The sequence below is a fragment of the Ambystoma mexicanum genome, chromosome 2p (genome assembly GCF_040938575.1).
Source record: "Ambystoma mexicanum isolate Mex_15411 chromosome 2p, UKY_AmexF1_1, whole genome shotgun sequence".
In the NCBI taxonomy this organism is placed as follows: domain Eukaryota; kingdom Metazoa; phylum Chordata; class Amphibia; order Caudata; family Ambystomatidae; genus Ambystoma; species Ambystoma mexicanum.
Window position 1 is genome coordinate 414,500,902 of NC_090923.1, and position 144,179 is coordinate 414,645,080.

A 144,179-nucleotide genomic window follows, 5' to 3' on the forward strand; every position below is an offset into this window, starting at 1 on the left:
TGCTTCAGACACTTTTCCAAATTTTGCCTCCATCTAATACCTACTGTAGTGAATAGGGGTGAGCATCAGTAAATTAGGGTGTCTACGGAGTAAATTTCTTTGCATCCAGACCTAGGCTACAATGTTGCCCCAGACAAATGGGGAATTCATGCAACGGTGTGCATTTGTATAGCTGGACAAACATACACAAACACACACACACATACAAAAAATGGTTTGCATATAAGATATTTGCATGCAAACATAGACTACGATCTTGCCCCAGACAAAAGAGGAATCCATGCAAAATCTGGTAGACGTGGGTTCAGCGGTGTGGATTTGTATAGCCAGACAAACATACACACATACATACATTCAGCGTTATATATAAAGATAGCCAGTGTTTAGAATAGGATGCCCTGCCTAATGGGTAGTCGGTGGCCGATGAGATGTGTTCACACCCTGGAATGTTTAGTGCAGCTCTCAGGGCGTATTTTGAATTATCTGGAGTTTGTGAGATTTCGAACTGAGGTGCCTGCGAATAGTGCATTACAGTAGTCCAGCCTTGACCGTATGAGTGCCCTTGCGATCATGAGACAGCTGTCTGGGGGGCAGAAACGGCCTGCAGGCATAAATACATTTTGTCGTGTACGCCCCTGAAGAGGCAATGGTGCTGACCTGTCTTTTTCTAGCTATACGCCTAGGGTTTTCACAACGATGAATACTGTTATTGTGATTCCGTCGATGGTGAATGTTTTGTAGTTGATGTCAAGTTTGTTTAGGGTGGTCTGGTAGCTTGTCAGGAGGGCAAATAACTAATAAAACAGAAATGTGTAAATTGTGTATATGATACCTCTAAATTAAGGATACACATAACACTGTGTTAGGGTTGTATGTAAACATAGGACTCATATTTTCCAACAAAGCAGACTCATACGATTATGGTCCATGTCTAGATTCCCGAGTCAAATGGAGGGATTTACATATAAGGAGGCCAACTTGCAATTTCAAGGACATTTTCACACAATGGCTGACATTTGCATGGTTTGCAAAGCTTTAAGATGGCTGAATTTGTGTAATCAATGTTCCTTCATAAACTGAACAAAAGGGCACAGCTGTTTAGGGATCTCATGAGAATGTGGATTGCATTGGTAGCTTTACAAGTTACCCACCAAAAAAATCTGATTAGTCTAGGCTTAGACATAAGGATTCCCCTTACAATATCACTCCTCAAATACTAACAAGAAGGCAGGGGTAGTAATATATGTTTAGTGATAACAGGGACCAAGCAGCACAAAGATGGGAGCGGTTTAATGGTATGATCATTGGTATGCTAAAAGGTAGCAACCCATCAATTGCCTCATTGTATGCCCAGAACACAGTGCAGGTTCATTTTATGTTAAACCTTCTTAAGTTTTTATGCAACTGTTCTGAGGGGGAGACAATGCTCTTGAGGGATATGAACTTAGTTATTGCTAATTCATTAGATAGATCGTCACAGTATTGTTGCTCATCAATAGGTGAAGCTTCCTGTTAGTTGAAATAAAATCTGCAAGGTATTTAGTAGATGCCTGGCATCTCATGCATGCTCAAGAGAGGGGCTACACCCATTTCTCACTTGTGCACACATTCTATTCCAGGATTGATTATATTGTAATTTCTGCCAGATATTATAGATTACTCCTGAAAGCTAAATAGATATGATATAGAAATGATGACATTGTCTGATCGCTTTATGGTGACTGTTTCCCTATTAGATACAAGGATGGGGATAAGACAAGGTAACCGGCATAAGGACACAAAGATTCTTTAGACATAGGATGCTGAAGGAAATGTAAGAGTACAGTGAGATTTTACTTGAGCCATAATAAAGTTGGGACAAAATACTGGGGATATGTTGGGATGCCATGAAAGCTGTAGCACAGGATAATAAATTGGTACCTCCAGCATCAATTAAATGTATTCAACAACTTACAAAAATTACCCCAGTAGAATATGTTCAAGCAGTTGTCAGGGGTCAGGGTAAACAAGGCAGAATGCTTCATCTTTGTATCTATGTAGGGTTGTACAAACGTGGTTATATGCCTGGTAAGATGCTAGCCAACCTTTTAAAAGCAACAGCTAGCAAAGCCCTCATTCACACCATAATTGATGAAAGGAGGAGCACAAAGATGCTTGCCATTTCTTTTACAGTAAATAGCATTCAGTGGATGAAGTTGAGAGACTGAAAGGATCTCTTTGTAATCAGGTTAAATGTATGCGTACTCTTAGATCCCTCTATAGAACCAAAGCAGATCATAGAGGTGATTACTTTGATGAAATCTAATAATTCACTGGGGCCTTGTGTTTTGCCAGCTACATGTTATAAAACCCTGGATCAAATTCTTGCAGGTCCGTTGTCTCCCCCTTTTAATTCATCTGAGAAAGAGGGATCTACCGGACTCCATAACATAGGTCCGTATTATAGTAATCCTGAAATCAGGTAAAAATCCTAAATTATGTGCATCCTCTATGCCAATACCCTTATTTAATATGGATGTGAAAAAGTACACCCAGATTTTGTTCAACTGACTGGGGGAATCCATTGATTTCCTTATGATCCTGTAATAATAATTATATATCACTACTAGGATATAAGGAAATCACAGAAATGCATCAGCTAAAATGTGTTAACAAATCTCTTACAGACAAACTCCTCCTTCACATATGTTACGGTTGCCCATTATATCCATTCCACTGTATTTTATATTAGAACCCTGAGGAAGTAGGATGAGGGCCACCCCTGACATTAAAGGTATTACTCTGTGGAACATCTCAGCAGATTAATTTATTTGCGGAAGCTATCATTTTATCATTCTCCCATCCTCTTTTATCATTAAGGCATGAGGAACATGACTTAAAGAAATTTAGGGGAGTTTCAGGATTTAAAATTGATAATGGGAAAAGGAAAATGTGTGGCTAAAAGGGAGAACTCTATATTATGGGACTAATTTGACTTCTGAGCCAATTATTTTGTTGACAATTATGCAACACTTGTTTTGGACATAAAAAAAAGATTTAGTTGCATTGAATAGTCCGTGCTTCTCATGGCTTGGAAGAATATGTGTATTTAAAAGGAATAGTTTACCTACATATGCGTACCTTTTCCAGTCCATACCAATTTCAAGGCCTAAAACAACTCTTAAAGAATAGTTTTGTAAGGTAAGGTAAAATGGTCTTATATAGCGCCCTTCTGTGAATAATTATGGCATTTCTGCACATGGCCCTTTACGGGAAAGGGGGTGGGGTTGTTGAATAGGCCAATGTGGAGAACCCTTTGGTATTGATGAGTGCATCCTTTTCTTGATGGGAAACCAATTAAGTGTGCCCAGTACTGCAGAAATGTGTTGGAATCTATTCATACTGAAGATTAGATTGGCCGCTCAGGGTTAGAAATTAACGGGAGCTGGTGACTATTTAGTTGATCCATATAGCCTAGGAGAGCATGTTTAGCTTAACACCAGCAGCTACCAGGAGATGGTTTTTACTCTCAAGACCAACCGGTGCCACATTATCATCACTATGTGATGTTAACTATGGGGAAATGGGAAAAGATGCACTTTGATTCTCTATGGTTGGGGGGGGGTGGGAGTCTTTGAATGAACAGGCATACTCTTTATGCTTCCAATTTGAAAGGTGGGTTTGAAATTCCAAAACTTGATTTCTATTATCTGGCGTCCCATACTTGGCTTATTCATGAATAGGTACCAACACACTCTGAGGACAAATGGGTTTTTATGGAAAAGTGAATTACTGGACAGTACATCTGCACTCCACGATGGTTGCAAAAACATCTTATAGATTCCAATTTATGTTTCAATTTCATCAGCAGAGTCACCATGGCAGAGTGGTATTTGGATGCAAAGGGTATGGGCTTATTGTCCTTTCTATCACCTTTTACAACTATAACTGCTAATAGTGATGTTTCTGTGGGTTTGAGGGACTCGGGATATGCTAGCTGGGTATAGAGAGAATGCTCTAATATGTCTGCTGTTATGTGCAATACGGTAATAACATCCTTTTAAAAGTTACCAAATGGATGTTGGCTTTGTGGAGACAAATAGGTAGATGAATCCTGTTTGTAGACATACACCTCTAGGAATCCAGTCGTTTGGGAAACATTTTTCCAATCACCCTCCACTCCGGAAAGGCTTAATTCAAAATTGTACTCTACATTTAGGGAAGCACAAAGACATATGTTGAAAATACATAACAAAATGTTTGGGAAAAGGATCTGGGTTAAATCAGTGGGAAGAGGTACAACAGAGCTTGAGTACATTGTTCTGCTTACAGTCACAGGAATCCAGGTAAAAATCTTAACGAGATGGTATCACACTCCAGCCAAATTTCATGCATTTAATTCTAATGTACCAGATATTTGCTGGGGAAACTGTGCCAAAAGAGCTCACTACTCCACATCGTGTGGGTGTGTCTGGCCTTGCAAACGTTCTGGCTAGAAATGAGGTCTTAATTAAGTTCACTCTGAATCTCAACATACCTTTGGATTCACTTTATTTTGTTTTGGGTGTTGGAACAATTGCATGGCATTAAGGTATGGTCCATTGGTTGTGTGTAAAGTTCCTTGCAGTAAGACTGGTCATTCTCTCCCAATGGATACAGCATGCTATATTCTCAAATGATATATGGTTAAGCAAAGTGTGGCTCATTTTTTCGCCATAAGGTCAGAGAAATGGAAATGGAGAAAACCTTAAATTTGCTTGGAGCTTCTTCATAAATTATGAGAGGAAGGAATAGCGGAGTGTTCCATGTCCAATTCGATTATGAGCCTTTCATATAATAGCACTTCCTTGAGCACTGTTTGCACTTGATATGTCAGATTTACCATAGGAGTTTTTCTGAAGTTATACATGTGCAGTTCCTTTGAAAAAAAACAATAACAAGTATTTTTCTTGAACAAAATAGTTTCTTCATATGTTGTAGGCAAGATATTGGTAGGCAAAAATGCAACCGTTGACTTACTGAGAGGAAGGCACTCATGTGACTCTTAACTTACTCAAGGACTCCCGGTATGGCTATACGTGTGTTATTTATCTATTTCAGTGGCCTGTAACCTGTGGCTCTCCAGATGTTTTGCTATCTTCCCTATCCACCATATTCAATGGTGAGGGGTCATACCAGTGCAGGAAAACTGGCAGGCTGCAAAACATCTGGAGAGGCACAGGCTCCACTTACTGGATTATATGGAGATGTCATACAGAGCACTGTTGCGGCATTTGAGGCTGCACGTAGTACATGATAGCATCAGCTGCTCGAGTGGGATTAGACTATGTCATGTATATGATGGCATTATTGGGGTATTTGTGGCTCAACATGTCACATGACAGCAAAAACCTTTTGGCTTTCCAAATACTTGTTTAACTAGTCACGTTCTTTGGGTTTTTACTCAGCCAACAGCCTTTGCACATAGAGGGTTGGCCTGCAACAAGTATGACAACTGTCATGATATCTTTCTTGATAAAAAGCTTTAGAGATTTAGATTAACTGGGTCAGTTAAACATGCACAAAAAGGTCTGGGAGCCCCTCTACCAAGAACGAACATGGACAAGTAACATGTTCTATGGGAATGTGCCCACTCGGGAGGGTCTACAACCGCGTTTTAGCTCACTGTACCTTGCACAGTGGAGAAATATCCACTTGCATCAGTCTGACCCCACACACATAGGCCGTCCAGCACCGAAATGCTAGGCAATTCTCCTCTGAACAAGAATACCAACAGCAGCCCCAGACACGTGTTTCGGTCTATTCAGGCCTCATCAGTGAGGTGAAGCTGTGCTTCTCTAAGCACAGTGAGCAAGGGTTCCACGTCTGAATTACCCTGAGTAATAATAATAATTTAGCATTTATATAGCGCTACAAACCCTCAGGCATCTGATCGCTGCTTATTATTACCCACAGTGTGTGGTGCTCATTTATTGATCTCAGAAGGATGAAAGGCTGAGTTTGGCCCTGCCGGGATTCAAACCTGCGTCAGTAGGCTATGCACAGGTGTCAAAGCGAGCGTTCTACTCGCTGTGCTATCGGACCGGCTATAGGTTTGTTTGTTTGTTTTATTTATTTGTATAGCCCTCCGGACCCGTGGGAAGAAGCGCGCTTAAGGTAACTGAGGGTGAAACCCAAAGTTCCTAAAAATGCACAAAAAGGTCTGGGAGCCCTTCTACTGAAGACAAACACGGCCAAATAACCTATTCCATGCAAAGGTGCACCCTCAGGAAGGTCTACGACCGTGCTTGAACTCACTGTTCCTTTCACAGAGGAGAAATATCCATCTGCATACCAGTCTGGTCCCACCCACATAGGCCGTCTAGCAGCGAAATGCTAGGCAATTCTCCTCTGAACAGTAGTACCAACAGCAACCCCAGACATGTGCTTCATCCTAGTCAGACCTCATCAGTGAGGTTAATCTGTGCCTCTCTAAGCACAGTGAGCTAGGGGTTCACGTCTGAGTTCCTAAGAATGCACAAAAAGGTCTGGAAGCCCCTCTACCAAGAACAAACACAGCCAAATACCCTGATCTATTGGAAGGTGTCCACTCGGGAGGGTCTACAATCACGTTTTAGCTCACTGTACCTTTCACAGAGGAAAATATACATTTGCATATCAGTCTGGTCCCACCCACATGGGCATTCCAGCACTGAAATGCTAGGCAGTTCTCCCCCGAACAAGAGTACGAACATTAATCCCAGACACGTGTTTCAGCCTGATCGGGCCTCATTGTTAAGGTGAATCTGTGCCTCTCTAAGCACAGTGAGCAAGGGGTCCACATCTGGATTACCTTGCTTTGCTCTGGCCCTTAACTTGGGCATTGGGACATTACCTACAGGATTGTCTCACCACCTCAGGATATATCCCCTCAGTCTAGCAATACAGCAACACTTGTAACACTTATTATCGTTCCTATACCCTTGATGCCAAGTAAAAAATGCCATGCCTTAGTAAAAAAGTGTATCCGTTTTGTCTGTACCAACATAGGTAATTCTGCCCATATAATGGCACATATGTTTGATTTACCCTTCACGCCCAGTAAAAATGGCATGCTACAATATGAAACTGTACCAGCATATGAGGCCTGGGCTATGGCTGTAGGTAGGCACAATGACAGGTATGGGCCCTGGGGCCCTGGGTAATGGGAGGTAAATAAACCAGGTAGTGGGGCCTGGGCTCTGGTGGTGGGGAGACAGGATACCAGGTATGGGGCTTGGGCTCTGGTAGTGGGGATGCATAATGCCAGGGATGGGGCTTGGGCTCTGGTAGTGGGGATGCAGGATACCAGGTATGGTCCTGAGCTCTGGTGGTGGGGAGGCAAGATACCAGGTATTGGGCCTGGGCTCTGGTAGTGGGGATGCATAATGCAAGGGATGGGGCTTGGGCTCTGGTAGTGGGGATGCAGGATACCAGGTATGGTCCTGAGCTCTGGTGGTGGGGAGGCAAGATACCAGGTATTGGGCCTGGGCTCTGGTAGTGGGGATGCATAATGCCAGGGATGGGGCTTGGGCTCTGGTAGTGGGGATGCAGGATACCAGGTATGGTCCTGAGCTCTGGTGGTGGGGAGGCAAGATACCAGGTATTGGGCCTGGGCTCTGGTAGTGGGGATGCATAATGCAAGGGATGGGGCTTGGGCTCTGGTAGTGGGCAGGCAGGATGCCAAGGGCCTGGGCTCTGCATGGTGGGGGAAGGAGGATGCCGGGTAAGGGGTCTGGGCTCTGGAGGTAACGAGGCAGGATACCAGGTATGGTGCTTGGGTTCTGATGGTGGGGAGGCAGGATGCTAGGTATGGGGTAGGCCTCTGGTGGAGGGGAGGCGGGATGTCAGGTATAGGGCCTGGGTTCTGAGTGGTGGGGGAAGGATGCCAGGTGTGGGGCCCACATCAGGTTGGTAACAGATACTAATAGCCCTTTTATAGGCGCCCCCCCTAGTTTTGCCTGTGGCCCCTTCTGTGCCCCCCGAAAATGCGATTCCTGGAGACACCACTGCACAGCTGAAACCAGGAAGAGGGGGGACATTTAACCACTCGTTCTCTAGTAACTTCTCCAAGAGGATGATTGCTCTGACAACACAGGGCATACAGGCTGCATAAGACACAGAACGACTACAGTGTAGGGTAAGACTTCCACACAAAAAATGCATTTTCTCTTCCTCCACATAATATAAATAATCACTATTTGCAGGCACACTTAAAATACATTTTATGAAAAACCTTTACCTACTTGCACATTTAAATATTGAAAACAAAATATAAATGTAAATGACCCTATAATGAAAAATCCTTTCATTAGAAGTCTTTAATTACAGACCACTTATTATTTTGTGTAAGCTTGCATAACATGCAGAGAGACACGCCACAAACACAACTGTTAACCTATCTCCAAATGGTAGCCCCCCGAGGACTGTCAGAAAAGGCAATAACGCGAATGATCGACTAAGGAGCAATAAAAGAGCATGCCTATGACTTGTTAGAGATGTAAGATGACTCCGCAAATTAAACTGGACCCACTCCCATTAGCATGAAACGAATCGATGCAATGTGGGAAGGGAGTGTGATAATGGAAGTCAAGCCCTAGTCACAGCTTGCTTCACTAACTTGCATTTGCGAAATCTGAATCAGAGGGCTCGTAGTTGCTGAACAGACACCAATGAAACAAAAAAAAGCGTATAGAAAGTAAACATGGTCCAGGATTGATGCACAGTGAATATAAAAGGGGTATTCAAGCGTGACTGATGACCAACAACTAATTTTTATTAACTTGCTAGGACTGTATTGGTCCATTCGTGTGCCCCAGTTCTCTCCCTTTTCCACAGTTTGCAGGATATTTTTATGATGCAACCAATGCAAGTCTAGTGTATTTGTTTTATTTGTAGCGCGCGCCAGGCCCAGAGGCATCCGGGCGCGAAGAACTTGGTAGGCATATTTACATAGAATACACAGCATATACAAAATAAAGCACAGAACATAAAATTACAGTATAATACAGAGGTGATCACCGTGAGCAATAAACATAAGAGCATAATTTAAGCTAAGCAAAGTTTAGAGGAAAAACTCAAGGTTATTACTACAGGCAGAAGGCTACATTAGATTTGAGCAACAAGCCAAGATTTGGTTTTCATTTTGAGTGAATTGAATGAAGGCTCAGTCCTGATAGTGGAAGGGAGAGTGTTCCAAAGCTTAGTGGCCAGAACAGGGAAGCTCACGCCCCTGGCTTTTTGGAGTTTAAATCTAGGTAAGGATAAACTGTGTGTCTGGGCAGTTCTTTGGGGTCGAGAGGAAGTGTGGAGAGAGAGGCAGTTGGAAACGTAGAGGGGGGACTTGTTCGTCAAGCATTTGTGGGTAAGGGCCAATGTTTTCAGCACAATTCTCTGTTTGACAGGGAGCCAATGCAGGTTAATCCTAATGTCAGAAATGTGTTGGTTTCATGGAATATTTAAAGCCGCTCTAATGCCGTTGTTCTGGGTAATTTGCAATTTGTTGAGGTTGGCCTGGCTGGTCCCCAGATAAAGGGCACTGCAGTAATCAATCTTAGACATGATGAGCGTTCTAGCTAAAGTGATGCTATTCGGGGTGGTCAGAAAAGGTCTGCAGGCCGCAATGAGTTTGCAGGTATATGCCGACGCTGATCTGACAGCATTAGTTTGTCTTGTCAGGGACAGGGTGGAGTCAAGATAGATGCCAAAGGTTTTAATATCCTTGGACACTTTAATGACATTACCATCAATGATGAAGGACTGATACTGATAGTTGTGCTGCTTTTAGCCATTGGACAGGAAGGCTATGTGGGTTAGGGTAGAGAGTCAACCCAACTCCCAACCCAGTGCGTGTGGAAGTCTCCCATCTCCTGCCGTGGGTCTCTTCGCTGGGCTATACGGATTTTGGACTGCCGCAACACTGGTTTACATCGTGGAAGTGGTGAACAGGGGCCTGTGCTGCTGAGAGTAGAGGGGGTGGGGAGGTGCCACAAGCCTCAGTGACTACCACCGTTGCACTTCTCCTTTAGGGTGGTCCCTTGACATGGGACCCAGGGAAACTGTGCAAAATTACCGACTTCTCTGAACAAATTACTTCCTGATGTATAATTGTTGAAAAATGGACACCATTATTTTTATATTGATATATGTTTCTTTTTACTTTCGCAGGAAGAACTCTTGCATTTTTACCTTTTCAAAACATTGTTGCAACGTATGAACTTTCCCGGAAAACATCAGGTACTTTTTCAAATCATCTTTAATTTGTCAGATAAACTCCAGAGTTTATACCCATACTTGAGTCATTGTTATGTTGAAAACATATAACTTACTCTAAATATTGTATTTCTGCTGTAAACTGGAGAAATCTGTACATTAAGCCAGACTACGCTGGAGCTGATATTTATTTAGGCAGTGCGTATTATGCTCCTACAAGAGCATATTGTGCCTAATGTGAAGTAGTGAAGATATGGTCTCCTTCTTAAAAAATAGCCTTTTTTTATTTGTATACAGTACATGCAGCACAGACTTAGTTCAAGGCCCCTAGTCGGCGCCAGCTTTACATATGCTCCATCTTCATTCGGCATTAGGTCAAAAAACCTTTTTCTAAAGAACGAAAAAAAAGATTGATTTAGAAAGACATATCTGTGACCACACATAGCGGTCTTTCTAAATCGAACTGTCATGCCCCTGCCGCATACGAGTGCACGCAGAGGCTGACAGGCACGGGAGTGTCGGGTGAGTGAATGTGGGGCTGTGTGTGTGTGTAGTAAGTGTATGCTGTGCTGGGAAGGGGTGGTGGGTGGGAAAAAGGACGGTTCTGATGGTTAACCCCTCCCCCTCCGATTAACAAAACAACCAACGATAGAGGGTGGAGGTGGGGGTGGGGAAGGGATCACCTTGAGGGGATGGGGGATTATGTCATATTTCAGCATTTTAAAGCTGACAAAAAAACAATCTTTTTTGTGTGCAGTTTTTAAAATGCGGAAATATGACATAGAACCCTTCATTTCTGTTCCCTACTTTTTAGTCATTGGGCCTCATTACGACCCTGTCAGACCGGTAGCACCGGTGCCGGTAAGGCTACAGGCACCGTTGTTATAATCCCCCGTTGATACCGGCAAGCCAGGCGCTGAAAAAATCACAACTCCGGTGGCAGCCTGCCAGTTTTACTGACACGTCTACCGCTGGAGTTGTAATGAGGCCCATTGTTTCTTCCCTTCTTGCTTTCTTTCGATTGAATGTAGTCTCCATCAACCCTCCACTCCTCTCTTTTCTATTGTTTTTTTCCTTCTCTTCTCCTTTCTTTCCCCAAGAAGGAAAGGTGTAAGAAAAAAAATGAAAGAAAGGGTGAAGGGTACCATTGGCTGTGGGTTAGAAGCTATAGAAGGTCTGCAGTATAAACTTCTATACCAGCTTTGACATATTGGTGGGGTTGACATATTGGTGGGGTGATTGCATGTGTGTGTTTGTGTCTAAGATGATATGATATGATATGATATGGCATTTGTAACGCGCCTATACACAAGTGTTTCAAGGCGCGACGAGGCAGGGGGGGGGAACAAGGGGAGACAGACAACGATGTTACTAGGCCAGGTGTCATTCAGATCGCGCAAGTGCAAGGGTAGAGGGGAAGGGAAAAGTGCATGGGGGAAAGGGAGAGGGGAAAGTGCAGTACAGGGTTATAAGCATACAGCATACAGGATAAATAACAAGGGCCAGCTGGTGGCAAGTGCGAGGTAAGTGCAAACAAGTGCTGGGAAGGAGGGCTGTATGGATACAGACACAGTCCCGTTGTGCAGGGGTTGCCGTGGAGGCAGTGCAGGGGAGAGTGGCTGGGCCGAGAACGGTGAATGGCCCAGTTGCAGATTCAGTGCAGTTTCAGTAGTATTAGCCGGGGAGAGGGGGAGAGAAAGCGGAGGCAAAGAGGAAGGTTTTGAGGTGCTTCCGGAACCGGAGGTGGTTCTCCTCAAGTTTCAGGGAGGTAGGAAGGCTGTTCCAGAGGGAGGCCCCTGCAGTGGAAAGAGATCTGCCCCCAACTCGTTGTTTGGAGAAGCGGCTGACCCTGAGGGAGTTGGAGGCGGATGAGCGAAGAGCTCGAGAAGGAAGATATTTAGGAAGAGAGAGTTGAAGGTATTTTGGCCCAAGGCCCCAGACGGCCTTGTGGACAATGCAGAGGGTTTTGAACTTGATCCTCGCAGTCACTGGGAGCCAGTGTAGTGATTTCAGTCCTGGAGAGATACGGTCCCTGGGCTTGAGGCCAAGGACAAGTCTTGCAGTCCTGTTCTGGATGAGTTGCAAAGGGCGGAGAGTAGAGGCGGGCAGATTAAGATAGAGGCTGTTACAGTAGTCCAGCTTAGAGAGAACCAGGGCTCTAGAGACAGTGAGCTTCTGGGGGAAGGAGAGGAAAGGAAGGATACCTCTGAGGAGGTGTAGCTGGTAGTGTGACTTCTTAGATACGTCGGATATGTGAGGAGAGAAGGAGAGTGTGGAGTCGAAGATGACCCCAAGGTTTTTTGCCTTGCAGGTAGGAGTAGGAAGAGGGCCCAGAGAGGCTGGCCAGAGAGCAGCAGGGAAGGAGGGAGTGGGAGTGCCGATGAGTAGAATCTCAGTCTTACTGGCATTAAGGCAGAGGTCGTTGGCGGCACACCATTCCTGGATAGCAGAAAGACAGTCAGAGATGAGGGAAGGAGAAGAGGAGGCCGAGGGTAGCCTGAAAATGAGTTGGGTATCATCCGCATAGCACTGAAAGTAGGGGCAGAGAACGGCGATGTGGTGGGCGAGAAGTGCCAGATACTGGTTGAACAGCCAGGGAGAGAGGTTAGATCCCTGGGGGACACCACAGGTAGAGAAGAAGATGTCAGAGAGGAAAGACCCCAGTTGGACCTGGGAGGGTCGATTTGAGAGGAAAGAGGTCAACCACGCCAGAGCCTGACCAGTGATACCGAGGTTATCACGGAGACGGTTGAGCAGGATGGTATGGTTGACAGTATCAAAGGCAGAAGAGAGATCAAGCAAAATGAGAACACATGGAATGTTAGAGTCAAGGTTCGAGAGCAGGTCCTCACGGATGTTCAGGAGAGCAGTTTCCGTGCTTCTGGCAGCTCTGAAGCCAGACTGATGGTCATGAAGACTACCAACACATTCAGCATGGAGATTAAGCTGGAAGATGGCCAGTTTCTCCAGGAGCTTGCCCAGGAAGGGAGTGATAGAGATTGGGCGATAGTTAGCTTGGCAGGAAGGGTCGGAAGAGGGTTTCTTAAGAATGGGGTGCACAAGGGAGTGCTTGAGAGGGGTTGGGAAGACTCCAGAGGCGAAGGAGTGATTGCAGAAGTCAGCAAGGGCAGGAGCCAAGGAGTCAATGTGGTCCTTGATAGTTTTGGAGGAACAGGGGTGGACCTGTTTTGATGAGACTTTCATAGATCGGACTTGTCTTGAAACCTCGTCAGCAGAAAAAAGGGGAAAGGAAGAGAAGGAGAGAGGAGGGGTGGCTGCAGAAGAGCCAGAGGAAGGGCAGGGAATAGAGGGGGGGAGGTTATAGGAGGAGAGTGAGGACAGGATGTCCTGAGTTTTTGAAATGAAGTGAGAGGCCAGTGCTGTGCAGAGGGCCTGGGAGGGGACAGGAGAGGTAGAGACTGCAGCAGGGTTGGCCAGCTCCTTGCAGATTTTAAAGAGTTCGGCCGAATTGTTGGATGCTGCAGAGATGCAGGCTTGGATAAGGGCTCTCTTCTTGGTGAGAACGGAGAGCCAGTATTGCCTTTGGAGCAGGCGACAGGCCAGTTTGTCAGAGGATGAACATGAAGCACGCCATTTCCTCTCTGCCACCCTGCACTTGCGCTTAAGGGTGACGAGATCCGAGTCATACCAGGAGTTACATTTGGCTTTGGGCTTCAGGCGGATTCTCATGACAGGGGCAAGGATATCAAGAGTATCAGATATAGCGGAGTGGAGAGTGGAGAGGGCTGTGTCAGGGTGGGAGTCAGCCGAAGGGGGAGGAGGGGGCAAGAAGGTGGCAGCGAAAGCCTCAACTGACACGCGCTTCATGATTAAATAAACTCCACAAAACTAAATCTGTGCAAAATTGGACCAGTGAATTGTGACAAAACGACTTCTTCCCTACAGTAACCACCGATTCAGCACTAAAATGTCTACAAATAAACAGAGATCCTGGTCATATACCTATTTTGCCTTTTGCAGTAACGTGACTGACGGAAGGCTATACTCGGAAGAGCGGTGTGAATGTGAGTCAGTAGCAACTCAAACAGCAAAGTATAATGGTGCAAAAAAAAGGGAATGTCCAATCAAGTTCGTCATTCGATGCACGTCACCTTTGATCCTGAAAATTATACCCTTCACTGAGTCGACGGTGAAGGAGATGGGGATAGCTGTTTTATGGCAGTTGGGCCAGAGGAATACGTAGAACAAGAAGGTAGCTAGAGGGGGGGGTGCGTAAGGCATGGATACCTAAATATGGGTATGACGGGATGAAGGAGAATGGAGGGGTGGTCAATAAATTGACCAAAGGGAGGGACTTCAACAATGGAGATAAGGGTTGCTCCAGGTCTGGCCACGGCCCCACCCATTCCCAAGTATGAACGAACGTGCAAGCTGAGAAATGTTCAGTAAAAGACTAGTGGTCACGCAGCCGCCATGAAGAGTAGAATAGGTTGTGCACTCAAGTAGGGCGTGAAGTAGTTTGCATTCACAGAAGTAGGGGGGTTGCAGAATGCCCAGACAGGGTTACACAAATATTATACAGATGAGTAGGTAGGGAAAGGGAAAGGTTGCAGCATACATGGGCAGGGAATAATGAATGGCAGCATGCATGCAAGACACGAAAAACACTAACATGGCAGAGAATGAAAAGAAGTACCACCATTGCTCAGATCAAACCCTGCAAGGCATCAATTTTTTAAATACTGACATAAAATTGCTTAACACAAGACTCCAGGCCTCATGATGCCCCAACAGTAGCCCGAGCACCAAGGTCAGTGTGACCAGGTGAGTTCTGCTTAGACGCTGAAACTGCAGCAGATATCGTTTCCCAGGACATAGAGCAAACAATTATTAAAGTTAGTAGTAGTGAGAAATAGATATATCCTTGAAGGCAGCAAGTAACTACTGTTCCAATTGATACCATAACGAATGACGATACAGCGCCCCAAGTGGCTGCTGAAGGAAAGCACACACAAGGTAGGATAGTAGTAAGTCCAATAAATAGATTAAATTGAGCTCTAAACAGCAGTCCTCTACAACGTGATCCAAACAATGGTCACGTATTCCAGGCCCCATTGAATAGTGCACTTGCTATTTTTTTAGTACATCCAGACATAGAAACAAGATGCCAATGCCACAAACGGAATGACAGATAAGGCCTCAAGCCTGGGAACGAGAAGAGAATTACTTCTTTAAACTGGATCATAGCGTTTCGCCCATCTCTTCTTCCCTCACCACATACCTTGGCATTGCATCACATAAAAGTGGCTTAGGACGGATGAGCAAATAGCTGGCCAATCAAACCCTGTTCTTCTTATTGACTAGTGTAGTAGAATGCCAACCAATAGCATGTTAGATTGAAATGTATCATTCATTGAAGGTTAAACCTAGGAGGAGTTATTAGCTGTAGAAGAACCGATTGTTATGGTTGTGATGAGAAAGGTATAAGAAACAGATGACGGACCTTATTAGTTGCAGTAGAGGCAGGAAGACAGTAAGGAATTGCCCTGAAACTCTTATCCACCTGTATATTACTAAACAGGGAGATAAATGTCCCAGGGAAACCCTCTAGGGAACAAAACCCTATTGGTTGTACAACTCATCCTGAAGTGTGTGGCTGCTGGGATGCTGTTCTGGAGCAGGGTCAGGGCAATGTTCTCACTCCGTGTTCACGCTCTGAGCAAAGCAGTGATCTGCTTCGGGGTGTAGCGTGCTGCAGAAGGATCAGAGAAGTGGGTTAATGAGGCTATTGTTCGCAGCGCTGAAGATGAGAGCAGACTGAGGATCGCCCAATAGTCGAGCCGTCATACCTGTGGATACGAAATGCTCCTCAAGTAAATGAGCGCAGGAGGTGGTTAATCTCAGGAGTTCTTGAGAGCAATCATAAATTACCTAGAATTACATAGAAGAGAGGATAGAAGACAAGGAAGTCAAGATAAATAGCAACAGGAAATGCAATAGGTAAATTATAGCAAAGGAAGATAGTAATAGAACTAGGAATGAACTCACGAAGCGTTTTGCTGGAGAGTTATCGGCGCACTGTTGCTCAGGATTCCAAGGCCTTTGAAGTCTTCCAGGAACTGCATCCAATGCCGCAGGAGGAAAGACGATGGCACAGCACGTCGTATTTGTAAACACTAGAACATTTCATGGTGCATCAGATGCCATGTTGGAGGGGGGCAGCAGAATCAAATGGATTCTCCTCCATCTGCTCCACAAAGGCAGTTGCCGGAAATCAGATGTAACACCAATAGTAAAAGGTTCACCTATAGATAACTATATGTTCTATACTCTACCAACCAATCGATTGAGAGAGCAGATGTTTGTTTTTACAATGATTACCAACTATGACATCAGCTAGGATGTTTTCTTTGCTTAAAAACGTTTTGTTCCTAACACCATTTTAATATTGGTGCTCATTAGGAGTCCGGCAGTAAGCGTGCCGGTATTACTGGTTGGTTGCCACCGGACCCGTACATTTTACGGGCACCTGACTTGCCGGTAACACCAGGGGATTACAACCCCCGTGGTCTGGAAAGTCAGGCACCAGTAAATTGTAATTCCCCATTCCCCCACGAGAATGGGGACCATGGAAGCACCAACACCGTTATTAACGGTGCTGGTGCTTCTGTGACGGTCTTCCTACCGTGGCCGCTGTGTCCGGCAGAGTCTGACCTGTCAGGCACAGCGGCTCCGGCAGGAAGACTCGTAGTTTGTCGGTCTGGAAACAACGGTGCCAGTAAGTTTACCGGCCACATTGTTTCTGGGCCGGCAAACTTGTAATGAGCCCCATTGTCTTTTGTACACTTTCCCAGTGGTCGTTTGTATCTGAATAAAGCTGGGTTTTCTCGTGCCCTTGGAATTAATTTGTTATTGACTTTTTGTCTTTATTGGTGTATTTGTGCCTATCTGAACAGGATCATATTTATGTATATACATGTTGTTGATAGGAGCACTTTCTGTGCTACTAATGAACATACCTGCAATAAAAAGAACTAGTTATGTAAACTCAGTAGCGGCTGCTTATTTAGGGTGTGGGGGTGCCACCCACCCAGAGATTGAGAAAAGGAAACAGTGTGCATTTATATAAAGTAATTTTACTGTAGTACAACCCGTGGCGTTGTTGCTACCTGCTACAAAGTTTATTAAAATAAATAAATATCACGTTTACGTGGCTGGGCCTGAATGGGACATGCATAAATAGGCAGAGGGGCACGTCCCATTTAATGCAGTTTTTGCATTCTATACTTCATGTAGCTCGTAGGGCTGCGCGCAGTTAGCGTAAGGAATATAGACCTTTTATGTTGGAGCCTGGCAGGGCGCTAGAGCTGTGACCCTGCTGCCAGTATTAATGTATGCGCAAACAGCTCAGTGTAAGCAGACCCAGCATCTGTATAGTAACAAAACAGACTAAATGGGGGTAACATTTGTTCAATTGGCTGTTTGTCAGCCAATTAGATTTTGTTAGCCTAAGTGTGGGTGGGGTCAGGTCACGTGGGCGTACAGCAAGAGAGCCATAGCTGGTGCCTTCTTACTTGTTGGGGTCTGTGAGTGAGTCTTTGGGCCCCCTGCCAGCTGAGACCCTGTTTAAGCCTAGGGTGTGGTTGCTCGGACTAGCTAGCTGAGCCTGAAGCAGTAGATAGTGGAGGCAGCAGAGGCATAGACATGGTAGGGCCTGAGTGGGGAAGGCCCATCCAAAATCTATAAATGTACAGATGTCAATGTCACTGCAGTGGGCCCAACTACATTAGCTTCAGGCCCCGCTTGTCACACAATCCTGGCTACGCCTCTGGGAGGCAGTGGCAGAGGGCCACGTGCATGCGGGGCCTTAACTTGTGGTAAGTCGTAGTATGGATGTGGGGGGACATACAGTGGCAGACAGAGACTACTGGGTCGGGTCCATTCCCTGTCTGCAGACACGTGTGCGTGGCTTGCATAGCAGACGTGGTGTAATCCTCTTAGCTCGGTCCGGTTGGTTCACGGTTCACCGATAATGGATGGCATTGCTGTCTATAGACGAGAGACGCCGCCCGACTATTTTCAGGTGTTTCGATGTGTGTTTCTACTGTTGTGTGACGAGAGAAACGTTCAGCATTGGATGTGCTGAAATCTCTTGTATCCCTTGATATATACATATGTTGGGTGGTGGCTTACGTGTTTTTAGAAAGTAAAAATGTGACATCTAATCCAACGTTGTCCTAAATTACACTTTCTGGCCTGGTTCTGAAAGTCCACGCCATTTCCTTTCTGAAGGCGACTGTAGTGAAAGGAGACTGCTGGAGGCGCCCGGCCCACTTTCCACGCAAGACTCCTAATTGCAGCAATGAATGTTCCTGAGTGCTTTCCCTTTTAATTATTATTGAGCACATAAGATCATCTTCCTGGGAAGATGTCATCGCCAGGGCTTTTTTCGCTGCGTTTTTTTGCCGAAAACAGTTGGCCAAAAAACCCATCAAAGAATATAGGGGGTGTCGTGGGTAAGGGCATATAAGGGGTAGGGGCGTGGGGTATAGGAACTACAAAAGAGGAAGGGTGGTTTGGTGGGGGAACCTCCAAAATATATATTTTTTAAATGTGTTGAGTTTTTTTCGGCTGAAAATCTTCTGCAAAAAACTCCTCGAAAATAAGCCATCTTCTCTACTCCAACTATTCTAAATCCAAAAGAATCAACATTTTCATACAGTGGACATTAGTCTGGCATCCTGATTCCATATAGGGCCTGCGCAATGCTTGCCTGTGAGACAGTGATGTGCATGGTATACGAATCATGGGTTGGGATCCTGGCCATTGACTATTCGCTCTCTGTGTGGAGGAGAAAGTAATCATTACCGAGGGAGCTTTCAAGGCCAGTTTCAGACGTACGAGTCGGCACAGCACACTGCCCTACACAGCTTGACATTCTTTGGACAAAGGGCATGGCATGCTGGGGACATTCCGGTGACATTTTAGGTGCAATATCAGACCTGTGTGGCTAACCCCGCGCCTTGAAGGATTCTTTTTGGCGCTGTCAGGCAGTCTAATCTTCACAATCATTCTTCTAGCACATGTTTGATGTTTAGAACAAAACCTATCTTTTGACTGGAATACAAAACAGCCTGAAATAAGGTTTCCAAGCCTTAATTCCTGCTGATTAGCACTGCGGAGTTTGCAATACAAATTGGCAACTATGTATTTTATTTCCAGGTTCCTCTGCACAACGCTGAAACATGTAAACCCGCATGATGAAAACGTGGCATGGATTAATTAAATCTGAAAGTTATTGCAAAATGAAATTCGGAGAATTTGAGATTGATATCATCTACTGTTACTGAGACGCTCATTGCAGGATCTCAAATGCAGCAAACCCGTCTGTCCTTGGTATGAACGCTGCAGGTGGCAGGTCACACACCTTATTGTCTTTCTATGAACTTCTGTGCTGCATTTCTGTTTTAGAATGTGGGATATGTGCACGTTTCTTACGAGCTGCCTCTCAGGGTTCTGGGTAGACTCCCTGTATTCAGTCGGTGGTGTAAGGAACTCACGCTTTGAAACACTTGTGTATAGGCGCGTTATAAATGCCACATCATATCATATCATATCATATCATATCATATCATATCATGGTGGCGAGTAAAGACAGACACAAGGGATCACAGTTCAAGGGTTTTCATTGAACTGTATAAATGGGTGAGAAAAATGCCTAATCTAAACCTATATCTAAGATAGGAGCTGGCTACGACCATCAAAGAGTAATAAGGCAGTCCTAGTGGCGTCTTGTCAAATAAAAGGGCCCATACTAAAATTGCCAATCCTTACTGCTAAGTTTACAAAAATAGTGTTCACAAGAAAAGAAAAGTGGTCACAAAAATGATAACTCAGGATGCTATGGCCTGGGTCTCCCTTCCCTGCGTTTTTAGCACAGAACACGGCGGGACTCAAAATGATAAAACAAAAGTTCCTTTCTGTATACTTTTCTGTAGGGTGAAAATTCTTCACCCCTGGATTCCCCTCAACCGGGCTCCGATCCTCTGGAATGTTAGCCTCCCTCCGTCGGGTTCACTACGGGTTTTCACGCAGAATAATTTACCCTGTCTTATCCATGAGTCTCAATATGTTTTTAAACAACCTTCCACTGTGGACATGATTCTTGTCAACACAATGTTTACGGGGTTATCGTGCTTCACCCCGCTTTGCAGGCATCCCTCCACCAGGTTCACATTTGCCAGCTACGAAGTTCACTTGGGTTTTATTATACTGTGGGATTCACTTCACTTCCCCTAGCCTTCTTCTCTCACCCAAATCCGGGTCTTAGCCCCCAGTCATAATCTCCCTTAAGCCCCCAGTCAGGATTTCTCTGATGCCCTCAGTCATGCTTCACACAATTCTATTATCACATAAGTTTCCCCTCCGTAGGGCTCCAACTTTCTTCTGTAGTTCATGCACTTTGGCTCCCCTCTGTCAAGTTTGAGCCGCTTGGCCTTAAACTGTTTGCTGGGTCAGAGACTTTCAAGTTTTATGGGAACCCCAGCGTGACCACTATGACCATTGTTCCGCTCTCCTCATTCCTTTTGTACGCTTCCCTCAGCCGGGCTCGAGCTGTACAGGTTTTCACCTCCACCCCAATGCCTCTTGGGACTTGCAGTTGTTTTATATTTATTGTGGGTTTCCCTTTTGTCTCTTGCTTCTTTGCGATCGACTCCCTCGATCAGGCTCAGACCATCAACTCACAGCAGACATCCCTCAGTCGGGTTCATGCTTCTCCTCACAAAGTTCACAGATCTTATTTACTCTTGTGGTTACGGGTCAAAGACTTTTGATTGTACAAGGGATTTTACTCGACCCTTGTATGACCACTTTGACCTGTTCCGTCAGCCTCTCCCAGTGCCTCCTGGTATCTGTAGTTCAACGAACGGGGACCAACCAGAGTCTTTCGCATAAGTGCCCCTGTGGCGCCGGACTACTCTGCAGCTGGTCCCCTTGGTTTCTCAAAATTTCATTAACATACACAAGATCTTTGTTCGCAAGCTCTTTCAATTCATATCATGTTTACATTTGCAACCTTCGCTCAACGCAGCCAGTTTGCTCTCCCTCCGACTCACCGGCTGAGCTGAACTCCCTGGCATTTCTTGTCTCTGAAGTAAGCACCTCTCTCTGTCTTGGTTATAAGGGTGAAAGGCCTCTGTGCACCATTACCACCTGTTGCACCACACGCTACCAGTAGTTCCCGGTCTTATGATTCTTTTCACTGAGGATTTGCGGGTCTGGGTCAAAAGGGGCAAGGGCACTTCCCTCCTTGTCGTCCCTTCAGGTTTCACCGCTTTTCTTCGACTTTTGAATTGCCATCCTGGAACTGCCACCTGCTTGTACGATTTGCCTTGCTCCCAATGTGCTCTCATACTCTACCTTTTATCCCGGTAGGGAAGGAAAAGGACCACCAGTTGTGTGTAGTTATTGTCAATTGCCTGACTCTGTCTGACCCTTGTGGTGGTACATGTCAGGCAAACGGCCCTGGTTTTAGTCCATTCTCTTCCCTGGTGTAAGAAAGTGTTTGTGTTGGAAAGGGGTGGAGGGTAGAGTTTCTGAATATCCTACGGGGTAGGATAGGGAAAAGGTGTTATAAGGAAGGGGGTTCCGCATCTCACCCGTCAGTGTCCCACTTCCACTCCCTGAGGACCCTTCATCCAGGTGATTCTCCCGCAATGGTCCACCCCCAGGAACTGGATCCAACAGCGATGGCCATGTCCTGAACACCTGGATGACAGATCCCCAAGGGACTAGTCATTGAGACACCTTCAGGTTTCTCAGATACCCTTCCGCTATGCGAGGTGGATAGAGCTGTTCTTTGTCCAGGTAGTTCTTTGTTAAAACCTTGGAGAGAACAAGGATGAGAGATTTCCAAGAACTCTTGCATATTTCACTGATTTGTTGTGATCCGTAGAGGTGTAATGATCTCATTAGTTTCCCTGCCGTAGCCTATAAATTGTTTTTAAGAGTTGTTTCAGGTCTCGTAGGATCAGAATTCGCCCAATGCCATATGGGAGCATCTTGGGAGTAGTAGTCTGTTAGCCAACAGCTCTGAGGTCGGAAATCTCCAAATGGGGGTGGAGTTTCTTGTAGGAGAGTAGAAAAGGTAGGTAAATCTCGCCCCAGAATAACTTCCTCATGGATTCTCGGGATTATCGCAGTAGATATTTTACAGGATTCGCCCCGGATGCTAATGTGTACAAGTATCTTGGGATATACGTCATTATCTCAATGTACACAGGTAAAGCAAATAGGGACGCTTTTTCTAAATACTTTGTTGAACCCAAGTCGGCTCTCATGGCAGTTTGCTTACTACCGGAATCAATTAAGGCCCTTACTTGTCTCCCGTATTTAAAATCAGTGGAGACTTGACATAAACAGATGCTAAAGGTCTCCAGCTCCTCTTCTGGTTCATCCCATTCTTCCGCTTTTAAACAACCTACTTCCATAGGTTCATCCCTGAGATTCTTGTGACAGTTCCAGGCTACATGTCCAGTTTCTCTACAAGAAAAACAGTTAGGAGGGGGTCTACTTCCCTTTATTTCTTCCCTTTTATTTTCATCCTTGGTTTTGCAATCTGTTTTTTTTGTTTTCTAATTTATCTTGTGTCATCCCTTCTTTAGTTCTATATGACCCCCTACGTTTATCTATTCCTTGTGGTTGAGGTCAGTGAATAGATTTATGCCACTTCCGTTCCTCCCACCGATGGGCCGGGTGGAATTGTTTAGCTGCATCGTAGTGATTTTGGGCGGTCTCAATGGCCATAGTTAAGGTGGGTCAATTTAGCTGTAGAACAGCTTTCTGCAAAAAGGGGATAAGGAATTAGTGAATTGCTCCAGAGAGAGCATTTCTGTCAATTCTTCTGAGGATTTGTTATTAATCCACAGTGCCATTGTGCTTTTGACACATTCACCCATTTCCAAGGCGGTTTCTCCTAGGTTTAAGCTAATGGCCTCAATTTCTGCCCATATAAATTGTAACAGCCCCTCCTTCATGGATACAAATGTGGCCCCCTGTACAAGATTAAGTAGTTGATAGGAGGTTTGTAGTTTTCCTTTTAATAAAGGGCCAAAGTAGCATATTTTGAGGCTCTCTTCCCGTCCCAGTTGTTCTGCTAGACGCACAAAGTAGAAAAGAAAATCCCTAAATCTTCGAACTTCCATATATGGCTGAAGTACCCCTTGTGGCAATAAAGGCCTTGCCTGCAGTTCAATTCGTTTTTTAAAATTTCTTGCAGTCTAGCTTCGACCTGCATCTGATGGGCTGCTTATTGGGCGATGACATTAGCTAATTCGGCCATTTTTTCTGGAGATGTAAGGGTTCCCTCTGTGGATGGTTCAGAGTCGGAATAGAAATAACTCTCGACTGCGTCGCATAAAATCTCGAAGTCTTCTGAAACTTCGGGTTCTGAGTCTGCCAAAGGAAGGGATTTTGGTTGGTTATCCTCTAACCCTGATGGCCCCGCGACTGATGACAATTGGGTGCCAAAAGAAAAAGTTTTGAAGGGGTTCAGAGCACTAGGTCTAATAAAAGTAAAGACAGGTCGAACTTTTAGTACTATGCAATCCCACTGTTGTATATTATATTATAATGCGAAAGAGGAAGAGTATCCACCTGAGTTTTAAAGAACAGGTCTTGTTGGGATTCAAATTCGGGAAAACAACACCTTTTTCAGTGTGGACACATGGTCAGCGTTAAGGAGCTCAACAATTTGGTTTTCCCCTTCGGGTGGTAGCACAATTATTAGCATGAGTTTAAAATGTTATCAGTTGAAGCATATCCCACTCTGACACCATATTAATGGAACTCATGGTGGCAACAGTAAAGAGAGACAGACACAAGTGATTCCAGTTCAATGGTGTTTATTACTGTATAAATGGTTGAGAAAAAACACCTAATCTAAACCTAAATCTAAGATGGGAGCAGGTGATGACCATCAAATAATAATAAGGCAGTCCTTGTGGTGTCTTGTCAAATAAAAAGGCTTATACTAAAAAAAAAAACAATTACCGCTAAGTTTAAAAAATATTGTGGGATAGTGTTCACAAGAATGATAAGTCAGGATGCTATGGATGGGGTCTCCCTTCCACATGTTTTTAGCATGAGACAAGGTGGGACTCTTGAGCACAGCATACTCCTGGGCTTCTTCAGTACGAGGCTACAGTTCCTTTCAGCCATATCAGGACCTTCAGTGGCCATGTCTCTTTCCGAAAAAAGTCTGTTCTGGTTTCATATTTGCCAGCTACACAGTTCACTTGGGTTTGATCATAGTGTGGGATTCATTTCCCTTAGCTTTCTTCTCTCACCCAAGTCCGGGTCACATCTCCCAGTCAGGCTCTCCCGTAAGCCCCCAGTCAGGTTTTCTCTTAAGCCCCAATGTCAGGCTTTACACAATTCTATTATCACATACGGTTCCCCACCATCGGGCTCAAACCTTATATCATGGTTCTTGTGCCATGGCTTTCTTCTGTCGGGTTAGAGCCACTTGGCCTTCCACTGTTTGCCGGGTCAGAGACTTTCGAGTGGGTGAGGACCTTTATAGGAACCCCAGCGCGACCATTCTGACCATTGTTCCGCTCTATTTATTCCTTTTGTACACTTCACTCAGCCGGGCTCGAGCTGTACAGGTTTTCACCTTCACCCCAATGCCTCTTGGGACTTGTAGTTTCTTTATATTTATTGTGTATTTCACTTTCTCTCTTGCTTCTTTGTGATAGCCTCCATCGATCAGGCTCAGACCATCAACCCACAGCAGACATCCCTCAGTCGGGTTCATGCTTGTCCTCACAAAGTTCAGGGTCTTATGTACTCTTGTGGTTACGGGTCAAAAGACTTTCGATTGTGCAAGGGATTTTACGCAACCCTTGTATGACCACTTTGACCTCTTTAGTCGGCCTCTCACAGGGCTTCCTGGCATCTGTAGTTCAACGAAAAGGGGACCAACCGGAGTCGTTCACATAAATGCCCCTGTGGTGCCAGACTACTTTGCAGCTGGTCTTTCCCTTGGTTTCTCAAAAGTTCATTAACACACACAAGGTCTTTATTCGCAAGCTTTTACAATTCATATCATTTTGCCATTTGCAACCTTCGCTCAACGCAGCCTGTTCTTCTAACGGCTGTCCTTCCGACTCACCAGCTGAGCTGAATTCCCTGCTGTTTCTTGTCTCTGGAGTCAAGGACAGTACCACGGAAGTAAGCGTCTCTCTATCTCTTGGTTATCAGGGTGGGAGGCCGCCTTGCACCATTGACACCTGGTGCACCACACGCTAGCTGTTGCTCCCGGTCTTATGATTCTTTTCACAGAGGTTTTGCGGGTCTGGGTCAAAAGGGGAAAGGGCACTTCCCTCCTTGTCATCCCTTCAGGTATCACCGTTTTTCTTCTACTTTTGAATCGCCACCCAGGAACAGGCGCACCTCGTGTGTTTTGCCTTCCTCCCAGTGTGCTCTCGTGCTCCACTTTTTATCCCAGTGGGAAAGGGGAATGGCAACCAGGTGTGTGTAGTTATTGCCGATTGCTTGACTCTGCTTGACCCTTGTGCTGGTACATGTCAGGTAAACAGCCCTGGTTTTAGTCCATTGTTTTCCCTGGTGTAAGAAAGTGTTTGTGTCAGAAAATGGGGATGGGTGTTACGGGTAGAGTTTCTGAATATCTTACCGGGTAGGATGGGGAACAGGCGTTATAAGGAAGGGGGTACCGCATCAGTGTCTCACTTCATTCCTTGATAACCCCTCATCCAGGTGGTCCTCCCGCATTGATCCACCACCAGGAACTGGATCCAATAGCGATGGCTGTGTCCTGGCCACCTAGATGACAGAGCCCCACTGTTTCTCTGGAATTACAAACGCCAGCAACAAAGGAGATGGCTGTGCACCTTTGACACACTGTTTACAATTATCTGTTTTCCTGTTAGTGTTCACTTTCTGCTGAGATGCTTCATCAGTCTCAGAATGTTTCATAGTATTAATTGCCTAATTAGTCCTTAACAACTTTGCTTCGATATGAGGAAGCAATTTTTGGTGTAGTAATGTATGCAATAAATCAGGCTTGTGATTTTTTTTAACAAAGTGTTAACAAGGTGGCCATATGCTTCTTTTTCAGTTTGGCTATTACAGAGAAACACTATTGGCATAGGAGTACACATAGGTGGGAGATGGGAGGTGATGACAAGAAGCCTGTTTGTATGCCCTGCCATTAACCATTGCTTTACTAGTCTCATCCACCCCTCCTTCCCAAAACGCACACTCATGGGATCTCTATCATTGCTATCACTCAGCCACATCAAAGTAAGGGCTTTGATGGGGCTGCCGTTACTATTTGTAATCGTCTTCAGAAAGTTAACAGGTTAATAGCAGCTGTAAATCAGCTATGGGTGTAATAAAATGGGTTCAACCAATTGTTACAATCTCATGGCAAAGTTTTAATTATGGCCTGGCAAATGCCCATCAAATGCCTACATGAAAACAAAAACTGTTGCCTTGGCCAATGCTTGTTTCTGTTGAGTGGTTAGTTTTAAAGCAAACCAGACGAAGTAAGTCACAAAGCAAACGCTAGAAGAATGATCAATCAACATACAGTAAATGTAGAAAACCATTTTACCCTGTCTGCAGGACCCGTCTTTACATAAACTGTCACACAGCCCCTCAAAGAGGCCTTGCTAAACCAGCCACCTCTGCTGGTTGGAGTCCCTGATACACCATCATACTGGTACACATAAGACTAATGTACCATCAATAGTACCTAAAACATAATGCTTTTTAGGTCATGTTTGTGTGGGTTTGGGTATTAAATTGCACATTTTGGAAGCCATGTTTCTAAAAATGTTCACAGAGGGAATCCCCCATGCACCCTCCTTGATGTGGGTTGGGCTCACTCACTGTGCTCCCTCGATTGAAAATTTGCCTTGCTAAATTTGCTCCTCACCACCTTTCAAAGCCACCAGCTGCCACTGTCATGTCCTCTATCTGCTCTTCCTCTCCCTCTTCCACTCTCAGTCCCCCCTTTGACAATCTCTCCCTCTCCTCCTCCTTTCTCCTCTTTGTCTCGGACAACACCTGACGAGGTTTCTGGACAAGTCCGATCTATGAAAGTGTCATCCAAGCAGGTGCTCCCCTGTTCCTCCTGAACCATCTAGGACCATAATGACACCCTCGCTTCAGCCTTGGCCGATTTCTGTAATCACTTTTTCGCCAACCCCTTAAGCACTCCCTTGTGCACCCCTTTCCTTAAGAAGCTGTCTGAAGATACTACCTGCCTGGCAAACCATCACCCAATCTTCATCAGCCCTTTCCTGGGTAAACTCCTGGAAAAGCTGGCCATCCCTGAGCTTACTCTCCATACTGAATCTGCTGGCTGTCACCATGACCATCAGTCTGGCTTCAGAGCTGCCAGAGGCACGGAAACTACTCTCCTGAATACCCATAAAGATCTGCTCTCTAACCTTGATTCCAGCATTCCTTCTGTCCTCATCCTCCTTGATCGTTCCTGTGCTTTTGACATGGTCAACTAAGCCATCCTGATCAAAGGACTCAGTGAGAACCTGGGAATCACGGATCATGCCCTGAAGTAGCTGACCTCCTTCCTCCTGGACCTCCTCTCCCAGGTCCAACTTGGTCCCTTTCTGTCTGCCACCTCTCTCTCTAACTGTGGCGTTCCCCAGGGCTCTATCCTCTCATGGATAGGGAGTGTGGTCCTGTATGTCCTGTATGTGGAGCAAGACAGCTTATCAGAAAGAGACGGTGGCCAGCTACACTGCCTAGTGTTCCTCTTCCAAAGTTCTAAACCCCTAAATTCAGCAGGTTACTCCATCTGCCATGCTTTATTCCTTTCTTCCATGCTCTTGCTTTATTATATTCTTCTTTTTGTCATCAAGCTCAGCTTCCACCTCTCACCATCTTCAAGGTGTCAACCACCTTAATACATCTTTCTGCAAACTATTGGTCTCGCTGTTCCAGTTCTCCCTCATTTGGTACCATCTTTCATCTATTTGATTTTTTTTCTAGTCCCCACTCACTTCGCCATCTTCTTCAATATGTTTGTCTCGCAATTTACAATGTCAATGTCTCCACACAAACTCCCACCTTCTTCATCCCTCCGCGTACTAGTCTTAAAACTCTCTAGATCTCATTTCTTCCTCTTAACACTCCTTTGGGCACTAAGCTCACTTTCTTTGAAATCTATCATCTTTCTCCCACTTTCTTCATCATTTGAGTACTACTCTCTGTGCTCTCCAAGTCTCCCTTCTCTATACCCCCTTTGTTACGCCTTTCAGATCTTTCTTTGCTCTTCTGAGCACCCCTCTTGTTTCTTTCAATTCTCAGCCTCAATACCCTCTTCATCTTCTTCACTGCTTTGGGCTTCATTTATCTCCTGGCTACTTCCAATCTCCCCTTAATCACCCTGTTTATGACTCTTGCCCTCTACTTTCACATTCAAGCAGTTCTATGTCTATCCCAGCTTCTTCACTTTCTGGGCACCATTATCAATAGTCTCTAGATCCCTCCCACTTCCTCCACTCCTCTGGGCATCACCTTCTTTCTCAATAATGTCCCCCTTTTCAGCCACAATCCTCCTGAAAATTCATTCTTGTTTCAGTGCTATTGAATCCTTGGTCTGTTCTCCTGGGTCTCTTTTCCAGATCCCAGGTTTCAGTATTGGCCGGCCTCCTGTCATCACACTCCTACCATCTCCCAGCTTTTGCTTAATTTCTTGAGCTCTCTTCCAGCCTCTCTCAAACCCCTGTCTCCATTCTCTGGTCTCCAGCTGATCTTTGCCTGTGTTCTGGAATTGGTGAGGGGATGTCCTAGGTTACCCTTAACTGGCTCACCTTAGCATATTTTGCAGTTTAGAGGTGGGACAAAGCCTTTGCCTAGCCTACCTGCCATTATGAACTGCACCCCCCCCCCCCCACTGCTTCTCCTGGTGGACACAGGTTGAGGCGTGTACAGCTTCTGTGATTTCACTTTATGTGTGATGGAGTTTGGCAAATCATTAAACAACGTGTCTGATGCTTCTGTGCGTGAAATGAATGCTTATGTTTGGTCAAATTGCAACTATGTATAACTGGCAAGTGAACACACTGCTTGTAGACAATGGATTGGGAAGATTTTAGAATACATGACATTGTATCACTCGTGGAAATGCACGTCTTGGAGAGAAATGATCTGGGCCTTTGAAGTGGCATTTCCCTTACTGTAGGAATCTCAGTAGAAGCAATGGTGTGCGCTTCCTTTGATCCAAAGCAGAATGTTACCTGAGCTACATGAATGTCTTTAGCCTTGGGAGGTTGGATTATGCTTTATTAAAGGGACAGAGTTCCCATTTTCTAGAGATGCCAAAGCACTGTGCTTTAGGGTCAGCGAGAGCTTGCTTTTCACTATCCAATTTGGTCTCTGATTTCTAGGTGTAGGGGCTCTGCCTCTTATAGGGATGATGCCCCTAGTTTGTGCCAAGTGGTTGTCTTCTGCCCTTAGATGGAGACTGGGGCTGAACAGGGGAAAACCGCAGGCCCATCATCCGCTAGCTTGGACAGGTACCCAGCCTCCTTTGCTATCCAACTGTGCCATACAATATAGGGCATCAGAGATCATATTTCTGATCTGTAGAGCAGGTAATATGGTAGATGGCGTCAAAATGTACAACCACAACGGATGTAGGTGGAGTTCGGAGGCAGCTTTTGGGAGCACTTGAATTGACAATAAAAGAATATACTGTGTTGAATACAATTCATAATTGATCCCTGACACAGTTAACTACCTTTATCTAAATGAATATCTTTCAAATAAATCAGAACTGGAAAGCTACATTGTAAAGCCATGGAGCAGGAGACATCCTGTATTATTCAAGGTGCAGCCCTGCATAATTTTTAACACTCTCTCTCTTTTAAATTGCATGGCTGCTTCCCACCTAGATCACTCATTCTATACTGAAAACAAAGTAGAGTACCTGAAAAATCCCACAGTGATTCCACAGATAAGCCTAAATAGTTATGTTGATAATCGTCTGGTAGCCAAGCCAGTACAATCAAGGTGCATAAATCAAATGGTCTTCAGTCATGTAGCTCTTGCTCCAAATTACCCAATTAAAGACCCATCTCTAACCACCCTGCACCTGTTTTCCCCCACTGGGTCACTCCCAGAGTCACCCTAAAAAAAGACTTCTTTGGCCCGCCGGGCAATCATCCACACCCAGGAACCAATTTCTTGCCTCCATCAGTGACAGTGAGAATCACCTCACCTTGTGGCAGATCATTAAGAGCTGGCTGCCTACAACCTAAACCTGACCCTCTATTACCTCTTGTACCCCACCAGTGATGAATGCTGCACCAAACCGACCTTTCAAAAATACCTGGCATTTCCGGCCCACCTAATCTCCACCTACTCCCCTCATTTCCAGTGTTTACGCGGACGACAAACAGCTCTCATTCCTGTTGTCTTACTCTACCTCCTCCTCTTCCTCCCTCATACCTGAATGCCTGACTGCTATTCTGGCATGGTGCTCGGTCAATTATCTCTGCCTCAATGCCAGTAAGCCAGAGATCCTTCTCATTGGGACGCCTGCTCCTAGTGTCCCCCTCACTCTTTGGCTAGACTGCTTAGGTCTCTTCCCCTCCCCCACTTGCATGGCAAAAAACCTTGGGATCATCTTTGACTCCTCTCTCTCCTTCTCTCCGCACATCATGGACCATGCCAAGAAGTCCAATTTTCAGCTTCATCTCCTGGGGGTAATTCTACCTTTCCTCACCTTCCCCCAGAAGCTCAATGTCTCCAGAGCCCTGGTTCTCTCTAGGATTGACTACTGCAATAGCCTCTTCCTCAACCTTCCCCTTTCCTTCCTTCGCCCCCTCCAACTAATCCAGAATAGTACTGTGAGATTTATCCTTGGCCTCAATCTCAGGGACTGCATCTCTCCAGCCCTAAACTCTCTCCGTTGGCTCCCTGTTACTGCAAGGATCAAATTCAAGTACCCCTGCATCATCCACAAGGCTATCTGGGGCCTGGGACCTCTCTACATCCAGCACTATCTCCCAAAATACCTCCCAGGCAGAGTCTTTTGGTCTTCTGGTAGTGCCAACTCTCTGTTAATGTTAATGTTAAAGGACATTTGTACCGCGCACTATCACCACTGTAGTGGTCTCTTGGCGCTCTGGCGGTTCTGAAAGAGGAGGGGAGGTTGAGTTAGTGGGAGGAAGCAGGAAAAGTGCAAGAGAGCAGTGATGTGCTGTTGGTGGCCTCAGCCCGGTGGGTCCGTTGGCTAGGCCTGGGGTGTTTGCGGCCGGTAGTCGTCGTGTACTGTTGTGCAAGGCTATGTGTGTTTTTGTTTTGTTGTTGCAATGTAGTGAAGTTTGTGCGGTTTGTTGTGCTGTAGGTTTTGGTTGTGTTTGGTTTGGAGTTTGAGAGGTGTATGCAGAAAGGGAAATTGTTAGTAGGGTTGGTTAGTTTGCGCCTCTATCCTGAATTGAAGCGTAGTCTCCCCTGTTGCGGCTCTGTCCTGATCTGGGTCTGACTGGTATACAGGTTCCATACTCCTCTAGTCCCCGCCTCTAACATGCTCTCTGATAGCTCCCCTTATCCTCCATTTAGACTCTAGTGGCCAGTGCATCTGCCAATGACATGCTAACATTCACAATTCCATCTAGATGCGACGCAGGCTAGTGTTCACAATTCTATCTAAGTGTGGACATGCGAGTATTGACTGTTCTATCTAAGTGCAGACATGCTAACTTCACAAATCTATCCAGACGCGACGTAGGCTAATGTTCGCAGTTCTATCTAAGTGTGGACATGATAGTATTCACAGTTCTATCTAAGTGTGGACATGCTAACATTCACAATTCCATCTAGATGCGACGCAGGCTAATGTTCCCAGTTCTATATAAGTGTGGACATGCTAACATTCACAATTCCATCTAGATGCGACGCAGGCTAATGTTCCCAGTTCTATCTAAGTGTGGACATGCTAACATTCACAATTCCATCTAGATGCGACGCAGGCTAATGTTCACAGTTCTATCTAAGTGTGGACATGCTAATATTATGGCACTCCATGTTATTGGGAAGTAAGATAGAGTGGCAGGGGTTTTCTGGAGTAGAGTGATTGCTCTACTCCCCACCCATGTCACACTCACGGTTTTTGTTGGTGTCTGTAGGCTGCTGGCTTCCTTGGCGTCCCCTGCGGACACCTGCAGACACATCTTGGGGCCGTCCTTTGCCTTTGGGTCCTTCGCCGCAGGGCTGCCGGGCAGAGGGCTGCCCTAGGGTGTCCTTGATGTGGGGTATGTGGGCCAATCCGGATGGGGTGGGCGTGTTGGGAGGCCGGCAGAGGAATACCAGGAAGCGGGTGAGCAGGGGTTGGGCTGGGAGGCGGGCTGAGGGAGGGAAGGGGAACCCAGGAAACGGGGCTGCAGGCCGGGGCAGGGGACCCAACCACGCGCCAAAATGGTGCCTTTAGAAGCCCAGGAGGGTCTTCTCGAGCCCCAACTCACCTGCAGCGCCGGATGGAATGGCGGCTTCAGGGAGCGGGGCTCCAAACAGGGCTGGCGAGGCTCGGCAGTTGTCTGCCCAATCAGAGGCCAGGGGCTTGCCTGGGAGGCGGGCTGAGGGAGGGAAGGGGAACCCAGGAAACGGGGCTGCAGGCCGGGGCAGGGGGCCCCAACCACGCGCCAAAATGGTGCCTTTAGAAGCCCAGGAGGGTCTTCTCGAGCCCCAACTCACCTGCAACGCCGGATGGAATGGCGGCTGCAGGGAGCGGGATCCAAACAGGCCTGGCGAGGCTAGGCAGTTGTCTGCCCAATCAGAGGCCAGGGGCTGGCCTGGGAGGCGGGCTGAGGGAGGGAAGGGATACCCAAGAAACGGGGCTGCAGGCCGGGGCAGGAGGCCCCAACCACGAACCAAAATGGTACCTTTAGAAGCCCAGGAGGGTCTTCTCGAGCCCCAACTCACCTGCAGCGCCGGATGGAAGCTGCCGTTTCTCCAAGCAGAGAGTGGGAGGTAGATCCCTCTCCTCGGCTGGCAGCTCCCTCTGGAACAGCCTCCCTCCCCTCTCAGACTTGAAGCGGATCTTCTTAAGTTCTGGAAACTTCTCAAGACCTTCCTTTTCTCTGCTTCCTTCCCTCTGACCCTCCCGTGCTAAACTCTCCATCTGCCACTGGACTGGCGCCTGTTCCCTTCAGAGTCATATAAGGGCCAGACCACCCACCACCAGTCCCCCACCCTCAACATCCTCTTTCAACACTTGCCCTTGGGCTCCCTTTCCCAGACTATCCTAACTTAGTCCTCCTGTCGACTACTCTCCTTCTCCCCTCCCGCCCTCTTTCCCCTGGCACTTGCCGCCTCGGCCCAACAAGCACTTGTCGCCTCGGCTCAACCAGCAGTTGCCCACCCCTGCCCACGGGGGCACCTCACTTCTGCACTTCTCCCTCTACCCTCATCCCTCTTGCACTTATCCCCTCTTCATGCACTTCATGGTAGGATTGTGGCAAGACCAATATAACCGTACCTTTGTTGTTATTCTCATGATTTCCCATGTCCCCCTCCCCTCTTGTGCCGCCTGGAAACACCTCTGTATAGGCGTCATACAAATGTCCAATGAAATAAATAAATCGGTCATTCTGTTGAGTCGCTGGACTTTTCCTTTAGGGTATTGGGATGGGGCTTCTACATTCCGGTACAACAACTGAACATCCTTAGGGCCTCATTACACGGTAGGCGGTGGACCAAGGTGCTATTAGGTAAAATACCGGCACCGCCTTGGTGGAAAGGGGAATTACCGCCCTATTCCAAGGTTGGCGGGGCGGTAATTCCCCCTTCCACCATTGCCCTTCCCCATTCCCATTTTTTCCCCATAGGGCATAATGGGAATGGGGAAGGTGCTAATTACGGTACCGCAAATTTGCGGTGCCATAATTAGCACCAAGGTCCCTTAGCGGGTTGGTTTTTAACGCCTGGTAAAAGCAGGCGTTAAAGTACCAACCCGCTAAGGGACCTCGTAGTAAGGCGGTAAGGGTTAACGGTCACCGGTACCATTACCGGTGACCGTTAACCCTTACCGCCTACCGTGTAATGAGGCCCTTAGTGTTTGTAACCAGTGCATTAGGTCAGTAGTACAATAGCCTGGTTTTCAGAATAAAAGTAATATCATGAAAGGCCTTAATATTATAAAAACAGTGATTTGAAAATGCAACTCACTTGTTTCTTTATTGCTGTCCAATAACTTGCAATATTTTTCTCACATTTATTTCAGGCCCAGTTAAGCAAACTGATGGATTCAGCTTCCGAGTCCATGATGATGTCTCAGGTGCTCATTTTTCTTTTATGGGCAGCATGGTGGGGGGCCATCGGTGGGATACAATCATGAGGGTGTTCTCTCGATCATCATTCGATGCCAGTGCTCGATAATGTTCTCAATTCTTCATCAATGCAAGGCTCTCATTCATCTTCCATGCAGAATGTCCCACATATCCTTTCCGCTTAAAATTCCCACAGGTTGTTCCAAAAACAAGACTCTATCTTCCCCTTCCATTCCTGAACTATGACACTCAGACTCATGGTAATGATCGCGTACACGACTGCATGCAAAGGGCGATCACTTACATTTCATGCAGTGCTTCCACTCATCCTTCATTGCTTCTTCTTTAACCTTCCAGAAAAAGGGTGGCGCTGTTGAGCAGCCCAAGATGGCTGCCTAGTCCTTGAGCTCCGTGGGGCTCCGGCCGAAATCTGCCATCAACTGCGGTATTACATGTCATCGCAGCCTAATTCTTCCTCGATCTGCTTGTGCGACCTTGCTACAGGCACCACAGCAATCCCGGCCTGAATCGGGCCCGGGAACCCGACGAATCAAGCATCTTGCCAGTTGGCAGTATCCGGCCGGGGCCTTTGCGCGCGCCCAGCTCCCGCCTCCTCCTCCCTGCCGGATCTCTTGGAGGCGGGCAGAGACCGCTGGGCGTGGGTCCCGCAGGCCCTGATCACCATCTAAGGCTCTCCGGCTTGCGCCCTGCACCGGACCTCCCTGGGGGGGCCCGACATCGCCTGTGGCCACCCCTCCTGGAGCGCGTGGTTGCGTGGGCGGCAGCTGCGGGGGGCTGCGCCGGAGCGCACCCCGCTTCTTCTCAACACACCAGCTCAGCGGTGCCCGCCTTGCGCCCCCCCGTGGGAGAGACTCTACCATCGGCTGCAGCCGCCCTTCCTGGGGTGAACCACCGCGTCGGCGATTGCTGTGGGGGGCCTGCGCTGGAGCACGCCCGCACCCCTCTCCCTCACAACAGCGCCACGGCACTCACTCCACACCCCCCCGGGAAAGAACTCTGCCGGGGCCCGCCCTCACTGCTCTCCCTCATGGGGGCGCTGGAGCGCCATCACCACTGTGCTGCAGGGCGACTGGGCACGAGCCTGGTTACCCACCTGATAGCTGCAGCTCACGTCCCGGTCACTGATGCCCAGGTGAGGAGCGGGGGGGATCCGAGCCGGGGCGCTTGTGGCACCTCTGGAGGGCCTCCATCAACCTATCTTGCTACCAGTGAGGCCCGGAGCCTTTAGCTGCGCACTGGAGGAGGGCGCTGTATCCAAATCACCTGCTCCTGTGGGGGCCTTGGTGGAACCTGTTTGCTGACTTTTTACGCCTCCTTGCTTGGAGCTCCTGACTATACCAGGGCTCCCAACTTGCACTAGGCACTTGGAACTGGGGGGCCATTTGACCAGCTGTGTTTGGCCTTCTTTAAACCCCCTACCCCCTGGAGGCACCCCAATAACCAGTATCAAAACAGAGCCCCTTGATAGAGGAGTGAACTCTCACACTGTAGCCGCTACATCTCTCCACCAGGAGAATTACTCCTCTATGGACTTTTTGTCTTCTCCAACTGGCCCCTGATCAGTTTCACGCTCTCTACCTTGCGGCGGCCTCCTTGCCCGCACGGCTATCGCAATAGGCATATACCACTACCTCAGGTGCAGCGTCTGCCACCGCTCTTCGATCTGAGCCCCGCACTTCAGCCCTACTCTGCCAGCTCCGACTGTGCGTGTTGCCTTTTTGGAAATTCTACCGGCAATGCCCAACAAATCTAGAGGGAAGTCGAAAGGGGGAGCCATAGACAAATTCACCAAATCTGTCCCGCGGATGGAATCCACCCACACTTCATCCCTACAGGAGGAACCAGATCTGGTCCCTCATCCCTGTGCAACTTCCCCCCGATCTAACTACACTCATGGAAACTATGGCTAAAAACTTCGCCTCATTCCACAAGAAACTGGATGACATCAACGCCAATGTGGCCTCCCTAAAAACACGAGTGGACCAGGCTGGCACTAGAATCACCAACGCTGAGAGCAGAATCTCGTCAACCAAAGATGACATTCAAGCCTTGCAGAACAGGGTCACCTCTTTATCACGTGACATGAAAAGTGTGAAAGCTAAGTGTGACGACTTAGAATCGCGCTCTCGTAGAAATAACCTGCGGATTATCGGGGTTCCCGAAAACACCCTGAAAGGGCACATGGAAGACGCCATTGAAACACTGCTCAGAGATCTCCTCGGCAATCCGGCCCTCTCGTCCTACTTTATAGTGGAGAGCGCCCATCGAGCCCTTTCACCGCCCCCCAAACCAGGCGACATTCCAAGGCCCATCATCGCCAGAATTCTAAACTACCGCGACAGAGACCTTATCCTCTGCCTGGCACATAAGAAGTGCGAGCTACGTCTTGAGGCCAATACTATTAGGATTTTCCCAGACTTTTCAATAGCTGTACAGCAGGAGAGACGCCAATTCCTCGGGGTCAAGAAACTGCTCAGGGAGCGCAATGCCCCATACGCCATCCTGTTCCCCGCACGACTTAAAATCACACACAGCGGCAAACTATATTTCTTTACTGGGCCTGACGAGGCGGTGACATTTTTTGAAGCTCACATCCCTATTCATGATCCAGATGGTGGACACGCCGATGGAGACTGACGTAACGCATCGTGTCTTAATGGGACCTAATCAACCTATCTAAAAAAAAACTTTTTCCTCGTCAATGCAAATGTGTAACTAGCAATAATGTACTGCAGGCTCACCCTGCTTGGCCCCATCTATAGCCATCTGGCTCAGGCTCACCGCTGGTACTCACCGATCTCGGTGCGCTTTCAGAGCTTGGAACTGAACATGACCACTTGGTACTCCCTAGTTCCCATCCTGCTTTCAATGGCCAGCTGGCGTGGGACCGGACACAAGATCCGCTTACCGCAGAACTTTCAACGGATGGCTACCGCTGTCCTACATGATGCTTAAGCGGCCGTCCTCACGGCATCAGCACACCCCACTGCAATGGCAATGTTAATGTTTGGTTGGGTGATATTGATGGTTGGCCCCAGTTGGGCCATGGCAGGGGCACATCCCTGTTGGATGATGTCCTTCGTCTTCTTCTGTTTCACCAACATTGGGGGAGGGGGATCTACATTGCAAGTTGGGGGTGGGTAGTGAGTGTGAGGGTGGGGGGGAATTGTTGGGGATTGGGGAAATGTTCTGGTAAAAGGCAGAGGTGGATTGGCAGACCGCTTCACATTGGGACATCCGCATTGGAGAAGGCTTTGTCTCACATCTGTATACGACAACAGTGGTGGGATGTACATTAGACTTTTGAGATGCCTATAACTGCGTTGTCTAGTGGCCCGCGGGGATTGAGCAGCCGTGCCGGGACTCCGGAGGTTGTGACACACGTCAATGGGCATGGGCTCAAACACTACCTATGCAAGAAATGCACCCCATGGGCTCTTTATTTAAGTGTATCTTATTTAGATCATTGAAATGCCTGTAACGATAATGTCCTGGAATGTGCGGGGCCTAAGTAATTATACCAATGGTCGCAAGATTCTGGCGTATGCCAGTAGGCACGGCTGCAAAATTCTGCTCCTGCAGGAGACACACTCCACGGGCTCACTGGCTAAAAGTCTAGCGCCAACCTGGGGGCCTCACAGATATTTCACCTCATACTCTACTCGTGCCAGAGGAGTGTTAACATTGATCCATAAGTCACTTAAGTTTGTTCTCCACAAGAGTTACATAGACCCTGAGGGGAGATACGTTGTGTTGTATTGCGCCATTGCCAATAGTGACTGTTTGCTGGTGAATACCTATGGCCCTAATGTTGACTCTCCCGAATTTGTTGATCAGGTGTTGTTCATATTACTAGGGTACGTGGCGGAGCAGATCATCTGGGGTGGGGATATGAACTTCATTCTTGATACCACGATGGATACGACTCGCACAGTCTCCAGACCCCTGTCAGGCGCAGCGCCTAGACTCCTTTCCCACTGCGCGACACTTGACATTCATGATGCATGGAGGGCATTACACCTGCAAGCGCGGGAGTTCACCTACTACTCGTCAGTGCACGACAGTTCTTCCAGGATCGATTTGTTCCTATTATCCGGCCCTATGATGGGCAGGGTTGTGGAGACATGCATATTTACACGCACACTGTCTGATCACTCACCGATCTCGGTATCCCTAGAACTAGGAATTCCAGCTCCCACCATCAACACATGGGGCTTCAAATCGGCCGCTCTGCAAGACGTGTTTACGGCGGACATCCTTGAGCACAATTTGCCACAGTCCACCACCCTGGGGGTCCGCTGGGACGCCTTTAAGGCCTTCATCAGGGGGGCGTCCATCTCCAGGGAGTCAGGAGTCCTTAAAACCATAAGAGCTGCCCTATCCCGCACTGAAACTAAATTACGAGACCTGGAGCGAGCTCACCCGACCTCCACTGACCCTGGGATCCTCTTCCAGATCAGCGAGGAGCTCAAAATCTTCAATGAGCAGGCCAATAGGGAAGTCCAGTACTTCAGCCGCCCACAGGCTGCACAGAAATAAGGCGAGGGTGACAGGCCTGACAAAACACTGGCCGCCTTGGCGAGGGGGGAGTGGGGTCAACCCAAAATTACTTGTGTAAAGGACAGTCAGGGGACGTTACAGTGGTCCGATCAGCATATCCTTGAGGTCTTCACAGGCTTCTACTCTGAATTATACTCTCAGCCCCCCGAACACAGTGACCCCCAGATGCGGGAACTTCTGGAACAGATTCCCACCACCATCGTCTCCCCTGCTCCGAGAGACCAGTTAGACTCTCCTGTTACATTGGAAGAGATAGTGGAGGCTATCTATAGTCTCCCAAAAGGAAAGGCGCCGGGCCCTGACGGGCTGACGGCAGAGTTTTATCAGGAGCATGTGGCTATACTGGCCCCTGAGTTGCTCAGGGTGTGGAACGAATCTCTCTGGTTGGGATCCCTTCCCCCGACATTACGCGAGGCCGTTATTACGGTTCTGCTCAAGCCTGGTAAGCCTGCTGATGACTGTGGATCATACCGGCCCCTTTCACTCATGAACTTGGATACAAAAATCTTTGCCAAGGTGATCGCTAATCGCTTCCTACCTGTTATGCCATACATGGTGCACGATGACCAGTCAGGTTTTGTGCCCAGGAGATCCACGTCACATAATATCAGGAGGCTTCTTAACGTCCTGGCACGAATCAATCAAGATGTGAGTGCAGTTGCGGTCACCCTAGATGCCCAGAAGGCCTTTGATATGGTGTCTTGGAAGTACATGTGGTTGGTCCTGGAGACCATGGGCATAGGGCCTAGGATGATTGGTCTGTGTCAACGTCCGCCTTGTTCCCTCTCTTCAGAGGCACCCTTGGGAAAGCCCGTTCTCCCTGATCCTGTTCGCACTGGCCATTGAGCCTATGGCGGACTTTGTCAGGGAGCGCCACTCATGCAAAGGGATACGGCTACAGGGTACCCCCGAAATTATCTCACTCTATGCAGACGACGTACTACTGTTCGTCAGAGACCCGGACCTCCACCTTGACCCTATTCTGCATGACATTACCCGTATTGGTACATACTCTGGCTTCACCATCAATTATACCAAATCCGAACTCTTCCCCCTCACGTGCTCCACGACTCAACCTGCCACGGAGTAGCCGCTCCGTTGGTCCCCCGACAGGATTAAACACCTGGGAATTCAGGTGTCCCTGAACAAAGAAGCTCTCTTAACTAACAATTACCTGGCCAGGGCTCAACTGGCGGAGTCCAAGATAGTGCGCTGGCGCTCTCTCCCATTGTCACTGGCAGGTAGATTATCACTGGTTAAAATGATGTTGCTCCCCAAACTGCTGTACACATTCACAAATGTCCCCATATGGCCTGGCAAGAAGTACTTTGCAGATGTACACAAGCTGTGCGCTCAGTTCCTGTGGCATTCTGGTGCGGTGCGGAAAAAATGGGCTGCCTCGAGATAGGCGGGTTTACTTCTCCTGACCTGATGCAGTACTGGATTGCTGCGCAGGCACAGTTTGCCACCTACTGGTACCCTGCCCCCCCCCTCGCCCGCATGTCAAGCTAGAAACCCTTGCTGCCTCCGACACCAATATAATGTCCTTAATTCTACATCAACATTTTGAGTCAGACTCACCTATAGATCTAGTCCGAACCACCATATCGGCCTGGCAGCGGATATTTGCTGCAGGCGTTGAAGAACACCCATACTACAAGTGGCTTCCCGCCTGGCAGTTCCCTGGATTGGAACCCACAAATGACATAGCCTTGGCACAACACTGGCGGTCCCTGGGTTACCTAGACTTAACTGACTTTTACCCAGATGGGCTATTCATAACAACACAGACTTGGAAACCAGGCCACTCGGGTTCACCGATGGAACTGCTGCAATATTACAGACTCCGCGCTGCATTCCGCGACACGTGGCCTGAGTTTCCCAACGAACCCCCCGACTCCCCTGGGATTTCATACATCGCCAACTCGGGCGGGGTCCGCGGGGTGGTATCATCACTATACAAACTCCTTCTCACAACTGCCACACCGCAGCTCTCTAGGGTGCGGGATGATTGGGCTTCCGAACTGGAGGTAGAACTTACGGACCAAATATGGGGGAGAATGTGCTCTCACACCAATAGGGTCTCCCTGAATTTTCGATACCGCACTATACAGTATAAACTGCTGAACAGGCTCTACTACACCCCGCGCAGACTCTCCAAGTTCGCCCGCTCCGACCCACGGCTATGTCCTCGCTGTGGTGTGGAGGATGTGGGCCACTTACACATGTTCTGGGACTGCCCGCTGCTAACCCCATTCTGGGAGGAAATCCTGAAAACTTTGTCAGAAATCTGCGTACTGTTATTAACCCTGACCCATTGGGTGTACTCTTTGGGGTTTGGGGGGATGAGGGACCAGAGGGGATGCTACATTCTTAAATGTGTGCTGTATAATTGCCAAAAAATATGTCTTACAAAACTGGAAGTGCTCTGCTCCTCCTACCTTCTGGAAATGGCTGAACTTATTGACTTGGTCTCGGAACTGCGAGGAGGAATACATTAGCACCCTCCCGGCACGATCCCGGCCTAAAAATATTTGGACTGCCTTTAATACTTATCTTAATGGCCTGGACGCGTCTCCTCGACAGATAACTCACCGTAATTATTATTACTGTGTGACTTGACACCTGATGCTCCGTAGTGCTGCGATCTCCATGTTACTACTTCTCACGATTCATTGGTGCCACTGTACTCTGTTAAATATCCAGATTGTCTTTGCATAGCTGCTCTGATGTGTGTGTGTCATTTGCCTCTGCCAACAAAAATAAAAGTTTTTTTAAAAAAAACATTCAGAAAAAGTCCTCTTCCTAGTCCAGAAAAACTTCTGCACTAGAAATCTCACACTCCACACTCACATTTGTGTAGATAGTGCTCATAGTCACCCATCAATGCAAAGACCTGCTATTTCAGGCTAAAAAGGGGTCTGAAGTCGATTTTTTTTTTCTGTTCATACATCACTCTCCCCCATTTTGAAATCCCTCTGCACTTGGTTCAGCGTCTGGAAATCATTGTTTAAATGAATATGTGTCTCTATCTTGTACTAATCGCCTTTTGGGAATCTTGTTAGAACACTGGTTCTGTAAGACTATTGGAACAACAGACGTCTCCAGAAAATTCTATGGCCTGTAGGATGTTGGCCTACCTGCACAATGCACGCTACCCCCATGTTTCATTTGTTGCTCTTGTTTTCAAGGGAAAAAGTGTTACATATAAAGGGCCCCATCCATGGAAAAGTGCACATTCTTCCTGCAGATGCTGCGTGCCGAAACCGACACTGCGTGAGCCTGCGTGCTGAATAAAAAATGCACGCGCCTCGTATTCATGGTTTTCACTGCACAAAGTCGCAAAGTAACTCTATATGCAAGTCGCACCACGAACGCGCCCGACACGCCCCCACGCAAAGCAAAAATATCCAGGACAGCCACCTTTGCGTGCACCACTGAGTGCGAATAGATGCAGCCTTCGAACAGTTTGTGTGGTCTGCCGCAAGCAGGCCTGCATCTGGGAGACCCTGCGCGGGGTGCTCCGTAACTGGTACCAGCACCCCGACAACATGCATATGAAGTATTGTAACTCAGGTAAAACTCAGGAATTCTGTGTGCAAACCCCCGGAAAACTTTCCTGCTCCACACTACACTGCGTACACGCACCCCTAAATCCGATCAGATACCTGGTTGCGATTTGTGTGGCCATTTCGCAGGCGAGAGGTTGTGCGGTCACATCCATGAATACACATTGTCGTGCACATTTGTGGCCGTGCTATGGATTGCCTTGTGCCCGTCCCTCGTAACATCCACTTTTTCCCTTGTTCTTCCCCATTTTCTGAGTTCTGCCCCGTACTCAGCCCTCTGCATAGGCCTCGTCCAAGCTCTGCATGGCGTCTCGCGCAAGGCACGAGAACGCTCACAGAGACATAACAAGCCTGCGCGAACTCCACGCAAGTCCCAGAAAAGTCCTTTGCAGTCGATTCCATGAATCGACGAACAGGGATTTTTTGCGTGCAGAATGGTGCGGAAATCCACCGATTGTCCATGCAAATAATTCCATGAATTGGGCCCTAAAACTTAGCATTAACTCACAGAGCTTCTAGGAGCAGTCTCATACTACAACATAATTAAAACCATAGCCCTGGCAAGACACGTTTCAACTGTTGATGCTGGGCCTTTGATCTACTCTTACTCCCTACATCATCCCTGGAACTATATGTTTTACTAAAGAGTACAAATACCTAGTTATCTGGCATGCACTTTGCGTTTCATTTCTTTCCATTAGTAATAAATGTTGTGTGTCGCCCATTTAACTGTGGGCGTATTGCCCCTTTAAGAAAGCAAGTCATGACCTCGTCATGACTCGCCTCAATAAATAGGACTCTGCTGGCACGTGAGCAGCAGAGTCTCAGGAAGTAGCAACTCTGTCTCTGTGTGGTTATTGCCTTTGTCCTGCCGTGTGCCTGTGGCCTGTTGTCGCATCCCGGCCTGGTAGCCCCCAAAGCCGAGGCTGCTGTTTCTCTGGGTGCCCCCAGCGCCGATGACTGAGCACAGTGACCGCAGCTCCATTGTCACACCGGGTGACCCCGGTGTCTGGTGGGACCTGCTCTGTTGAACCGGGAGCGGGCTGCCACATTGGCGTTGAGGGGTGGTCTGGGCAGTGCATACTCTGGTGTGCTGGCTGCTAGTAGCCTATTCACCACCAGGACAGTCGCGTTGGCCGCGTGTGAGGAGGAGGAGGAGGCAGCCGCCGCATGTGAGTAGCAAGCTGCATCGGACACACAAAGAGAATGGGGCGGGCCTGTAGAATACCGGGCCCGTGGCGATGTCAGTGAAGAGCGTGGGGGCAGCTGGTGACTCCCTGGGGCCGGGAGTGAGGAGGACACAGAGCAGAAGCAGGGAGGAGCAGTGGGCCCTCGCACGCCCACTCCAGAGAACAAATGAATCCAGAGTAAGGCGAGTGGGGCTGTGTGGGTGCGGCGGCCCGGTCTGCAGGAGGCCACTGAAGAAGTGGGCGTGGCCTGCATCCAAAGGAGCATGCCGCCTGGCTGACAAAGCACAGAAAGGAAAGGGGAAGGAGACTAGAGGACCTGTATATGTCAAGTGCCCCCAGAGCAGGCAGCAATGCCCATGTCCTGCCTGGACCCTGCATGAGCCTATCCCTCAGCACCTGCACAAGGGGCTGGCACCACGTGAGGGTCTGCACCTGCCAATTGGGGGGGAGCACGGTGCAGGTGCACAAGGACGGCCCCTGAAAGCCCACCAACTGCCCCACAGAGGAGCCCGCCCTGCGGCCCCCTTTAGAAAGAGGGCAGCAGGTGAAACAAAACTAAAAGAGGGACTTCTGTTCCAGCCACTGAGCAAGGCTACCCGGTGGTGAGTAAACTGGGCCCTGGGTGCTGACATACCTGAAGGGGAGAGGAGCTCGCCCTTCCTGCCTCAGAGGGAGGGCAAATAGTTGCTCTTTCCGTGGAGGGGTGCGGCCAGCAGAGAGCACCCACAAAGCGGTGGAGGTCTGCACTCTGGACCAAGCGGAAGGGTTCACATGACGTGACGCCACAGGGTAGCGGCTCCAAGTGCGTGCTTGTGTGCCCTGGTGGCAAGGACCTGTGCAACACCAAGCACCTGCCAGTGGGGGGGGAGCATAAGATGGCCCCTGGGAGATCGTCAACTGCCCCAGGGAGGACTCAACATCTGAACATCTGGTGACGCCACAGGGAAGGGGCTCCAAGTGAGTGCTTGTCCAACCTGAGGGTAAGGTACTGTAAGTAACCGGGCGACTATAAGTTCCCATCATGGGGAGGAGGAAAATTAATGGGCATATTGGCAGAACAGACAGCTGGAGCCCCTGTATCCTTTCGATGTCGTGGGTGCACCTGCCTGTCTAGGACCCCGGTGGACGGCATAGGTAAAGAATCTCAAGTTATATTTCGAGGCCGTCGAGATCAGGGACAGCTGCCCTGGCTGTCCAGAGACTTTTCAAGACCTTGCGGCCCAGAGACCAACCATATGACGCAGCCATTGGAGCACTGAATGAATACTTTATGCCCATGATTAACTGGGATAATTAACGGTTTAGGATGAGATGCTCGAGGGAGGAGGAAGGGGAGAGCCTCGATGCATTTCATGGAAAGCTTCATGGCATTGCGTTGTCCTGCGCTCTGGGCAACTTCGAGGATGACGAGATCAGGGGTCAGAGAATTTACGGCTGTAGCTTTGCTAAACTGCAGAAACAGGTCCTCAGTGAGCCAGGGCTGGGCCTCAACTTGATCCTAGAATTGGGCCGTAACCAATAGCTGACAGAGGTGCACGCCTCGGCTATGGACCCCTCCAGGCAGCAGCTCAAGGTGGAAACCACCATGCAACGGGTACATTTGGAGGAGGTGTCGGACGTGGCCAAATGGCAAAGAGGCAGGCTGACAAGAAAAGTGGATTGGCCTTGGAGAGAGTCAGGTGGCACGCTATACCCTCGGTGTGGATGGAGTCTCCTGCACGCGTATGAGTGCCCAGTCAAAGGACACACCTGCCTGAGGTGTGGAAAGGAAAATCATTTTGCACGGGTATGCCCAGACCCAACACCTGCCAGCATGGTCGGGCCAGCAGCAGGGAGTGCATCAAAGGAGGCTACGGGGAGGAAGACCCCCAAAGCAACGACAGTCCAGGTGGCAGAGGACTACAGGAGGCCATATAACTGTGCGGAGGATGAGGAAGATGAGAATGTGTTCTTTCTGTCCTGCAGTGGCACGAGGGGCTACAAGTGCCTTCAGGGGAAGACCGGAGTGTAACTTCCCAGGGAAGACAGTTTGACCCAGGTATATTTTGACCCGAAAATGGGTCACTGAACCTCAAGTGGGTGCTCGGACTGGAATGCACCACAGTTTGCTGTGATTCTGTAGGTGATAGGAGTGGGTGTCTCACCCGCTAGCCCCGAGTATCTCTCTCTCTCTCAAATGGCCAGGGCACGGCCATCACCTTTGGATCCAGACCCTGGGGGTGGAACAGTGTGGAAGGCTTACCTGGATGAGGGGTCTTCGGGGAGTAGCCGATGGTGAGATGCGTTATTGACCGCTTTTTTTAGGATTCTCTGAGATCCCAACTCCCCCCCTTTTTACACAAACACTGGGCCAAGGAAGAGGGTGACTGAGAGTAACAAGTCACCTCGCAATATTTAAATCAGTTGGGATACAGGCCACAATAACAGAGGAGTTAATAAAAACATAAACTGCCTGAGGAGACATCAAGCAGCACGAAGGGGACACAAGGGATTACGCCTCAGAATCCAATAAGTTAAAGCATGAGTGTTTAAGTCTTCGGGATAGGTTGGCCAAGTTAAGCTACTCAAAATATATTGAGACGCAACATGCTGAGGAAGACAAACCGAGCAGGATGCTCGCTTGGTTGTACAGTGATACACAGCGTAACATGATACAGTCCATTGTGGGTAAGGATGGCACTTTCTGTACGACACAAATGGAAATAAACAAGAGTTTTAAAAAATATTATAAAACCCTATATGAAAACACATCTGAGGTACGGACATCAGATATAGAAGATGCCCTCATTCAGTTGGAAGTCCCAATGATAGACACAGCTGCGGCTGCGCATTTAGAAGCACCTATAACGTTAGAGGAACTAATGGCTATTATCTTATAAAGAATATGCCACAGTAGTTGCGTCCCCGCTATTAGCGATGCTGAATGAAGCATTTGAGGCCAGTCCATCATTAAGGGAATCCATTATACCACTCCTCAAACCGAATAAGCCAGACAAAGAGCTTGGTTCATACAGACCTCTGTCATTGCTGAATCAAGATTGGAAAATACTGAAAGGCCTGCTAGCTATTAGACTAAAAACTATGCTAGCCACATTAATACACCCAGATCAAATGAGCTATGTGCCGGGGAGAAGCATAACGGTAAACCTGCGTAGGCTACCCGCATAATAGATTGCACCAAAGATAGACCAGACGGGTGTGCAGTAGCTTTGCTAGATGCAGTCAAGGCGTTTGAAAAGGTTTGGGATGGGCCCTAACTACATTACATGGGTCCAGCTGTTGTACAGCAAGCCGGTGGCCAGGGTAAAAACAGGCAGCCAGATCTCTGAACAATGGGTTTTACAAAAAGGCACGAGACAGGGATGCCCTTGGTCCCCCATGCTTTTTATTCTAGCGCTTCAGCCCCTAGAAGCTTATCTCCGTAGGGACTATAAAGAAGCAGGCATAAACGTACATGGTCAATGGAACTTAGTGTCTTTATACGCTGATGACATGTTATTGTATTTACAACAACCGGAGACCAATCTAGAATATGTCCTAGAAGTGCTAGATCGATATGCTGTATTCTCGGGAATAACTAAGCGCACATAAGTCGTGACTGTTCCCGTTGGCAGGTTACTGCCGTAAAAAGTTGAGGTCCTTGCCGGTGCTCCCAGTGAAGTGGGCTGTAGACACATTTCGGTATTTAGAAGTGGATATATACCATGATATGATATGCCATTTATAAAGCGCCTATACACAAGTTTTTCAAGGCGCGACGAGGCAAGGGATGGGAACAGAGGGAAGACAGAGACAACGATCTTACTAGGCCAGGTGACATTGCGCAAGTGCAGGGGGGTGGGGAAGGGGAAAAGTGCGAGGGGGAGGGGGAAGGGGAAGTGCAGTATATAGGATAACAGTAAATAAATAGAAAACAATAAATAGGAACAATAAATAAGAAGTGCGGCCAGCTGGTGGCAGGTGCAACGGTAAGTGAAGGCATCAGGTGTCAAGTGCTGGTAGGGGGCTGTAGAGATACAGAACCAGCCCCAGAGTGCAAGGGTTGCCAGGGGGGCAGTGCAAGTGTGCAACTGGTGGGAAGGGGACCTGGGCCCGAGAACAGAGGGTAGCCAGGTGACCAGTGCAGTTTCAGTTTCAGCCAGGAGTTCAGCATGGGAGAGGAGGAGAGAAAGCAGATACAAAGAGGAAGGTCTTGAGGTGCTTCCGAACCGGAGATGGTTCTCCTGAATTTTCAGAGAGGCAGGGAGGATGATCCAGAGGGAGGCCCCAGCCGAAGAAAGAGATCTACCACCAACTTGTTGCTTGGAGAAGTAACTGACCCTGAGTGAGTTGGAGGCGGATGAGCGAAGAGCTCAAGAGGGAAGATATTTAGGAAGAGAGAGTTGAAGGTATTGAGGCCCCAGAAGGCCTTGTGGACAATGCAGAGGGTTTTGAACATAATCCTCGCAGCCACTGGGAGCCAGTGCAGAGATTTCAGTCCTGGAGAGATACAACCCCTGGGCTTGAGGCCAAGGACAAGTCTCGCAGTCCTGTTCTGGATGAGTTGCAGAGGGCGGAGAGTAGAGGCAGGCAGATTTAGAAAGAGGCTGTTGCAGTAGTCCAGCCTAAAGAGAACCAGAGCTCGGGAGACAGTGAGCTTCAGGGGGAAGGAGAGGAAATGAAGAATACCTCTGAGGATGTGTAGCTGGTAGTGTGACTTCTTAGAGAGGTCAGCGATGTGAGGAGAGAAGGAGAGTGTGGAGTCGAAGATGACCCCAAGGTTTTTAGCCTCACAGGTGGGAGCAGGAAGAATGCCAAGAGAGGCCAGCCAGAGAGAGACAGGAAAGGAGGGAGCGGTGTGCCAATGAGGAGGATCTCAGTCTTACTGGCATTAAGGCAGAGATCATTGGCAGCACATCACTCCTGGATAGCAGACAGACAGTCAGAGATGAGAGAAGGACCCCAAGGCTGAGCATGTACACAACACACAGAAGGTAGTAAGTGGGCACACTAAATCCATGGACTTCCGGGCTAGGCTTCCTCTTTCGCTGATGGGCAGAGTCGCGCTCCTGAAAATGGTAGCCCTCCCTTGACTCCTTCATTGTTTCACCAACATTGCATACAATATAACCAAGGGCTTTTTTAAACAGCCTGACACTGCATGTAGGGGATTTTTGCAGTGTCATAGGAGGTGTAGACTAGCACTGGCTAAACTACAATGTACGTATGAGCAAGGAGGTATACAAGTGCCCAACTTTGAGATGTATTATGTGGCAAGTCAACTGCAATTTGTAGCAGAATGGCTAGCAGATGAGCTGACCCAAGACACCCCTATATTACAACCAGCTTGCAGCCCACTCTTCTTGAAAGATGTGGTATGGGTACAGGATATACATCTCTATAAACCTCCCCTCCTATTAATACTAGGGAAAAGCATGTGGCATAGGGCTTGCACAGTTATGGGTGTTGCCACGCCTTATTCTCCCCCAATCCCGTCGGTGGCACTGGGGGTCAAAAACCAACAGTTAAGGATGTGTGTGCGGAAGTATTGGGATCCCATGGGGGTGGTCACAGTAGGAGACCTCCTGCAAGAAGAGAAACCTAAGGATTTCTATACATTGGCCACTGAGACAGGATTACATATGGGCCAGCACATAACACATGCTTCTTTACTTAAGAAGCTAAAGCTCAGCTAGTCAATGGCCAAGGAGGAGCTTACCGAGATGATGGAGTTAGAAACAATATATGACGCCTCAGAAGGAGGGCATGCAGTGTCAAGAATATATGCGTTGGCCATAAATCAACAAGCCGATAGGACCGCCGGGACCAAACAAGAGTGGGAAAGGAACCTGCAAGAAGCATTTGCAGAGGGGGTGTGGGAAAGGGCGCTCTTGTACCTGTCTCGGGAGGATAGCTCAGGGGCAACGTGCTTGCCTTGGAAGCAAGACGACATGGAGCAATACAGGTTCCAACCCTGGGTCCGCGCTTAGAAACCTCTAGGTATTAAGCGCCTTATAAAATCATATCATATCATATACCATAAAAAAGTGTCCCGCAATGCTAAATTACAGCTGCTACAATTGTATGTGACTCACCGGGCATATTTGAACCTGAAAATGTTGCGTTTAAAAAAAGCCATAGAGCAAAGGTGCCCAAAATGTAGCTATGTAAATGCTGACATGGTACATACGTTCTGGGCTTGTCCAATGGTGGCACAATATTGGAGAGAGATTGCACTGCTATTGTCTAAAGCTAAGATAGTATTAAATGTACAATTCCCCACAGCTTGGTTGCTGGGCATCTTCCTGAGACCTAAGAAAAGGAGGCAAGTGAGCAAATTAAAAGATCTGTGGTATATATTGGTTAAACGAAGGATAGCAATGGGGTGCAAAGCACACAAAGGTCTGGATGCAAGACAGTGGTGGGGAGACATGCAGAAATGGTCACTGGCAGAGACTTCCGTGAGGCAAGAGGCTGTGTGCCAGGACCAGGGAGAAGGAAACACATTGATTCATGGAAAATGTTGCTCCAAGATTTGTTTGGGGTCAAGCAGGCACATCCTGAGATGGATATACCAGAATAGAGACTCTCGGCAATGGGGAGCTTGGCCGTTAACTGTGATATATGGTGATAGTGTCTGAACATACAATGCTAAGCAATTGCGAGCGGCAGGCTGGAGGGTGGATTGTGAGGGGTGGGATGTGGAGCCTTGGGACAAATCTCAGATGTGTAATAGTACGTTATATGGTCATGTGCCAAGGCTGTAAATTGGAAAAAGTTAATAAAACACATTAAATAAAAATAATGCTTGGGGAAGGGAACCCCCTTGCAAGTTTTGTTGAACTGTGTTCTTAAGAGGTCTGAGCCTGACGGGGGGGACCTATGTGAACTTTGTTGTGAAAGGGCTAAACCCAACAGATGGGAACCCACGTGAACTGTGTTTTGAAGAGGTCTGATCCCGACAGAGGGGGACCGACATGAACCTTTTTATTGAGACATTATTTGAAAGTCTGGAAAGAGAGACTTATACATGGAAGGGCTAGACGGGCCTCGATCCATGTTTTGGAACTGTTTATTGTGTTAAAAATGTGAGCCAGAGTGTGTCATCCTGCCTACAGCGACCGCCTTATTCCATGTGCTCTAACGTGGGGAGGAGAGCTGATTCAGTCACATTTATTTTTTTGAACACCCCCAATTCCCCTCACCTCACCGCAGAAAGTGTGGTGTGGTGCAGAGCAGAGTGAAGACGCTAGTGAAGGATCATACACGTCACTGCAGAGAGGCTTCTCCCAGTACTCTGGTGGTTCCATCTTGTTCTGCCTGGCTATGGTGACTCTGCAGCTGTAGCTATCCAGATGCTCAGAGCAATCCCCAAGCCTTAGGCCCCAAGCCAGTTAGACTGTAAGCTGCATTTGCTGACCATCTGCTTTGCTTTCTGTTTTGTTGCCCTTCTTTTGCCCCTCTTGTAGTGCTGAGAATAACCATTGAAAAGCGTCACAAAATGTTGGGGGTAGTGAAGAGGGCCAAGTACTATCAGGATGATGTACTAGTTTGGGCTGCGGCCGAACCTAATCAGCGATTGATGAAAGTGCTTGGGATATTAGGAAGAGAAGGACTAAGAATTGCAATGGAGAAATGTAAGTTCAGGCAATCTGTGGTAGAATACTTAAGGCATGACATATTGCAGGAGGAAATTAAACTGAAACATAGTACGGTAGAGACCATACAGAAGACACCTGAACCAAAAAGAAAGGACAGCTGGCTGCGTTGCTAGGTTTTAACAAACACATCAGTGGGAGAAGGAACATAGTGGTGGATGAATTATCAAGGAAACCCATTCCAGGGGCAGAGAGGTGGAAAAACAGTGATCAACTATAGGAGGATGTGAAAGAAATATTTTGGGTACAACAGGGGATTTAGAAAGACAAGTGGGGTGAGGCTTGCAATCAGGATGAAGGTTATATGGAAATAAAATGATATGTTGAGAAAGGTTGGCCTATGTGGGACGGTGGAATAATATGAGTGTTAAAAATTAACTAACCATACAAGATGTATACCTGATTAGGGGACATAGACCAGTATTTCCAGAGAGGATGAGAGAAGATGTGGTACTCTTTGATCATCATGGTCATTTGGGAATGGGGAAGACCAAGGCACTCATGTATGCAGAAACCTGGTGGCCTACCATGGGCAGGATGATAGAAAGGGTGATCATTGGTTGCATGAAATGTGCTAAAGGTGATACGGTCTTGAAGACAAGAACACCCTGCATGATTTTACCCACACAACCACAAGTCCCATTGAATGAGATTGGGCTGGATATAATGGGTCTATTCAACTTTAAAGAAATAAAACAAGCTTATGTCTTGATGGTGATGGATTAACTATCAAGGTGGCCGGAGGTGTGTGTGTGTGTGTGTTGAAAGATATCTCAGCTGGTAGTGTTATCACTTTTCTAGAGCCATTGTTCTGGAGGGAAGGCTTCCTAAAAAAGGTGGTGTCAGATAATGGACCGCAGATTATTTCAAATGAATTCAAAGATTTTATGGGACATTCTAGAATTCAAGGGGTGAGAGTAATGAATGTGTTGAACGATTTAATGGTACATTGATGAAAGTTATTAGGATTGCAATAAGCACAAATGGTGATTGGATCAGGGCCATGATTGGGAGGGTATTCCAGTATAGATTGGCACCTCATGCAACGACAGGGAAGTCACTATTTAAGGTGCTCAAGGGACGCAAATCCAATTTGCATTTGTGCCCAGGCTGAATGGGAAGGTTGATACAAACATACAGACCTTACCAAAGTGGAAGAGTGGATACAGAGGAAGGGGGAGTTGGTCAGAGAAAGATATGATGAATGGATTTGTTGTAGATTTAGAGCCAGGGACCCAATCTGCCAATGAAGAGTATGAAGGGGGAGTCATGCTTCGCAGAGAGAATGGTGGTGGTGGAGAAAGTGGGCAATGCAATACAGGTCCAAGGAGGTGGTGTGTGGAATAAAGAGAGAAAGGCAATGGTTAGACATAGGATGTGAGACAGGATCATAAAATCAACAAGGACATCAGAATATGTTTAAAGGAATAATTACAAAATTATAGTTCATTCAATTGCCTTTTGCAGTAAATAGGATGTATTGCATACAACAGAGGGAAATAAGCTGTCAAGAGACAAAATCACTCTGAAAACAAATAAGGCCTGTTCTGTTTTCCTGTCCCTGGTATGAACATCTGCTTCAGAAATATGTAATTCCTCTTTTAAACGTAGTTGGTTTTAGGCAGTGCAGAGATGTTTATTATTATATAATGCAGGCTCATAATTTTAGAGCTTGGCGGTGCTTGGAGCATATCACCCCGGAACTAATAAGAATTAGGGAATTGAGATTACCCTCAATTGTGCAATTTGGTGGTGAGATAATACCTTCTTTTGCGAAACTTTGGGAATTTGGATTGCATGCTATTTGGGTCTGTTTATTTCTGACATATTTTTTGGTGGCCATCGAAGGATCACAGTAATTTATTGAAGTCGTTTGTCCAAAATATCAGATACAAAGCCACCAACTTTTTCCACAGTTGCAGTACCTTATCTTCACCGGACATCTTTAGATACAATCAAAAAGGCACTGATGGAGTCCGGCTGGTAAACCATTCATGTGACCATAGACAAGTGAAGAGGCAACAGACTACATGTAAATCACTGCACATTAGGCTTTCTGTAAAGTACTGCACAAAGGCTGGGCAACAACCGTTACTATATTAACAGTATTCAATGTCAATGTTTTGGAATGCATTGTCTCATCCAGGATCTAGCAGATTGTGTCAATGGGGTTGGAAATTAGAGGAGAAGAGAATGTTGAAGCTTTACGTCTGGCCACTGACATATATCACTTGGCGCTTGGAAACAAAAGTCAGGGCCAACACAGATAGCTGGCTCTGAGGATTTAATCTGTGCTATATTTTAAAAACCAGGCTACATATCTCCACAGGCCCTTTTTCTACCTCCATCGGTGGGTGATACAGGAAAATACATGGATACTGGATCAAATGTTGGCACATGAGAGGGAGAGAGGTCTCACTTCCAACTTCCCAGGAAGCAGACTGTAAAAAACCCTCTTCAACCTTCACACAATGCAGTTCTAGTGGCACCACTACCGCACCACTGTCACACACTCCCTAAACAGTGGAAAACACTACCCTTCCAATGTTTCCATCCTTCACCAGTGAAGACAGCAGCACCATTTCAAGACTGTCTTCCTCTCTAGGACATGAGCTTCCCAAATTCAATCGAAAGCACAGAACCCAGTTTGGAAAGGCATAGCCATGTTTGTAGTCCAGACACAGCTCACGGCAGTATCTTGAATATAGATGACAAAACTTTACTTTATTAGCGTAGCAAAATAAAGCAGGTTGCCAATCTAATATCTATTGTGTCCTGCCATTAGTGACTCTCTCTAAACATGTTTTGGGTGTATCGGAGATAATGATTAACACCAGAAGTAAAGGTATGTGAGACAAAAATCCTAACCATGCTAAAGATAAACTTCTGAGAGACTTTGAACATGTTCCTGCTGCTTCTGACTCAGATGATGATACAGAGGATGGCACAATCATCCACTAGTGTTACTTTGGTCTGCAGCCCTCTGCAGTGGAGAGTGCAGAATATGGACGGAGACGATAGTCAGATTTAACACCTATTTAACCCAAATGAGCGAGTTAGTAATTCCTTTCCTGAAAAACATAAACATAAATATGAGGTAGCACATTTACTTTCTAGGAAGTGGGTAATTCATCCACGGAAACAATTAGAGAATGACATCCTCATAATGGCCATACTAAGTGCCAGAGGTTGGGTGTATGTTTTTTTAATTTTATTTTATTTTCATTTATTTCAGCGCACTAAACCCAGAGGCACCTAGGCGCTAGTTACAGGAAGTGCATAGTACATTACAGACCTGCATGAATACGCATATTGGTTACAGGCAGAGTAGGTAAGTATATACAGACTGGCGAAAACTCACCTCATGGTTCAGGGGGCTACATCAAGTATGCAGGTACAAGCAGGTAAAATGCAACATTGGAATGGGTGCATGCATTGGGAAAGCCTCACCTCATGGTACGGGGGCTACATCAGGTATGCAGGTACAAGCAGGTAAAATGCAATATTGGAATGGATGCATGAATTGGGAAAGCCTCACCTCATGGTGCAGGGGCTGCAACAAGTATGCAGGTACAAGTAGATCAAAAGCAACAATGGAATGGGTGCACAGACTTCAAGACTCTTGTGTTCTCTTCTTCTTAGAACAGCTATGTTCTATATTTTTGCTTCAATTTTATTTCAAATAATTAATTGACTTTTTGAATTAACACTACACTCTTTTTGGACATTGTGTAGAAATGGAAAATGTAACTCACCATTAAAATAGAATATCATCCTTTAAGAGCTATTTACGAAGCAGTCACTTCCACAGCCCATGTTACTTAGGCCCGGCGCCATTGAGCCAACCCACTTAATATCACATGACAAATGTCTCATCAAGGAGACAATATTTGATTACAAAAGACAAAATAAAAGCAGTAACCTGACAGCAACACAAAACTGAAAGCCAAAGTAAAAAAATAATGTCCAGTTACAAATGAGCAATCTTAAAAAAATGTAAAATAACAAATGCTCCAAGGGAAATATACATTAATGGCACCCCTGAAAGACCTGATGTAGTTTGTCCTCAAACTGGACCATCATGAGCTCCATGTGGTCAGCTCAGACGGGATTGCCTACAACCTTTAATGCACATTTTTCATTATTTTACACATGCTGATCTGAATGGTATGTTGCCATGGGTTTCTCTTTCACCTGCTCATTCCTGGAGGGTAACTGCAGGCTGTTGTGTCCTCAGGTACAGTTCAGGCATCCATGCAAACCTCCTCTGCTGAAATGATTTCCCCATAGGATTGGAGTATCCCAGCTCAGCACCTGCCACTTTCCATCTGAGAAAATGAAACAGGTTTATTAATTAATGTCAGGATCCATCCCTGGAAGCTATGGCAGAAGTGGACGTTTTCGCTGCGGAGAACCTTCACTTAGCAGTCCAGTCCTCATCCAACATGGCTGCCTTTGTTATTTAAGCAAGCCCCGCCCACCTCCCAGCGTGTTGTATCTGTGTTATTACTCCTCGTGATACCAGCCCTCAGCTAAATTCTCCGTTTAGCTCCTTCAGTGCCCCCCGTAGTGTGTACTCCTACCCGCTTGCCTTACCTCTGTTTAACTCTGCCTTTCCCTACTCCCTTTGTCCTTTCACGGCACTTGTCCGTTACGCCTTTTCAGTCTTACCCTTTGCTTTCGGCATCTTGCCACTCGTACTAGCAGTCCGCCGCCATCCTCGCGTATCTACGTGTTCCTCCCTGTGCCTTTCGTGGATCCAACCGTTTCTGGTAAGTAGGGACTTTAACTGCTTCTCCCTCTTTTTCTACCTTTCCCTCTCTGCTCAGTCCGTGTCCCCGTTCCGGGCTCTTTCCCTCTTCTCTTTCCTCCTGCATTGCTTCTCGTTGCTGCTACCTTGTATCCGGCCAAGTCTCCACGGATCGGATCCTGCCTTCTTTTCCTCAAGCCATCTTCATTTTGGTGGACAGAACAAACTTACTTGATCCACTTGTTTCTTGGGTTCACACCGGATCACTCACTACCACATCCGTTATTGGAGAGTCTCATATTCAATACCATCTCAGGAAGACTACACAGGGTTTTTTACCGTCCATCAGTCTTTTCCCTGTCGCGGGGCTTTGGCTCCTCGGGGCCCCCCAAGACAGGCCCCACTTCCTGTCGAGGTGGCCTCCGAGGGAGCCAGACCCTACTTGCATGACAGGAGGTCCAGAGACAAGTCTACAAAGGAAGATACCAGAACTCCCCGAAGATCCTCTAAACACTCCAAGGACAAGCAAGAGGAAGCCACAGGTGAGGAGAAGGGTGGTGAGGGTGAACAGCCTGACAGAATACAACGCCAAGACAGAATCATGGCTTCCCTTGAACAGTATCAAGAGATGGTGGCAGCATTGCAGGGGCTAACCCTAGAAGTCCAATCCCTGAAAACCGAAAATGCCGCCCTACGCCAACAAGTAGTCCTACATAGGGACGACCAAGGAGACCTACCACCCATGCCTTTATCCTTCGGTAAATATGATGGCTATCCAGGCGGTCTAAAGGAGTACTTAGACGCCTGCCACGTATATTTCGCCTTTCGTCCCCACGCCTTTGAAACCGCCAGAGCTAAAGTGGGGTTCCTCATAGCTAATCTCACTGGAAATGCCTTGGCCTGGGCCACCCCGTTGGTAACAATAAATGATCCTGCATTGGCTAATTATGACTCATTTGTGGACCTTTTCAAGGCCAGATTCGATCGTCCTGAGGTTCTGTACACCTCTTTTGAAGCAATACTAGATGTAGAACAAGGAAACACGGATGTACAGACCTACATATCTCGCTTCCTGAGACTGGTGGCGAAAACAGATTGGCCAGAATCTGCCAAACAGACGATCTTTCGGAGGGGACTTAAGGATGAGTTGAAGGATGAGTTAGCCCGAGTAGCTCGACCTCTGTCCTTTCAAGATCTCATGTCACTCACTCTCCAATTAGAGTATCGTCTCAACGAACGCCGCCAGGAAAGGAGAAGACCTCGTCTTAGCCAGCCCTCATCCAGCCCGGCTCCTCACCCTTCGAGGGAACCGTCCACCCGAGAGGAACCTATGCAGATAGGGGCAACCCGAGGCCCCCTCACGCCTGCAGAACGCAAAAAAAGACGCAGGGATTCAGGCCTCTGTATGTATTGCGGCTCTTCAAAGCACCTCCTCAGAGATTGTCCGGAAGTTCCTCCAAGAAGGAAGGAAAACTTCCACCCTCGGTCCTTTGCAAGGGAGGTCTCGGGGGGATAAGATACAGTCCTTGCAACCAACCTCGGACCAACAGAATTAAGAGAGGATAACAGCCTGATGGTATTTCGAGTCAAACTCTGGACAACCAAAACTTCATGTGTGGAGGTCTTAGCCATGCTGGACTGCGGTGCCGCAGGGAACTTTATGGACGAAGGATGGGCTCGAGAACAACAGATCCCCTTTAGGCAGAAGGATAGGCCCATTCCGGTAGAAGGAGTGGATGGTACCCCCCTGTCCTCAGGCCGAATCCAATCCGAGACGATACCCTTACGTCTGGATTTGGGAGAGCATCAGGAACTGCTGGTATTCGATCTCATTAGAGCAGCCCACTTTCCCTTGGTGATAGGAATACCCTGGCTAAGAAGACACAATCCGCAAATAAACTGGACTACCAACTGGGTGCGTTTTGATTCTTCCTACTGTGAACAGCATTGTCAATCTGCCCTTCGAGTCAAAAGAAAGGACAAGGACAAGGGAACCCCTCTACTCAAGGTGGTTTTATCGGTTCCCCGTCAGTACCAAGAATATGCTGAGGTCTTCGAAGACACTCCACCCAAACTCTTACCTCCTCATCGGCCAGGATTGTGCCATAGAACTGACCCCAGAGTCTGTTGTCCCATTTGGCAGGATGTTTCCCCTATCTCTTTCCGAAAGACAGGCCTTAAGAAAATATCTGGATGACAACCTGCAGAACGGTCTAGTACAGGAATCAAGGTCTTCAGGGGGGGCTTCACTGTTTTTCATTCCTAAAAAGGACACCACCGAACTACGTCCCTGCATAGACTACAGAGGGTTAAATCGGATCACAATCCGCGATCGCTACCCTATGCCACTCATAAGGGACATCCTAGAAGCTGTGAGAGGGGCTTCTTACTTCACCAAATTGGACCTTAGAGGAGCCTACCATCTCCTCAGAGTGAGGAGAGGTGACGAGTGGAAGACCGCATTTCGGACCCCATTCGGATTGTATGAATACAGGGTTATGCCCTTCGGCCTGGTAAATGCCCCTGCGGTCTTTCAGAGGTTTATCGACAAGATTTTCTCCGACATGTTGTTTGTCTCGGTGGTCGTTTATCTAGACGACATATTGATATATTCTCAAGAACTGCTGGACCATCGTGAACAAGTCAAAAGAGTGTTACATCGACTCTGAGCAAATCACCTCCTGGTCAAACCAGAAAAGTGCCAGTTTGAAGTGACCTCCGTCTCTTATCTAGGTTATGTCCTCTCGAAGGAAGGGATCAAGATGGAACCCGGAAAGATAAAGGCTATCCTGGACTGGAAGAAGCCAAGAAGTGCCAAAGAGATCCAGTCTTTCCTAGGTTTGGCAAATTTCTATCGCCAATTTATCCCCAACTTTTCTAACTTGATGTTACCCATTACAGGTCTCCTTAAAAAGGGGGTTCAGTACGCCTTTGGACCAGAACAGAAAAGAGCCTTCATACAGCTCAAGGAGCTGTTTACCTCCGCTCCCATACTATTGCAACCAGATAAAACAAGACCATTTATAATGGAAACTGATGCCTCGGGGGGAGCAGTGGGAGCCATTCTATTGTAAGAGGCAGAAGACGGTCTCACGCATCCAGTAGTGTATTATTCCAAAACCCTGACCAAAAGCGAACAAAATTACTCTGTTTTAGAAAGAGAACTACTGGCCATCAAACTGGCATGCCAAGAGTGGAGGCACTTGTTACAAGGAGCAGCACACCCATTTCAAGTACGAACTGATCATTGTAACCTCAGAGTGTTACAGCAGATGGAGTGTACCAACGCCCGACATGCTAGATGGGCATATTTCTTCTCTCAATATGACTTTAACATCACCTATTTACCAGGGTCCGAGAACAAGATGGCAGATGCCCTCTCCAGATGTCCAGGAGAAGAAACCAACCATAATCAAGATCACGATCTCTTGTTTCCCAACCATAAGATCACGGCAGGTGTCTCTCTCTTTTTGTAAGAACTTACCTCCCAATACGGTTCGCTATCAACCATTCCAACCACTGTCAATCTGGCCGATGATGGTTTGTACTACCACGGTACTGGGTTGTTTCTCCCGTCTAAAGGACTTCAGGAACAGATCCTCTCCTGGTGTCATGATACCCCCCTCGCTGGACACCCCGGTATCAAGAAGACCCAGGATCTCATAATCCAAAGGTTTTGGTGGCCAGAACTCCACAAGGATGTAGAGAGATACGTTTCGACCTGCCCGATTTGTGCTACCAACAAATACCAAACAGGCAAACCTTTGGGCAAACTGCAACAACCTACCCTACCCACCCAGCCTTGGGAACACGTGTCTACGGATTTTATTGTCGATCTACCAAAATCAGAAGGAATGACCGCAATCATGGTAACTATTGATTCACACAGTAAGCTGGCTCACTTCTCAGCATTGGAAGGTCTTCCGTCAGCTCCAAAGACGGCTTTAGTCTTCCTCCGGGATATAGTACGCTTGCATGGCCTGCCTCGAACCATAGTCTCGGATAGAGGTACCCAATTTACCTCCAGGTTCTGGACATCGTTGTGTCAACAGTTGGGGATTCACAGAGCACTGTCGTCCGGCTTTCACCCACACAGCAACGGTCAGACAGAGAGACTTAATGCCGGATTTGAGCAGTACTTAAGATGTTTTTGCAGCAACAGACAGGAGAGCTGGTCTTCCTACCTCGCGCAGGCCGGGTTCGCCTATAACAAATACTACGACACCTCGACTAAGATGAGTCCTTTCTATTGCACTTATGGTTACCATCCTGAGCAGATGCCTTGGTCCGGAATGCAACCCACCAAATCTCCTGCCATAGATGACCGGTTATCAGAACTAAAGAAGGTACATAAATTGGCAAGAGAAGCATTAGAGGACAGCCAACTAGCACAAAAGAAGTGGGCCGACAGAAGCAGAAGACCCAGCCCAGATTGGAAGTCCGAACAAAGGGTCTGGTTATCCACGAGGTATCTACCCAAGTGGATACACACCGGCAAGTTTGCTCCACGATATCTGGGTCCTTATCCTATAGTGAAACAAATAAACCCAGTGGCATACGAAATCCGCCTGCCTAAGAACCTCCAGAGAGTACACCCTGTTTTCCACACATCACTGCTTGAAGAATATAAGGTGGATCCTTTCTCACGAAAGTTTCGGAAAACCAAGACTCTGACCACAGTAGAACCACAAGTGTATGAAGTGGAATACTTAGTGGATTCTCTGTATTATCAAGGCAGTCTCCAATATCTTGTCCATTGGAAGGGTTTCTCCACTGAAGAAAGAACCTGGGAACCCAGACACCACCTGCATGCTCCAAGGTTACTGAGAGAGTTTCACCAAAGATACCCGGGAAAACCAGGGGGCTTTCGGAGGGAGAAGGGTTATACTGTCAGGATCCATCCCTGGAAGCTATGGCAGAAGTGGAAGTTTTCGCTGCGGAGAACCTTCACTTAGCAGTCCAGTCCTCATCCAACATGGCTGCCTTTGTTATTTAAGCAAGCCCCGCCCACCTCCCGGCGCGTTGTATCTGTGTTATCACTCCTCGTGATACCAGCGCTCAGCTAAATTCTCTGTTTAGCTCCTTCAGTACCCCCCGTAGTGTGTACTCCTACCCGCTTGCCTTACCTCCGTTTAACTCTGCCTTTCCCTACTCCCTTTGTCCTTTCACAGCACTTGTCCGTTACGCCTTTTCAGTCTTTCCCTTTCCTTTCGGCATCTTGCCACTCGTACTAGCGGTCCGCCGCCATCCTCGCGTATCTACGTGTTCCTCCCTGTGCCTTTCGTGGATCCAACCGTTTCTGGTAAGTAGGGACTTTAACTGCTTCTCCCTCTTTTCCTACCTTTCCCTCTCTGCTCGGTCCGTGTCCCCGTTCCGGGCTCTTTCCCTCTTCTCTTTCCTCCCGCATTGCTTCTCGTTGCTGCTACCTTGTATCCGGCCAAGTCTCCACGGATCGGATCCTGCCTTCTTTTCCTCAAGCCATCTTCATTTTGGTGGACAGAACAAACTTACTTGATCCACTTGTTTCTTGGGTTCACACCGGATCACTCACTACCATATCCGTTATTGGAGAGTCTCATATTCAATACCATCTCAGGAAGACTACACAGGGTTTTTTACCGTCCATCGGTCTTTTCCCTGTCGCGGGGCTTTGGCTCCTCGGGGCCACCCAAGACAGGTCCCACTTCCTGTCGAGGTGGCCTCAGAGGGAGCCAGACCCTACTTGCATGACAGGAGGTCCAGAGACAAGTCTACAAAGGAAGATACCAGAACTCCCCGAAGATCCTCCAAACACTCCAAGGACAAGCAAGAGGAAGCCACAGGTGAGGAGAAGGGTGGTGAGGGTGAACAGCCTGACAATTAATCTCTCTCTATGTATAAAAGGGAAATGTGTGGATATGTGTGTGTGTCTGTTCGAAATGTTCAGTATACTTCCCAACATGCTACAAACCTGAAATTTGGCATTTGGGTTGGTTCTTAAAGCATTTTTGGTAAGCGGTCTGCATACTTCTCAACATGTTACAAACCTGAAATCTGGAATGTGGGTAGGTTCCATGTTGTAGACAATGTACCAAGCATAAAATATACCTTTTTCGGATGTATTCATTTTTTAAACGGTCTGCAATGCTTAGATATGTGTGTGTGTCTGTTCCAAATGTTCAGCATACTGCCCAACATGCTAAAAACCTGGAATTTGCCATGTGGATTGGTTCCATGGAGAAGACAATGTAACAAGAATAAAATATACCTTTTTCAGATTTATTCATTTTTTAGGCAGTCTGCAATGCTTACCCCTGCCATATGGATCTTCGCCCCGTAGTTCTGCCGTAGTTCTACGTTCATTGTTCCTAAAGTTCAACAGTTCATGACAAGTTCAGCAGTTCATTGTGCCTAAACTTTCCACACTACCAGCATTATAGCTGACATTAGCAGCACTCACTTTTGAAGTTGTGCAGGTGACACAATACAGTGCTTTTGTAGTCATGCGGGTGACAGGAAACGGTGCATGTCTCTTCAATGGTGTCTGCAATGACATTGGCCCTCATTACGACCCTGGCGGAGAACCATGGTGCAATTTGCACCATGGTCCATGGCGCTAAGCTGCCAACTCCACCATGGTGGTTGGCGGACTTACCGCCCCATTCCGACCTTGGCGGGGCGGTAAGTCCCCAATCCCCATTTACCCTTCCCCATTCCCATTTTTGCCCCATAGGGTATAATGGGAGTGGGGAAGGCGTTAATTACGCCACCGTAAATTACGGTGGCGTAATTAACAACAAGTCCCGTAGCGCCATGGATTTTTCCGCCTGGAAAAAGCAGGCGAAAAAAGCACCATGGCGCTACGGGAACTCGTAGTCAGGCGGAAAGGTACGCCATGCTTTACGCCGGCGTAAACCCCTTTCCGCCAGGGTCGTAATGAGGGCCATTGTCATGACATTGTGTCAAATCCCTCATGACAATTACAGAAACATAATTTCCCACGGAAGTTGATGAATGGATGTCATCTCAACAGTACGAAGCTTACATGCTTCAGCGATACACGTACGGGTATGGCACTTCAAGCTTACACGCTTCAGCCCTACAAATGCGGCACTTATGTTGAAGTCGCTGCTGCCTTGGCTGTAGATCGGGACACCAATAATGTTGCTGCGCAACCTCCACCCTCCAACTCAAAGTACCTGGAACCGATTTACGGAATTCATGCTTTTCTCATGGTCAGCTTTATGTGGCTTGCTCCAGAGTTGGAAACAAAGACAATGGGCCTCATTACGAGTTATGCCAGTAAGGGAAAAATGATGCCGGTATGTAAATACCAGCATCATTTAACGTTCCGTAGCATTATGACCCGCAAACCCGGTATTAACGGCACCGTTATTCACAGTGCCGCTAATAGCGGCATAGGTGCGTACACGTGCCTCTTCAGGTCGCAAATACCGGCATGCCGGTAATAGGGGGCAATCACAACCCACGCAAACATGCAAATACCGGCATCACGAACACGGTAACAACGGGCTGCATGATGCCGGAAAACCAGGTATCGCGGACCACCCGCAAACAGCAACCAAGATACAAGGCAGCTGCCACAGGTGCACACAATCCCCACAGGTGGAGTCAAAGGAGGCTGCGCCAGTATGAACTAAGCACACCCACACACCACAACCCCCCCCCCCACAGGTGTAGGCAATGCAGAGTGGCCCAGTACAAAAGGAGCACACATACGCACCACACCCCTTCCTACACCAAAATGCTACCACTAGCATTTGCAATAATGGCGCATGAGGACATGCCTATACTGCTACAACTACAGCAACAACAGCAACAGCAACAACTACAGCAGCAAGAACAGGCAGCACAGAGGAGACGCAGGAGGAGAAGGAGGGTGAGACAGGCCCAGCAATTACCACCAGCGCAGCCACCAGCGCCTCGTAGGAAGCCACCAATCCCTCGCACCAGACCCAGCCCATTCAACCTAATCCCTGAGCAGATCCACACCCTGTACCGGTTGGACCGTGACACCATCACCACCATAGTGGACATGATACAGAACGACATTGCCAGCCACATACAAATACGCACTGCCATCCCCCCACTACTGAAGGTGGTGTCTGTGCTACACTTCCTGGCCACAGGCACCTACCAACACACAGTGGGCCAGCTGCATGGCATTTCACAACCACTATTCTCACGCATGCTGAACCAAGCACCCACATATCCCTACCACGGACTGGCCAGGAGATAGCCGAAACCAAAGTAGGCTTCCATGCACTGGCAGGCATGCCCAATTGTGTGGGTGCCATCGACTGCACCCATGTGGAATTGGTAGTCCCCCATGCCATAGAGGCGGTGTACCGCAATCGCAAGCAATACCACTCCATCAATGTGCAAATGGTATGTGACTCCAGCAAGATCATCACCCATTGCTGCGCCCGATTTCCTGGATCCACACATGATGCCATGGTACTGCGCAACTCCACACTACCCCGTCACATGGAGCGACATGCTGGACACGTGCCTGGCTGCTCGGTGAGTTGCACAACAGGCCCATGGCCATGCTGTGGGGTACTCATGTGTGCGGATGCAGAAGGGGGGGGATAGTAAACCTGGGTGGGAAAGGGGGGGGGATAGTTTACCTGGGTGGGAAAGGGGGGGTTAAAAGTACACCTGGGTGGCAATAGCCAGTGAGTGGAGAATGAATGCAGAGCTAAACACTCCTCACCTGACACAGCCAAACTGAAAATGACACATCACTGGGCCACATATCACAAATAATGCAAATGGATGACAACAAGTAAGAGGCACAACCGGGGCACCATGGTGATGGCAAGCAATGCATGACTGAATAGGATGGCAACTGTGCCAATGCGGCCAGTGTGACCATGCATAGTAAAGAGTATACAGCATGAATTGGAGGCTAAACATTGCCGCACTGCCACAGCACATCTGCCTCAGCATGCATGATTACACCCTGCATCATCTATTCAACCCCATCCAGTGTTCCACACCTCTTTACAGTATACATTCCATATAGGTGACTATTTGGTGCACGTACAGGGACATGTGCATGCTCACACCTAATAGCTGCTGCCATGACCGTGCTCCCTGAAGGTGTCAGTTCAGAGTGACACACACCTATTTGTATCTGCTTGCAGGTGATGGAGGATATCCCTTGAGGCCGTAGCTACTTACCCCCGTGTGGAACCCGCAGAACAGCCATGAAGAGGAGTACAATCGTGTGCACACTCGTACCTGTGTTGTGATTGAGCAGACCTTTGGCCTGTTGAAGGCGAGGTTCCGCTGCCTAAGCAGGTCTGGTGGGGCACTCCTATATAGGCCTGAGAAGGTGGCAAAGATCACCATGGCCTGTGTCATGCTGTACAACATGTGCGTCCGAAGAAATGTACCACTGCCACCTGACATTGACATGCATGGCCCGGGTGAGGATGAAGGAGATGGAGACGGAGGCGAAGGAGCCCCCCTGCCAGTACGTGATGCACGGGACGGCCATGCTGTACGCCAAGCACTAATTGACGAATACTTTTAAGACACAGGGACCATGAATGACTTTTGTCAGTCAGACACTGGGCCAATGTGAACATGCACAAAGGGAATGTTGTAATTTGGACACTGAACACCGTAACACATTAAATGGATTCACACCAAAAATAACAATGTCCAGCCATGGATTGTTCTCCAGAAAACTTGTGTATTATATGAAAGTGCAAAACTTTGCCTACTCCCCCCTCCCACAATCCCCCAACAAACTCCCTCACCCACCCCACAGATCCCAAATGTCCCCATGTGTGCAACAAACAGTGTTGCCTTCACCAATGTTACTCCTCACATTTTTTCCATTTTTCAGAAAGTCACTTTTTGGCGACTTTTGGGTCTGGGGGTGCCATGGCCATGCGCCGTGCGCTCCTGCGCATTAAGCGCACAGGGCTTGATTGAACAGAGGTGGAAGGTGTTGACGTGGTGGAGGTGTCAATTGTCAGACCCATGGTGTGGCTGCTGCACTTGCCTGATGTTGGCTAGTAGGGCCTCGGTCAGTGACCCCATGCACTGCCTGAATGCAGACGTGGACGCCTCCACGGCAGCTGTATTTGCAGCAATGGCCGTGGCTATGGCCTTCATGGCCTCATTACCGGGAACGACCTGTTGCCGCATAATCTGCAGCATCTCGTCTTGGCGGGCCTCCACCCTTGACAGATGGACCTCAAAGGGGGTTTCTGTCGCAGGTGTACCGGTGGCTGGTGGGGTGGTGGAAGGCAGGGTGGTGGAAGGCAGGGTGGTGGAAGGCAGGGTGGTGGAAGGCACAGTGGTGGATGGCAGGGTGGTGGAAGGCTGGGTGGTGGCAGGCACCTGCGTGGGGCCCTCGTCCTGGGCACTGTTGTCCGCGAAAATGCCGATGTCCGAATCTCCTGGGTTGGAGTCATGGAGACATGGATCATCCAGGCTCTCTGTCTCCGCAGGGGGGAGGGGTTGCCAATGGGTGTTGGGCTGGGCGATCCCAAGGATTCTTCGATATCTTCGACCACCTCTGTGGACACGACGTCCGTGGTGGCCGCCGGTACAGCTGGCACTATCGCAGCAGGTGCACCCTGCAGAGATGATGCCTTGCGTGGCACACTGGGAGTGGTCGCAGGCAATTTTTTGGCAGAGGGGGTTGCGGTGGCCCTGGTCCCCTTGCGTGCACTGGATGTGCTTGCCACCCTGTTCTGGGTTCCACCTTCCTCATCGGTGCCTGGGGGATAGAAGAGATGCAGGTCATCAGTGAGATTGCCAAATGGCAGCTGTGATTTGTTGCAGTGTAATATCTTGATACATTCAGGCATGATTTCATTTCTGTTGTGTGGCATTTGGTGTACTGAGGGGACATGTTGGCAATGATTGCATGGCTGGTGGTAATGGATTGTCTAGGTGTGGGGGGGACATGGGCATGGATGGGTCATGTTGCACCTCTGTTGGGTTTACATATTTCACGCAGCATGCGTGTGGTGCAGTGGGTGGCAATCAGTATTCTGTTGGTGAGTTGATGTTGCCTTGGGTAAAGGAATTGCCTTGCCTAATCGGACTCCCACCTCACTTGTGTCACATCATGTTTTGTTATTGGTGGATGTGATGGTTCACTCACCTTCCTCTGTTGTAGTAGCTGCCCCGAACTCCTGCTCTCCGATCCCCTCTATGGATTCTGGGTCGATGAATCCACTTGCAATCTCCTCCCATGTGGTGAGCTTAACAGGGGAGTGTGTGCCACCACATCTTCCGAACACGGAGGCGGAGGTCGTCCCAGCGCTTTCTGCAATCCCGGACACTCCTTGGGGTGCTCCCCACTGCTGTTACCCTCTGCGCAACCTCCTGCCACACCTGTTTTTTACGCGTTTGGGCCGCATGCTTCAGGTCCGTGCTTCGGATTATGTCAGCATGCTGTTGTAGGGTGTCCGCTAGCATTGTCATTTCAGCATCTGAAAAGCGCTGCTTCCTCTTCCTTTGTGTGCTTTTTCCAGTGGCCTTTGACATCCTGGTTGTGTTTTGGCACTCAACAACACGAGTGTAGTGGTAGTAATGGAGGATGGCAATGGATTGTGTTTTTAAAGATGGCCGCCGGCCCATTTCCCGTTCCTGCGCGATGATGTAATTTCCGGGTCCGTTTTTTGCGAACACGGTAATAACATGCCGGTATTACCGTGCCGGTATTTACGGGTTAGTGTGAGGCGGTAGCGCAATGGGCGGGCCCCGCGATGCCAGTATAGGGGGCTTGGAGGCCCTTTACCAGCATGGCGGTATTGCCACTACCGGCATGGGGGAACACGCGTGCTCGCGCACTCGTAATGACCCGCTATTAGCGGGTTCATACGTGCACGGACCCGCTCATTCCGGCATGCCGGTAATGAACCCGGTTTTACCGGGCAACTCGTAATAAGGCCCAATGTGTTCACACTAGCTCCTACAGGAAAGAATAGCAATATTGTCTACAAAGAACAATTTGTTTAGTTAATTAAATACCCTTCAAACTAGGACTGAAGTAGGATTTACAGTGCAAAGCATGGGTACACCTGCTAGTATTATATATAGTATAAATAAAGTATAGTATACTTCGGTTGACGTAGTATAATATAGTGTATAGTAGTGAAATAAAGTTATGTGTATAGTATGGTATTTATTTTAGAGATTACAATTTAGAGTGTGAAGTTTAGAGTGTGGAGTAAGGAATTTCTTAAAGTGTTTTTGAAATTAATGTAAGGTTTAAGTTAAATATGCAGCATAATTTATAAGGCAAGCCAACTCCAATATGCTTACCCTAGTGCAGAAAGAAATATGAAACTCCTAGAAGAAGGCACCAAGTGACATTGAGAGCAGGTGTAGCCATTTTGATCTCATACTTGTGTGTGTCATGTGCATATATGGGCTTCCACCTACGTGATGCACACTGAGCATCAAACTAATATAAATGTGGGTATGCATGTTTATTTTTCAGTTACATGTACTTTCGCCAGTATTAAAGTTTGTTAATAAGGTTATGCTTGTTTTATTTTTCAGTAAATTACTTTAGCAATTAAAAACCTCACACATGGGGTGAAGAGTCTTAGTTCTGTATTTTGTGCGCTACCACACACACATACATGTTTGTGATATTTTTAACCCACAATGATGATTAGCAGAAAATGTAATTCTCTAAAAAATGGAGCGGTCAAAAAGCCCGTCTATCTGAGTAAATGCAATTAAAATTTAAATGGGGTGGTAAGAACATATACGTCCAAGGGTCTAGACATAATCACAATAACTGTGAGAAAACAGTAGATCAACCTGTGAAATCAAATGTGAAATCAAATGTACACTCCCATGTACAATAACTCTGCAGTTTAATACCTACAAGAGATGAGTTTATGTAAAAAAAGAGTTATCAACTTATTGCTCTTATGGTTGCATTTCCCTGGCAAGTGGGCCCAAAAGATATGTAAAGAGGCCACATTCAAAGGCTGTGGCCACCTAGTGGGTCCAAAAGAAGCATATTGGGGAAACATGTAGAGTGGCCCGTAAAAAATAAAACGATAGTATAACAAAACCCTTGAAATCCACAGACAACACCTTTGTTAAGGTGCTGTTAAATTGTGCAGATTTAACGCAAAAAAAACTCTTGAAATTCAGCAGGTGTGGGAAGTCATGACCAGCTTAACTCGGTGCGTTTCTGTTGCAAAGCCCACAGGCACATACATATTATAAGAGAAGGGATTCACAGTGACATAATATATATATACACACCTATTGATTATGTTAAAATATTGTACTTTGGGTAAGCAACTGCGCTATTCATTTGAATCATCTTACGAAATACTAGTTTTCCCTGTAGTTGTGTTTTTGACTAACTAGTCTTGCTAATTGTGGAAGGTAGACGTCAGGATATTCCGTTTAATAAAATGCTTTATAATGGATCTATAGAAGGTGTTATACAGATATTTGTAATGTGCCCTCAGCTTTTTCAGGTCAATATATTGATTTGTTATCGACTTGAGATGTTTTGCATATGTTTTTTAAGGAATTTAATACATTGATAAAGGTCATTCTCCCTAGTAATTACTTTTCGTTGTCTTCTTTTTTGTGTTTTTTTAAAATATATGATTTTAATATAAGTACGTTTTTGTAAAAATGTTATATCAAACAATAAACTTTATCTGCCTTTAAGTTCAAGGAAATATTTCAGTTATTCCTTTCATTTCAATGTTTCTGAAAAAAGTCAACCAAATGAAAGTGAAATACAAAAAGGAAATATTAATCTCATCATCACTTCAGTTAAGCGCTTTCCAACTGTTCTAAGAGCATCTGTTATCTTTGTTTTGTTCTCTTTACAAATCTTAATTTTAATGTATGAATGATTGAATTATATGTATGATTCAACTTATGTTTTATCATTTTCCTGTTTTGTATAGTGTGATTAGTATGCCTGATGTACATTTTAACTATCTTGTGATCTTATGTAATGTGTAAAAAAGTTTTTTAATGAACTAATTTACACAATAAAAAAATGTAAAAAATTAAAGAGCAGCACATGGAGCCATTGACATAATGTGCTTGGAGTATGACTACCAAATGTGCTTTCTCTTTTACTTTCCCCAGTTCTTTTTCCACTTAGTTTAATTTAGTAGCTGATGTATTCAGTAATACTCATTGGTTTGCTGATGGACAGTGTTTACCTAAATGTCTCACTGAGTCACTCCTTCAACAACTTCTGCCCAAATTGGGACTCTTACGAATCTGATTCGCTGGCCTGTGTTCGGTTTTGGTTGTAGTCTTAAAAACAGAGGGTTCATCAGGCACTGCTACATTTAATAATGAACATAAATGAGATGACTTCAAAGATTTTAGATATGTCTGAATGACTTGGATGCAATAACAGAATGCAGTTATTTACCTTTTCGTTTTCAAATCTACAGGAGCCTTTGGTGACCTCTCTTCCGCCAGACAGAACATCTCATTGAAGCTGAGAAGGTGCCGCTCTTCATGCGTCTACTGGACTGGTCTACATGAACAAAACCTTTACTCTGTAGAAACAGTGAACACATAGCAAACCACTCTAATATGTGCAAATATAACTTGTATCAATTTATGAACACTAACAGGACAACACCACACATGAGGAGGATCAGTTAACACAAAACAAAATTTGGTGGGGGCCATGAATTCTCTATTAATAAACATCTACCCCTAAACATTATACCAATTTTCATTTAGCCAATTCCTTCCCAAAGTGTAACCAGTGTGTATGGAATTTCGTATTTCTAGAATGGTTGTCCAGCTTTAAGTGCATAGGAAGTTTGTCAAAAATTTGCATAGCTATATATTCTTTATAGGGAAGAGGGGAGATTTTGGTGTCTGATGTGTAAGGCTTGTACTCAAAGATCAGTTTGCATTTTCATTTGTGTTGAACCCAAAATGGCTCATTCAGTTAACACCAAATTTGGTACAGACTAAAACTCCATCAGCCATGGCCACCATTGTCAATATGGAGGGATACATGAAGTAGTAGGTCAAAACACATGGAGGAATACTGGCTCACCACCAATGTCAAAAATTGAAAAATATATATAGATAGAGCATTAATGCCAGTAACTGATTTAAATGCCAGAGGTGCAGGGTTTTAAAAACTGCCTATTTTACTCTTGTGTGGTAGGATCCCAGAGTGAATTGCTCAGTACTTGTATGGAGCATCTGTTAACAACAATGAAGGTCTTTTTACTCTCCTTTTTTGGTTTAAACTGAGTCCATTCCTTCCCAGAGTTCTTCAGTTACTCCTCCCCCTTTAAATTCCCTTCTCTCATTCTTCTCTCTACTCACTGACTCTGATACTGCACGCTACATTGCTCATGCTCATCCAATGGGATTCCCTCTCGATCCCATTGCATCTGCTCTCATTCCAAAAGTCTGCCATTCTCTCTTTCCTGTTCTGACTTCCTTTTTTAATCTCTCACTTTCCACTGTATGTCTCCCTTCCTCCTTTAAACACGCTGTGGTTCTTGCCATTCTTAAAAGTCCCTCTCTTGACCCATCTATCCCTGCTAAATTCTGGCCTACCTCGCTTCCGCTCTATATTTCTAAAATCTTTGAATGGACGGTATTTGCTCAAGTCTCTACTTATCTTGATCACCACGCACATCTTTCTCCCTTCCAGTCTAGGTTTCATCTGTGTCACTCCACTGAAACTGCTCTTCGCTGTGTCACTACCTCTCTAATCACTGATCGTCATGCCAAACAGTCATGCCGTCATGTGTCTGTTTAATCTGTCAGCTGCTTTCAAATCTTACTTCTCTCCTCTATTGCACTCTGTTTTTTCTTCTTCTGTTCTTTTATGGCTTAAATACTACCTCTCCAATCACACAGTTTCTGTCTCTTGGGCAGGGAAGTTCTCCGACACGTTTCCCCTGCAACATTGAGTTAGTTATTGGTCCTCTTCTTTTCTTCCTTTACACATCCTTTTTTCTGATACCCGCATCTTCTTTGGTCTTTGCTGTAATTTCTATGCAGACGCCGCTCAGATAGTCTTAACCTTTTCCTCCTTTTTTGATACTATTCACTCAACAGTCACTGTCTCCTATCCAATCTTGGATGCATTCACACCATTTACTGCTTAATTCTTCTAAAATGAAAATTCTATTCCTTCCTTCTTCTACCCCCTCCTTCTCTCCATCTCCTACTGCTATCTCTTTTCCCCCTTCTCTTATTGCTCTTCTTGCTCTTCTTGCTCTTTCACTTTTTTCTCTGTGTTCCAGTACTTTGATCTTCTCCTCTCTTCTCTCCATACCTTGGCTCTTCTTTGAATCTCTGCTTCTCTTTCCATTTCCTCTGCCTCGTCTTTAAATGTCTACATGACTGCCTATCCCCCCCCTCATCTTTCTTCTCTTTCCTCTTTCTAGGTTCCTACTCACGCGTTACGCTGTTAGCCTCTCTTACTCCTGTCTGCCCCTAAAGCTCCATGTACACAGTCCTGTTTGTGTTCCTTCGCTTTACTTGCCCCCAAGTATTGGAATTCCCTACCTCTTTCCATTTGCTCTTTTGTACGTTATCTTCTTTCTTCCTAGCGTTTCTCTCTTTTTAGTCACGTTTTGATTTGGCGGAAGCACTTTATAAATCAATAAAATACAAATAAAAATACAGGTTCATTAAAAACGAATCTTCAACACTAATACTGTCAAAGGCCTAGCATGCCCAGGTTGTTGTGTCACAGGCACAGTTGCTGGAAAAGTAGAGTTTCAGAGATGCACGTGTTGAGATTAAGAGAGTTTACTTTCAAAATCAATTATTTACTACTATCCGAGCCAAAGTCTTCCAGCATACTGCAATCTTCCAGTAACATACCGATGTTTCAGGGACCCCTGCAATGCCTTATATAGAGGCAGCACCCTGCAATCCTCTAGACGAGTGGGGGTGGGGAGTTTGCAAGCTATGATACAGCCTGGTGGTCCCTGGTAGATAAGGGAGCCAAACTACCCAGTTTGTTGGGAGTGTCAGATTTGGAGTAAGGACTGAAAGAGTGGTGGGCCGTCTGTCTTTGAAGATCCATATAGCTGGGTATCCACACGAAAGCTGACTTTGGGTCTTCCCATTGTGAAGCTTCATGGCCCCATACCACCACCACTCTCCCCACTCCCTGTAGCTAGTAAGAGGTTTCATCACAAAGCACTGCCAGTGTGGAGAATGGCATTTTGCTGCTAGGTGGAGGAATCCTAAGAGTGGGACAGAACCCCTCCAGGTGTCTGTAGGTCTCTAGCAGGAATTTGCCTTGTTTGTGTCGAGAGTGATGCATAAAATGATTCTTAAAATGAAAACCTAACTGGTACAATTAAAATAAAACAATGTAAACTGAATTCCTCATTCATGCCTCTGGGTGATAGCATGTCTAAGCAGTTGATCCAGTACATACCTCTTTGGGTCAGTCTCATAGATAATAATTATCTACATTGTTTGACAGATGTTACTTTTTGCTCCTAATGAAGGGAATTTCCTTCCCGAAATGTGTTGATCTACTGCTGTAATATAAAGAAGAATTTAAGAAAAATATGGGGTCTTCAGTATGCTTTTCTTTTCACTGAATTACCATATTGTCACACTTTAAGGAATGCTAACCTCTATTACAACATTGAATTTTGACTGGTTCTTAATCATCAGTATATAGGTGTGCATGGGACAGGGGTATCCAATGTCTGGATGCCAATCTTGCTTAGATGACTTTAACAGGTTTCCTCAAAGGAAGCATTAGCGAGCAAAATATGCCATGGGCTCTGGTTCATTTAAAAGGTGCAAAGATGATTTAATGTCGAATTTAGCAGTCTAAGGCTGATAGAAAGTGTGCCAATTAGAACAATGCTTTAAGTACGAAGAAGCTCGCCCACCAGGGCAACAGTAGCAAGTGTGAGTAGCTTGAAGGAAAATCTGGACTTAATTGGGAGCCACTGAAGTTTCCTTAGAATCAGGGAATCATGGGCTTGTCTAGGAATATTGGTTATTAAGTGGGCTGCAAAGTTCTGCAGTGATTAGACCCAAGAAATGATGAGGTGCATTTGTATTCATTTGAAGAACAGGGATGTAAATTTCAAACATAATGTACTTACAATAACACATGAATAGATGGCAGTGGGATTCCCTGGAAGGGTGTATGTACAATAGCACAACGATGGGAACAGTGATGAGCCAGTTTATGAGCGTGTGAACAAAGTGGGGCACAGACCACGGACAAAAGAAAACAAACAAAAAATTAGACCATGTGGCTTACAAAGGTAGCATTTTCCTACTGGGACAAGAGCATCAAACTAAAAAGGAGTACTGTGCACATATACAAAATTACGTTACCCAGCATTGGAGGGAGTGCTGGTCTCAGGTAGGGAGGATGGAGAAAGCGCACAGGGAGCTCCTTCTTTGGCAAGTTGAGTTTAAGCCGATCTTTAAAGAGATCCACCCTCAGACTGGCTTTCATTGTGATGAGTAGAGGGCTCCAATGGAGCGAAAGCGAGAGGGGAAACAGGGGAGCATTGGACAATGAGATTGAGTGCAGAGGATGCTGTGAATGTGTATGCAGGATAGCATTGGTCAAAGAGAATCATAAATGCATAGTGAAAGACAGAAAAAGTACGGTCAATGAAGGAGGCATGATTAGGAGGAGAGACAGGATATTGGTCCTCAAGTCATTAATGTAAGAGGCAAGAGAGAGTTGCTATAATTTCATCTTGGTCGTTGAAGAGAGGATTGGATGAGTAGAGGGTCGATGGACTGAGATGGTAAGCTAAACAATGGAGGGATCAAAAGGAGCGGGTCAATCGAAAGGTCAGAGAAGCGTGAAGTAGAAAGAAAGCCCAGGTCAAGAGAGTTCCTACCAGAGGAGACACACTGTTCCTGGAAGTAGTGGCGTGGGCCTTATTGATGAGGAACCCCACTTCACCACCCTTCCCAACAGGTTGGGAAAAGTGGGAGAGGGTAGCAGTGTCCATGTGGAGAGCCACTAGTGTAGCAGAGCCATGAGGGGATAAGCAGGTTTCTGAGGTACCAAGAGGGTGATAGTATCAAGTGGTCAGTGATATAGGAAGACATGCTGCAGAAGGATTGTGCATTCCATGGGATATAGATGACACATCTTTGCTTGACTAGCATAGCATAATGGAGCAGTGGTGAACACTAAGCAGGTTGGCAATCCAAAAAGAGTGATATGAGTTTGGAGAAGGGAGCATTTATTGTGCAGTAGACGAGAGGGATTGATGTGGTTTGAGATCCTGAGAGAACAGGAGTGGCAGGTTTGAGCGGTGCAGGTACAGGAGGGGATAAGGAGTATACAGAGGGCAAGGGTGAGGTAGAAGTTAGATTGAATTTTGACTTAACCCTATGAGTGAATGAAGGAGAAGAGTGAGTACTAATAAAGATGGAGTGACATCTGTTAGGGAAGTTTTACTAAAGTCCTACTGCTAGTAAGACTTCAGTAAGCTTTCCCATTGGTTTGTAGATCTCCAACTCTTAGTATCAGTCTGCACTAACTCAGGACCTTGGTAGAGTGGGTAAGTCAGGCTTATCTTAAGAGGAAGATGTGAGCTGTAGGTAAGTTCACTGAACCTTAGTTAGACATGCACACCAAAGAAACTCTTACATGTATAATTTAAATAAAATTATATATATCTTATATATACGCCAGAATCACTTTAAATACTTTAGACGTTTACTCTAGAACACTTCGGAATACTTGAGAATACACTTCAAAGTACCCTTTCACTTTCTGCGGTTACATTTGTAGCAACGTTAGAAAGGGAAAAGAAAATGTTATCGTATTATTGGATATTACGCGCACCTGCGGATTCTAACACTTTATACAGTAATACATTTACTCTGCAAACACATATAGTAAAGTCACTTTAAGGGAGGAAAATGGTTAGTAAATGTAGCATTACCTTGGCTCAAGGTTCTAGAGAGGGTTTCTTTGCACAGCCAGTCTTTTAAGTTCAAAAACGCAACCCTAGCTAAAGGCAGTTCAATGAGGGCTCAAAGTCTTGTCAAGCAGCAGAATACAAAGAGTTCCTGAGGATTTCATCCAGTCTCTAGTGTTATAGAAGCAGCAAGTTAACAACTAACAAGGGAGACCAGTAAATGGACTCGATGAAGGGACACACGCAGCGGCTTGAGTCAGAGGTAAGAGGTAAGAGGGGTTGGCCCTGGACACCTCTGGGTGCACTTAAATGCTCTGGAGCGATTTCTTGTAATCAGTTAAACAATACCTTTTTCCCCACAGTCCCTTAGGTTTGAAGAAAATGTTTGTGCTGGATGCTCCGCGATGTTGTAACTATGGACCCAACCTCCGGATTCCTTGGTCTGATGACAGTGTTAAGGAAAGCGTCTCGAGGGCACTGAATACCTGTTTTTCCGGGCGATGGTCTTGGAGATATTGCCAGACTGCCGGAAGGTCCAGTGAAGGTTAAATAACGTGGGAAACCAGTCCGACACCCACCCGAATGGGAAACGGGTTGGTAGTGAACCAGCTCCCAACACCACGGGTGCGCTTTCCCCTGATTATCGTGACATCAGGACAGTGTGAGCACTGACAGGGGAAGCGTTTCCTGATGTAGTTAGAAGTTCCTTCGAAGATGACTGGATCCGGGTAACAGTGGGACTTCAGGCAAAGGATGAAGACTGTTGTGCCGATGAGTCCAAAAGGAGGCAGAGTACCAAGGCAGGACAAGAGGCAGGCAAAAACAAAAGGCAGGGAACCCGGGAAACAGAGGGACAAGGCCAACCGACAGAAAGAATAGAGAAAATGGGGAACCACCCCGGGACAAGGAGCTAAGGAAGCAAGGGGGAACACCTTCCCAGCAAAAAGAAACAAGGAGACCACAAGGTCCAAATCAGGACAGCTAGGAAAAAGGTCTGAGACAGGAGGGGAACAGGAAGCAGGCCAAAAGGAGAACAGAGCTCAAGGACCGGCGAGGACACAATCTGGAAACAAATCGCGTTGAGACGCGGTTTGTTTAATTGTCCTGGGCCCTTATAAAGTGCAACCAATACCTGGGAGGCTTGAAACACAAGCCTTACCATTCCCAGATGTTGGAACACCCAAAGCGAGGCTTGGACCACAAGTCTGCCTCAGCCCGAGCGCCCTCTGCACTGCACATGCGTGGAGGGCGAAACACGGCCTCCCGCGCATGCGCAGTCCAGCGCGAACAGGAAACCTAGAAACACCAGAGGACACAGAATTCCGGGGACCCTCCAGACGAAAGCACGGATAGATCCACCAGGATGGGGCACGCCGAAACGGCAGGATGACCCCGACACCCAGGTGAGTGGCGTGACAGATGGAAGGCAGTACAACGGATGGGATCTCTCAGCAGTAGTCTCGAGGGAGGACCTGTGGCACGACTTTCAGCAACTTCTTGGTTCCCTCTGCGGTTTTGGCACCGTTTCTGCAGCACCAACAAAGGACACAGATCGTCCGGTCAATCTTCTTTGCTTTCTGCAGTCCTGCACTCTGGTGAGGGGGCCTGGGTGAGATGGATTTGATCTCTGGGGGTCCTTACGCGTTCAGTTAATATTTGGATGAATTCGCCCTTTCCACGAGGATGCACTCAAAATGGCAGCAGGTCTCTTATTATTGGGATTCCGCAGCTCTGGAAGCTCCTAGGACCTCAAGAGGTGGCTCAATTCATATTTCGTCTTGGGTATGGTTGTTCCCACCAGCCAAAGGGAAGAAGCCGTCCTCTTCGGAGCTCCTCTGCCACTTAGAAAATGGGGTCAGGGCAGTAGTGGTCGCTTCACGTTGTTGCAAAAGGCCTGCAGGCATCTCTGGTCGTCTTCTTCTTCACCTCGTCTTTTATACAGTTCCAGCACACACTCGTCTGCAATCTCTCTCAACATTTTACATCAAGGGGTGTATGGCTGTCCAATCAGGACAGCCAGACGTCCTGTGGGAGCTGGTTCTATTCATGCACTCTGGCAGACAAAGGGCAGGGGGATGGAAGACTCCTCCCTCACTTCCTGCCTGCCCAGACACTCTGAAGCTTAGGCAGGGATACCCAAGGGTTCCTGCCAAGGGCAAGACACACACACTGACCGCCCCCTCCCAGAATGGTAGAAGAAGGGTTTACAAAGAACAGCCACGCTAGTAATAGCGAAAAAGAAGGGAGGGCTCAAGTTGGTACTTGGGTGACCCTATTGTGCACTACCAGGTCTATGGACATAGCCTGCGGTATAGAAATGACACAATAGTTGGTAGAACACGTTCACTGCCACCAGCCATAACTAGGAGATTAGGTTTAGGGTAGAGGGTGGATATATTAGGTAGTGCGCTCTTCCCCTGTATTTCTGTTTTTCAGTTGTTGGTTCATTATCTATGTGGGGTCAGTAGCTGCATGGTTACATAGAGACTGGTGTCCACCAACGAGTCGGTAAGTATTGGGTAAGGTTTGGGGGTTCTATGTAAACCTGTGCGCTTGGTTTTGTCAGTTCTATTGGCGTTGTCTATTCAATAATATGGTGTAAAACTTGGTTGTTTACAGTATTTTTGTAGTTTATTCAGATTGTTAATACATATCTCAGTCAAACATATTGGTATATTGAGGCCAATATACCAATATGTTTGATTGAGATATCATGATATGATATGGCATTTATAACGTGCCTATAGACAAGTGTTTCAAGGTGCGACGAGGCAAGGGAGGGGGAACAGAGGGAAGACAGAGACAACGTTCTTACTAGGCCAGGTGACATTGAGATCGCGCAAATGCAGGAGAAGGGGGAAGTGGAAAAGTGTGGGGGGAAAGGCGGAGGGGGCAGTGCAGTACAAAGACAGTGAAAAGAAATAGAATGAATAAAAGCAATAAGTAAGAAGTGCGGACAGCTGGTGGCAAGTGCAAGGGTAAGTGCAGACATCAGGTGTCAAGAGCTAGTAGGGGACTGTAGGGATACAGAAAAACAGTCCACAAGTGCAGGGGAAGCCAGGGAGGCAGTGCAGGTGTGCAACTGGAGGGGGAGGGGTTTGGGCCCGAGACCAGAGGGTAGCCAGGGGACCAGTGCAGTTTCAGTTTCAGCCAGGAGTTCAGTAGGGGAGATGAGGAGAGAAAGCAGAAGCAAAGAGGAAGGTTTTGAGGTGCTTCCGGAACCAGAGAGGGTTCTCCTTAAGTTTCAGGGAGGCAGGGAGGCTGTTCCAGAGGGAGGCCCCAGCCGCAGAAAAGAGAACTACCACCAACTCATTTCTTGGAGAAGCGACTGACCCTGAGGGAGTTGGAGGAGGATGAGTGAAGAGCTCAAGAAGGAAGATATTTAGGAAGAGAGAGTTGAAGGTATTGAGGCCCAATGCCCCAGAAGACCTTGTGGACAATGCAGAGGGTTTTGAACTTAATCCTCGCAGGCACTGGGAGCCATTGCAGAGATTTCAGTCCTGTAGAGATACAATCCCTGGGCTTGAGGCCAAGGGCAAGTCTTAGTCTTGCAGTCCTGTTCTGGATGAGTTGCAGAGGGCGGAGAGTAGAAGCAGGCAGATTTAGAAAGAGGCTGTTGCAGCAGTCCAGCCTAGAGAGTATCAGAGCTCTGGATACAGTGAGCTTCTGGAGGAAGGAGAGGACACGAAGAATACCTATAGGAGGTATATGAATATGTAATAACAATATGAATAAACTACAAAAATACTGTAAACAAGTTTTACACCAAATTATTGAATAGACAACACAAATAGAACAGACGAAGACAAGCACACAGGTTTACATCTAACACACCTTATCCATAACTAGAAGATTGTCTATGTGACTAAATAGTTTCAGGAGTAGAGAGAAGGGGGATACTAGATATCCCTTTGGCACTCCACTGAAGGTGGTGTGTGTCAATCTCTCCTACTATAGAGTTTTGGGAGAGATACTAAACATCTCTCTATCCGTAAGAACTGTAGTTACTTGAGGATATAGAAAAATAATCTTAAAGGCAGACCCTACGGGTCCCCAGCAACACTAAAGAGCTGTGTGCTGCAGTAGTAAAAACACAGATGTGTTTAAGAACTATGGAGCAGACAGACTCCATAGTACAGGTAGAATACAAAAAATTGAGTTCCAAAATACAGAGCTCACAAGAATGAATGAGTGGAAAAAGGCTCGACTCATTCAGGATTGAAAGAAAAAGGCCCAGAAGTCCAGCAAAAAGTGCTGGGGTCTCACTAGAAGAGGGAATGAAGCATACACATGATAAATCCCCATAACAAAGTCAAGGGGCATGATAGAGGATAGAAGAAATAGGCATGTGAAGATGTGATGGAAAGGTGCAGCCTAAGAGCTGGAGTATAGGTGAGTGAGAGGAAGGTGGGAAAGGTTGGTCGGGTGGAGCAGGTGTATGTTCTCAAATCAGCTAGAATGGGACTAAACATTACCAAAAGACAGTTAAGAGGCTCCTTTGAGGTAACGGCAGCTCTGGGCAGAAGGGAGATTCACTGGGTCAAAGGATCCATACAGCCAACATGCAACTTCCTGCCTGGAGGCAAGGGTCAGGCAAACGGCGAGCACAGCGAAGTCCTGGCATGACCTGAGGCTCCGGCACTAGTCTCTTGCATGCTCTAAAAGGCCGAAACAGGGAGTTGCCCATTGCTACGTTTGGCTCTTAGCTGCAGATGTCCGGGCTGGACACCCAGAGGACATTCAATAACAAGGAAGGCAGTATGTCACATGAACCTCTGGAAACCAATCAGTCCACCAGATGGCTTCCAGACTTCCAGGCAGGATGCAAGCAGATTCCTATGTGTTGTGAGCCCAAGGAGGTTCACTTTTGAGGCAGAACCCTCAGATGGTCTAAAGCAGTGGTCTTCAACCTTGGGCACTCCAGATGTTTTGGACTACAACTCCCATTAGCCTTATTCAGCATAGTCAATAGTGAGGAATCATCGGAGTTGTAGTCCAAACCACCCAGAGAGCCAAAAGTTGCAGATCCCTGGTCTACAAAATGCTCTGGGAACGCATGATGTGTTAAACAAAATACTTTCAAATGGAAATCCAGTCACATAAGGTGGGATCCAATCAGCCAATAAGTTTAGCGGAGCCCGTATATAACAAACTACAGTAATCAATTTTGGAGCGGATGATGGCTTGGGCAATGGCAGCACAATGTGCTTCTGAACATAGGAGCTAGAGCAGTTTCAGTAGCATCACATGATAGTTGGTGGAGCTGATAGCGCTGGGCCATTATGGGACATCCTGCTAGCACAATTTCTAGATAGATACAAGTGGCTTTATTCAGAAATCTAGTAGTTGAGAGCAGTAGGAGCTCTGCTTTGTCCTGTCTCATTCTGAGCCATTTGATTAACATCTGCTTCTCAACATGCCCAAAGATAAAAATGAAAGCAAGAGATGCTGGATTGATAATCACTGTCTAAGGAGAATATGATCTGGGTGCCAGTTTAATATTGCCCTCAGATCAATCTGAACATCATGGAGGGGTTTAACATGAATGTTAAAGAATGTGGTGTGCAACCCTTCACTGTCTCGAGGTGAGATACAAAAACCCCAAAACCCCACTTTTGTGCATTGACATTGTATTTCTGAGGAATTACCTGTTCCAGAATTCTCCGGAATTCCAACGTGGAGGTATATTTACAGTGCATAGAGCCATACAGCATTCAGACATTCACAGACATTCATCGTGCAAGCCATGCCCATAAGGTAGATTAAGGTAGGTCAAGTATGTAGAAGTCTAACAACAGCAATGAACCATTGATACATGTTTGCCCACTAGAATACGATGCCAAAGTGATTCAGTTTCAATAAAAGATAAACTATGCACACACTTTTTAAAATGCGGAATATGTAAGGACATAAAAACTGGACAAAACATAATCAGATGTTTTAAATGTTCAATTTCCTTCCGGTTATTACAAAACCTTCAAAACGACAATGCTCTTGGCAGTTGATTGTGGATGCATAGAATGTCTTTCGTATATAATAGGTTCATCTAAACCTCATTAAATAATTGCTATGTCTCACATCTGGGATTTTAGCAAATAATTGTCCAGAGGCCCATGTGGGCAAAAAAGGTCCATGTTTGTAGGGATGTACAAGTGTCAATCCAATCCCTCCATATCAGAGCCAATTCCCGGGTTCTGCAATATGATATAATTTGTTATATCCAAATCCGTAATCAACTCCTCACAGTTCCTGGTAAAAGCATTGACCATGTTGCAAGTAATTCCAGTGCCTACATCAAGTAGATCAGCAAACATAGAATTGACCGGAGGGTCTAACAGCTTCCTATAAAAGAGCAGTTGTTTCCAGCGAACCCTACTTCTCAAGGACTGAAGTCCGAGCTCAAAACACATAATGACTACAGGTACACAATTCGGTAATAGAAGCGTTTTCGTCCAAATAAATGCTACCAGTAGATCTAATTAAGCAAAGATCCATGATAGCAAAATGTCCATTACATAGGTTAGTTTAGGTGCTTTACCAAGGTAAAACTTAATGACAGGCAGCAGGGGAAATCGCCCATAGTTTCTATTTATTTTGATCATTTGGGCAGCGAGCATCATTGCTTACCTTTTAAAGTGGCCCATTAAGTGTTCTTTATTTAAACGAGCAGTTAATGGATCTCCCAAGTAAGAAAGTTTTTCCATAATTTCAAGATCAACATGACCTATTTTCCATGTAAATTTAGGATCCATTTTAGTTCTTGAAAACCTCACAATCTTTGATTTTAATGTATTAATTTTTAAATAGTTATTTTCCATAATTTAAGAAAAAGCATTTATCATTTGCTGTAGTCGGATTTGTGTGCAGTCAAGTAATATAAAATCATCAGCATACGCTAACCAGATACATGTATTTGATCCTTGCTTGGGGGGGAATAAATGCTACTATTCACCTATGTCTGATACATAAAGATTAAATAGACTTGGGTCAAGAACGCACCCTTGTCTTAATCCCATAGCTGTGAGAATTGGTTTGGTGAGTTTACCATTATGATTCAGCCTAACTTGTTGAACTCGTATATGTCTATGGTGTGGCAAAGATTGGCCTGGGCATCAATTAAGGCCCACTGGAAGGTCTTACTTGGCTTTGCTTGGTTAGCCGATTGGTGCAGTTGTTGGGTTACAAAACATGATTGGGTGAGGTAAATACGTTTGTGAGATAGAGTTCTTGCCCTGGAGTAGTGTTGCCATGTCCTGGAAGGTTCAGAAAATCTTTGTGACAAATGTAAAACGTAAGATGATGGTAAGGGATTTCTGCTCCATGATTAGCACGAAAAAACTGCCCTAAATAACAGTTCGCTGAAAGGTAAAGGACAGGAGGCTTAGTAGTAAGGGGCTCAAATTATAGCTTGAAAAAAGTGTAAAGCTTTTGAATATGGCATAAAAACAGCTGTAGAGCAACCAAGAAACACTGAGAGATTTTGTTCACAAAATGCAAAGGATTTGTTAGGGATGAAAGAGAGATGCGTTGGTACCATTGAACCGTTCATAATTCTAAAAACAAAAGGTAGACAACTGTAAAGGAAAGAATAGCAGGCCTGCAAACCCTGGCCATTGTGTCCAGCCTCCAGGTCCTCGTAGGCACGAAGAGCCAATAACAAGGTAGATCCAAATTAGGAACATAAAAAGGAAAGCGTAGCACAAAGGTGGAAGGCAAAGGTGCCTGCAAGCAGTTGGCAAATGCAAAGTACACCTACTGGCCAGAAGAGTTCATATTTCTAGCTGGTGTTCACTTGGGTTTTAAGGGTCAAGTAAACTGTTTGTCAAGAGGTCATCCAAAATAGGGAGGTTCAATAAAAGTAAAGTGTCATGGAATAAAAATGAAAATAATGCAATTAAAACACTAATTACAGCTGTAAAGTGCTGAGGGTAGAAGCAGCTAATGTGCTCTTATGAATAGGAAGGCGGTCAGTTTTAGGTAGAATTGTGGTAAGGACGACAAAGGTTTCTTCAGTTCAGCCAGGGGTCTGTAAGCTGCAGTTCTTCAGAGGTTGTGGACTATGACTCTGATGATCCCTCACCAACGACTATGCTGCTAGGGCTGATGGAAGTTGTAGTCCATAATATCCGGAAAGTTAAGAGAGCAGACCTCTGGCTTAAGTAGTCAGGGCAGGTTGGCATGGTTGATGCTCCTTAAAGTCCTCCTGTGAATATCGCTGGTAAAGCACCTTAAAAGCTGTTGCAAAAGTCAATGCGGTATAGAACCACACGCAGAACTATGTCAGTAAGCCGGGGTGTCATCAAGAATGGAAGAATCCTGTAGAGGAGACATGTGTAGAAGAATGCAGTCTCATCGCCTTTGCCTTCATGGGGAGATGATCACATGTACAATGAACTTACAAACCTTTTTTGAGGCTGTGTAACTAAAGAGGCCAGTGTAAGGACATTGTGATTGAATGATGATTTCAATTATGGCTGATTTAGAATGGACTTGACTAAGTTTCACCCGTTAACAGCCGTCTGTGACACAGTGCAAAATGTGATGGCGCTCTCCAGGAGCATTTCATATTTGGATATGCGCCTGAATAGCTTAGGCAAGAACGTGTTTGCTGGTGTTGCAGCTACTTAGGGCTTTCAGAAATGGTGACATAGAGATATTAAAAACCGATGGTAACAAAGATGCTGAGATGATTGAGCCGAACTAAGCCGGGTCTGTGTCATTTATGTGAACGGATTGAAGCCAGCGCAGACCCATCCCTCCGAGCCCGTAAAGTGCACCTAGAATCCATAGAAGAATACTGTCCACTGCAGGCAGGTGTACCGAAGGCTGCCGAGGAAAGAAACAGGTTGAAGATCATGATAGTTTTATTCTGCTGAATAATTATTTTGGATCGATGTTGCTTCCTTGAATCTGTTTTTCTTCCCATCCTGATGTTCGAATGTACCCCTCTTTTTCTTCCCCTTTCCTTTATGGGGGAGTTGACCACGTAGCCCTGCTTGATCACCCCATTATCCTCACCCTATACTTTTCCTCTCTCACCCCTTACCTATTTTTAGGCACTTACCCAAAACTGAAATGAGGGTATATGTTGTTTATCGATGTACCAGTGTCGATTGCAGGTATTTGCAGTAGGTGGGACGGTAATTCCCCCAAAAAATTAATACAAACCAACAAAGTCTAAAAAAATAACACATTTTTGGGTCTTATTTGTGCAAGGCTTTGCACATTTTTTACATAAATAGATGGGGGTTGAGGTTAAGGTATACATTAAGGTGTCGGGATGTTGGGTTAGTGTGGGGTATCCCACTGCATTAAAAGAATTCAAACATGTGGGGAAATTCGACCTAAAAGAATTCGCTATTTTCGGCCTTGTTATTTTATTTTCAGTATTTTAACGTAGTACCGGTGGGACTAAAGGTTTGCAGCTTCTTGATCACTTCATTAACATCCTCTATGTATCTATCGCCAGGGCAGCGGATAGCAGACTGAGTAAAGCTGTAGCAGTTTGAATTAAGCCTTTCTCAGAAAGAAGCATCAAGACATAGGTCAACACATAGCTGCTGGCAGTAACTTTCACTGGAAACAACAGTCGAGGGGATGATTCATTCCCCTTAAATACAGAAATGTTTGGTAGTGGAGTTTACTTTTCTGTAAAGACTGCATTTTCATTGTCTCGCTCAGGAATACTTCAGATTAATTGATCAGTGAACACCTTTATTTCCACCAGCTCTTTTCCAGTACTTATTCCCTTTTCTTTAGGCAGTGGAAAACTGAGCGTACTACTAGCTTGCCAATGATGTGGTTGCCATGGGCTTGTACTTTCTAAGATGAGCCATAAAGCCTAAGGTCAATGGTCATACCTGCCTCAGGCAAGATTCAGACTCTTGGTGGTGGTGTCATCAGATGGCAGTACACTTACTGGGAAGGCTTGAAGGACAGTGTTTGTCTGGATGTTGCTGACATATATTGACCACAAACCTACATAATCATTTATTGGAGGTGCAGAACCGACCTCCACTCAAGGGTAAACAGGACCAGGCCATGATGCAATGAGGAGGGGTGCAGGGGCTCAGACACAAGGAGGCTTGGGATCAAGACGAAGAGGCAGTCAAGGCCATGACTGGCATCAAGAGTAGTGGCGGCCGTCACTTAGCAGAACGCTAGGCTATTCATGTTTTCCAGCGCCACCGTTTATTTGACTCAGTAGGATCATCCACCCTGAAGTGTAAGTCTCCAACGATGAGGAAGAACTTCGAAATGGTTGCTATGTGCTGGCATAAATCAATGATGTCATTAGAAAAATATAGAACGCTTTATTGGGCTGACGACTAAATGACTGCATGAGTATCAATAAATAAATAATGTATTTGGCTACAACGTATCCATCGAATTCACCTGAAGACATTCAAATCAGACTAAGATGCGAAAGAGTATAATATAATATAAAATAAAACAGTATAATATAAAAAAAAAGGTATTTTAAAACATTGCACAAATAGCATTGCTTTTATAGATCTAAAAAGTACTGGTAATAATAAATCACCTGAGAGAATAAAAGAAATAGCACAGAGAAATGAAATGTTCGATCCATCTACGAAACTCTTCTGTTCGAAGGAGCAATAGCCTAGTATGCCAGGTCCAAACATATACACAATTCGCCAGCCAGCACAAGTACATTGAAAACTAGGCTATGCTGATGAATACCAGGCTTACGGAAGATTGGAGTCAAATGCCTTTTTATGAACTGATACATCCAGTTCACAATGTCTTTTTTAAAAACATGAGCATTTCCTGGTGACCACACTTACACCTATCAAACTCCCGTGAGAGTTGGCCGCCTGTTTAATATTGCACAATGGTTTTTATCGTCATAAGACGTAGGGAGTGAGCTGAGCCTGGGCCCGGGGCAAGTGCCAAACAATTCCAGACTTTGCTGAGGCCTAACATGGCACCCTCCATGCCTTCCGCTGTGACAAACAAGCCCTCATTATGCTTTTTGAATCATAAGGTATCCTGCATGGGATCTCATACCAGGCACACAGTCCCAACGTGTTTAATTGCTGTATAACAACCCACAACCCGTGATTCGTATGGAATTTCTCTCAGGCGCACCAACAAGAGTTTGGTCAATTCTGCATGCTCATTCCTCCAGATTTGCAATGAACAGGCAACGTCTACATAGTCAGATAGATAGCTTAAATCGAATTCCAGGTGAGGGTCAGTGGACTCTATGGTACACCCAAAGGTTGGCAATTAAATAATGTGTTTGGACTTTTTGTAATTTACATAGCTCCAAACTTTGCACCAAAGTCAGTTGGAATTGCCTTTACTTTATAAATGTTCAACATGTGGTGTATAGGATAACAGGATTTTCGAAAATCAGAAAATGGTACCAATGCTCTGGGGTTTCCTTGCTGTTTAACGAGGTACATGGTCCTTCCAAGTCAGTGTCATTAAACAAAAGGCCTCAGTAATCATAGCCGACACAAATTATCAACCTCTGTCCACTGGAATAGTTGGAGTTACCTTTTTTTCTTTACTTTGAGATACACATCACCATTGATTTTTTTTAATTTATTTTCAACCCATTCCCCATTATAGGTAGTATAGGATGTGGCTAAATTCTGCAGGGCCCTACCGATCCTTATCAGCATAACAGCATCATCAGATCTAAGAAGCTTTAAAGTGAGTTAGTGTACAAGTTCAATAGGAGAGGGGGCAAGCTCACACCCTTGTTTAATCCCTCTACCCCCTGACTGGGGACACATCAGACTGGCATTTTTTCTGGTGTTTAGCTCAAGCAGATTATCTAGTAACACTTTGCATATCCATCTCTGACAGGTCCCTCCAAAGCCTTCACCTGTCCACGTGGTAATATGCTGATTTAAGGTCCATAAAGCTCACTTTAGCCAAGATCAGGTAAAGGATTATTGCCTCATGAGATGCCCCTAACTGCTAACTAAAGCATACCTGTGTGCCCACCAGGATATTGTTTGTTGTTACCCACTCTTGCATTCTATCCAGGAGAACTCCAGAAAGCATCTTTGACTTCTGATCAAAAGTGTTATCAGCCAATATGACTTAGGGCTATACGAGAGTCCCGCTTTCCAGCTTTTAGAAATCAGTCTACTCTTTATAATGTCCATCAAAACTAGAGTGAGTAGCTGGACCCACAAATCCTCCAGCACGAAGAAACATCTCATTCAGGTTCGTATTCTTACCAGGGTTCTTGCATGGTTGCTTTCTTCTAAGGACCGCTAGTACCTCAGTTTTAGGTATAAGACTCAGTTAACTAAGTTGGTTCTTTTTGTTGTTCTGCCCACAGGTTCGCTATCAACATCATTCACATATAATAGTGTATAACATGTGACCCAAGCATTTCGATCCACATAGACCACCATTTCCAGTGCCCACCCCAAGTCTAGAAAACGTGTGTTCTTATCCACAATGTCCCCCACTTTTTGAGTCATTTTTCTTGGTTGCTCGAAGCAAGTGTTCCTATTTAATCAATTAAAGGAGGAGACAGGACCAGTGATGCACTTGATAAGATATTCAAATGATTCCTGGGAAGACTAGGGAAAATGATTCCTATTATAACCCCATTTTCAGCAAAACCAATAGCTGAGATTTCAAAGAGCATGAGTGTCCGGACAGTAGAAGGTTGGGAGTATAGGATGTGACATTTCATTGAGTAAGATTTCAGGAATGGACTGGAGGTGTCTTTAAGAATGCCATGGATGTTGGTGACATGTTTTGAGGCTGATCTAGAATCAAGGCATGGCCTGCTGAAGGTTGTCATGTCCCAGGGAGCTATGGACTGAGTTGGGGTGGTGTGTCAATGTGTTTCCTCTGTCGGCATTTATAGTGAGCTTGTGTTGCTGTGGATGTGTGAGTTGAGTAGATGGCGGCCCTGCAGAAAAACATTCTTATTTGCTTTGCTGATGCAAAACTACTAAATAGTAAATCAGCAAAGCTCCTGCACTGTGTAAGTGTGTGGAAGGAGGAGATCGACACACATGTGCCATTGTTGTGGTTGTAGACTTTCATTTCGGTCAAAAAAAAGAGGAAAATCCTTACTGTGCCTAACACTAAGAGGGGTTTCCTTGCCTCAACTAAATACTAAGAATTAGGTCAGAATTTCCGTCTAAAACAAATAGTTCACCGTCCTGTGCCAAAACCTATTTCCATGCCTTACACTCTTAAATAACTAAGGAAAAACAAGAATCTTCTTAGTCCAGAAGAGTGACTCCCTTCTTCTGGACTGCGGCTTTGCGTTCACCTCCTGGTGATGCGACATGTTCTGCAAATTGTGTAAAAAAATGTTCTAACAGTTCTCCTGGAGGGTTTCACTGTCAATGGCCGGCTCAGAAAAGAAAGGCTCTTCAAATTACTTATTCTATTCACAATACCAGCACATTGTCTCTCTCTCCTCTGATTCTTCTTGGACTAACTGTGGCAACTCAAAAAGCTATGGGGGAATATCTCTCTTCCCTGGGTCTTTTCTCAGACTTTGGAGATAGTTCAAAAAGTGTTTGGGGAATATCTCTCTTCCCCTGTTCTTTATCAGACATTTCAGGCAGTTCAACAAATGGTGGGGAATCTCTCCCTTCCCCTGACCTATCTGAGACCTTTTTAGGATATCATAGGAAATTACTCTTTCCTCTGGCTTTTTTTCCCAACTTCTCGTAACCCCAGGGGGAGTAACTCCCTTCCCCTGGTTGTCTTCCAGCTTCTCTCCTATTTGTAAGGTAGATCTGGTTCACTATCTTGACAGGCACTATGATTGTTCATATTGTGGCTTCTCTAGTTAATACTGAGACCTGGCTCATTAGCCTGCCAGGCACTGCTATTGTTTATATAGTGGTTATACTAACTTTTCTGTATTTGGGGTGCCCAGATCCTTGTTCCATCTGTAACTATTTATTCTTTCTTGTACCCAGCTCCCTAATTCGTAAGCAGTTGTTCCCTTAAAGTCTCTCTCACAGGCTTTCCTCCTAGCTTTGAACTCTAGGGTACTTTTACCCTTCTTAAGGGGTTCCCAGATCTGTCCTCCATTCCCACCAGTTGTCCCCGGCAAGCCCCTACCTTCAGAGAGCTTCTGCTCAGGGTCCGGCTGCATCCAGCAGTCGATCTCTTCCGACCTGTGCTCTCCGCGTCGTGCCCCCAGCAATGCCATCTTCACAGCCGCTCCTTACTGCTATTCTGCTTTTGCCGGCGTGCCGGGCGGGGTCCCTTCTCTCAGGCAGACCTCAGTGGTCTGCTTCCAGCAGGGTGAAGAATCCTTCTTCCTTCAACCCTTTTTGGAGGCTTCAGATTATCGCCTCACATCTCGGTTCCCCTGATCTCACTTCTCTGCTCTGCCGTGCTCCCTGTGGCTCCTCAAGGGAGGGCTAAACAAACTCTTCAGTCCTTCTTCCCTTTTTATGTATCGGCAGCTTACTGATTGTCCTTATTGACTAGGCTGCTGGAGTTGGTTCTGAAGAGGGCTCTCCATTGCTCTGTGCCTCTTTTTTGTCCCAGTACTGACGTTATTCTACTAAACTGGGTTGCTTGGAATCTTCTTCGTCTCAGTACTTTTGCAGGATTCATACAGGGTGTCCCTACTCTTCCTCATCTCTAGATTTGTGGATGCTCTATCTTACATCGCTACATGAAGAGTGTGGAATTGTGTCACCTTCTGTAGGGTAGGTAGATGAGGGAGGGTAGGAGTTATTCGGGGTAGACCGCATTCTTCCATGATAATTGGCCCCAGTCCCAGAGGGGGGATTCACTCCCATGAGATCCATCCACTGAGTACCACCCCGAGGGGGACTATCGGTTAGCGGCCTCACCTCCCTATCCTCATTGGAAGCGGCTCCCCCTAGGGAAGCAGGGATTATATCTTGAGATTCATCACACCTGCCACTCACTGACTCTCTGCAGACCTTGCTGGTTTTCATATGCATTCTCGCTGTGAGTCATACAGTGCTGAAAAACTTTGTTAATCACTCTAACCTGCAGAGACGTCTTTAAGGGAGTTATGTATGTTATTTACGGCTTGCTTTATGAATTTCTGATACCACCTTGATGACTCATTTCTGAATTGCCCTTGCATACAGCTGTAACAAAAGAGAGCACCAAGTCAATGAGGGTTTGCTCCTCCTCTGTTAAGAGTAGAAATCTCACTCAAGACCACACATTCAGTGTAAAATCTGAGATGGGGATGTATTTCTCTCAGAGGAAGAAGAGATAGGAGGAATGTTGCATATATGTGGAATATTGTTGATGATGAAACCTATGTGCATTGCCCCCACACACACAATGCACATGATGATTCCTATTTTTGGTGACTGTGTGTGAGGTTTTAGTATGTTTTGAGGTGGATTGTGAAGCAATGTATCCTTCTAATTTGGGGGGAGAGGGTTGTGTACTGCTCTTTAGTCTACTTAGCTCTCCATTCTAAGTTACAAGTCGTGTAGTCCTCCATGCACAGGTTGTGAAATTGATGAGGATTATTTTTAGGCCCTTGAAACTATACTTGTTGCTGTCGATGGGCCCTACTGCTCTGTTTGCTGGAGGAGTGTGAATATTGTGGTTCAACAGTATTCCCTTCAGCACCCCAAGGTTGTTGATGTGAACAGGAACAGAGGTCATGGCTGACAAACGTGCCACAAAGTCACATTCTACACAGCTTATTTTTATGTACACATTCTGTATGTATAAGAATGGGAAAATAATAACACTACAAAAAAAGAGTATGTGATTCTACCACCTTAGAATTAATATCCTTTGATGTTTCCTGTACTCTACATATGGCGCAAGCGAAGGTGTTGAGGAAAGAAGTAGATGCATTAACAACTGGATGAATGCAACACAAAATAACATCAGTAATGAGCAAGCAATGGTTAAACTGGTTAGAATGTAGGGCCAGAGGGTCTAAAGCAAGTACAGAAATGTACACTGAATAGCTCTGGCATTTTATTATATGCCAAATTAACTTCAGTAATAGATTATCAAGGAGATTGTAACGATGAGTCAATTCCCATTGAACCTACTGAGGGTACTTAATATATTTCTCTGTGCAGGCCGCTTCTGATGAATGGGGTAACAGTCCAGGTAAGGCTTTTTGTTTGAGCACAATATCCGACAAACTGATTAGCAAAATGTGTACTGCTCAGTTTCCAGAATCATCACGTGTACATATAGAAGAGCATATATTAACCAATATTCAAATGTTCTCTCCTGCGCAGTAGTAGCCAGCTTGTAGCCCTCTTGATGTTCTGGTCTAAAGCTCACATCAGTTGCATCCAGCATTGTGAGTGATGAGGCTCTTGGAAGTTGTAGGCTAAATCCACAGACTGTGACAGGAGCATGTGAGTATTGATGTTACATTTCTGACAGCTGACTTTTTCCCTGATGAGTTAGCCCCCTGAATTTTCTGCTGGCTTTTATGAGTTTTGGATATTGGCTTAATTCAAAGTTTGCTCTTCCTTAGGAGCCCTTATGGCTTCTAAGGCCTGGGAACCACAAAGATACCCAATAGTGGCCCAGAGAGTGTAACTATTTTCTTTCAGTCATGTGGCTAGGCTGGTGGTAGTGTTTTGCTTTGAGTAAAATGGCCCCACTTGCTGGAAACCATTTCACTTACTTGGGTCCATTTTGGACCCCCTCCTTCATTTCACAAAATGGATGTTGACCTTATTTGCCTCAAAAACTTGACGGGTCACATGAGTGACTATCGCTTGCCCCTCTTGTCTGTGAAAGGAGATGACCATCTTTGGTGACTGGATGGCCTATAACCCAAGACTGCGGGATGTATGCCTAAAATCTGTTTCGATAGACATATGCTGTGGGATAGTGTGGATCCATTTCCTTTGAGTCAGCGGCCTTCCTGAGTGGATGGGGATTTTTGGAGGGATCAAACAGTCATGCTCTTTGCTGACTACCCATCTGTTGAAAAGATATTTGGTATTTGATTCAGTGCTGTGTAAACTATGCCTCTCGAGTGTGATAAAAGCAGACCCGCTTACCAATTCACCTTGTCTACTGCTGTAACTCTGTATCTATACTCTTCGAAGGCCATGCTGCTCTCGAAAGGACATATGCTCTGTACCTGAAACCCAGAGATCAGCTGGAGTCGCCACCATCTTTAGGTCAAGCTTCTTGCAGTTAGCAAGGTGCTGACGTAATTCTGAGGAACAAGCATCCAGAATGAGATCATGCATTATCAAATGTCTTAGTCCTTCAATGGGGTCCACCTTGTAACCTCTCATCAATTCATGCATATCTTTATGTGAAGGAGTTACTCGAGTATACTAATAGTACATTAATTCACACTAAAGCTAGTGCAGTGCCTTTCAATAAATACGAGGTCAAGAAGCACTTCCCTAAATTTCCTCTTAAATGTGGAAAATGAGGTACGTATAACCAAAGGAAAGGTGGCCTTAGGTGTAAATGAACACCAAAGGGGATGCAAACCACAAGCATCACTTTCCTGCCTGAGCTGAAGTCCAAGGGGTCTTGTTAACAAATTACCCAAGTCTCCATGGGCTGCTGGGAAAACCTCTCTGCTGCAGGAGCAAAAGTACCTAGAAATACTAAGAGGTATGGTCAAAGGGCATCTATCAATAGCCAGCAGACAATTGGGGTTATAGACTCACGGACAGCAATGGACAAGACTCTGAATCAGACTTAGAACTATTGAGCTATATAATCTCAGATCACCAGATGTGCTATTTTGCGCCCTTCTTTCCTAAGTAACTGTAGAGGTTGGTGGGGTATCAGCTTCTATTCCAGTGAGTTTTCCCGTTGCTGCTGCCACGGTCACTAGATCACAAGCTCAATAGGCGCAAGCTGACAAATCTGTCCCCACACCAAAGAAGCATCAGTGTTCTAGATGCCACAGAAGATTATGGAAAACCAAAAGCCACCATGAGAAACAAGGGACCTTCATCTCCTAAAGCTGAACCAATGCCAGAACCAGCACCTGTAGCTGTGTGTATTCCCAGAGGGATAAACCCTGAAAACTCTGTAGTGGCAGCACAAAATATTCTAGCAGAAGGAGGCCCCTCCCTGCAAGAACTCTGCCAGGGCCAGAAAGTTTCCTACTCTAGAAGGCCTGATACAACAGGCTGATTCCCAGTCTGAAGAAAATCTTCTGGGAGGATAGGCTCCTTTAGAGTAAGCCTGTTGGGCCTGAGCCTGGTTCCAAGAGGCTGGTGGTGCCTAAAGCCATTAGGCCTTCCTATTCCAGTTAGCCCATTAGGTGCCTCTGGTTGGGGCATATTGGAATGAACAAAATCAAGGAGCAGTTAACTCTTCACTGCTATTGGCCCAGGATGGAGGTAGAGATTGTGGAATACTGTAAAATGTGTCACACCTGCCAAACCTCAAGCATGGTGAGTGGCAAGTGCCAAGGGCATCATTTCCCACTTCTAGTTGGTAGTTGGAGTACTCTTTGAGAGGGTGACACTCCTGCCTCCTCAGGTAGCAGATTATTCACATAGTTTGCATGCCAACAGGTATCCTTAGGTGGTTCCCTTGAGAACTGTCAGTGGCCAGGTTTCTTCTGGGTATTGTTACTTGGACAGGATTCCCCAAAGACGTTGTCTCTTCCGGTTGATCCAATTTCATGTCACATTACATGCAAGATGTGTGCCAGGATTGTAGTGTGCATTTTCCAATGCATATGATCCTAAGACCAGTGGTGTAGTTGAAAGATTCAACAAAGCATTGTAGAGTAGGATGGATTCTCTAAAAGAGCCCCTAGAGTGGAAGTGGGATTTCCTTACATTATGCCGTCTTTTTGCCTACCGATAAGCGCCTCAGAAAGGAGTCAGATGCAGGCCCATTGAGCTTCTCTTTGGCCACAATATGAGAGGTCCCCTACCCTTAGTCAAAGAAAGTTGGGAAGTCTATTCACATAGTCAAACATTTAATGTGATAGATTATGTCCAGGATGATGGGTGAGGCAAAGTAAGCCAAGCACTGATGAAACACTGATTTGTCTTCTGGCTGAGAACTTTGATGCAGGAATCACCATATCTCAAGTAATCATCCTTCCCAAGCTTCTTGGTGCCTCTCATGCACTGGTCCATTATTGCTATTACCTAAGGAGGTCACCAAACAACTCTTAACTGAAATTGTTTTCTTATACTCCCTTCACTTCCATAAAATGTAAAGTACCCTTTGTGCAAGGTATTTTGTTCGCTATCTCTAGCACATCCAAATAAAATAGAAATACATCTTGCAATTCAAATGGTTAAAAATGTGTCACATGATGGAGGCCACCACGGGGTGCACTGATGATAACAGCACCAACGTGAACCTCCTGCTTCAGTGCCTAATAAGAGGGACTGAGCCCCCTCCTGGAGACCCCCACATGTCACGAGCTGTACCCCCTGTAGGGGAATCCCAGCAGCACCCTGGGACGAAGGAACGGGCAGAATCGGTCCTTGCTTGCCAAGATACGGCCGTGCACGCAGCTCCCATACACGGAGGCCTCCCTCCCAGTGAGGCCCACAGGTTTTAGAGTGATGCAAACAGACGAAAGGCGCCGCCGAGGAGGATGCGGTGAAGCGGAATGGGGCCCTAGCTCACCCCAGAGGAAAGAGCGGTTGCAGAGGTAATGGCCCTCCCAGTGGTCACCAGGGCGGCCGGCGAGCCACGGGAAGCTCGTCCGCCGGTGGGGGGGATCCCTTCACACTGCCGAATACACAACGGGAGAGCGTGTGGGGGTGGAAAGAGACGCACTCTTGCCCCCCCACTGTGAAAGGAGAATATGAGAGGGACAGTGGTCTGGGAAGTGAGGACCCTCCCGCAACCACTTGGGCACCTGATGGGATTTGGGAGCCAGAGCGCCTGGAGGCACAGACCTAACCAATTAGCCGTGGAAGCAGTGGCCCTCCCCATATCACCTGACGGGCTGCGGTGGGACTGCAGGAGGCCTGCGAAACAAACAAAAAAGCAAACCAGCGTGTGCAAGCTCTTTTGCCAGCCTGTGGCACGGGAACACACCCCTGGCAACACTTTGGAACATGCGTCTCACTCCGGTGGAACATTGATTGGCGGCGAGAAGTAGCACAGAGGGACAAGGGGGGGAAGCCTCTTTGGCCAAAAGGCCATCAGTTACAAACTGGTGCTAGTGTGGGCGCCTGCCAGTTGGACTACTGAGAAGATAGGGGTCTGCTGCAAACGACTGTGGGCACAGAGACCAGGTACAAGGAACCATCAAATAGAAAGATCCGGGGGCAGTGGAAGAAAAGAGGTCTCCTAACACAAAGGGGGCCCCTGCACGGGGCATTAGATCCCTCCCAGGGACAGGCAGTGTGTGGCTCGAGGAGCGCTAAAGAGGGGAACGAGATTGGCCCAGGGAGCAGGAAGCCCCACCCCTGTGCCAGGTGATGCTCCTCACCCAGTACAGAGACAACATTTCTAACCTCAGGGGGAGATCCCTAATAGCTGACTTTGGGGGAAGACCCCAAAGCCCCTCAAGGAAAAGCCAAGCATGCGGAATACTCACAGTGGCCACCAGAGGTACCGCCCCCCTCCACAGCAGCTGGATCTGAAGAGGTTCTGAAGGGTGGGGGTGAGACCCAGAGTGAGAGCACAATCCCCAGCAAGCAAGGGTTCCAAGCCTGTGGCGCAGGGCCAAAAGAAAGGACAGTGTGGAAAAGAGGAACTGGAGGGGACTCCCCCCCCCCGGCACCCGACAGCATCCAGAACATCCAGCTGAGGTGAGGGGCCCAGGAACTATACCTGGGTCGTGTACCCACCTCAGGGGGGCCAAACAGCGGGGGCACACTGGACTCAGGAGAAAGGGCGGAGACGAACAAGGAATCCACCATCTGAGAGAGGGGTGGGGAGGAATACTCCCCCAGTCAGCCCACCCACTAGAGAGCCGCCACATTTGGAGGGGAGATATTAAATGAGCTGCAGGGAGTCACTCCAGGAATTCCGCTACCAGGAGTCCACGGGGACCTGAGGCAGATCAGACCCGAGACATTGCAACTATACTGCAGGATATAAGAGACATGCAAGCAGACATTGGCTATAGGCGTGAGAAGATGGACCAGAGAGTGGACTAAGTAGAAGATCGGCTTCAGGAATTGGAGGCCAAACAAACATCAGTCGATAGCTTGGAAACACAGATCGACACCAGAATGAAAGCCCTGGAAAAGAAGGATGAGGAGAAGGCCATGCAGATGGACGATTTTGAGAACAGGTTAAGGAGAAACAACCGGCAGTCCTTATGCCTTCCGGAGGCAGAGGAAGAAACAGAGAGGGACATATGCCGAGCGGTTAAAGATGTGATTCGTCTCCTGTTCAGGAACGATGCAACAACTCACCCCGCTATCGATAGAGCACACAGGGCAGGGGGCCGAGCAGGGGGCCCTCGCTCCGTCCTCCTCCGCTTCCACTATTATGCTGAAATGGTAAAAATCCTGGAAGAAGCCAGGAAAGACAATACCATCAACTATAACAGTGCGATAATAACGATCTTTCAGGACCTTTCTGCGTTCACCCTGGCCAGAAGACAGATGTGTGGCCCATTGACACAATGTCTATGGGAGAAGGGAATCCGATACCGGTGGGGCTACCCCTTCTCGCTCTCATTCGAATACATGGGTCAACGGTCACGACTGGTCACCGAAGATGATATGAAAGGGGCAATTCAGGATTACGTGGACATGGCAGAGGAAGACCAGAAACAGCACACCGGGGAGGCGGTGAAAGGGAAAAGCGGCAAAGGCAGCATGATGGACAAGAGACAGATCAGGGCTCGAGAAAATTTAAGAAACTGAACACTCCCTCACCTCCCCACAGTGGCGCCCTAGGAGGCACCACCGAGCTAAGAAGGACACAGGTGGGGTAAAGGACACCGTGCCAACGTATGAGCCAAGATCCAGTTCGCACCACCTGCTAACTGCAAATATGGGGGGTGAAGTGCAAAGCGATACACTGGCATTGTGACAACCAGCAGGGGGAAACGGGAAGGTTCTAAAAGTAGGGTGGGCTCAACCAAAGTGGCGTGCATAAGGAAGGGCCCAGAAGAATCAGGCAAAATGGTGGTCCAGTCAAGCACCGGAGATGGGTGAACATTTTGGCTGGGTGCCGGGTAAGGAGGGAAAAGGGGCGAAGAGTCTAGGGATTTTGAAGTTGGGGAGAGGGGTCAGTTGGGGACAGGCTCCCTTAGGAGGGGAGGGGGGAAAAGCGGTTCAAGGTTCAGGGGACGTGATATTGCATATGGGGGCATCCCGGGGATATGCAACGAGGTCGCGGAAAGAGAGACACCCAAGCATGTACATGGCTGATATATTGCCCGTCCTGGAGATAGGCTCTCTAAATGACAGGGGAATTAACTCACCTATGAAGAGATCCCTCCTAAAGAGAGAATTCAAGCAAGCAAAATTAGACCTGCTTTTCCTCCAAGAAACCCACTGGGCGAGGGGAAAGGAACCAGGCATTCGGGGTGGAGGGGTAGGGGAAGTTTACCACGCCTCATACACGACTAAAAAGAGGGGAGTGGCGATCATCATGGCCAACGACCTGGGCTTCAAGACAGAGGCCTCAATTAAAGAACCGGAGGGCCGCTATCTGTTCATAAGAGGGGAACTACCAGGGACCCCCCTCACACTTTGAGCGATATATGGCCCGAATGAAGGCCAAATGCCCTTCTGCGAGGGGGTTAGATACAGGTTGCGACTATTGGTGGAGGGTACTCTAATAGTAGCAGCGGATTTTAACATGGTACTATATCCCGCCAGAGATAGGAAAATAATGTAATTGCAAACAAATACGGCGGCAGACTACTCTACATCCTGGGGTTTCCGTAGAATCAATCTTGACCTGGGCCTAGTAGACACACTCCTTAGTTTGCCCACGGGGGATCCCCCTTACACATATTACTCGTGAACCTATGAAACATTCTCTCGGATCGACTACATCCTGGTGGAATGTGCCCTACTCGCCCACAAGCAAAACCTATGGGTAGATGTGGTCCCTTGGTCCGATCACGACCTAGTGCGGGTCACGCTGCAAGAGGGTTGAGGACGCCAGTGCATGAGGAGGTGGAAATGTAACAACGCCTTTTGAAGGACACAGTAATAGCCCAAAGAGTGTTGAAAATGTAAACAAATACTTCGATCTGAATGATAATGGGGAGGTCAGCCCACATATCCTATGGGACGCATTCAAAGCCACCATCTGCAGGGTCCTAATAAAAATAGGGGCACAAAAAAAAGGGAAATGCATAGCCAGGATAGGATCTTGCGATAGAAAATAGCGCAAATACAACGAGGTCGAATTACTGGCAGTTCCATCACCCCGGAGCAGGCGACAGCCGTAGACCAGTACAAGACTCTGCTTAGGGGCCTGTTGTTGAGCAAGACCAAAAAGAACCTCCTTTTCCTTAAACAAAAATACTATGAAAAGGCAGATAGGGCGGATAGGATATTGGCATGGAAACTGAGGGAGGCCCAGAAAAGTAAAATGGTTAAAGCCCTGAAAATTGTTGAGGGATCACTGAGATTTGACACTCCGGGTATAGGGGGGCTTTTAAACAGTACTATGAACGTCTCTATGAATCGGAATTCAACAGGGATGAGGCCCTTATAGAAGACTTTCTAACAAAGCTACCCACACCGGGTCTAGCCCGGTCCACCATGGCCCCACACCTAGCTAGAGTTTTCAATGCAGTTCTCGAAGGGGACATCCTGCCAGAGACGATGATGGGAGCTATTATAGTGGTGTTGCCTAAAGAGGGTAAAGACCTCACGGAATGCTCCTCCTACCGTAAACACAGATGTAAAAATAGTGGCAAAGGTGCTCAGTAGGATGTTAGAGGGGATCATGCCCACCCTGGTCCATGGTGACCAGGTCGGCTTTATTAAAGGGCATCAGGGGTCGGACAACATCCGGAAACCATCGATCTAATACACTATGCACAAGGGTCTGATCTTGATGCTAGCCTGCTTTCCCTCGACTCGGAGAAAGCCTTCGGGTGGGAGCACTGTATAGGGCTCCAACAGCGAGAGTGCAGGTGAATGGAGAACTGTCGGCACTGTTCAACCTTACAAGGGGCACGAGACAGAGGTGTCCCCTATCCCCTTTGACATACGCGATCGTGATGGAGCCCCTGGCAATAGCCGTGAGTAACCACCAAAGAATACAGGGATCCAAAGGGGACGGATTAAATTTAAACTCTCTTTGTTTGCAAGCGGCATCCTGGGGTACCTGGTGGCACCCCGTTGACACTCCCAGTCCTGCTCTCACTAATTGAAACCTTTGGAGTCTTCTCAGGCCTAACAATTAATAAATCAAAATCTATGCTACCACCAGTGCGAGCAGCTGATCCGGACCTAGACCCAGTGAATAGCTTCTGCGGGGTCAATGTTGAAGAAGTATCAATCCAATATCTGGGAGTACAAGTGCACAGAAACCTGGAGGTACTGACAAAAGCCAACTTTGCCCCATTGCTATCTACCATTTAAACGGATTTGAAATGTTGGGGTAGTATGATACTATCATGGTATGGGCGTATGACGGCGGTAAAGATGAATATTCTACTGAGGCTCTTGTACCTGTTTACAGCCCTTACCACAATGGTACCAGAATCAACCTTCAAAGAACTCCAGACAGTGGTCCAAAAATGTATATGGCATGGTAAGACCCTGAAGATCAAATGATCCACTCTCAAGCTTCCCAGGGAGGAGGGAGGAGGGAGGAGGGAGGAGGGAGGCTTCGGCCTCCCAGACATCCGGCTATATTACAGAGCAGCTCAGCTCAGGGGCCTCCTGGAACACATGCGGGACGAACTGGGGACGTACTGGACCTACCTGGAAGATATGGACACACACCCGGTCAAAGTGAGGGACATGTTATGGACCCCCTATAAAGATATACCAAGCCAACTGCTGGACCATCCCACCTTAGGAGTGCAGTGGTCCCTGTGGAAAGGGGGCAAACACACCGCAATGGTCTCACTGTGGGGTACCATTATAAGATTGGGAGACAGGGGTACCCGTAACTCGCAAGGCTGGTCAGAGAATGGACTAGAGAAGGTGGGTCAGCTGTTCCAAGAGTGGGAATTCCAATGCTACGAGGCAGTAGTAGAGAACCTGGGCGTCAGTAAAGTCACAGTATTTGAATATCTCTGGTTGAAAGGACTCTTGAATGATCAAAAGTGGGGAAGGAAACTGAAAAGACTGCTAGCTCCATTCGAGAAAGTATTAGATTCGGCTAACATGCGGAAAGGAATGGTGTCCAAGCTATACAAGGTCATAAACATCTTTGTCGCGCTCTGAAACACCTGTGTATGAGCGCAATATAAATAAAATATCATATCATATCCGTGACAAAAAAAATAGACAAGGGTTTCAACAATATGAATTAGCGGGGGAGGAAATTACTGAGGAGGTGTGGGGTAAGATTTATAAGATAGCATTTCACGGGAACCTCTTCACAGTCGATATGGAACATAACTTCAAGGTACTCCAGGGATGGCACAGAGACCCACTCAAGATATCTAAGATGTTAGTAGGGACGTCCCCGCTGTGCCTGAAGGGGTGTGGCCAGATTGGTTCGAGAGGACATATGTGTTGGAACTGCCCACAAGTGCAATCCTACTGGGAGAACCTACAGGATGGATGGCTGAGGTCATAGGGGAACTACTCATGCAAGACCCTCTGCAGATTTTACTGGGGATTCCGCCAAGAGAATCGAAGACGTATAGATACCCCAGAATGTGGGGGAAAATGCTGCGGGTGGGGAGGGTGGCTCTTGCCCAGAAGTGGAAATGATATGATATGATAAGATATGATACATACACAAGTGTTTCAAGGCGCGACAAGGCAAGGGAGTGGGAAGAGAGGGAAGACAGAGACAACGATCCTACTAGGCCAAGTGTCATTCAGATCACGCAAGTGCATGGGAAGGGGGACCGGGGAAAGTGCGGGGGGGAGGGGAAGGGAAGAGTGCAGTGCATGGGATGATAGAATAAACAAACAATAAGTAAAAGTACAGCCAGCTGGTGGCAAGTGCATGGGTAAGTGAAGACATCACGTATCAATTGCTGGTAGTGGGAATGTAGTGATACAGAAAACAATCCCCATGTGCGGTGGTAGCAAGGAAGGCAGTGCAGGTGCGACTGGCAGGGGAGGGGTCCTGGGCGCAAGATCAGAGGGTGGCCAGGTAACCAGTGCAGTTTCAGCCAGGAAAGTCAGAAAGGAAGAGGAGGAGAAAAAGCAGAGGCAACGAGAAAGGTTTTGAGGTGCTTCCGGAACCAGAGATGATTCTCCTCAAGTTTCAGGGAGGCAGGGAGGCTGCTCCGGAGGGGGGCCCCAGCCGAAGAAAGAGATCTACCACCAACTCATTGCTTGGAGAAGCGAGTGACCCTGAGGGATTTGGAGGCTGATGAGCGAAGAGCTTGAGAAGGAAGATATTTAGGAAGGGAGAGTTGAAGGTATTGAGGCCCCAAAAGGCCTTGTGGACAATGCAGAGGGTTTTGAACTTAATCCTCGCAGCCACTGGGAGCCAGTGCAGAGATTTCAGTCCTGGAGAGACGATCCCTGAGCCTGAGGCCAAGGACAAGCCTCACAGTCCTGTTCTGGATGAGATGCAGAGGGCGGAGAGTAGAAGCAGGCAGATTTAGAAAGAGGCTGTTGCAATGGCCCAGCCTAGAGAGAACCAGAGCTCTGGAGACAGCGAGCTTCTGGGGGAAGGAGAGAAAAGGAAGAATACCTCTGAGGAGGTGCAGCTGGTAGTGTGACTTCTTAGAGACGTCAGAGATGTGAGGAGAGAAGGAGAGTGTGGAGTCGAAGTTGACCCCGAGGTTTTTAGCTTCACAGGTGGGAGCAGGAAGAGGGCCACAAATGTGCAACAACCCCCACCAAGAATTATTGGTTGACCAAACTGAAAAATGTGTTTTTGATGGACAAACTGACAGCAATGGTGAATGATGCAGTGGGCGCATTCAGGACAGCCTAGGATGGGGTCAGACAGAAATGGGGATGGGAGGTACATTAGTGGAGGGACGATTCCAACCCTCTGAGCAAGGGAGGTGGGACGATGCAAGCGGGTGCGAGGGAAAAGGAAGGAGAGGCTCTTGGACTGAAAGGGGCAGGATTGGGCGGATGAGGAGGGGTAGGGGGCCCTCATTGGGTCCACTGGCGTAACAGATCAAAGCCCGGAAGGACATGGGGCTAAGTACAATTATAAAGACTGGGAACATGGGCCCCGGAAGGGGAGTCCAACCCACAGTGAAGAATCACTGTACTGTTTGATTTAGTTGTGCGAGAAACCACCATTGTTTGTTTGATAAGGGGAGGTAGGGGGTGGAGGGAGGGAACACGGGTTGTTTGTTGTTTATGAGGCCTGGCAAAGGCTTCAAAGTGATATGTAAACATGGTTCTTGTTTTGAAAGTTATAAATTCAATAAAAACGAAAGTAAAAATAATAATAATAATGTGTCACATGCAGAAATCATGTTTGGTGGTGCAAAGTTCCAGAAGAAGGTGCAGTACACATCAAAAGAAAGCCGCAAATCCCTATGGCCTTTCCTGAGATTGGTCCTCAGCAATACTTTAGTCTGAAGTCAACTTGGAAGCCTCTATGCAGGGCCTTTTCAAAGGCATTCAATATTAACATTGACTGCAACATTAAAAGCATAAACACATCAGCACATAAGTGCATGACTCACCTGTGGGAGAGAGGTTTTTCAAATCAGCAAGAGTGTGCTTTAAATACACTGTCCAGACCTTTGAATACAAACCCTTTATGGATTTGAGAACTAAAGCATACTGTAAAAGGTTCCTAACCAATATTTGTGGTAAATTGCAGAATGATCTTGCTCTAATATCCCAACTCAGATGTGACTCGATTTACAGGAAATTCAAAGCTTTAAATAAGTACAATTTTACGGCCTTAGTTCAGAATCTTGAAGACATTGCATAGAATGTAACGTTTTCAGATCTATTTCTGCATGTTTCTATGTGGAAATGTATACAGCATTAAGCCCTCAATATATGAGTTTGCAACTATGCTCAAAACAGACAGCATTTGTGAGATTCTAAGATGGCCATGCACTAGGGAACACTGCGACGACCGAGCTCCCGACTTGTGAGGCAACAGAAGCACTTAAAACTGGTTGATAAGCCCTCCCCAGGCACCAGTTGACACCGCAAGCAGCATTGGAGCATTGAGGGAGACCAGGGAAGGCACCCGACAGAGCCCGTAGCCCCAACGGGTGCAAAGAGCAGAAAGGTAGCAGAGCAGCCCACCAGGTTCCCGCGCCCCAGCCAAGGCGGCCGGGAACGCCATCACAAATACCTTCCCGGGGTCCGCCACTCCAAAAGTCGAGCGGGACGCGTAACCGGACATAAGCAGAAGGAAGCAACGAAGTGACCACAAGAAACCCTGGCTCCCCCATACTAACGCTGCCAGGCGAGAAGGGGACCTGAAAAGCAGCGCCAGCACCGCCAGACCCCCAGAGCCTCAGCCGACATCGGCAGCGTGGGAGGACACTGCACTCCAGATTGGGGAGGCTTTCGTGCACTCAAGCCAGCACCTGTTCCATCCTGCAAGCACCAGAGGCCACAGAAGCAGCGCCAAGACCGGGGGGACCTGGGAAGGCGCTGGGCCCTCCAGCGGAGCAGTGACAAATCCGGAGGACTGGAGAGGGCGCAGAGCAACTAGACAGGACCCAGTGTACTTCCCGGTACATCTAGGATGCAAAAGTAACAGCAAATGGCCCCCAATGTGCATCCATGGCGCGATCAGGGCACTGGATCGGCAAATAGGACATAGGATGAGGGAGCCAAGGCAGGGAGCACTTGAGACCCTGTGACCCCTAACAACACTGCAGGAGTGCAGCATCAACCTGCACAGGCATGAGGGGATGCCAGCGGAAAATGCAACAGCAATAGAGCAACAGGAGCCCCCATCAGCACCAGCAGGCTCCAGCAAGCACCGAAGACCAGGGGCAGCCAGCAGTGGGCAGAAGCGGTGCTCAGGAGACCACACTACCTGCAAGACAAGTAAGCCACCATAGAGCCCTAAAGAACACAAAGCAAAGCCGAGATCACTCCAATTCAGGAAAAGGTTTTCCAGGCTACCAGGAGAGGGGCACTCCCTCAGACACTCTTCACTCTTGACAAGTAAACAAGAGAGCACCCCCATCAAGACTCTCATTGGGGAGTACACAGACAGGGGACGGAACCAGAGGACACACCTAGGGCCTACAGAGGCCACAAGCAGAGTCAACTGAGGCCCGCAATGACCGAAGTTGGCTCAGGGAGCACGAATTCCACGCAGGGCCTGGGGAGAACCCTCCAGTGCACTCCGAACTGAAGACAGAGGAACCCCCCACCCCGCACGGAGGCAGGGGACCACCGAGCACTAGGCCCGAGAGGAACACCCCAATCAAGGAGAGGAGGGGCAGAGCGCAGATAACAGGCGCCCCTGTACAGGGGCCAACAGCAGGACGTACCTAGCGAAAGGTCCACGCCGTAAGGGCATCAGAGCTGGGGCTAACGGGCGGGCCACCCAAGCAACCAAACTAAAGAGAACCGAGCAGCCTGAAAAGGGAGTGGAGCACAACACACAACGTGACCATAAAAGAAGAGGCAACCCAGAGGTGCTAAGGAAGGACACAAGCTACAGCGTGCCCCAAAGTCTACACGGCTGGAGAGGAGCACAACAGGAACCCAGGGGGCCTGTGGCTCACAAAGGAACCAATCTGGGTGAGACCTCCAGCACACCCAAAGGTATCACGCCCAGGTGGGGCCTGGACGGTACGAGGGGGGGCACCTCACGCACCCGGAACCTGGAGCAGAGGATCACACTTCCCGCTACGGAGCTGGTACAGACCCAGACAAGACGGCCCACAGACTCGGGGCCCACCCTTCTCACAGTACCCCGTCAAAAAATAGGAATAAAGAGTCCTCGGCAACACCATGAAACCCTAAAAGGTCACAGGAAGGTGCACTATTGTAGATATGGGCCAAGGAAACGGGTGCTGCTGTGGGGTACACCACAACGGAATGGCTCTCAGACTCAGGGGTGGACCCCGGCCAAGAAGAACAGGATAGACCGATAACACACTCCTCGCTCAAACACTTTCTCGGCGAGATAGTGGACAAGTTCATCGCGGCAGGAGAGAAACAAATGGACGCTCTGAGAGAGGATCTGGCGGAAGGATTACAGGAAATAAAGAGAGACATTAATAAAATTGAGGAGAGAGTGGACATCAATGAGCGAGTAATTCAGGAGCTAACTGAAGATACAAGGAAAGCATACACTCTGTTGCAAACCCTAGCTGTGGCCACCCATACCCTGGAATTACAGGCGGAGCACCTGGAGAACAGGTCCATAAGGTCTAACATATTCGTCAAAAGCCTGCCAGAGGAGACGCATGACCAGGACCTACCTAAGGTACTCAAGAGCATCTTCGGTGATCGGCTAGACCCTGAGGCAAGCGCCGACATTCAATTTGACAGAGTCCACAGTGTGGGACCCCGGCACCAGGAGCCGTCCTGGTAGCCTTGCATAACTACGCTGTCAAAGAACGATTCTTCGCCATGGCCAGAAAAGCGAAACAGATCTCCTATAATGGTGTGGAAATATTCCTCTACCAGGACCTAGCGCAAGCAACCCTTATCAAAAGGAGGGGAATGGGCCCAGTGGTGGTGTTCTTAAGATCCAGAGAAATCTGCTATAGATGGGCCTATCCATTCGACTGGCAGGGGAAGCAACAAAGAGTCACGACATGTGAGCAAGGAGCGTCCCTTCTGGGAATCGAAGATGAAATCCACTCAACAAACACCTCCCCTGCTACCCAACACAACGGCTGCAGGCCGTGGGAATGGTCCACGGTGAAATTCAAAAGGTCCAAGAAGGGGGAAAGCCATCTGCCGTCCAGGAACCCATCACTCCGGAAGGAACCGGATAAGCTGGCAAGACCTGCCGATGCACCAAATTGATACCGCTGCATGACGGAACACTATTGATTGGACAGCTTGCCTGGGAGGGTGCAAATTAAGCTAGGTGCATGTGCTTTAATGTTAGATAGAAGCAAAGAGTCGAGGCTTCCGGGGGAGGGGCAGAGGAGGGAAACTTGGAATGGGATTGGGTGAGTAGCAGAAGAAGCGTAGGCCTTTTTTGTTGCCAATAAGGTGGGGGACACAGCACCGCAGGTCAGATGGGACACCTTTAAAGCAACAATAAGGGGGAGAATTATAGCAATCAAACTCTGCAGAGACAGGGAAATGAGGCTGGAATAAAACCCAGTTAGAGGACAAACTAAAAGAGATAACGGCCAAGCTGGGAACAACTCAGTCCCCAGCCATTAAAAGGGAGTATAGGGCTCTAAGGGGTAAATTAGACCTAATTCAAACAAGGGCGGTGGAAAGCAATTTACTGCATCTCTGGCAAAAATACTATATCAAAGCAAACAAATCAGACCATTTACTGGCCAGGATGCTGAGGAAGGAACAAAGTGACAAAACCATCGAGAAAAAAAAAGTCAGTAGAGGTGGGACTAGCACTAACAATAACAACATCGAAAGAGAGTTTGTCCAGGATTACTCAAACTTTTATAGCTCAGATAAACCATCACTGGAATTACAGGAATCTTACATTGATAAAATAGAGCTAGCGCAAATAACGGATGAGGAGAGGGAAATCCTGGAACAGGAGATAACTAGAGACGAAGTTAGAGTGGCAATAAAGTCCTTACCAAGCAATAAATCCCCAGGACCAAAGAACTGCTAATTCCCCATCTCACCGATCTGTACAACCTAATGGGGGCCAACAATGATGTAACTAAATCTATGGACGAGGCGAAGGTGATCCTCATACCCAAAAAAGACAAGGATCCCACAAAGCGTGGTTCCTATTGTCCCATTGCCTTAATAAATGTGGATGCTAAGATCCATACGAAGATCGTGGTGACCAAATCCTCCCCAAGTTAGTTCAATCCGACCGGTCAGGCTTCATTAGAGGCCGGCAGACCGGAGACAATGTCAGGAGAATCGTGCACCTGATTGAAAAGACCCACAGGAGAGGAATCCCTGCTCTCCTCATGGCAGTGGATGCTGAGAAAGCCTTCGATCAGGTAGAGTGGGGATTCCTCTTCGCAAACCATGAACAAGATGAGTTTTGAGCCCGGGTACCTGGGCCGTGTTAAGGCCAACTACTAACAGTCGATTCTCCGGCTCTCCATCAAGGGGCACATTTTGAAAACCAGTGGCAGTCAGGCGAGGCACTAAGCAGAGGTGTCCACTATCCCCTATGCTATACGCATTAGACTTAGAACCCTTTCTAGCGGCAGTGAGAGCCAACAAGGGCATAGCAGGAATTCCTTTCGGGAGGAGCACAAACAAAATCACTGCATTTGCAAATGATATGCTCCTGACGGTGACCCAACCAGAGACCTCCCTGGTGGCGATAAAAAGGGAACTTTAACCAGTTTGGGGCGGTGGTCGGATTAAAAATAAACGCTAGCAAGACGGAAATCCTCAACCTCACCCTTCTGATCAAAGAGGAGCAAGACCTCAAAAGACCTCCCCATGGAGCACTCAGTAACCTACTTTGGAGTAAGACCGGCCAAATCAGTCGGAAAGCTATATCAAGCAAACTACCCACCCCTTATGGAGAAGCTTAAATCCAAATTGATAGACTGGGGGCCACAGTCTATAACATGGATGGGGCGCATAAATGTATTAAAAATGGTGGTCCTACCACAACTACTCTATTACTTCAGAGCTCTCCCAATCCACGTCCCGCCAGCCTTATTCAGATCTCTCCACAAACTCACAAGTAAATTTGTGTGGAATAACAAACCTCCGAGAGTGGCCTCTAAATGTATGAAAACCCATCCTCTCGAGGGGGAATAGGGGAATCAGACTTTCAGGTGTATTATACAGCTGCACAGATGAGGGTCATTAGAGACTGGCAGAATGACGACCGGGGGAAGATCTGGAGACCAATAGACAGAGCAGTCGCAGGGAGAGATTTGGAGGGAATTCTATGAATGCCCAGGGCAGACAGGCCTCAGCAAATGTACAGTAGCTCCATTCTGACAACAGTGGGAGAAGCATGGGACGACACTGTGAAAAGGGTGCACATTACCACACATCCCTCCCCATACACACCACTATTCAATAACCCGCAATTCACCCCAGGACCTAAAACCCTCACATGTAAGGCCTGGCAACAAGGGGGATGTCTGAAGGTTAGAGATATGTTTAACGGGGACCAGGTCAAACAATTCGAACAATGTAAGACTGATTTTGCTCTGGGTGAAAAGGAAAGATATAGCTACATACAACTGAGGCACTGGCTGCTCCATCCCTCCATGAAAAAGGCAGCGTGCCGTCAACTAACCCCATTCAAATAATATCTGAACATCGACTCGGGGGACAGGAGGGTGGTAATATCTATCTATAAGCACATAAAAGCCGGCCAGGACTTTCCTCCAAGGATGTACATGAAAAGATGGGAGACATCGACAGGGAGTACAATAGAGGAGTCTGAGTGGGCGAAACTATGGGTACACATTCCTAAATTAATGAGATCCCTCCAAATTCGGGAGATTTGGTTAAAACTAATGTTGCAGTGGCACCTGCCACCGTCTAGGCTACACAATATTTACCCAGAGTCCTCCCGGCTATGCTGGAGGGACTGCGGAGATGAGGGAACATGGAGCCACATATGGTGGGAGTGCCCCAATTTAGACCACTACTGGAGAGGCATACAGGAAGCAATCGAGCAAGCACTAGGGCTGAAGCCCAAAGGAAGAGAGGTCTAGCGATGATTGGTCTCGATGGGGCCGTGGAGGAAATCACCTGAAAGCCGGGCCGCAAACTCTATGTCATTATGATGATGGAGCCGGTTCTGGTACTGGCACGCAAGTGGACGTCTAGAGAACCACCACAGGATCATGAATGGGTCGCTAGAATCTGGAGCTTTGTCACAATGGAGTGGCTTACTTACTCCATCCAAGGGGACTACAAAAAGTCTGACACAGACTGGTCAAGCCTAAGATACCTAAGGGAAGGGGCATGCAGGACTTGGTGTCCTAGGAGCATGGGCCTCCTAGGAATAACGGACCAGCCATGGGAGGGGGAAATATGAACGAGCTAAGCCAATGAACCAACGTACCCAGAGACGCCAAAGAGACTACCAATAAGAGCAGCAACGCAACCTAAGGAAACCTACTTGAACAAGGACTACACCTGGATCAAGGGGGGGGAGGGAGTTGTGGGAGGGGAGAGGTCAGGAAGTGGGATATACTCATGTTGGAATGTGTTTTTTTCTTTTTTTTTCTTGCTTGGAAAATCCTAATAAATTGTTGTGGAGAATAAAAACAGAGAGCATTTGTATAACCGACTAATATATGAGTTATGTGGTTTTACCATGTGCAGCATTCCTATTGCTTGATTATAAAGTTGAATACCTCATAGAAATACCTCCAATTTTAACCTTCACTGTGAAGTGGAGGTAAACATTGTAAAAAAAAAGACGTTTGTACAGTTTTATGATGAATTGAGGAGGCACCCCTGCAAATTCATTGAAAACAGTTTATAACGAGACATCCTAAAGGGTGATAATGTGAGCTTCTGCCTTTTAACCCTCCTTGCATTGTAATACAGACATGGGTCAACACTGACCCTTTCTGTGCATTATTAAAAATGGTACATTAGCTGTCCGATCCGCAATGTTCTACGTGATTTGTTCGAGGTTTTTTTGTCTAATTTGAATTTTGTCGCATTTATTTTTCCTTTTTTTACATTTACCCGCGAGTATATGCCGGGGGAGACCACCCACAGTCCCCCGATGCCCCCCTTTATTATCACAATTAGCCCCCCACATATATATTTGACAGCAGAATTCATCTAAAAAGAATTCTGCCTCAATGTAATCTCCCTATCCCTTCCGCAACTGTACCATATCTATTTCCGGTTTCAGAATCAATGTGGATAAGGATTAAACATACATTATAAAAATAATGCATGCAGTTTTTCAAAAGTACTCCAGGCAGTAGTTCTGCAAAGCCACATTCCTTATCACCATACGATGGATTTATCATAATGCACCATAACACATGCAGTAATTACTAGTGCTTTAAGTGGGGTAAGGAATTCAGACGGGCCCTCATTTGGGGTTGTGGCGTCCATGATGGGTGTGGCCTGAAAATGACCATAGTAAGGTATGCAAACATATAAATGTATGTAGGAATTAATATATCTGTATGCATACCTTATTTCTATGTTTATAAAAGATGGCTTGAAAAGTAAACAAACCAGAGTAAGGTACGCACACAAATATTCGTGTGCAAATCTTACTAGGCCTTTATGTCTTTTTTCTGTGCCGTGCCACAGGTGGCCTTAATAACTCGCTGAGTCTAGAAGAAATGCTAAGGGTTTTATTGCGAAGAAAGCAAAAGGTATGTGGACTGTTCTTCTGAGCATTGGTTCACTTGTTCAGGACAGAGACAAGGCAGTGGATTCATTTGAAGGCACTGGATTGAGAAGGATTTAGAGAGTGGAGCTAGGGCCATATCGTGGGTTAGTGCCCCTGAACGGTAGCCCCTACTATCGAATAGCTGTCATCAGCTAATGATGTTTTTACTAAAAGCTGGCTTTATTCCGTCAGGGCCTTCCGAACTTTCCCTACTCTCGCCAGATGTTAGTGTTGGAGCCTGTGCCCGCGTATCATAATGACCCAACGCTTTCTCCATGTCAAACTACTTTTTATCTCTTCAAACTCTTCATCACACCTCTTATCCCAGACAAAATCAACACCATTTTTTAATAGCGCTCTCATTCTTTCTACTTTGTCCGCAAAATTTTGCTCACATTTCTGATAGAACTCTATCATCACCAGAAAGGACCGTAACTCCCCTTTATCTTTTGGAGATATTACTGTCTTTATAGCATCCACCATGTCAGATTTAGGTTTAAGGCCCATTGCTGAAATTTCATGACCTAGATATTCAATGGAACTTTCCCTAAACACATACTTTTCTCCTCTCAATGTTATTCCTTTATCTTCCAGAATTTGCAAAACCATCCCCAAAGATTCCTCATGTTGTCTAACCCACTTTGCAGGTTGCCTGACATGCCCAGGAAAAAAATTAATGTGCCACAAGTGTAAAAGGAAGGAGCATTCTTCAAATTGCTGTACACATTTTTCTGGGAGTGCCATAAAAGTATTCTATGTTGCAGAAGAGGACCGTCAATTGTCCTGGGAAGATGTGGATGAGCAAACAGAATTGATTACTGCTAACATGGTTCAGGATCAGGATGACGAAGAGTATTTGAATCGGAGAGAGGTTAAAATGATGGCAGATTCAGGTGGTACCATCGTTTCCGGAGTGCGACGTAGTCATTGGAATATGGTGTGGGACTGCTGTGAGAGTTGTCATTCACAAAGCGACACTGTGCTCTTTAAAAGTGTTCCGTGTGTGTGGTGAAGATGATGCGACTAGGGTTTCCAATGTGTGATATAGTCATTGGAAAAAGGTGTGGGACTGCTGTGAGTGTGGTTGTCGATATAGCAACACTGCACTCTTTAAATGTGTACCATGTGTGGTCCAGAGGATGGGACTACTGTTTCTGGTGTGTGACACAGTCATTGGAAGAACATGTGTGGGACTGCTGTGAGAGAGATCGTCCACAGAGAGACACTGCGCTGTTCAAAAGCATGCTTTGTGTGGTGCAGAGGATGAGACTAGTGTCATTGGAAAAAGGTGTGGGACTATGCTCTCCTTTGAGACAGGTGTTCGTTGGTAAAGGAGCACTCCCCCATATGTGGTTTTAGAGCCACACCGCTCATTAAAAAGGATGGCTATGGGGGGCTCATTAAAAAGGATGGCTATGGGGGGCGTATCTTGGCGCGGAGGATAATGGCCACTTAACAGTGCCGCTCCGACCCATCATTGGGCTAATAGGAACTATTTCCTATGTACCGCCTTCTTTTTCTCACACTCTTCCGTTAGCTGTATTTATGGTCGACGCCCGCTGCCTCTGCTGCACTCCGGCTGCTCCTGTGTTTCCTTTCAACGGACTCCGACGGTGGAGGAAAATCGAGCGCTCCCGGCTCCGCATAATGGCCGCCCTGCATGAGGAGACATTTGGCGTTGCACAGGCTGCAACGGGCCTTGTCGGCTTCGCTCGGGTGAGAAGCACCACCACGTGCCTCATTGTAAGATTACACTTTAAGCTGTTAGCTTAAAAGCTAAGTGTTTATTTTTCTTTTTCTCTCTCTCCTTTTGTTTGACAGTTTGCAGAAATGCTCGCAGCTGTGCCCTGACACGTTTATTCCACCTTTTTCTCAAAGCTTAAAGGCTTTTGTGCTGTTCATATTGACAATTTGAGGGAAGTTCTACTGCTGCGCCTTGACTGTTCTATAGCTCGTCTACTTGAATTCATCTTCTGAAGTGGCTATCCGGAAGTTTTAAGGCCAATCTTCTACACTTTGATTATTATTTTTGTGACTTGACACTACTGAAATATCTCAATAAGAATATCACATTGGATTTGGGGGACTTGAAATATTTTATTTTAGTATTCTTTTTACATTTCTCAACTGGTGGACAATTGTTGGCAGTACTACCGTTGGCGCCATCTAAATGCCTCATCTTGAACACTACAACTGGTGTAGGTCTCCTGAAGCATTAAGGCTCAGATCTCTTCACTTGGATATTTTGTGGACTTTTCTATATATATTTTCCCTGTCACCTCTATTATTCAAGCACGATTTTCATATCAGCCTATTTTACCTACTCTATCTACTGCCATGGCTACTGGTAAGGGCAATCAAAGACCACTACCAAGGATTCAACCCAGGGACGTCATTTCACCAAAATGCCAGGGCTAGCGGAAGTGACATCACACAACCCTTGACCCCTGATGACATCACAGGAAGTAATGTCATTTGACCCCACCCCAAAGTGATATCGCGGGAAGCGATGGAACACGACCTTTCACCCGTTGACAAAACAGGAAGTGGCATCACACAGCATTGTACACTACGAAAAATATGGTTACGGTATCACTATAAGTATAATGTGATGTACATTTCATACCTGAATGGATCGCCATATTTATCGTTAAGATCAGTGTGTATCGGCCCATATTTCCAAATTACTGTGATTGCAAGCAGACGTCCATGACCAAATGATAATGATGTGTTATTATATAGCACTTACGCTTAAACGCTTTACATAGAAGAAATATACACCCAATATCAATCAACCTGTGTTGGTACTCATTTATCGACCTCAGAAGGATGAAAGGCTGAGTTGAGGCGTTTGAGAACAGACTAAATCAGTGACTCACCCCCTGAAGTGTGCCTGAAATAAAACTTTAATGAGTCTAGCAATTATTGTATAGAATTCCAGAAAGACACATTTTTTGGCATTCCTATTCTTTCTTATTTAGGTTCAGTGCTGAAAGTGTTAGAATTGTGGCCCTCATGTTCTTTTTCTTCTTTTTTTAGGGGCCTGAACAAGAAAGCGAGCCGCTCCAGAATTAAAGAGCCACATGGTGCTGGCCACAGCCCAGGAGCTTGCATTGCAAAAAAAAAAAAAGATTATTTTTTTTTTGTTTTAGAGGTCGCAAGGGAGACCTCAGAGGTCGCACTTACGACTTCTGGCAACCCCCAAATGACATCCCTGATTCAACCCCTTCTTGGCCAATCTCGGAAGCCCTAAAAGTGATTCACCTCCACCGCTCTCCCCTGCTGATCCGGCTATTGAGGCTATCTTACAGGTAATAAGAGTTCTAAAAACCTTCATTGAAACCAATAACCAGAAGTTGCAGCAACTTGATGACAGGTGGAAGGGGTTTGAAGGCAGAATGGATGAAATGGAGAGAAGGGTTGGCTTTGTTGAGGCTGTCTCCCCAAGAGTGGTGTTGCTTGAAAATAAGGTCAAAGATCTTCAAAGACATACCGAAGAGTTAGAGAACAGAATTAGGCGAAATAATTTGCACGTTGCTGGCCTGCATGGGGGATATGAAGGGTCCGACCCTATATCATTCCTACAGAAGATGCTGCCAGTCCTGCTTCGCCTCCAACCGGATATCTCACTCAGCATCCAGCGTGCCCATCGCATCGGCCCAGTCAGAAGCTCTTCTTCATCTCATCAGCCTCCTTGCACGCTGATATTTTATCGTCTTGAATTTACTCAACTCAAGATTTTGATTTCTAAGGTTAAAGAGAAAAAAAACCTCAGTTGGCATGGCAGCAGAATTCATATCACGCAAGATGTGTCAAAGATTACTGCTCAACGTTGAAAGAAATTTCTGTCTTTTCGCCCCGCTTTGAAACAGCTTAATGTGAGACATTGCCTTTATCAACCTTGCTCTTTTAAAGTTACTCATGATGGCCGAACAGCCATTTCTGATGTTCCTGCTGATTTGATTTTAAGGCCTTCATGCGCTCCATAAAAACTGAAGGCATGGACACGTTGCTTCCTTTGAATTCACCCTCTGCCTCTGGATCTTGATCCTGTTCTGCATTCTGCGTTTTTTTAAAACTCATTTTATGCATTGCTGTTACTGAATTTTGCTCTGTATTTTTGGTCAGTCAGGTGTGGTTTTGTAGTCCATCTCTTGCAGAGGACTGTCTGTGTTGTTTTTGACAGTCATGGAGGTGTCACCTACTGCCTTTGCTTTTTCCTTTTTTCTCCATTTTCCAACCTGACCCTACAAGGTTTTAAAAGTCTTTCATGTGTTTTGCTGCCTGGATAAGTGGTTTTTACCACCTTATGTTTAATACTTCTTATCTATGGTCAGACTTCCCTTCCCTCCCCCTTTATCCTCATGTTCCTTCCTTTTGTGTCTGGTCTTTGTTTTTGGGCTGTTTTTCTCATGATTACATGTCCTTGACTCTGCATTTGAACTTACGGTGCATACTTCTATGTTTTGCTCTTATTTTGTGCTTTGTATTGGTCCATATGTTGTTGCTTTTTTTCCTTCATTAATGTGCTGCCATGGTTTTTATGTGCGTAACTTGGAACATTAAAGGGTGTAATTACCCTATTAAAAGACATAAAATAATTTCCCACCTTAATAAATTTAAAACATATGTAGCATGTATACAGGAGACTCACCTATCACTTCCCAAAGCCATGAAGCTCAAATCCTTCTGGGTTAAGGCTGTTATTGTCAGCCATGCTGTGGGTAAGAAAAATGGTGTTGCTATACTTCTCAGCATTATATTCCAAGATATTGGGACAAGATGCTGACACTAATGGGTGCTGGGCTTGGGTCAAACCTCTCATTGGCTCTGACTCACTGTCTATAATTAACATTTATGGCCCCACCCTACCTAATCCTGATTTCTGGGGTTCCATTAAACAAATTATTCTTAGTTTTGGCATAATAACCTTATTCTGTGGGGCGATGTCAACCAGGTACTGGATACCTTCTTATATAGGAAATCCAAATGTATTTTCAAAAGCTCCAAGTCCCATAAGGCCTTTGCACGCTGTCTGGCTGAGACTGGCCTTGTTGACACCTGGAGGCTTCCCATCCAACTCACTTGGAGTAAACTTTCTACTCACCCCCTCATGACACTCTTTCACGTCTTGATTATATATTCTCATTGAAATATCACACCGGCGCTATCATCGATTCTTCTATCTCTGATATCATCATCTCTGGTCATGCCCCTGTCTGTACCACGTTTAACCTTGCTGATATCAAAAAGTCACCTTTCCATTGGAGATTTAACAATAGTTTGTTGCAAGATCAACAGTTTATGCGGTCATTTCAATCTTTTCAACAACAGTATTTTGCTGGAAACCTAGACTGGTATACTTCAGTGGTCACTAATTGGGATGCCTTCAAGGCGACTTTATATGGGCGTATCATTGCTTACTCTTTTAGGGAAAAAAAACATAAAGTGCATCTCGATGACTTGTACCCTCCAGCTTTCCGATGCTGAAAAACAATGTTATCGTTCCCCTCGGTTGCTCATCTTCGCTCAGTCCTTTCATTGCGCTTTCATATAAATAATGTACTCACTGATATGGCCACTGGTGCATTGTTTAAATACAAAACCAAGATTTACCAGACCTCCAATAAGGCTGGCAAATCCCTCGATTCATACCGTAAGACCAAAAAGGAAAAGACCTTTGTCTCGCGCATTAAAGATAAATCTGGCACCATAATTACGAATCCTGATGAAATTTGTAACTGCTTCAAACAATTCTATTCTTATTTATATAGCCCAGAGACTTCAGTTTCTCTTGCTAGCATTGACTCCTTTTCAAATAATGTCAGTAGACCATTATATCCGCAGACTGATCTTGCCCATCTGGAGGGGGATATTACACTTCTTGGGATTAATCGCGCCATTAAGGGATTGGATAGAGGGAAGGCCCCACGATCCTGATGGACTTTCTATTGAGTTTTTCAATCACTTCGTTAGTTCCCTCTCTCTCAGGCTCAAGACGCTATACTCTTACGTCACATCTCAGCAATGCTCATCTGGATCCTTCTCCGAGGCACTACTTATCCTTTTCCCCAAAGCCGATCTTCCCGATAATTAGAGACCAATCTCCCTCATTAACCCGGAAAGCAAGATTCTGGCCAACAGAATTGAATCATCTCTACCCGCCTTGATCAAGTCCGATCAAGTTGGCTACGTCAAGGGCATGAACATATCCAAAAATGCTAGGCTTCTGTTGAATGCTTTATCCATGGTATCGAAGGATAAAAAAGACAATCAAGGCTATGCTGCTATTGCACTCGATGCTGAAAAAGCCTTCCATCGGGTCAACTGGGATTTCATGTTTCAAACTCTTCGTTGGCATGGATGTGGGGAAAATGTCACATCCCTTATTAAACTTCTTTATTCCTATCCTAAATCTTCTATCTGTATAAATGGCCTATCATCATCCTTCTTCTCTTTGTTAAGAGGTACTAGGCAGGGTTGCCCTCTATCTCCCATTCTTTACGTTCTATCTCTAGAACCTCTATCAGAACTTATAAGATCAGATGGGAAAATCTCTGGGATTTAATGTGGGACATCCAGTACTAAAATTGCTGCGTATGCCGATGACATTTTAATTCTTGTAAAAAAATAACATAATTTTCCTTATCTACTGGATAGACTGTGTCAGTTTTCCTTGGTTTCCGGCTACAAGCTTAACAGAGACAAATCTGAGATTCTTCCTCTCAACTCTTTATGTGTTAAGCATGATTTGGATGCATTCAGGTTTAATCGGTGTCATGACTCAATGAAATATTTAGGTCTTCGCTTCACTTCTACTGTGTTCGACACTGTTAAGCTCAATGCAGAGTAACTAGTTAACAGACTCAAGGAACTCACATTAATGTGGTCACCCCAATATCTATCTTTTATGGGGTCATCTAGATATCGTTAAAATGATCCCCTATTGTTCTGTATCATCTGCAACTACTCACAGTCCCATTACCTTCCTCATTTTTCAAGTCAATTCATTCAAGTCTTCTTAATTTTCTTTGGGGTTCAGGGAAGTGTAAGAGAATTGCCATTAGCAAATTAAGAGCCTCATATGAAGGGGGAGGAGGGGGCAGGTATCTGGATTTTTAACTATATCACTGTGTCTTCCTACTCAAACAGTCCTGTTGTTGGTTTGCCACTTCTGTTCCTTCTCACATTCCCTCGTGGGGTAAGCTGGAAAAAAACCTTGTGCTCCCTTATGACATTACTGACCTGATTTATATCTTTAGTCTCATCCCGGCAGCATTCTAAGACCGCATCAAGGCTTGTATCTCTGCCATGAGATTGTTTCTCTTCTCCCATAGCAGATCCCCTTCCCAGAGTCTCTCTCCATTTCTCTGGCACAATAAAGCTATCACTATACATGGCAGGGCAATTTATCGCCTGGTTAAATAAAGGCAGCAGATTTATTCATCAGATTATTAATAATGGCTCCCTTCATTTCAACAGCTCAGAAGTCTTTTCCCCATCCCTACCTAAAATTTTATTTTTTATAATAATTTGGTCAATGCGTGCTTGGATGCTCTTCAGGGTTTTGCTGGTATTACTCTTTTGCCTGATGCTTCTAGACTTCTGCTCTTAACCATGGCTTCCGATATCAGAGCTCCAACATTGTATAAAGTTTTGATTAATATGGATCATCCTACAACTAAATGGCTTGTGCAATCTAAATGGCAGTATGTCTTCAGTATTACCATGGATGATAATACCTGGTATAAACTGTTCGTTAGGATCAGGTGCAACTCCACCTCCGCTAACATCACGCAAAATGTGTACTTTTTCATTCATAGAGCCTTCATTACTCCCCTGAAAATGTCTAAATCAAAATCTGGTGCAGATGATGAGTGCTGGTCTTGTGGGGACGACCCCGCTTCCTATAAACATATGTTTGTATATTCTCAAAACCTTCCTCTTCGCTTCTGCCTTCTCTCTCCCTCTCCCCTGCTAAACCTGCTTAACTCCCCACTGAATTCTGCACTTAACCTGCATCTGGGCCACTCTCAGCGACCTCGGTCCAGGGCCCAGCCACTCTCCACCTGCACTGCCTCCCTTGGCCCCCCCCTGCACCGTGGGACTGTCACTGTATCCCTACAGCCCCCTTCCCAGCACTTGCTATGCACTTACCTCGCACTTGCCACCAGCTGGCCCTTTTTATTCATTATTTATTTTACGCTACTTACCTTGTACTGCACTTTCCCCCCCACCTCCTCCCCTTGCACTTTCTCCTTTTTCCCCTTACCTCGGCACTTGCGCGATCTGAATGACACCTGGCCTAGTAGGATCGTTTGTCTGTCTTTCCCTTGTTTCCCCTCCCCCCGCCTCGTCGCGCCTTGAAACACTTGTGTATAGGCGCGTTACAAATACCATATCATATCATATCATATCATATCATGTGTACTCAAGCTTTGGAAAGTGGTGTGTAGATTTCTTCACTTAATTTTTACTGTGAATATCTCTCTGTCGTTTCTGAAAGTTTTCCTAGGGAGTCTTGCCGTCAATAATGTTCACTTACAGGAATCTGCTAAGCTCTACGATCTCTTTATTGCTCTCGCCCTAAAGCTTGTCACTGCCAAATGGAAAAACTTGCAAAATGTCTCCATTAAAGGATGGTGGAACAACATCTGTCATGTGCAGAGAATGGAACGTTGTATGGCTATCTACCTTAATGCCATATCCAAGTATAATGCTAAATGGGCTCACTTCATTAGCTATCTGGACCACTTCAGTATGACTTCCCATGTTTCTTGAGCTGTCCATTATTGCACACTCAGTTTTTTATTGTATTAACTCTTCTTCTTTGATTGAATAGTATGTTTTCTTATCTTATGTCTCAACTCGATTCCAGAATATATAATGGTATATGCTCCCTCCCTTCCCATCCTTCCCTTAGTTCTCTGTGTCTGTCCCCCTGTTCGTCTTCCTTGTTTGTCTATTATTCATGAATTTGTCGTTTTCATGCAGATTCTGTAGCATATGGTTGGTGCTTGTTATCTTTATAGCATTAGTTGCTTGTTTTTCCCAGCATTATATTCGACTATTTTGCTCAATTGCTTTAATTTCTTCTATAAGGTTATCTGCTTTGTTACTATCATTCTGTTCTTACCCCTTTTATAATCTCAATAAAGATTATCACACAAACAAAGTTTGCTATGTGAGCTGTGTGAGAGAGTGGTGAGTATGCATGTGTTTGTGTGCGTCGTGTGTGCTACTTTGCTTGTCTGCTGCTTGATGCTTAAGGCTGGAGAATGCTGAATAAGGAGGGGAGATTGTGATATAACGCTTGGTTGGTGATGGATGATGAGGAATGGAAAACGAAGGGAGGTGTATTGTATATTGCCTGGATGGATGTATGGATTTATGATGTCAGAGAGAATGTTCTTCTATGAGTGAGAGAGTGTTTATGTGAAAAGGTTCCAGCCCAGGCAGTTGGAGAGATCAAGCCTGGGTGATGGGAGCCAGTAGGTTCCTATGAGACATCCTAATGCAACCTGATGTGAAGGAATACAGTCCTCTCACAAATGTGTTGTGTAGTGCTTGGATGGATGTATGGAACGCATGATGTCAGAGAGAAGGTTGTTAGACTAGGATGGCTTGCCTTTCTACTCTACCTACTTCCTCTTCTCGACTCCTCCCAACCAAACTTCTGTCCCTCCAATGTTTCACCCTGCCATCCTCCTTCCTCCCGCTCTTGATGGTATCTCTTCTCCTGTTCCTCCCACTATACTACTTCCATTTGTAGAAGTGTGCCAAAATAATTAGTGAAATAGCAACTCTGGAGGGAGATGGGGTAGATGTAAGGGAGCAGGGTGACAGCCAAGAGGGAGAAATAGGCAAAAGGTCCTCTGCATTATTTTTCCTTAATTTCTCTCGGTTGACCAGCCAGTTTGAACATTTATATATGGCCTTGTGAAATCAATTTCCTCTACTCACTGATTTTAACTCTGCTGGTGCCCATGCTTAACACCTACCTGAACAGCAGCTGCTTCAACAGGGGCCTGCCACTAGAAAAATGTATGCTGTCATGCAGGTGTTGTTGGTACTCTTGTTCAGAGGAGAATTGCCAAACATTTAGGTGCTGGACAGCCCAAGTGGGTGGGACCAGACTGTTATGCAAATTACTATTTGTCTTCTGTGAAAGGGTGAGTGAGCTAAAACGTGGTCTAGACCCTCCAGAGGACAGGTTATTTGACTGTGTTCGTTCTCGGTAAAGGAGATACCAGACCTTTTTCTGTCAAGAATATAATTTGACAATGTATTACAAAACCTAGATCCCAGGACTCAAAATATTTGATTTGCTTTGGCCTGACAACAGTCTGACTGATGAATAGTCTGTGTTCTGAAGTATCCTTCAGGAGTGCATTACAGGAGTCCAAGAGACTAGTCAGTAAGGCTCCTATTATAACTGCGCACTTGTACAGTGAGAAAGGGGCTTATCCCATTTAGCTACTCATTCGCTAAGATTAAAATAAAATCATATGGGAATGGCCTGGCCCTTAACCAACTGTAACGTATAAGCATTTAACCTGAGGTAAGAAATTGATAAGTTTTCCAAAAATCCAGGGGAGATGGGGTATTTCGAGAGATCTTTTCTTAGAGTTAGCAGAATCTCCTTCCTTTTTCGAAAAGATGAAACCATATAGAGTCCATCCTGGTTGAGATGTCATTACGTCGTTGTGAATGTACAGTGAAACAGGTTTTAGCTTTAGCTGTAAATGCTGAAGGGTGGTAGAAAGAGGAGGTACATTTTAACTTAAAAAATAACCATTCCAGAATGGTGAAAATTGTTGTAGAAAGTAGTGTAACTGTTTACAGGAAAAATAAAAGTAGTGGTATTCCGCTCCGGTAGCTCCTGCTCACTTTGACCACTGCTGCTATCACTCCTCCCCCTACTACTTCTCCTCTCACCCATCTACTACTTTTCTCACAATACACTACTCCTCTTCCCACATCAATACTACTCCTCCTCCCACAACACAATTATCCTCCAACTAATACCACTACTCTCCTTGCACTGCACCAGACAAACAAACTTTGTTCCACCGAGGATCATTGAATTCACATTGAATCCTTAAAATAACTTATATGCATTCACCTGCCACACAACACGTGAACTAACACTGCAGTAACTGCCAGTACCTCACCTGTTTCCAATAAACACCCCCACACTCCACCGCTCCTTCATTCCTCCTGCTAGTCTTTTGTCCCACACCTTCTCCTCCCTCTTCTGACCTCACCCAGAAAACCCAACACTTCCTGTTTCCTGTTTCATTCTTGCTGCTTACCCTCTTTCTGCCATTAGTCAGCTTTCCCTAGCCAATTAGCTTTCCTTTTGTCTCTTTCAAGACGTGTATGTGCTGAAAAAAGCTTTAAAATGGGACTAAGTCCCACCAAATTTCTCCCCACTGAGCCACCGTGGGTTAACTATGGGAAATCTGCCAGCTATGTGTCCTAGTCTGTTTTAGGTTTTACATGGAAGTCATTCTCCACACTAAGTCTAGTCTCTGGGTGGGGAGGGACCTGGCCCCTCTTTAATGTCCCTAGTGGGCTAAGATTGAACACAAGTCTCTGGTGAAATACTCGTCTGGGTGCCGAAGTGACCCACTAATTGGCATGTGATTGTGTGGGTCCTGCGATACCATTCTCTCTTTCCAAGGTGCTCCACGCTTCAGCCGTGGGACTTGAGGGTTGCTTCCACTCAGTGGTGTCATGGTTTTTCTAGTTGGTCATGGGGCGGTGGTTGGGGTTTGGAGCCCTGCTGATCGTCTGCTTCCAAGATAGAAATAGACTGGTGAGCATCTTGGAGTGGAAGCATGGAGTGAGACAAATATGTACTGCCAACATTTAAACTGGTACCAGGGTAAGGGGTAAGGGTTGTGTGTCCCCCAACTGCCTTCCCTCTCAGGGCCAGGACTGGCTCTATACTTCTTTGTGGTGTACCTTCCCCTCCCCCCTTTGAAAGGCCAGTTTACAACACCTCCCCGTTTACTTGCCTTGTCATAGCCGCTATCTAAGAATTTCCCATGATGTGAGGTCATCCTCATTATATCCCTTAGCAGTTCTCTGATTTGAAGCAGGAAGCATCATCTCTTGCTTGGCATCCGACACATTTGGGGTTTTTCACTCCAGACTGGATTGAACTACACTGCACACTAGCTTAGATTTGGGTTTAGCATTCCCTTTGGCCTTGTATATTTGGAGATATAATTATATATAGTTTTTCAACACGCTCCTGCTCATTGTCTAGGTTTAAAAAGAACATTTTTGTTTTTGTCTTTATAGACTGTAACACTCTGCTGTATGATTTCCTGCCTTCATGATCTCTACTCTGTCTTTAACTATAACTCATGTGACTAAGTCATTGGTATCGATTTTAGTTTGAAAAAGAGTTACAAATTGGTTTATGGTTGCCTTTCAATGTTCCTGTATCTTATGTGTGTCATATTAATGAGGCACAGTGAGCTCAGAGGTTCACAATGACTTCTTCATTATTAGATAATGGTGCAGTCACTGGTTTAGTGCATCAGTTAAGTCATCATAAGGGAAATCACCCAGACCCACTGCAGCATCTATCCAGGACAAGCACCCAGAGGGCAATGGATTCAGAACATTTACACTTAAGTGCCCAGGGTTCCATGCATCCCCAGCACCATGCACTTTCACTTGTCAACCACTCAGTGCCAGCACCTCCCTTCTTTTCATAAACAACCACACTTTCAAATGTATGTGATGATAAGTACGACAATCGAGCAGGTAAGGGATTTGTATATGGCCTTTAATTACTGTCACAGGCATTATTACAAGTCATGGGTAAAAAGACCACCAGGAGTCAGTGCGCCGCAGCTCCAATCCCCAGCACGAAGGACACGCAAAGGTTCTTGTCTGGACCTGAGCCCTCCTATTCCTCTTCTACATTGAGTGTGGTGCTCGCTGCTTCCCCCTTCTGTCCCCGCCTCAGCCAGCAGAAGATCTCTATGTTGGTGCTTTATTGGAAATTCGAATTTAGGTGTGATTTTAAATCTGTGCACTTTTCATTTTGTGCTGCAGTTTAGTGCTTATCGGGAATTTGAATTTAGGTGTGCTTTTAACCTGTGCATTGGCTGCTAGGCCACTTGGTAAATTCACGTGCACTGTGCAGCTCCCCTGTCTGTGGTACTCCCATGTCACTCTCTATCTCCCCTATCTATTCCAACTGCTATTCTATCACCTATCCTACCTATCTCAAGAGGTCTGGAAGAAAAAAGCTGAAAAAATCTCTCCTGAACTCTAGCCCAGGCCTTCCTATTGCTGACACCTATGTGAATGCCACTTCCATGCAGACTATTACAGACATCCTCTTCTCTGTCCCCTCTCATGACCTATGGACCCCCAATCTGGTCTCCACTCTCTCCCCTTTCTCCTCCTCAACCAGTAATGGTGGAACTAAGTGGGAAGTACTCCTGGCATGTTTCTCATCCTCTAGGTGTATCATTAATGTCTATCACAATGGCACTATCATGGTCCAAGTCTCTCAACCCACTCTCCTCCTTCTCGATTGGCGCCTGCCCTCTCTCATTAACATCCTCCTTTCTCCTGCCACTCCTTCTTCCTCTCCTCTCACCTCTCCACCACCACTGAGGGGAGTACCACGCACCTGAACCCCCCCTCAGAAAACTTTCAAAGGTGGTAACCAGCATCACTTAGCTACTCTGAATGCTTGCTCTGCTGTCAAACACTCCTCCTTCTCAAAAACCTTGACCTAGATGTAGTGTTTGTTACTGACACCAAGTAAGAGTAGGTGTTCAGTATTTAATTTAGGTGTTTTTGACGTCAGGTAGGAGTACGTTTTATAGGTGTTGTTGCAATAGTAACTGGTACCAGGTAATGAGTTGGTGTTTGCGTTTGTGGTTATTGGACGTTTTTCAATTTTTGGGCAAGAGTTTTGATTTAGGAGCCCTTATGTGTTAGTAGGATGTTCAAGCATGGTTGTGCAGTAGTAGTGTTGTAGTAGTGACACAAGGAGTCATTTAGTGTCATAGAGGTTTCTGCCATGGGGAGTTGTTCTGTCATTTGGAGGCTGTATGGCATATTCGGTGCATGCAGTTATTCTGTGTCCAGCTCGGATGTTACCTGGTATTGGCAGATGTAGGTGGAGTAGTGCAGCCAGACAGTAGTTGTATTGATGTTTATTCTTTACAGATTGTAACTGTTGCCTGAACATGAAATTGACCACCTTGTGTTTGGGTGACATGTGAGGTGGTCCACAAGCATAGGATTGGTCCCCTGTGTTTTCACGGATTCTGATGTTGCTGCTTTCTTGCAGTAGTGTTTGTGTTTTAATCTGTTCTTTGTGTCGTGAGTGGCTTTCCTATCTTATTTTCTATTCTTTTATCTGTTTTTTGGGGTATGTGCATATGGTGCTGGTCGAGTTTCTTGTGGTGGGTGCGGTGTTGATGAGTGGTTCCCAGGATGTGTGTAGTGTTTTCTCAGGATGTTTAGCAGTTTGGTGGTAAGACAGGACGTCGGGTTGTTGCTCTGTGTTGTAGATCTGGGTTGTGCTCAGGGGTGGAGGATCTGAGGACCTGGTGTCGCAGGCCAGGTCAAAAGGAGTTTATGTTGTGTATGGATGGTTTTACAGTGGTTTTACCTTTGTGTGGGTAGTTTGTGCTTGGGTGTGGCAGACCCAAGGCCCTGGTGTAGCAGGCCAGGGCACATGGGAGTATCGTTCACTTTGGAGTGTGTATAATCCTGTTGTGTATTGTTTTTTAGTTTGGTTTGGTTCTGAGTGGTTGGGTTGGATGAGTGTTGGGTTGGTTCTTGTTTTCTGCTGGGTTCTGCGTATGGAATGCCTGATGGAATGTACAGTGTGAGTGTGTGGGAGTTCCGAGAGTGACTGTTGGAGGTGACTTCAGCAAGGAACTAGAGCTGTTAAGATGTATACTCCCTATCTTGCGGTGTTTTACTTAACCTGCAACTGAAGATTAAAGTAGACTTTCCTTTTGTACTTACCAACTCCGGCTGGTCTCTGAGTCTGTGTCCCCATGCTGAATGTTTCACACTTCTCATGACACTCTCCTTCCAGAGAGCTACAATATCCTCTCCCAACTCAGACCGAACAGACCTGGAGGTGGAGTGGCCCTGATCTTCCCTGAGTGGGTCCCGGCATCCATCATACCTACTCCATCCTGCTCATCTTCTAAATGCCTCGTCTGTAGGCTTGGAGTCTCCCCTACTCTTTCTCACCCTCGCCACTATTTACAGACCCCCTGGCTCTATCACTCTCTTCCTCTTGGAATGGGTCATCCTCACCTCATCCCTCTCAACCTCTTCTTCCAAACTCAACCTACTTGGTGACTTCAACATCCACCTCAAATCCCTAAAATGATCCACCTATCAGGTCTGTGTCCTCTGTGACTCCCTCTCTCTCTCCATTCTCCCTTCCGGCCCGACCCACTCTGCTGGTCACATCCTGGACGCCCTCATCTCCAGGGAACTCCCTATCTCTAACCCAGTCACCAACCCCCTCTCCTGGTCTGACTACTGTCTCCTTTCCTGCCACCTTGGGCTCCTTGGCCCCCTATCCGAGCCACCCTCAGCACTGCCAGCATCCTTTGCCGTCATACGTCCTATGAAGCCAGTATCACTCGCTGCTTTCACCTCCACCTTCATGCCCCCCACCTCTAAATCTCCCTCTGATACCGTCCTTGCTAACCTGTACCTTCCCAACTCTAACACCCTTGACATCCTTGCCCCTGCCATGAAGATCTGCCTAAAACCTGCCTCCAAGAACAACAGCTGGTATGATTCAGATTTAGCATTGTGCAGAGTTGCTGAACGGAAGTGGCGAACCTTGGGTGTACCCTCTGACAAACTGGCCTGCCACCTGCTCCAAAGTCAATATCGCTTCTGTATCCCTCCAAAAAACGGCCCCACATCCAAGCCTGCATCTCTGGAGCCACTAACAATACAGCCGAACATTTCAAAATCTGAAAGGAATTCGCCAATCCAGCTGCAGTCTCCACCTCTCTCCTTCCTTCCCAGGCCCTCTGCACCGCCTTGGCCTCCCATTTCAGATAAGAAATTCTTAGGATATCCTGTCCTCACTCTCCTCCACCCCCATCTCTACTCCCACACCTGCTCCCCTGCCTCCCTTGGACCCCCTACTTACACCCCTTCACTCTCCTCCCTCCTGCCCATAGCACCGAATGAGGTCTCTAAAGTTGACAGCTCTATGACGGTCTCCTCCAAACAGGTGCTCCCCTGCTCTTTCAGAACCATTTAGGACATCTGCTCTCTTGCCCCTGCTCTTGCTGACTTCTGTAACCACTGCTTTGCTACTGGATTTTTCCCTTTATCCCTTAAGCCCTCCCTTGTGCACCCTCTCTTAAAAAAGCCATCTGCTGACCCTTCCTGCCTAGCTAACTATTGCCCTATTTCCACTACCCCCTTCCTGGGTAAACTCTTGGAGAAGCTGGTCCTCTCCAACTGACCCTCCACAGGGATCTTGTTGGTTACCTTCATGATGATCAATCTGAATTCCGGACATCCAGAGGTAGGGGAAACTGCTGTCCTGAACACCTGTGGAACCAAGATCGCAAATCTTGACTCCAACTCTCCTGCTGTTCTCATTCTCCTTGATCTTTATTCTGCCTTCGACACAGACAACAATTCTATCCTCATAAAATGACTGTGACAGCCTTGGCATCCCTGACCAGACACTGGATTGGCTAACCTCTTTCCTCCCTAAACGCCCGTCCCAGTTGCATCTGGGCTCTTTCTCCTCCATCACCTCAATCTCTACCTATGGCATCCCCCAGGGCCCAATCCTATCACCATGGCTTTTCAACATCTATCTTGCCCCTCTTGCTCACCTGATTTCCTCCTTCTCTCCTCATTTCCAGTGTTAAACTGATGACAACTGGAGTAGATGGAACGGATTGGAGTGCATTGAATGACGTGACTTACATGGAATGGTTTGGAGTGCATGGAACGCTTAAAGAGCATAGAAATGAACGGTGTTGGGTGCTTGAAATGGTCGTAACGCATGGAAAAGTCGGAGTACATGGAACGGATGGAGTACATGGAACTATTGGAGTGGGCCCGATCTCAAACACCTACGGTAAACCACTGTATCACAACTCCACGCTTACTCTCTTCTTTACACCACCACTCAACTAGAACACAGCAATACTATGACACCATTCGGTATAGCTGTTCTCATACCATCATCTGCCTCATACTCCCCAGCACCCTGACTAAACACTGCTGGTTACACACCCTCCAGCCTAGGCGTTCTCCTCAGGACTAACACAGCCAGAATCGGTCTGGATAAAAACCGGCCAAAACGAACACATACTCTTGATCTCTCAACCAACACACCTACCGCTAAGAAGCAGCTATCACATGAATACCACACCAGCTGCACACATATCTGGTGCTTACACGCACCTTTGACTCTCTCTTTTCTCTCTATTGACTTGAACTTCGGTTCCCGAGGGCGTTCAATCTACCAGCGTCTTGAGACCATACCAATGGTACATAAGGCGCTATATAAATGCAAAGTGACATAACATAACATAACAAACAACTCTCCTTCAAACTTCCATCTACTACCTCCTCTTCATCCTCTCTGATCCCTGACTGTCTGCCAGGCATGGTGTGCAGCTAATGATCTCTGTCTTAATTCCAGGAAGATGGAGATCCTTACCTCTTACCCTTTGGCCCACTCTTTGGGCCCTCTACCCCAAACATCCCGTGAGGCCAAATACATTGGAGTCATCTTCAATTCCGCTCTCTCCTTCATCTCTCACATCATAGATCTTACTAAGAAATCCCACTTCCAGCTCCACCTCCTCAGAGGCATCCTTCCTTTCCTCACCTTCCCCTAGAAATTCAATGTCTCCATAGTTCTGGTCCTCTCAAGACTGGACTAATGCAACAATCTCTTTCTCAATCTCCCTCTTTCCCTCCTACGCCCCATCCAGCTAATCTAGAATAGGGCTGCAAGATTTATCCTTGGCCTCAACCCCAGGGGCCATATCTCTCCAGCCCTAAAATTTCTCCACTGGCTCCCGGTGGCTGCAAGGATCAAATTCAAGACCCCTACATTATCTACAAGGCCTTCTGGCGCTATGTCCAGCTTTCCCTCCCCAGATACTCCCCTGCTAGAGCCCTACGCTCCTCTAACTTCAACTCTTTGACTGTCAAATGCTTCTCCAAGGAGAGAGTGGAGGGCAGGTCTCTCTCCTCAGCTGGCACCTCCCTTTGGAACAGCCCCTCTGCCCCTCTCAGACTTGAGCCGGACTTCCTTAAATTCCAGAAATTGATCAAAGCTCTACTGTTCTCTACCTTTTTCCCTCTTTCCCTTCCCTGTTAATCACCCCACTGCTCTGTGGCCGGTGGCCTGATCCTTATGCAGGATTCTAGGCCCTTCTTCCCAGTCGTTACCAGCATCTCCCAGCCCCCACAGCACTGCCTTGATGGGCCCTGCTTGACGGCTCTGTACCCCACCCTTGGGAGTCGCCTGCACTAGCACTTAACCTTGAGGACATCCTCCTTGGCTCCCCTTAGCACTTCCCTCCTGGGCTCTACACCAGCACTTGTCCACTCCTCTGCCCCTCTCCTCTCTCCCCTCCCTATCTCTTGCACTTTCCTCACTGCACTTGCACATCCGATTGTTGTATAAGGCGCCAAACAAATGCTCAATAACAAATTAAAAAAGAAAAAGAAAAAATGCCAGAATCTCTCCATCAATTCAGATGACAACACTCAGCTAGTTCCATACAGATCGTCTTGCATTGTTTGTTCTGCTATAGAATTAAAGATGTAACTACAGCATTTAGCACACGTTTATTCTTTAACAGCTAGTCAAGCAAAAACGCTGGCATCCTGGGCCTGCTTGTTCTTTGCCACTCGCCCCTTGTTCCACACTCTCCCATTTTCCATGACAACTGCATCATCGAACACTTTCTCTACCCCTTGTGGCCCCCAACATTTTCTGAGTCCATTCAAGACTAATCCCATCTTCTTCAAAGTTCTCTCTCTGCACATTCTTCAGCCGATCATACCTTGCCTTCATCATCTCACCCTTGTTCTGCACAACACCTCACAAATTCTACTCATCCCTTTCTACACAGCACTCGCCGTGTGTGGCTTCCTTCTCTGCAGTACTTTGAATGGAATTAAGCCAGTTTGCACATACCCTTTTCTTTACCACCTCCTCCAAGCGTTGGTCTATACCCCAAGCCAGCCTTACAGCTTGCATCAGGGTGCGATTAAACCTTTCAACCGCACCCTTGATCTCAGGGTGAAAGAGTGACGTTTTTTAGTGGGCAACCATGCGCCTTCCAGGAAAGCCTCCAGGAGCTGCGAGGACAGCTGGACCCCATTATCCGTCACCAATTTATTCAGAAATCCAACCCTCTGAAGAACTGTTGAGAAAGCTCACAACCGCCTCGGAGTCCGCTCAAGCTCTGCTGCACTCCCTGATCTCTGGGAACCCCCGAGTTCGTCATCACTGATGAGAAGTACGACATTCGAGCAGCAAAGGGATTTTTATGGGGCCTTTAATAACTGTCACATGCTCAATTACAGGTCAGGGGTAAAGAGACTCCCCAGGAGCCAGTGCACCTCCTTCCCTCCCAACCCCAACTGCCAGAATGGCTCCTTTAATTTAGATGATGACACTCACGTGGTTCCATAAAGAGTGATATTGGTCTTCCATAGAATGACAGCTTCAACAGCAGCATATAGTAAAATGCCACTCGCCATTTGACTCAACCCGACACACCTGATGCGCTGGGAACAGCCTGAGGAATACCAGTGTTCCAACGGCAAGGCTCCCGCGTCTGGGTGAGTAAACAGTAAAAGCACAATTAGTTGGTGGAACATGCCACAGTCAACTTAATTTTGGTTTGCATTCGAAGCCAGTGTACTCTATGAAGAATGGGCATGTCATACGAAGTGGGGGGCAGCCACCACTGTTCAAGCAACATCTTTTGCAAGAACTTCGAGTTCATCGATTCATTTGTAATCACATCCGATATTGAAGGCATTGCAGTAGTCAATGTTTAAACCTGTCATATCTGTAACTCTAACTGTGACTATGTGTCACATTAGTTTAAATCATAACGTTAAAATCCCCTCCTACTATAATAAACCATATTTCTTGGGTTCTACGGCTGATGTATCAAAGCTCTTGTCAATTGGCAAGAGACAGAGTCAAGCAAGGCCAGTGCAAGCACCAGGCTAACCAGGCTGTTGCCTAAGGTTATAGCCAGCAGCGGTGACCAAGAAGAGAGTGGTGATTTCTGCTGTTAAGAATTATGAGAATTGAGGTGCGGCTAGAAGGCCTCCAACAAATAGTGAGTGCCCTCCTACAAAACAGCGCTCACATATGTTGAAGACCATCTACCCCACTCCTCACAACAGTGGATGCAACCCTAACCCTTGAGGGTTAGGCTCACATGGGTTGGGTGGAATGTGAAAAGACAGAGATCTTGCAGGAGAACTTCACATTTTGGCATAACAGCAAGATCAGGAGCAGGTCACGCCGAAGGTGCTGAAGCAGGGAGGTGGCAGGCTGTCAGGTGTAATTCCAAGCTCACGAGGCTGCACCACCCTCCTTGATGTGTGGGCATAACAGCAAGGTCAGGAGCGGGTCACTGCAAAGGTGCTGAAGCAGGGAGGCGGCAGGCTGTCGGGTGTCATTCCAAGCTCACGAGGCTGCACCGCTACCCTCCTTGGTGTGTGGGCATAACAGCAAGGTCAGGAGCAGGTCACTCGTAAGGTGCTGAAGCAGGGAGGCGGCAGGCTGTCAAGTGTAATTCCAAGCTCACAAGGCTGCATCGCTACCCTCCTTGGTGTGTGGGCATAACAGCAAGGTCAGGAACAGGTCACTATGAAGGTGCTAAAGCAGAGAAGCAGCAGCAGGCTGTCAGGTGTAATTCCAAGCTCACAAGGATGCACCGCTACCCTCCTTGGTGTGTGGGCATAACAGCAAGGTCAGGAGCAGGTCACTCTGAAGGTGCTGAAGCAGGGAGGCGGCAGGCTGTTAGGTGTAATTGCAAGCTCACGAGGCTGCACCGCTACCCTCCTTGGTGTGTGGGCATAACAGCAAGGTCAGGAGCAGGTCACTCCGAAGGTGCTGAAGCAGGGAGGCGGTAGGCTGTCAGGTGTAATTCCAAGCTCACAAGGCTGCACCGCTACCCTCCTTGGTGGGTGGGCATAACAGCAAGGTCAGGAGCAGGTCACTCTGAAGGTGCTGAATCAGGGAAGCAGCAGCAGGCTGTCAAGTGTAATTCCAAGCTCACAAGGCTGTACCGCTACCCTCCTTGGTGTGTGGACATTACAGCAAGGTCAGGAGCAGGTCACGCCAAAGGTGCTGAAGCAGGGATGCGCAGGCTGTCAGGTGTAATTCCAAGCTCACAAGGGTGCACCGCTACCCTCTTTGGTGTTTGGGCATAACAGCAAGGTCAGGAGCAGGTCACTCTGAAGGTGCTGAAGCAGGGAAGTGGCAACAGGCTGTCAGGTGTAATTCCAAGCTCACAAGGCTGCACCGCTACCCTCCTTGGTGTGTGGGCATAACAGCAAGGTCAGGAGCAGGTCACTCTGAAGGTGCTGAAGCAGGGAGGCGGCAGGCTGTCAGCTGTAATTGCACGTTCATGAGGCTGCACCACTACTCTCCTTGTTGTGTGGGCATAACAGCAAGGTCAGGAGCAAGTCACGCCGAAGGTGATGAAGCAGGGAGGCGGCATGCTGTCAGGTGTAAATTCAAGCTCACAAGGCTGCACCGCTACCCTCCTTGGTGTGTGGGCATAACACCATGGTCAGGAGCAGGTCACTCTGAAGGTGCTGCAGCAGGGAAGCGGCAGCATGCTGTCAGGTGTAATTCCAAGCTCAAAAGGCTGCACCGCTACCCTCCTTGGTGTGTGGGCATAACAGCAAGGTCAGGAGCAGGTTACTCCGAAGGTGCTGAAGCAAGGAGGCGGCAGGCCGTCAGGTGTAAATCCAAGCTCACGAGGCTGCACCGCTACCCTCATTGGTGTGTGGGCATAACAGCAAGGTCAGGCGCAGGTCACTCCAAAGGTGCTGAAACAGGGAGGCGGCAGCAGGCTGTCAGGTGTAATTCCAAGCTCCCAAGGCTGCCTCGCTACCCTCCTTGGTGTTTGGGCATAACAGCAAGGTCTGGAGCAGGTCACTATGAGGGTGCTGAAGCAGGGAGGCGGCAGGCTGTCAGGTGTAATTGCATGCTCACAAGGCTGCACCGCTACCCTCCTTGGTGTGTGGGCATACAGCAAGGTCAGGAGCAGGTCACTCCGAAGGTGCTGAAGCAGGGAGGAGGCAGGCTGTCAGGTGTAAATCCAAGCTCACAAGGCTGCACCGCTACCCTCCTTGGTGTGTGGGCATAACAGCAAGTTCAGGAGCAGGTCACTCCGAAGGTGCTGAAGCAGGGAGGCGGCAGGCTATCAGGTGTAAATCCAAGCTCACAAGGCTGCACCGCTACCCTCCTTGGTGTGTGGGCATAACTGCAAGGTCAGGAGCAGGTCACTCCGAAGGTGCTGAAGCAAGGAGGCGGCAGGCCGTCAGGTGTAAATCCAAGCTCACAAGGCTGCACCGCTTCCCTCCTGGGTGTGTGGGCATAACAGCAAGGTCAGGAACAGGTCACTCCAAAGGTGCTGAAGGAGGGAGGCGGCAGCAGGCTGTCAGGTGTAATTCCAAGCTCACGAGGCTGCACCTCTACCCTCCTTGGTGTGTGGGCATAACAGCAAGGTCAGGAGCAGGTCACTCCGAAGGTGCTGAAGCAGGGAAGCGGCAGGCCGTCAGGTGTAATTCCAAGCTCTCAATGCTGCACCGCTACCCTCCTTAGTGTGTGGGTATAAGGGCAAGGTCAGGAGCAGGTCACTCCGTAGATGCTGAAGCAGGGAGGCGGCAGGCTGTCAGGTGTAATTCCAAGCTCACGAGGCTGCACCGCTACCCTCCTTGGTGTCTGGGCATAACTGCAAGGTCAGGAGTAGGTCACTCCGAAGGTGCTGAAGAAGGGAAGCGGCAGGCCGTCAGGTTTAATTCCAAGCTAACAAGGCTGCACCGCTACCCTCCTTGGTGTGTGGGCATAACAGCAAGTTCAGGAGCAGGACACTCCGAAGGTGCTGAAGCAGGGAGGAGGCAGCAGGCCATCTGGTGTAATTCCAAGCACACGAGGCTGCACCGCTACCCTTCTTGGTGTGTGGGCATGACAGCAAGGTCAGGAGCAGGTCACTCTGAAGGTGCTGAAGCAGGAAGGGGGCAGGCCGTCAGGTGTAATTCCAAGCTCACAAGGCTGCACCGCTACCCTCCTTGGTGTGTGGGCATAACAGCAAGGTCAGGAGCAGGTCGCTCTGAAGGTTCAGAAGCAGGAAAGTGGCAGGCCGTCAGGTGTAATTCCAAGCTCACAAGGCTGCACCGCCACCCTCCTTGGTGGGTTGGCATAACAGCAAGGTCAAGAGCAGGTCACTGCAAAGGTGCTGAAGCAGAGGGGAGGCAGGCCGTCAGGTGTAATTCCAGGCTCACGTGGCTGCACCACTACCCTCCTTGGTGTGTGGGCATAACAGCAAGGTCAGGAGCAGGTCACTCCGAAGGTGCTGAAGAAGGGAAGTGGCAAGCCGTCAGGTTTAATTCCAAACTCACAAAGCTGCACCGGTACCCTCCTTGGTGTGTGGGCATAACAGCAAGGTCAGGAGCAGGTCACTTTGAAGATGCTGAAGCAGGGAAGCAGCAGCAAGCTGTCAGGTGTCATTCCAAGCTCACAAGGCTGCACCGCTACCCTCCTTGGTGGGTGGGAATAACAGCAAGGGTAGGAGCAGGTCAACGGAAGGTGCGGAAGCAGGGAGGCGGCAGGCTGTCTGGTGTAATTCCAAGCTCACAAGGCTGCACCGCTACACTCCTTGGTGTTTGGGCATAACAGCAAGGTCTGGAGCAGGTCACTATGAGGGTGCTGAAGCAGGGAGGCGGCAGGCTGTCAGGTGTAATTGCATGCTCACAAGGCTGCACCGCTACCCTCCTTGGTGTGTGGGCATACAGCAAGGTCAGGAGCAGGTCACTCCGAAGGTGCTGAAGCAGGGAGGCGGCAGGCTGTCAGGTGTAAATCCAAGCTCACAAGGCTGCACCGCTACCCTCCTTGGTGTGTGGGCATAACAGCAAGTTCAGGAGCAGGTCACTCCGAAGGTGCTGAAGCAGGGAGGCGGCAGGCTATCAGGTGTAAATCCAAGCTCACAAGGCTGCACCGCTATCCTCCTTGGTGTGTGGGCATAACAGCAAGGTCAGGAGCAGGTCACTCCGAGGGTGCTGAAGCAAGGAGGCGGCAGCCGTCAGGTGTAAATCCAAGCTCACGAGGGTGCACCGCTACCCTCCTGGGTGTGGGCATAACAGCAAGGTCAGGAACAGGTCACTCCAAAGGTGCTGAAGCAGGGAGGCGGCAGCAGGCTGTCAGGTGTAATTCCAAGCTCACGAGGCTGCACCTCTACCCTCCTTGGTGTGCGGGCATAACAGCAAGGTCAGGAGCAGGTCACTCCGAAGGTGCTGAAGCAGGGAAGCGGCAGGCCATCAGGTGTAATTCCAAGCTCACAATGCTGCACCGCTACCCTCCTTAGTGTGTGGGTATAAGGGCAAGGTCAGGAGTAGGTCACTCCGTAGGTGCTGAAGCAGGGAGGCGGCAGCAGGCTGTCAGGTGTAATTCCAAGCTAACAAGGCTGCACCGCTACCCTCCTTGGTGTGTGGGCATAACAGCAAGGTCAGGAGCAGGTCACTCTGAAGGTGCTGAAGCAGGGAGGCGGCAGGCTGTTAGGTGTAATTGCAAGCTCACAAGGCTGCACCGCTACCCTCCTTGGTGTGTGGGCATAACAGCAAGGTCAGGAGCAGGTCACTCCGAAGGTGCTGAAGCAGGGAGGCGGCAGGCTGTCAGGTGTAATTCCAAGCTCACAAGGCTGCACCGCTACCCTCCTTGGTGGGTGGGCATAACAGCAAGGTCAGGAGCAGGTCACTCTGAAGGTGCTGAAGCAGGGAAGCAGCAGCAGGCTGTCAGGTGTAATTCCAAGCTCACAAGGCTGTACCGCTACCCTCCTTGGTGTGTGGACATTACAGCAAGGTCAGGAGCAGGTCACGCCAAATGTGCTGAAGCAGGGATGCGGCAGGCTGTCAGGTGTAATTCCAAGCTCACAAGGCTGCACCGCGACCCTCCTTGGTGTGTGGGCATAACAGCAAGGTCAGGAGCAGGTCACTCTGAAGGTGCTGAAGCAGGGAAGCGGCAACAGGCTGTCAGGTGTAATTCCAAGCTCACAAGGCTGCACCGCTACCCTCCTTGGTGTGTGGGCATAACAGCAAGGTCAGGAGCAGGTCACTCTGAAGGTGCTGAAGCAGGGAGGCGGCAGTCTGTCAGCTGTAATTGCACGTTCATGAGGCTGCACCACTACCCTCCTTGGTGTGTGGGCATAACAGCATGGTCAGGAGCAGGTCACTCTGAAGGTGCTGCAGCAGGGAAGCGGCAGCATGCTGTCAGGTGTAATTCCAAGCTCAAAAGGCTGCACCGCTACCCTCCTTGGTGCGTGGGCATAACAGCAAGGTCAGGAGCAGGTTACTCCGAAGGTGCTGAAGCAAGGAGGCGGCAGGCTGTCAGGTGTAAATCCAAGCTCACAAGGCTGCACCGCTACCCACCTTGGTGTGTGGGCATAACAGCAAGTTCAGGAGCAGGTCACTCCGAAGGTGCTGAAGCAGGGAGGCGGCAGGCTATCAGGTGTAAATCCAAGCTCACGAGGCTGCACCGCTACCCTCCTTGGTGTGTGGGCATAACAGCAAGGTCAGGAGCAGGTCACTCCGAAGGTGCTGAAGCAAGGAGGCGGCAGGCCGTCAGGTGTAAATCCAAGCTCACGAGGCTGCACCGCTACCCTCCTTGGTGTCTGGGCATAACTGCAAGGTCAGGAGTAGGTCACTCCGAATGTGCTGAAGAAGGGAAGCGGCAGGCCGTCAGGTTTAATTCCAAGCTAACAAGGCTGCACCGCTACCCTCCTTGGTGTGTGGGCATAACAGCAAGGTCAGGAGCAGGTCACTCCAAAGGTGCTGAAGCAGGGAGGAGGCAGCATGCCATCTGGTGTAATTCCAAGCACACGAGGCTGCACCGCTACCCTCCTTGGTGTGTGGGCATAACAGCAAGGTCAGGAGCAGGTCACTCTGAAGGTGCTGAAGCAGGAAGGGGGCAGGCCGTCAGGTGTAATTCCAAGCTCACAAGGCTGCACCGCTACCCTCCTTGGTGTGTGGGCATAACAGCAAGGTCAGGAGCAGGTCACTCTGAAGGTTCAGAAGCAGGAAAGTGGCAGGCCGTCAGGTGTAATTCCAAGCTCACAAGGCTGCACCGCTACCCTCCTTGGTGTGTGGGCATAACAGCAAGGTCAGGAGCAGGTCACTTTGAAGATGCTGAAGCAGGGAAGCAGCAGCAAGCTGTCAGGTGTCATTCCAAGCTCACAAGGCTGCACCGCTACCCTCCTTGGTGGGTGGGAATAACAGCAAGGGTAGGAGCAGGTCAACGGAAGGTGCGGAAGCAGGGAGGCAGCAGGCTGTCAGGTGTCATTCCAAGCTCCCAAGGCTGCCTCGCTACCCTCCTTGGTGTTTGGGCATAACAGCAAGGTCTGGAGCAGGTCACTATGAGGGTGCTGAAGCAGGGAGGCGGCAGGCTGTCAGGTGTAATTGCATGCTCACAAGGCTGCACCGCTACCCTCCTTGGTGTTTGGGCATAACAGCAAGGTCAGGAGCAGGTCATTCCGAAGGTGCTGAAGCAGGGAGGCGGCAGGCTGTCAGGTGTAAATCCAAGCTCACAAGGCTGCACCGCTACCCTCCTTGGTGTGTGGGCATACAGCAAGGTCAGGAGCAGGTCACTCCGAAGGTGCTGAAGCAGGGAGGCGGCAGGCTGTCAGGTGTAAATCCAAGCTCACAAGGCTGCCCCGCTACCCTCCTTGATGTGTGGGCATAACAGCAAGGTCAGGAGCAGGTCACTGCAAAGGTGCTGAAGCAGGGAGGTGGCAGGCCGTTGGGTGTAATTCCAAGCTCACAAGGCTGTATCGCTACCCTCCTTGGTGTGTGGGCATAACAGCAAGGTCAGGAGCAGGTCACTCGAAAGGTGCTGAAGCAGGGAGGTGGCAGGCCGTCAGGTGTAAATCCAAGCTCACAAGGCTGCACCGCTACCCTCCTTGGTGTGTGGGCATAACAGCAAGGTCAGGAGCAGGTCACTCCAAAGGTGCTGAAGCAGGGAGGCGGCAGACCGTCAGGTGTAAATCTAAGCTCACAAGGCTGCACCGCTACCCTCCTTGGTGTGTGGGCATTACAGCAAGGGCAGGAGCAAGTCACTCCAAAGGTGCTGAAGCAGGGAGGCGGCAGGCCGTCAGGTGTAAATCCAAGCTCACAAGGCTGCACCGCTACCCTCCTTGGTGTGTGGGCATAACAGCAAGATCAGGAGCAGGTCACTCCAAAGGTGCTGAAGCAGGGAGGCGGCAGGCCGTCAGGTGTAAATCTAAGCTCACAAGGCTGCACCGCTACACTCCATGGTGTGTGGGTATTACAGCAAGGTCAGGAGCAAGTCACTCAAAGGTGCTGAAGCAGGGAGGCGGCAGGCCGTCAGGTGTAAATCCAAGCTCACGAGGCTGCACCGCTACCCTCCTGGGTGTGTGGGCATAACAGCAACGTCAGGAACAGGTCACTCCAAAGGTGCTGAAGCAGGGAGGCGGCAGCAGGCTGTCAGGTGTAATTCCAAGCTCACGAGGCTGCACCTCTACCCTCCTTGGTGTGAGGGCATAACAGCAAGGTCAGGAGCAGGTCACTCCGAAGGTGCTGAAGCAGGGAGGCGGCAGGCTGTCAGGTGTAACTCCAAGCGCACGAGGCTGCACCGCTACCCTCCTTGGTGTCTGGGCATAACTGCAAGGTCAGCAGTAGGTCACTCCGAAGGTGCTGAAGAAGAGAAGCGGCAGGCCGTCAGGTTTAATTTCAAGCTAACAAGGCTGCACCGCTACCCTCCTTGGTGTGTGGGCATAACAGCAAGGTCAGGAGCAGGTCACTCCAAAGGTGCTGAAGCAGGGAGGAGGCAGCAGGCCATCTGGTGTAATTCCAAGCACACGAGGCTGCACCGCTACCCTCCTTGGTGTGTGGGCATAACAGCAAGGTCAGGAGCAGGTCACTCTCAAGGTGCTGAAGCAGGAAGGGGGCAGGCCGTCAGGTGTAATTCCAAGCTCACAAGGCTGCACTGCTACCCTCCTTGGTGTGTGGGCATAACAGCAAGGTCAGGAGCAGGTCGCTCTGAAGGTTCAGAAGCAGGAAAGTGGCAGGCCGTCAGGTGTAATTCCAAGCTCATAAGGCTGCACCGCTACCCTCCTTGGTGGGTTGGCATAACAGCATGGTCAAGAGCAGGTCACTGCAAAGGTGCTGAAGCAGGGGGGAGGCAGGCTGTCAGGTGTAATTCCAAGCTCACGAGGCTGCACCTCTACCCTCCTTGGTGTGCGGGCATAACAGCAAGGTCAGGAGCAGGTCACTCCGAAGGTGCTGAAGCAGGGAAGCGGCAGGCCATCAGGTGTAATTCCAAGCTCACAATGCTGCACCGCTACCCTCCTTAGTGTGTGGGCATAAGGGCAAGGTCAGGAGCAGGTCACTCCGTAGGTGCTGAAGCAGGGAGGCGGCAGGCTGTCAGGTGTAAATCCAAGCTCACAAGGCTGCACCGCTACCCTCCTTGGTGTTTGGGCATAACAGCAAGGTCAGGAGCAGGTCACTCCAAAGGTGCTGAAGCAGGGAGGCGGCAGGCCGTCAGGTGTAAATCTAAGCTCACAAGGCTGCACCGCTACCCTCCTTGGTGTGTGGGCATTACAGCAAGGGCAGGAGCAAGTCACTCCAAAGGTGCTGAAGCAGGGAGGCGGCAGGCCGTCAGGTGTAAATCCAAGCTCACAAGGCTGCACCGCTACCCTCCTTGGTGTGTGGGCATAACAGCAAGGTCAGGAGCAGGTCACTCCAAAGGTGCTGAAGCAGGGAGGCGGCAGGCCGTCAGGTGTAAATCTAAGCTCACAAGGCTGCACCGCTACACTCCATGGTGTGTGGGTATTACAGCAAGGTCAGGAGCAAGTCACTCAAAGGTGCTGAAGCAGGGAAGCGGCAGGCCATCAGGTGTAATTCCAAGCTCACAATGCTGCACCGCTACCCTCCTTAGTGTGTGGGCATAAGGGCAAGGTCTGGAGCAGGTCACTCCGTAGGTGCTGAAGCAGGGAGGCGGCAGGCTGTCAGGTGTAAATCCAAGCTCACAAGGCTGCACCGCTACCCTCCTTGGTGTGTGGGCATAACAGCAAGGTCAGGAACAGGTCACTCCAAAGGTGCTGAAGCAGGGAGGCGGCAGCAGGCTGTCAGGTGTAATTCCAAGCTCACGAGGCTGCACCTCTACCCTCCTTGGTGTGAGGGCATAACAGCAAGGTCAGGAGCAGGTCACTCCGAAGGTGCTGAAGCAGGGAGGCGGCAGGCTGTCAGGTGTAATTCCAAGCGCACGAGGCTGCACCGCTACCCTCCTTGGTGTCTGGGCATAACTGCAAGGTCAGCAGTAGGTCACTCCGAAGGTGCTGAAGAAGAGAAGCGGCAGGCCGTCAGGTTTAATTTCAAGCTAACAAGGCTGCACCGCTACCCTCCTTGGTGTGTGGGCATAACAGCAAGGTCAGGAGCAGGTCACTCCAAAGGTGCTGAAGCAGGGAGGAGGCAGCAGGCCATCTGGTGTAATTCCAAGCACACGAGGCTGCACCGCTACCCTCCTTGGTGTGTGGGCATAACAGCAAGGTCAGGAGCAGGTCACTCTGAAGGTGCTGAAGCAGGAAGGGGGCAGGCCGTCAGGTGTAATTCCAAGCTCACAAGGCTGCACTGCTACCCTCCTTGGTGTGTGGGCATAACAGCAAGGTCAGGAGCAGGTCGCTCTGAAGGTTCAGAAGCAGGAAAGTGGCAGGCCGTCAGGTGTAATTCCAAGCTCATAAGGCTGCACCGCTACCCTCCTTGGTGGGTTGGCATAACAGCATGGTCAAGAGCAGGTCACTGCAAAGGTGCTGAAGCAGGGGGGAGGCAGGCTGTCAGGTGTAATTCCAAGCTCACGAGGCTGCACCTCTACCCTCCTTGGTGTGCGGGCATAACAGCAAGGTCAGGAGCAGGTCACTCCGAAGGTGCTGAAGCAGGGAAGCGGCAGGCCATCAGGTGTAATTCCAAGCTCACAATGCTGCACCGCTACCCTCCTTAGTGTGTGGGCATAAGGGCAAGGTCAGGAGCAGGTCACTCCGTAGGTGCTGAAGCAGGGAGGCGGCAGGCTGTCAGGTGTAATTCCAAGCGCACGAGGCTGCACCGCTACCCTCCTTGGTGTCTGGGCATAACTGCAAGGTCAGCAGTAGGTCACTCTGAAGGTGCTGAAGAAGGGAAGCGGCAGGCCGTCAGGTTTAATTCCAAGCTAACAAGGCTGCACCGCTACCCTCCTTGGTGTGTGGGCATAACAGCAAGGTCAGGGGCAGGTCACTCCAAAGGTGCTGAAGCAGGGAGGAGGCAGCAGGCCATCTGGTGTAATTCCAAGCACACGAGGCTGCACCGCTACCCTCCTTGGTGTGTGGGCATAACAGCAAGGTCAGGAGCAGGTCACTCTGAAGGTGCTGAAGCAGGAAGGGGGCAGGCCGCCAGGTGTAATTCCAAGCTCACAAGGCTGCACTGCTACCCTCCTTGGTGTGTGGGCATAACAGCAAGGTCAGGAGCAGGTCGCTCTGAAGGTTCAGAAGCAGGAAAGTGGCAGGCCGTCAGGTGTAATTCCAAGCTCACAAGGCTGCACCGCTACCCTCCTTGGTGGGTTGGCATAACAGCAAGGTCAAGAGCAGGTCACTGCAAAGGTGCTGAAGCAGGGGGGAGGCAGGCCGTCAGGTGTAATTCTAGGCTCACGTGGCTGCACCACTACCCTCCTTGGTGTGTGGGCATAACAGCAAGGTCAGGAGCAGGTCACTCCGAAGGTGCTGAAGAAGGGAAGTGGCAAGCCGTCAGGTTTAATTACAAACTCACAAAGCTGCACCGCTACCCTCCTTGGTGTGTGGGCATAACAGCAAGGTCAGGAGCAGGTCACTTTGAAGATGCTGAAGCAGGGAAGCAGTAGCAAGCTGTCAGGTGTCATTCCAAGCTCACAAGGCTGCACCGCTACCCTCCTTGGTGGGTGGGAATAACAGCAAGGGTAGGAGCAGGTCAACGGAAGGTGTGGAATCAGGGAGGCGGCAGGCTGTCAGGTGTAATTCCAAGCTCACAAGGCTGCATCGCTACCCTCCTTGGTGTGTGGGCATAACAGCAAGGTCAGGAGCAAGTCACTCCAAAGGTGCTGAAGCAAGGAGGCGGCAGGCCGTCAGGTGTAAATCCAAGCTCACAAGGCTGCACCGCTACCCTCCTTGGTGTGTGGGCATAACAGCAAGGTCAGGAGCAGGTCACTCCAAAGGTGCTGAAGCAGGGAGGCGGCAGACCGTCAGGTGTAAATCTAAGCTCACAAGGCTGCACCGCTACCCTCCTTGGTGTGTGGGCATAACAGCAAGGTCAGGAGCAGGTCACTCGAAAGGTGCTGAAGCAGGGAGGTGGCAGGCCGTCAGGTGTAAATCCAAGCTCACAAGGCTGCACCGCTACCCTCCTTGGTGTGTGGGCATAACAGCAAGGTCAGGAGCAGGTCACTCCAAAGGTGCTGAAGCAGGGAGGCAGCAGACCCTCAGGTGTAAATCTAAGCTCACAAGGCTGCACCGCTACCCTCCTTGGTGTGTGGGCATTACAGCAAGGACAGGAGCAAGTCACTCCAAAGGTGCTGAAGCAGGGAGGCGGCAGTCACAGTCAAAAGTCTTGCCTTTGTTTTAAAAAAAAAGTCTCATATGAAAAAGTTGACCAAAGGAAATTGTGACTTGGAATTCATTTCCGGTCATGGACTTTCATGTTGTAAAATAATGTTCTCTGGGAGTTGAAGTGTTTGGTTAACATTTTATGCTAATGGTTTACAGGAGTGAAATTCAGCACTGGAAAATACGTTTTCCATTTACATGGTGTTCTCTTGTCATCCCAGGTCTGTGGCATTTCTCACAAAACCGAAAATGACGTTTAGCTTTAGGCACTGAGCTGCCATTTACGCACGATGCATAAAATATAACAATAAAAAGAAGCAAACACAGCGTTTCAAACTATTTTCTCGTGGCTATTTGGGTTATGGGTTTAGCTGCTCTTATGATAGATGCGAAAATAAGACATGTCTGTGCAGCGTAATTTAGCCAGTTTGAATCTTACAGGGTCAACTCAGTCCTAGGGACGTCATTTCACCAAAATGCCAAGGGTAGCGGAAGTGATATCACACGACCCTTGACCCCTGATGGCATTACAGGAAGTGATGTCATTTGACCCCACTCCAAAGTGATATCGCGGGAAGCGATGGAACACGACCTTTCACCCATTGACAAAACAGGAAGTGGCATCACATAGCATTGTACACTACGAACAATATTGCTACTGTATCACTATAATGTGATGTACATTTCATACCTGAATGGATCACCATATTTATCGTTAAGATCAGTGTGTATAGGCCCATAT